Below are 144,179 nucleotides of genomic sequence, written 5' to 3'. Positions count from 1 at the left end.
CAGGCAGGGTCCAGTCACGCTTTCAGGAACGGTGTGGACCCTCAGTACCAGAAAAGGTCAGAGCCACTGGGAGAAAGAATAACAGAGGGTTAGACAGGTAGGACAGCCTCCCCGAACCCCCGGGACTGTGCGTCAGAGGCAGAAACCGTCCTGTGCCCCAACAGGAGCATGGTGCTGGGGCCCTGTGCAGGAACTATCTTCCATACCAGGCTCAACCTCATAAGCCAGGAAGTACAGCAACAGCAGATAGAGTTCTCTCAGGTGATGCGTCTTCCTCTGTCCCAGATGGAGCTGAGCCTCCAGAGGACAGATCTGCTCACTTCTGGTTAATCATGGTCCTTTGAACCCTAGGGTGGTAATTACTATGTCCATGTGGCTGGGTCATGGAGTATAGCTGTTGGGCCAAACACCGTGGAGATGTTGCTGTGAGGTGGTTGTTGGCTGTTGTCTTAGTTGGGTTTCTATTGCTGTGATGAAACACCATGACCAAGGCAACTTGGGGAGGAAACGGTTTATTTGGCTTATACTCCCATATCACTGTTCATCATTGAAGGGCGTCAGGACAGGACAGGAACCTGGAGGCAAGAGCCGATGCAGAGGCCATGGTGGTGGTGGGGGGGGGGTGCTTACTGGCTTGCTCAGCCTGCTTCCTTTTAGAACCCAGGACCACCTGCCCAGAGATGACCCCACCCACAATGGGCTGTGCCCTCCCCCATCGATCACTAGTAAAGAAAATGCCCCACAGGCCTGCCTACAGCCCAATCTTAGGAGGCGTTTTCTCCACGGCGGCTCTCTCCTCTCCAATGACTCAACCTTGTGTCAAGTTGACATAAACTGGCCAGTGCAGATGAGATTAACATTTAAGTCAGTAGTGCTGAGTACTGAAACTGACCTTCCATAGCGCAACGGCTTCTTCTAATCAGCCAAAGGCTTTAAAAGGTAGACCTCCCCAAGGAAAGAAACCTGCCTCCAGACAGCCTTTGAGCTAAAATATGGACTCCCTCTAGAAGAATTTTCAGTCTGGGCTCTGCCCTATAGATTTTCGACTTGTGCTACTCTCTGGGCCAACTCTTAAAACAAACACAATTGTCTGTCTACACAGACATATGCATCTCCAGAAACAGCATTCACATCCACAGCCTGCTTCTGTGTCCCAGCACCTCCTGTTGGCTAGGCTTCTTTGCAGAACCTGTGACCTCATTTTGGCTGGGAGAGGATCTCAGTATCAGTCCCTGTCAGTCTGTTCTGGATGCTTGACCAGAGAGCTGGAGTTAGGCCTGTAGTGTAAGCTGGGGGACTGCTGGGTACCCCTTACTGATGTCTCCTGCATTCAGACCCAGATATTTCTACTACTATCCGATTCCAGAGAAGAAGGTCCTGGCCAGAGGACCAAGTGGATGTGATGAAGGAAGGGGTAACTGCAGGAACGTAAGCAAAGAACATGCAGGTGTGGAGACCCCAGGAGCCGGCCATGACAGGCCCGGGCAACAGAGAAAGGCAAGAATGAAAGAGGCCAGGGGCAGGCAGCCCACTGATTGTGGCTTCCAGAGCCACAGAGAGGAGAAAATCCTGCCCTTCTCTCTTACCCACCCTCCCATGCAGGGAAACCCAAGGCCTCCCAACCCCACAGGCCTCCCAGCCCACGGTGAAGTGAAACACCACAGAGAGGCAGGGAGAGGGCACACTGCCTGGGGAACTGTGCACATGCTCAGTTATCTACATCATTAGCTGACAGGTCTTTTCAAATGAGTTTTTGTAATGATCACTAGCTGATTCCTGGCATTCTCTTGGAAGGTGCTCAAAAAAAAAAAAAAGAAAAAAAAAGAAAAAGAAAAGGAAAATCGAGTGACATCATTAAAGCAAACCTCTTTCCATCTTTCCATGGCTGTTTATGTGGACATGTTTGCTTCTGTTCATGACATCCAAAAACTACAGGAAATGATGCAGAGCCCTGCTTAGCACAGACAGGGTCCTCCACAGACACACAAGTACACACATCATCATGTATATCCAGTTCCCAGCCATTTTACTTCCTTTATTATCAAAGAGTGTAACTAATCAATTATATACTAACAATGATTGTAATTTTAATTCAAATAATAGAGCTTGTGGTAGCAGAACATTGCATTTAATTAAAAAATTAAAATTTAGATTTTTTTTTCTGTAAGACCATGAAGGAAGGTAATGGATACAATGCATTGGGTGGGTGGGAGGGTTTGTGGGGGAGAGAGACCCTACTGTTTGGCTTAACTTTCCAAGGGGGTGCGTAGAGTGGGAATCCAAGCTAAAGGAAAGACCGACAACAAATTTTTGCATCTCAGAAAAACACATTTTTGTGTATTTTTGAAGAGGCTTGGCAAGCTGTCAGATTACCATGGAAACACTAAGGAGTGCCATGAGTTTTATTGTAAATTACCAGGATGTTTACATGCTGAGAGATGCAGCCAGTTCCCCATGAGACCCTGAGAGGAGCTGGTGAGAGATCAGTTGGGACCCTGTTTCTTTCTGCTGTAAAGGACGCTACAGGTCCAGGGGATCAAGTATCTCAACTCAATCAGACCAGTCTCCTCTATGGTTCTTGAAAAATATTTAGACACAATGACTCATTGTGACAGGGCAATTAGGCAACAGGCAGGAATCCATAAGGCCTGGACAAACTTTGGGCGCATCTGCCCTGTCCAAGAGTCAGGCCTAGGAACTCCATAACAGCTTCTTGGCCTCCACAACCTGCTCTCCAAGACCAGGTGCTGGTAGTGCGACTCAAGAGGAAGATGAGTGGTGTGGCAGTTTAGGTGCAAATGTCTCTCCAGAGTTCACAGTGGTGTGGCAGTTTAGGTGCAAATGTCTCTCCAGAGTTCACAGTGTGATCTGAACCCCAGATACAGTCCTGAGGGTGCTCGAGGAGGTAACATGGGGTTGACGGCCTTGAAAAAGGGCTGCCATGAACAAGCAAGGCCCTTCTGCCCTTCTATCACATGGGCACACAGCATTTGTGCCCTCTGGGGATGGAAGGAGAGAGTTGCCCTCCCTAGAGATGCAACCTACTGGCTCCTTGACCTTGACAGTCAGCATCTGTACTATGAAAACATAAATGCCTGGTTTTGTAAAATACGAAGTCCGAGATATTTTATTATAACAGAAGGAACAAATTCAGCAGCAAGAGTGAGGAATTAGTCAAGTTATACACACAAGCGTCCCAGTGATGGGGACTGTGGTCCATGTGTCTCCTCCAAATGACCACGCTGAAGCCTAGCCCCAGGATGCCATGTCAGGAGGTCAGCCTTGGTGAGGTGACCAGATCCTGAGAATGGAGCTCCACAAGTGGGATTAGAGAGCTGCAGTAAGTAGTTTCCATCTCTGAACTAGGAACGGGGTACACAGGACACCTCAGTGTGGATCTCTAGACTCCAGCACTGAGGGCCAAGTTTCTGGTGTTCGTGGGCCACCAATCCCATTGCAGCGTGTCAGAGTCCAAGTGGGCCAGCCCCCTTGGGCACTTCTTCACCAGAGAAAACTGCAAACTCCCTTGCCCTCAACTCAACTGTTTGCCCAAGTTTGTTTGATTTCGTGAGACACTTGAAACGTGTCTTCAGTTCGTCCTGTAATTGCAAAGAGAATTAATAATGTAAAACATCTGAAGATGGACTCGGCATTTCAGCGTTTTCAGCAGGAAGTTTCCAAAGCAAGGAAGATGCCTGTTCTAGAGCAGCAGTGGGATCAATACCACATGAGTGGTGACAGAGAGAGAGCAAAGCCGAGAAATTCTCTAGATAATCATGAACTCAATGTCTCTGCGGAATTGAGACGATAAAGAAAAACCATTATGACATTAGCACTTCTGTAAATGGTTTTACTGAAAATGTACTGATGTTTTATAGCATTCACTTGATGAAGTCTGCAAGCAAATCATAAACCATGAAGGCAGTTCTCCATGGAGGAAGAAGACACTGCCTGGAAGAGTAGGGGAAGGGAGAAAAGGAAGAGAAATTCCTGTGATTTCTGATAAATCAAATTTTAGTCAAATTTTTTAAAGTTAAACATTTTTTATCTATTTAAAAATCTTCTGTGGAGGCCCCTCCCATACCAAACCCAAGCTCTCCATCCAGAAAGCTCTAGTACACCCTTCTTCAGGGTCTATCCCAGCGAGTCTGTCTGATCCTCCCTCCCTGCACCCGTCCTAACCCCTAGATCTATCCCTAAACTCCAGGCTTGGATCAGAATGCCCATCATGTACACTAGCCCAGTCCTCTTTATCCACCTGACTTCATTACACTGAATTGGTTTTCAATCTCCAGGCCCAACCTGGTCCACACATCCTCTCTTCTGCCCCAACTTGCTCTGTGTATATCAGACACAGAAGTAATAAAAAGAAGTCCACATACCCGAATTTCATTGCAAAAAATACAAATAATACGAAAGATCAAACCAGTGTCTTCTCTCCAAAGCCCACCAGTCCTATAGACATGTTTGCTGATGAGAACGACCTAGATGAATCCCAGTACACAGAACTGAAAAGGTCAATCACAGGCTTCATCAAACCACTCAAGGGTTTTACAGAAGAGACAGCTGAACAAAGTGAAAGAAAAGCATTTAAATAGAACGAACGCCTGGGTGGCGCCCAAGAAACACAAGCAAAATTCCACGTGCTTCCCCATGAAAAACACTCAACAAACTAGGACTAAAAGAAGGTTGTGTCTACATGATTTAAAAAACATGTGAAAAGAGCCATAGCAAAAATCAGACCCAGGGGAAAGGCTGAGCTTTCTCTACTGTCGGGAACAAGCCAAGGATATCCACTCTTTCCACCTCTGTTTAACCCAATTCTAGAAAGTCCCAGCCAGAGCAACTAGGCTCCCCCCTACATACCAAAAAATGAAGTCATTCAAGGTGGAGAGCTAGTAAATTTATTTCTTCCCAGATTATGTAACCTAACAGGTAGAAAATGTGAAGTATTCCACAAAAATATTAGAACCAATAAGCCAATCCAGCAGAGCAGTAGTATGCAAACTCCACAAACAAAAGTCAGTCACATTTCTCCATGGTAACAATAAACAATATGAAGGGGGAATTAAGAAATCAATTCCAATACAAACAGGATTGGAAAAAATAAAAGACTTGGTAAATAACCAAAAATAAAAGTCATGTACTGAGAAAACTCTAAAGCATTCTGAGGGGGCTGAGGGAAACATAAATGAGGAGAAATGTACCATGTAATCAATGAGATGTTAGCAATGCCTGGTACTGTATGAGCTTTAACATAAACGTCTACCAAAACTTCAAGGACTTACTTTGCTGAAATAGAAGTATCTATGCTGAAAGTCATATGTAATCAGTGGGTATCAAATAAACAAGACAACACTAGCCAAGAACAAGGATGAGGGAATCATACATCCTGATACCAAAACTTACTGTGACAAAGCCACAGTATTTAAGACAGCGTGGGTCTGGCATAAAGGCAGACATATAGACCGATTAAATCAAATACAGAAACCAGAAATGAATCCTCCCATACAGGGTCACATACATTTCAACAAGGGTACCAAAGTCATTCCCTGGAAAAAGAGCAGCCTTTTCAACACATAATGCTGGGAAAACCAAATGTCCACAGTCAAAACAATGAGGCTGGATCACTCCTAAAAGCTATAAGACATAACTCAGAACCGAGTTGAGACTGGCCTTGATTATGGTGTCTGTTGTTGTGATAAAACACCATGACTAAGAACAACCTGGGAAGAAAGGGTTTATTTGGCTTACATCTCTCAGGTCATGCTCCATCACGGAGGGAAGTCAGGCCAGAAATGCAAGCAGAAGCTCAGAGGCCACAGAGAAGTACTAATTACCAGCTTGCTTCCGGGCTGCTCAGTCCACTTTCTTATAGCACCCAGGACCACCTGCCCAGGGTATCATTGCCCCCGTGAGTTGGGACCACCCACATCAATAGTTAATCAAGGAAACACACTACAGACTTGCGTGCAGGCAAGTCTTATCGAGGTATTTTCTAACTGAGAATTCTTCTTCTCAAGCTGACATAAAACTGACCAACGTAAGTTCTAAATGTAAAGCCCAAAGCTATAAAATCCCTACAAAACAATGGTGACAGCAAATTTTGCAACAATTTCTTAGATATATCAGCACAAGCATAGACATCAAAAGGAAAACACTGATAAACCTGAATGCCACAGGCACCCAAAAATATCACCACAGAGTAAAAAGTCAACCCACAAAGCAAGCATTTGCCATTCATTTATCTGATGGATTAATAACAAGAATATATAAAGACCCTTAAAACACAGTGATAAAAATAAATTATTCAAAATATGCAAAGGAACTTGCTGGGGGATGGTCTGTATGGCAAATGTGTTGCTCTGATTGGTCAATAAATAAATCACTGATTGGCAGGAAGTATAGGTGGGACAAGGAGGAGAATAAAGCTGGGAAGTGGAAGGCTGAGTCAGAGACACTGCCAGCCGCCACGATGACAAACAGCATGTGAAGATGCCGGTAAGCCACGAGCCATGTGGCAAGGTATAGATTAATGGAAATGGATTAATTTAAGCTGTAAGAACAGTTAGCAAGAAGCCTGCTACGGCCATACAGTTTGTAAGCAATATAAGTCTCTGTGTTTACTTGGTTGGGTCTGAGTGGCTGTGGGACTGGCAGGTGAGAGAGATTTGTCCTAACTGTGGGCCAGGCAGGAAAACTCTAGCTACAAATGGTGCCCAACGTGTTGGCAAGAGTTTCCACCTAAAACCTGAGAAAAGATTCTAAAACGGAGCTAAAAACAGCTTCCTAATTGTCTCTCTCAAATGAGCGGCAGCTGCCGGTTTGAGCTATTTGTGGGTTCCTAGCGTGCGGTGGGGATGAGGCCTCTGCAAGTGGCACATTAAGCTGCATGGTGGATTTAGCCTTTGCTAGTACAAAACAAAAAAAGAGGTTTCTGGGCTACACACTGCTTGGATAAAAGCATAGAGACCCACGACAGCTCCCAGAGCTGGTGGAAAACGTACCAACGCCATGTTGGGAAGCTGAGGTGGGCGGAGCCAGCAGCCACATCTGCTGCAGTTTAAAGCAATAGATTCACAATAAGACAGATTCAGATGTAATAGTTTACAATGTGTGTAAAAGATACGTAGGCTTGAAAGAGACAAAAAAGGTGATATATACAGTTATATAAACAAATACATAGCTTTAAAAAATAAAGTCTTTAAAGAGACAGTAAAATTAATATAAAAAATAAGCCACATGAAGATGAATATTACACAGAGAATCTGGATTGTGTTGTCTTTGGGATTTTTAACTGCAGAAAAACATTTGATCGTAAAAGATGTTAAGTTAAACCAATATGTATATTTTAAAGATACCTTGACTTCAAAATTTGGATGTAATGATGTGTTGCTTTGGAAAGGAGACTTTGCTTTTGTTCCTACAGAAAGCCAAAGGCTATGGATTTGTTCCAGATTAAGACACATCAGGTTTGACAGGCCAAGACTCCCTGAAAGGTCTCCGATGACACCATGGCCCAGATGATCCAACATCCAGAATGGTTTCAAGGCAACTGGCTCAGACGATACACCCTCATGGACTATTCCATAATCCTAAAATTTTCTTTGTGTCCCCATAAGATACAGCGCCCCCCTCCAGCAGGAAGTAGTAAGAGAAGCTACACCCAAATTCCCAAATTATATGTAATTTTACTTTGTTAAGGTTAAAACCTTCCTTTTTGAAAAAAAAAAAAAGGGAGAAGTGCTGTGGGATGTTCTGTATGGCAAATGTGTTGCTCTGATTGGTCAATAAATAAAACACTGATTGGCCAGTGGCCAGGCAGGAAGTATAGGCAGGACAAGGAGGAGAATAAAGCTGGGAAGTGGAAGGCTGAGTCAAAGACACTGCCAGCTGCCACTACAAACAGCATGTGAAGATGCCAGTAAGCCATGAGCCACATGGCAAGGTATAGATTTATAGAAATGGATTAATTTAAGCTGTAAGAACAGTTAGCAAGAAGCCTGCCATGGCCATACAGTTTGTAAGCAATATAAGTCTCTGTGTTTACTTGGTTGGGTCTGAGTGGCTGTGGGACTGGCAGGTGAGAGAGATTTGTCTTAACTGTGGGCCAGGCAGGAAAACTCTAGCTACAGGAACTGAGTTGTCATATCTACAAATGGCCAACAAACATAAAAAAGACACATTGTTAAGGAAATGCAAGTTGGCCCTACAGTGAGCCACCACCTCACATCTATTAAGATAGCCAGTCGACAAAAAAATATCAAATGTTGACAAAATGAAGGAAAAAACACACAGACCCTTGTGAACCACTGTTGAAAGTACAAATGGTACAGTTGTTGTGGGGACAGTATGGTGACTGAAAGATTAAAATAAAGTGGCCAATGCTTGGTCTACACTCAACAGAAAGAGGGACCCAGAGAGATATTTATACGGGAACCGTTACTCACAATAGTTACTTTGTGGAAGTAGGGCTGGCCTACAGCAGGGCTAGAGCGCTTGCCGCCATAGGAGAGGCTTTGGGTTCAAGCCCAAGCACTGGGGGAAAGTGGAAACAACCCAGATGCTATTGACAAACGGATAACCAAAAGGTGTGGTTCAGCCTTTACATTCTGATAGATACTACATGTGTAACCCTTGGAGACAGCATTCTAAATGAAAACCAGTCACAAAAAGGAAAATGGTATGTGACCTCAATTCTACAAGGTGGAGTAATCAAACATAAAGGCAGGAGGCAGAGGTGGTGTGGAGGTGCTGGGTCTGTGGACAGAGAGAGCGGGAATTTAGTGTAGTAGGTCCAGAGTCCCAGTGCTGAAAAGCTCTGTCATAGGTGGTGACAGCCATATGAACTTACTAATGACACCAAACTGCACACTTTAAAATGGTTCACACCAGATATCTGTGTGTATATTACACAATGTTAAAAATGGGGAAAGAGCCAGGCGGTGGTGGCACACATCTTTAATCCCAGCACTTGGGAGGCAGAGGCAGGTGGATCTCTGTGAGTTCCAGGCTGGTCTGGTCTACAGAGTGAGTTCCAGGACAGCCAGAGCTACACAGAGAAACCTTGTTTCAAAAAAAAAAAAAAAAAAGATACAAATTGGGAAATAGAGGCTAGAGAAATAGTTCAGCAGTTAAGAGTGCCATCTGCTCTGTCTAGACGACACAGATTCGATTCCCAGCACCTAAACTGTAGCTCACAATCACTTGTAACTCCAGTTCCAGGGGATCTGGTACCTTCTTCTGGCCTCTTTGGGCTCTGCGTACAACATGCTGCACATACATACACACAAGCAAAACACCCATATACATATTTTTTTATGAGGAAATACACCTTCTCCAGTACCCTTTCTTCAGTATCAAAAGTTAACGAGAAAAGATCCAGGATCAGCAAAATAGAAACTGTGAGGGCTAAGCTACACTACCTTCCCATGACACCTCTTCCCCTCCTTCTTGTTTTAGAGCTCACACATACTGGTTCACCCAAATCCCAGCCTCTCCGCTCAGGACTGTTGGGCCACAGTGTAAGTACAGCTCCCTATACTGGGAGAAAAGTATGAAGACTATTGTTTTCAAGACGCCAGGACCTCAGACTCTTTCAAACGTGGGTCGTCATCCGGCTCACGGTACACGTGAGCACCCCAGCTCTCCCGGGAGGTATTCTCCTAGAACCAATTTATCCACAGTCACGGGTGCTGCAGGTGTTAATCCAATCCCACTGACCTCGCTTTCTCCCGAGGGAACAGCAGCTACCTCACAGCTCAGGGGTGGCAAATCAGGGAAGGCATGTTTGAGGGGTTCCCATAACGCCAAACAGAACCATGACCATGAGATTTCAAGGTCATTCTAGGACATTCACGGATTTGAGTTCCTCAATACCCTCATCCCCTGCTGAGACTGAACATGGGGGGGGGGGTCCTCCTCCTGAATGGTCCAGATCGCACTATAACAAGCATCCTCTTCACCATCTATTTCGAATCGTGCATTTTGAGGGTTTTTTTTTTATGTTTTCTGTTGATTTCCTTCTCAAAGTAGCCCCGATCCAAGTGTCGAGAGTGCTGTTTATGTTCCTAAGTACGGAAGAGGATGCATCCGCACAAGAGAAGCTTCCTTCAGCATGAGAGACAGCTAGTGCATTGACTATGAAGTATAAAATAATAGATATTTATCAAACAGACACACACAATACAAGACTGTGTCGCTGACTGGTTGACAGCACTGATGTGACCAGACACTCCTAAGGTGCAACGGTGTAGTCTTTACTGTTTCGTATTCGTGACAACTGTACAAGAATGTACATAACCACCATGTACAGGGGAATAGGCTGTGCCTGCCCATCTTGGGGCTTCTCATCTGGAAACATCTCTGTGACCCAACCCATAGGACTTACAGAATCCACTCCCTTGGAGCTCTGAATAGATTCCAAATACACTTTAAAGTAGGTATAAAATAAATACTTCTAAACAGCTCCACGTGCATGAGTTCTGGGGAAGGAGGTCGTACTGTGTACCTCACACAGTGACCACAGAGTGGCTTCACTGCTTCCCCTAGTGGGGTCTTGGCTGCCATAGGGCAAGCTGGCCTCTCCCTAATCATCTTACGAGATGGGAAGAACAAACCCTGACCCTGTCCTTGATATGTCGGCCACAGTCACAGATAGTGAGGGTAGGCCCAACCACCCTACCCTGGGCTGGCCAGTTTCCAACTCGTTCCATGCCTGTATCATCCCCGCAGGGCTCTTGGTGGCTGAGGGAGCCACCTGGGTGGCAGCCTCACAGCGACAAAACACTGACTTGTATCTATGAAATAACTGTCCATGCCATAAGTGCAGAGACAATTGTTGGCCAACCTGAAGCTATGCTATGATTGCATTCGGGTACTGATGCATGAGGCTGGGCTGCATAGAAAGCCTGTGCTGAGAAGCAGCCATTTCCCACTGCCCGTGAGTTAAGACCATTGTCCTCAAGACCGGTATTGAGACAGTGTATGTGAATGTTGAGACTTTAAAAGCACAACATTCTCAGTATGCTATCTAGAACCAACATTTCTCATCTTTAAAAGATGCTTTAAACATGCAACAATTCTTTTTAGTCCTTTGACTAAGTAGATATCCCCTGGCTTTTTAGAATAAAGCCCATGTAGATTGTTAAAATCGGAGTGCAGCCTGGATCTTACTGCAGTTCCAAGAGAAGTCTTGCCTAATCAGCTGTTCTTTATAATCCAGTTACCCAGATAGTTCCTGGAATAACAGCTCTCATAAATTAAAATTCACTTTACAAGAAAATTACATCAGGCATAAAGCACTCTTTCTCCAGTGACTCCAGAGTCCTCTAAAAATATTTCAGAACCTCATCAGGATGGTAATTGCACAGCTGAACAATGGGTGCCAGGTACAGGCAGACTCTGGGATTAGTGGGGAGAGCATCTTAGGAGACTCTGGTGGTGGTACCTGTATGTGATCCCAGTATTTGGGAGGTGAAGGAAGGGTTTCAGAAGTTCAAGATCATCCTCAGCTACATAGTGAGTTTTAGGCTAGCCTGGGATACATGAGATCCCTTCTCCTGTTTGAAAGAAACTAAAACTCAAGTCAAAAGGAAACAAAATGAAAAGAAAAAAAAAAACCCTTGCTGTATTCACACAGTCCCGAAAGAAGAAGAAAGTGTGAGAGCATGCTGTGTGCAGTCACCTGCCCTCCACCTGCCCCTGTCTCCTCACTATGTCACCTCTGCAAAGGGGACCTTGCAAGGCACCCAGTGTGAGGGTGAGGTCTGCAGCAGCCCCACCGCACTTCTCTCCACGCCCCTCACAGCAGAAATCCTCCTCTGGGATGTTGGAGTTTAACATCGACTCCCCTCCCTGCACACCAGGCTGTGGATGGGAGAAACCCCTCCTAAAGCTGCTTCCAGATCCTCTTCCCTGCCACTTCAAACCCCCTTCGTGAATAACTGGGGGCTAAATCCTGAGATATTTTAAAAGAAAATAGTTTCCAGTTGCCTCAGGAGCATCTCAACTTAGCAGCTGAGTCCCTGAGAAACAAGCCAAGAACTGCTGGGCAGGTTGTGAACTATGAAAATCTCACTGAAAACTAAACTGTGCCAAGAAAATTCCTACAGACGTCGGGAGCTGTCTATCTCTTCTGGAAAATAATAGACAATTCAGAGCAAAAGAGGCCTCGTGGGTTTTATTTCCAACAAATCAAATAACTCAGACTAAATCTTTAGACCTCCATGAAGTCCTGCTTCTCAGTTTTGTCTGCAGTTGAGGGATGGGAGGTACCCTGCACCCTCCTCTGCCCCTTAGAAATCACTCCAGTTCTCTCCTGTGTAATTCCAAAGTTTGTTACGTCATTGATGGAGGGTGCTGGTGGGTGTGGGCTGCATTTGGAGGTGGGGACCTGCACACGTGGTGGGAAGGCTGGAAGCCCCTCAGCGGGAGTGTGCCTGAGTTCCACTCCTGCCCTGCTCCTTCTTGGCCTTGGAAGGCTGGCTCCACATAGCTTTCCAGGACCAGATAACTGCAAATCTGATTGTGTCCAACTCTAATTACAAGGAATTCACTCTGCATTCTGAATCTTGTTTTCAAAGTTCATCTGTGACATATCTCACTGGCTTCCTAGGCCACCATGGCAAAGAACCACAAACTAAGTAGCGTAGAACAAGAGAAATACCTTCCTAAGTTTCTGGGTGCCACAAGTCTTAAATGAGGGTGTCTGCAGACTGTGCTCCCTCAGAAACCTGGGGGAGGACTCTTCCTTGTTTCTGCCAGTTTCTGGGGTAACGCCCCAAGTGATCCCCACCTGATCGTCCACTGCACATGGTCTGCATCCCACATACCTGTCTGTCTCTTCTAAGGATGCCAGTTGCATGCAGTCAGAACTCGCCCTAAGGAGTTCTTACTTTGAGGAGATCTATAAAGACACCATTTCCAAATAGAGTCACAGTCATAATCATGGATACTGGGGTAGGACCCCCAAGACATGTTTTTTGAGGTACACAAACCAACTACAATGTATAACACAAGAAAATCGGTTTTCACTATAATCAAAGCTCTTCAGACATTTTTTTTTTGAGTGAATGTGTCAAACTTCAGTTGGATACATAATGCTGTGTCAGGACAGCATTGGAAAGAGACGATTTTACTTCATCTTCCCTTGCAGGGATTCTTAAGCTTTTCCCATTCGGAGCCCATTTTTGCTCAAAGTTTTTACAAGACTATAGGTATACATATAAATTAAACATGATATAAACCAAACATTTGTTGATAAATCATAAAGAAATTTAGTTTAAAACGATTCTTTTGATTTTACCATTTACTAAAGGTGAAAGCAAATTTTCATACTAGAATGGGATTGCTCATTTGTTTTATCTAAAGAATGAAATCCAGAGTAACTGACACTGCAGAATGAAAAATCCTCAACATTTTTCAGTTGATCAGTGTTTTGATTTTATTGATGTAACCATCAATGTTCAAGATGCTACTTTGCATAAGCATGTGGTACAACGTGGCAGATGTTTGCTTAGAGCCATTTCAAAAATGGTTGGAAAGTCTATCCTGATCCCAAGCCAGTAATTCATTGGGCCAGAACTCAAGCAGCAACCACCAGGGTTTGTTTTGTCTTTTGTTTTTGAAATAAGGGCTCACATAGCCCAGACTTAGTTTGAAATTCCTAAGTAGCCAAGGGTAACCCTGAACTCCTGATACCCTTGCTTCCACATCCCAAGTAGTTGGATCAATGGCTTGCATCACTACATCCTTCCTGAAACAGCAATTTTTAATTTTAAAAATGGAATTACATTTTATTTAGTGTAGAGATAGCATGCTTATGCCACGCTGTGCACATGGAGGTCAGAAGACAACTTACAAGAGACAGTTCTCCCCATGAACCATGTGAGTCCTAAAAATCAAACTCAGGTCTTCAGACTGTGCAGGAAACCTTTGCTAAGCCATCTTGTATGCCCTCAAGCAACGATTTTAGACAGTCAAGCACTGTAACACAAAACAATCAGAAAGTATATTGGTTTGGTACTCACTCACTGAGGAATGATGGCAGGAAACTATTAAACATCTTGGAAACATTGTTTTCCGTAATTAAACTATTCTGTTTCTACAGGAGTTTGTAAACACAGTACAAATACTACAGCTCACAATAACTAATGCGCTGAGGGGTTTCCGGCAATGCTCATCCGTGCTGCTTGGAGTGCCAGTGCACAGTGCCAAGCACATGTTCTCTGCATGTTCGGAGCCAAGGCTGCAGTGAAGTCACAGGATGCAGCAAGGGTAAGAGCTGCCATTAACACTCGGGGTCACTACACATTTGATTTCAAATTGACTGTTGAGACCTTTACTGTTGCCAAATTTTTCATGTTCTGAGACGCTGTATGGGGCCGTGACCTACAGTTTAAGAAGCTGGGCTCTACATATACATTGGATATTTACTTGGGATAGTCTTGTACCTCAAAGTATAAGGATGGCTGGCACCTGGCATTCTATCTGGCATAGAGCAAATACCAAATAAATATTTATAAATGTATCAATTATTACTGATCAATTCTGTGTTTTCAATGTGCATACTTTTGCCATTATAAACATAGAATTATTTAATATATTTAAATTGTATGTACAGACTTAAGCCAAAAATTTTTGTTGCACCAGGCTTATCTTATTAGGATTCTATGTAGATAACATTGAGCTTTTAAAAAGGACTGTCAGAAACAATTATAACTAAAAGCAACTGTAAATGTTAGCTATATTAATCAGCAGAGGAATAGGTAAGTATCCTAAAAATCTAATAAAAAAAAACCCTACAAATTACAAGCACGCATTGATTTTAAGACACAGTAGAGCAAAGATACACAACTTCATGCTGTTCACTGGCAATAGAGTTTAGTGTTTTAGTTGTGCGTGCAGATGGTTTTTGATGTACTCTTGAAAAGTAGGAACATCTTATCCCAACATTTTAGGTGTGCTATTCTGGGATATGACCGAGGAGAAAGACAAACTCTGAGAAAAGTGCTAGCACTTTCTATATACATGAGAATTATTCTGCAGCCATTATTCTGTGTTATGTAAAATTGTTTCATCTCTTTTATTTTCTCTTTGACTAGTGTGAGGGCCTGTGAGAGCTGAGGAGTTCACTTAGGGCATAGCCACATTACAGACCTCAAACCACTACATGAAGGCTCTTTGCCAAAACCTTAATGGATGTGAGAGGGCAGTGGCAATTGTTGCATCAAACTGCTGAGACAAGAGGGTAGTCTGTTTGCACTTTCTGTCTGCAGTGGCTTAGGATGCTAAATACCTTTACAATCCAAATGCCATGAAAACTAAATCCAAATCTAAATAAGCACAGTTCTATCATTAGCCTTTAACTGAAGACCCACAAACATCCATTGCTTTAAGAAACAGGTCACGGTGCAGAAGGCAGTGTCCCTGGGTGCTAGCAGACACGAGCATGTCAGGAAGGTAATGTGGGATAGCTGAAGGGCAGCTGCGCTGGACAGGAAGGTGCAAACGCAGCAGAAGTTCCAGAAGAATTGCTGGTTGAAAGTGGAGTAGGAGATGAGGGCCGGGGAGTGGGGGAGAGTGAGAGGGAGCCAAGTTTTGTAAGCCTTAATGAGTGTATCAGGACCATGGACAGAGAGGTCGGCATGCTCTCTTCTCCTTGGAATTTCATCTAGACTTCCTGCACAAAGAGAAGGAATTCACTCCACAGTGTAGCTCAAAGGGGGCACAAACAGCCCCATAGGGTCAGGCCCATACATGAGCACTCAGATTTAGGAAATGCCGCTGCTGGCAATGCTGCAGATAAAGGTAAAGAAGTCTAAAGACATCAGTTTTACACTAATGTGGGTGTCAGGTCCTGCCACAGTGTCAGAGATCGCTCCTATGGCCCCCTGTAGCACAGCTATGCCTGGATCCCCACATAGTGTTGTCCTGTCTGTGGACAGCATCACCAGGTCCAGGAAGGACTACATCCTAGCACATCCATAGGGTTAGCCAAAACATTACTGAGCCAAATTAGAACATGGTAAAAGCATCTTGCTCATTACTGGTTCTTTAAGTTTGGGATAAATGGCCATGAAACGGCTGGGTCATCTTTCAAGGGGTTTTAAATGTCCTTCTTGCATGTGTTATTCTGTGGGTTTTCAGAGTTATCATTACACGGCCTGGTGGAGGCAAGAAAACAAGCTCTTAAATTTCTTACAGCACCAACACCCTTCCCAGGGACCACACAGAACAGAATCAGAGCCTCCAGGAGGCCCCATAGAAAGTTTCCAAGATCCCAATAGACACAGATGTACGTCTCACCACGGTTTGTCAATTGCTGAAATCTTTCTTCTATTTCTCCTGTCTTTATTTATTACATTAGTTGTGTTTGTGTATGTGTGTGTACACATGTGTGTGCGTTCCATGGCACTCCTGTGGGGGTCAGAGGACAATTGTGGGAGTTGGTTCTCTCCTTCCACCATGCGGGTCCTGGAGACTGAACAGAGCTGCCAGGCCTGGTAGCTGGATATAATTCCAAACAGCATTTTTTTTGGCTATCTGACAGAAACTTGCAAACCTCTTCCCATGTCACCTCCACTCCTTTCAGCCTGTGTCTTCTCAGAAGAGTCAGAATATTCTCCGTGACCACAGTAAGACTGTACTAACCGAGTAACTGCAATGACTGTAATGGTATGAACTCCCCAATGCCCTCCAATTTCTCCACTTCTCCTCACGTATCTTGAGGACTATTGAAAATCGTCAGAACTCCAGGAAGAAACTCGGGCTCACTGACATCGTACTGGATCTTGGTGCTCATCTCTTCAGCTTCCGGTGCAGAACCCACCCCTGCTTTACCTCTGAGTGGGCTGGGCAGTGACACCCTGAGTTTTCCACAAGCCAGTTTTCCATCATTCCATCATTATAGGATAATCCTTTCTGGCATAAATGCCACACAGGTGACAGCACATGTCTCTTGGCAGTAATGGGGAGAAACCTCACTGCTGATGCCTTTGGTGTGTTGGTGAAGGTGGAGTCTGCCTGGCCATTGCTCGGTGATAAGTCCTTGAGATGTGAGGCTTTTAGACTATACAGCCATCCTATTGCCAATAGGAGCTCTTTGTGTCAGGCTAGTGTCCTCTCTACGTTCCCTCCAGTCGCTGACATGTCCTGTGGGAACAAGCAAAGACTCCACACTCACAGGAACTACTCTTCATGACCCCTGAGAGCCCCACTGTGCCCGTTAATGGTGCACGTAACTTAGTAACCAAGATGCAGAGCAGCTTTCCCATGGCAACTGGGTGTCACCCCAATGGTCCTCAGTGAACAGAGCCAGGTGTCTGTGAGCTTTGTTATATGAATCCATGGTGCAAAACCACAAAACCTAGTTTGAAAGTATTCTGGACGGGGCTGGAAGGATGGCTCCACAGTTAGAGGAGTTTGTGTTCATCAGGCTCCAGAGGGACCAAGCTCTGTTCCAGCAACCATGTTGAGAGACTCACAACGTCCTGTAACTGCAGTTCCGTGGGATCCAACACCCTCTTCTAGCCTGTGTGGGCACCTGCACTCCTATGCACACACAGACACATAAATTAAAATGAAGATTCTTTTAAGTATAGTTGAGGAGTCTAACTCCAGTCCTTATCCATGCCATCGGATTCCTACTCCTCCTCTAGAAAAGACTGTTTATATTCATCTGCAGGGTGCTTTTTATGTAGTTTGGGGTTTGTTTAAAAAAACTACATATAAATATATCTTCACTTCTCAGTTTTTACACAAAGGCTGCACTACAGGTAAATATCTATGAACCATGGCTTGCTGCAGACATTCCACACTGGATGGAGTATACAGCTTTTGGCATATGAACCATGGCTTGCTGCAGACATTCCACACTGGATGGAGTATACAGCTTTTGGCATATGAACCATGGCTTGCTGCAGACATTCCACACTGGATGGATGTAGTATACAGCTTTGGCATATGAACCATGGCTTGCTGCAGACATTCCACACTGGATGTAGTATACAGCTTTTGGTGAAAAGTTTCCAGCAAATCCAGGAATGAGTCAGCGAGCTGCTCTTGTAGGCATCTCCTCACGTCTCAGGGCTTGTGGATCACCTAGTCAGGAACAGCCTAACCAGGGATCAGAGCTTCCTGGGTATCAGTTTCTTTCTAAGAACTGGTTACACCAACAGCATCACAGGAGCCATCCACACACACTGTAGAAGGAAGTCTCTTCCAGTGTTCTTAACGGTGAAGAACAGGATGTGGGGCAGGGCAGATACGGTGTGGTAAACCAACACCAGCTTTCTCCCCGAGCTTGGCATGCTGCTGTCACAATAAGCTAGCATACCTGTTTCACCAGATGTGAAGTTCTGCAAATCTAGAGCGGAGTCTTTCTAAGAAATTTCCCTTCTGTGACCAGGTCTAAGGGTATTCTCTATGATCTTCCTGGACATGCTGTCTTTTCTTCTGCAGGAGTTATTATCATATTATCCTTATAATTGAACAAACCTCTTCTATTTGCCCCTATATTCTGATCCTCCTCCCTAGATCGCTGTTCCTCTTTGTATCAAGGCCACTCCTAACTGTCCTGCAGACCCTCATTTTGATGGTCCTCCCCTGAAACAGGTTCCTCCACCCTGCCCTCCTCAGCCTCAGGTGGTGTTAGTGCTTTGCCTTGGGATGAGAATAGTGGCCAGGTCTGTAGGTGACATCACTGGGACTGATGAGCAGTCTGCTTTGGGGAGTAGGGAGGAAGACAAGGTTAGGAGATGCTCATGTGCCTGCTATACCTAAGCTTTAGTGAGTGCAAGTTAGAGTTATGGTGTGCACCTCTTGACTCCATAGAAGAAAACCCTGCCCTGTGATGAGAAAGGAGTACTTCTGACATCTCAAGAAGCACTGACTTATGTCCTCACATTACACACATACAGCATGGGAAATCACAGTTCTCTGAACATTTGCTGCAGAGAATTGTGCTCATTAAGATTTTAACTACATTTGTCATGCAAGAATGCACCACCTCTTTACCAAAAAAGTAATTAACCCACTTAGGAGCTCAATTATGTGCTTAATTATTATGAACTAATTACTATACTAAGAATGCATGGTTCCTAGTTTGAGAACAAAATCTGCAGTCACTCGTTATCTAAGTTCAACACAAGTAAAAATCACTAAGAATCAGTCACAGAAAAATTAAACATCGTATAAGTCAGCAGTTTATCTCTGGGATGTAAGCAATAGTTACAAGAGCATGGAACCGGGGTATAGGATTTCTTGGCATGAATCCAGAGATGTTGAGCTATGGACATTGATTCAATACCATCTACTCAAAAGGCTTAACAAGAAGATGAAGAGTTTAGGACAGTATGAGCTGCATACCACAATCCTATTTCAAAATACAGGGCTAGGGATACAACTTATGGTAGAGCACTTGCCTAGCATGCATGAGGTCCTGGGTTCAATCACTAATACTATCATAAGCAAAACCAAACAAACAATGAAAACATTTGCTAACCACAACACAAACCACCACACAGAGAGCACACATCTCTTTGCTTCGATAGTTAGTTCTTCAGGGTACAGGGTTTTCTTGCCAATGTCTAAAGACAGTCTTAGCTGTCATAGCTAGGGGGTGCCAGGGGCACTACTAGACTTCTGACAGTAACATCTGATAGTGTACAACACATTCAATGTCTCATTCATCCAGCCCCAAATGTTGGCTGCATGAAGGCTAAGAACCACTGTCCACTCAGTAGTATTTTTAAATTGTCATTTTTGTGAATTGCAACTGTTTCATGAGTTTGTGAATGTGTTTATATATGTGCATTCATGTTCTTGTCCGTGTTTATATAGATTTGTGTACACATACCTCCACATCCAGGAGAGAGTCTTACACACGTACTCCATGGCAGATGAAGGATTAAACACAGTATGTGAGTCTGTGTGTGGACAATGACAACACAGTGGTATGAACCAAAGTTAGCATTTGACCTGCTGCAGTTCTCTACTTGAGTAAGGACCACTGAAGCCTAGAGCAGCCCATTCCATAGGTGGTGACTCTGAAGGCTGTGTGGCTGATCCAGTCTGGGAACCCCAAGTTACATTAGTAGAGACCTTCTCTGTGGCCATTTTCACTTAAAATGAAACTTGAATATTTAACTGTCTCCAGTTCAATCTTTTTGTTTATAAATTCTTGTGTATGTGCATGCATGTGTGTCTGTATGCAATGCATGCATTCACGCCTTTTGAAATATGAAAAAATCATATCAAAACAGATAAAAGCAAAAATACGCTGTGTTCTGGCCTTACCTGCTGCCATGGTAATCCCAGCCCACACACTCCTAAGGGTGCTGACCCAAACAGTGGGGTGCATAGTGTGGTACCCCAGATAGGCATACCTGCTTCCCTAGTCATGAATAGAGCCCACTCCAAGGCACATCCTTCCCTCCTGTATGGCCTGGAATGGGACAGGAATTCCCCTCAGCTTCTACCCCTGAAGCAATATCTCAGCGTGCTTTCTCTCATAGACAAGATGCCAAGAGACTTTAAAAAAAAAAAAGCCAGCTGCTTGAATATCCATTTCAAAGCAGGAGAGGTGAGTTGTCTTTGCATGGATAGAGAAGCCAGGGCTGGAGTCACAGCGGACTGTTGTGGGATAGGGTGAAAGATGAGCCCTGCAAACAAGAGCATGGAATGTACCCATGATCTCTCTGCCTCTGGGAGCTGAAGACTGCTACAGAAATAAAGAAATTTAAGCCCTCAGTTCTAGATAATTGCTGGGAGCCACAGAAATATGAAGTAGGAATTCAGCTAACTATGGCAAAAGCTACACCTGGAAGAAGCCAAGGGTCTTCCAGAGGATAAAGCCAGGGCTCAAGGAGTCTTAGTGACACTGACTCTTGAATATTAAGCTGTTTTCCTGCAGTGAATTTCTTGCATGCTGTTGTAGCTTTTCCATTCAATTCCTATCTTAGGACAGTATGTCTGTTCATTCATTGGGCACAATTTCCCCTATACAATTAAAGTATTTATATAACTTTCCCCAACTGTGCTAACAACAGACACAGTCAAGATCCCTAATTTCAGGCCTTTCTGTAATTATCATCATTAGCCAGGGCCTTCTCCAGACAAAAGTATCTTATCTGAGATACCTCCCAGACTTTCTAAGAACAGACTTAAGCGTCCAGACTATCTGTTTGAGAAGGCTTGGTAGATGTACTAATTAAGCCTAACCTTCCCATTTCCAAAGTCTTATCTCTAGTTTTAGATCTACTTTTGACAATTAACTAAGAACTACAGGGTTTCTACTTACAGGTACATCAAGCTGTGATGCAGGTTACCTAGCTACACTTCCCCTGCCCTGCCAGAAAATGGCAGCAGCCGAGATAGCTTGGACAGATAAGCAATCAAAGGAAAACAAAAGACAGTTTAATTTTCACCCATGACTTAGTGACTTATATATTCTTAACACTTAACTAACCACTTCTAAGAACATAGTTTGAGCACATAAAATCCCTTTGCTTAGACATTAACTGAATTTAGCCCTCAGCTGATTCATTTCCCCATTAGTCACTTCCCTCTTGGGTTGCAGATGATGGCTGGCAATTACTGCTCTTTTGTGTGGATCTTATTGTTGCTCCTTTTGACCCTGAGGGAATTCAAGTCTGATGACCTTGCCTTAGCCAGAGCATTGTTATTACGTAGGTATATAACTGTAAACCTCAGAGACTTGGGAAGAACTAGATTTGAGGACCAGAAGAGAGTACTAGAGGAACGAGGTGGAAGATGAGGAAGAGCCAGGTGGAGAAGAACAAGATGAGGAAGAAGGAGATGGGAGAGGAGCTGAGATGGGAAGGAACTAGATGGATGAGAACCTAGATGGGGCAGAACTAGATGAAGGAGTTAAGATAGCACTTAGAGGGAACAGCAGAAAAATGTAGACAGAAATCAGGCAAGAAAGGAGCTAAATAAGAGAGCAGAATAGAAGCTGTGTAGAGAGAGAACTGACTCAGAAGAATAATGGGAATGGACTGAAGAGTTTTGTGTACATAGGTTTATTAGAGTGTCCCTCAGATTAATCCACTGCTGGTAGTGTCTCTTCTGGAATTCTGGGAGAAAGCTATCGAGGGGCTGGACCCCTACAGTCTTCAATAGATAATGCCATGAATAAAAGCCTCTGGCCAGGCCAGCCTCATCTGATGTGGCTTGTCCTTAAGCCCTGAAGACTTCCGCAGGGTGCTGGGTGTGATCTGGAGTACTGGATAACCCTCTATGAACACACTTGTCTCTCACGGTTTTGGAGGCTGGAGGTCACAAGGTGCTGCCAGGACTGCTGTTGGGGGAAGGTCTCTTTCTAGAACACAGACGGGACACTGAATGTGTTCCCACAGGGTTGAGAAGTGAGGCATCTTTCTGGGTTGCTCCTAGAAGGCTATTAATCCTACCCATGAGTCCCCACCCTTGTACCTTATCATGCCTTAAAGCCTTGCCTCCTAACAGCATCCATTTCCTTGGGAATGAGGATCAAAGCAGTTTTGGGGGGAGGGAGATATCCACATTTAGAGCACAGTACAAATGATGTACCCCAGCAAGAAATAGCAGGTCCCTATGCCAGGCTGTCACCCTATGGTCCTGCCTTTCACACCAACAATCGTGAGAAGTAAAGAAAATTGGAATAAGCCGGTCTGAAAAACTGAATTGAGCCACATGCACCAATTAGTTGTTAAAAACACTGGGCATAAATAGATGTTCTCTTTTGGCAACTTTTCTAGGCCAGTGGGTATTTTAAGCTACTGAGGGAAAAGTGTAAATTTTATTAAGTGGCTGGGATAATAGGAGCATAGATTATAAATTTTCCATATTTTTGTTTTCAGCTTCCAAATAAACTCCAGATCAATAGATCTTTTTTTAAATCTAAAACTTAATATAGCTTTCTCTTTGCTCTGTGGAAACAGGTGTCCAGGTGACTGCACATAATCCTCCAGAAGAGCATTTGTGGCAATCCAACGTCTCGGGCATCGAGCACCATGCCAGCACATGGGCCTGAGGATGTTCTGGCCTTTTCCTCAGCTGACCTGCAGGCAGAGGACTCAAGGATCCATTACCTACCCTCCCATTCACAGGTAAGAGCAATTTGCCTACTGCAAAACTTAAGTGGGCAAATGGCTTTCACTGAGGATTTTTTTAAAAAATCTCCTACTTTTCTGCAATTTATGAAACTGGGCCCTGGTGCCATCTCAGGGCCCCATGTGAGCTATATTCTCCAGACTCTTGCAGAACTCTCCACTGAACCACCCCCTCCTCTCTCTCTGTCTCTGTCTCTCTCATGCTCTCTGTCTCTCTGTGTGTCTGTCTCTGTCTGTGTCTGACTGTGTCTCTCGCTCTCTCTCGTGTGTGTATGTGTGTATGTGTGTGTTTGCCAGCACTAGTGGTGGAAACAGGACCTTTTAAGGCAAGAAGCAGAAACATTATTGATGTTCTGTGTCGGGTCCATGATGTCAAGTGAAACCAAGTTCTCTTTCAGACACAGTTTCCTACATCCGTCTCTTGACAAGAAAGCTGCCGACATGTGAGTGTTCACAATGTAAGGATCAAACACTGTGAGCTCTATAAAGCTGGCAACTTGTTGATAATTGTTAAGTTTTGATGTTCAATGTCATTTACATGAGCTATGAAGGGAAACAGTTCGAATTTATAGAAATTGTGAATCACTGAGATATTTTGTAAATGTGGCTTATGTTTTTTAAGTCCTCACAATGAAACAAACTGAGTGTTCGAGAATTGTTGAGTCAAGACTTTATCCACAATACTTTAAGGACCAAATTTTACCTGCAATTCTCATATTAAAATGTGTTATTACAAATAGATCTTGCCAACGTATTTGAAAACAGCTTACTGTTCTATGTAAGTGTAATTTTATTTATAAAATGTTTAGCAAACATTTTCTCCCACACAAATAAGGGATGGAGAGACCGCTCTGAGGTAAGAGCACTGGCTGCTCTTCCAAAGGTCCTGAGTTCAATTCCCAGCAACCAGGTGTGGCTCACAACCATTTGCAATGAGATATAGTGTCCTCTTCTGGCCTTCAGGCTTACATGCAGGCAGAACACTGTATACATATAAATAAGTGAGTTAAAAAAGAGAACACAAATCATCATAATAGCAAATAGAGTGGGTGCTTACTAGGTGAAGGCATTTAGCCAACCACTGGCATGGTCTCACCTCATTTCATACTCCCAACCATGAGACAGATTGTTTGTGGGGAAGTTAGAGTCTTTGGAACTATAACTTCATAAAGTTTCTATTTTTTGAGGTCTCATTTATCTATACCTACAAGATTCCCATCAATAAGTGTTTTTAAGAGTCCCCCAGGTTACCCTCCAACTTGCTATGTAGCTAAGGATGACTTTCAACTTCTGCTCCTCCTGCCTCTACATCTTGATTGGTAAGATTACAGATGTGGGCCACCACACCCAATTTGTGCAGTGCTGGGGACTAAACCCAGGGCCTTGTGCATTCCAGGCAAGCACTTCAAAAATGAACTGTATTCCTAGCCCCACGTCAATGAACTTTGACAAACTCATGCAGTCATATGACCACGGTGAAATAGCCTTTCTGTGCCTCTACGGCCAACGTGTCCTTCTGCAGCCTGGACCTCACTGATAGACTGCATACTCTGTGTTGATGGGACTGGCTTCTTTCACTTCAGCTGGTACTGTTGAGATGCCCCATGTTGCATGTGTGTTTGCCTTGGTCTTTCATTTGTAGAGGTGGAATACAGTGTTTATCTTTGCATCAGCTGATGGACAATTGACCTGACTCTGGTGTGTGTGTGTGTGTGTGTGTGTGTGTGTGTGTGTGTACCGTGTGTGCTGAGTAAAACTACTATAAATGTCCACATGGAGGTATCTGGTGGACATACATTTTAGGTCAATATTTAAGAGTGGAATCATTAGGTTCAATGTAAGTGGATCTTTATCTTTATAAAATATGTCCCAAAGTAGCTGTGCCATTTTGTATTCTCACCAACCATGAAGGAGGGTCTAGCATACCTTGCCTTTGTCAGCTTTTAATAACAACATTTTAGTCTTAGCCGCTTCAGGAGCCATGCAGTGCAATCTCATTGTTCTTAATTTGCATTTCCTAAATTATTAATGATGTTAAGCATCATCTGTGTTCTCTTACCTTCCTCCCTTAAAATCTTTTTCCCTTCCCAATCAATAGTCCCTTTATAGTCTCCTGGATTCTACCTATACTCAAAGTCAAACATACAAATCTAAAGATTTGATACTAAAGCTCCACATATGAGTGAGAACATGTGACATTTGTCTTTCTAAGTCTGGATTTCATCACTCATTATGTTTTCTGGTTCTATCCATTCACCTACAGATTGCATCTTTCTGGATAGCTGAATAAGAGTCCATTGTGATGGAGGCTGCAGAGCCAACCATGTAGACAAATGAGAAAATATCTTTTGTCTGCAGAGGGCAACAACCCTACATAAACATGAGATCTCTGACTATCCCTTTCCATACAATGTTTTAAACTGCCACTCTAAATATTATTTTCCTATTATTTAGTTAAATACCTTTGCTGATAAAGTGTAATAAGATTATAAAAGCAATCAAAAGGAAAATCAAGTAAAGCTACTTCTCCAACCCCACCCTCCCCCAAATTCCACTGTGTATCGATACCATATTTTCATTATCCATTCGTCGTCAGTGACGGACATCTGCTCTGTTCCCATGTCCTAGCTACTGTGAAGAGAGCATCAGTTAATATAGGTACACAGGTCTCTCTGCAGCAGGAAATAAGAGTCCTTTGAGTATACAGCCAGAAGTGGGTATGGGTGGAACCGACAGTAGCTCTCTTTCTAGTTTTCCGAGGGACTGCCACACTGATATCCATAGCGGCCACAGCAGCAGAGCATGGTGTTCCCCATTCCCCAGGGCCATGTGAGCATTTTTTGTCTTTTTTTCTTAGCCATTCCACCTGGAATGCGTTAAAAAAAATCTCAGAGTAGTTTCAATTTGTGTTTCCTTGATGGATAAAGACGATACTTTAAAAGCACTTAGTCATTTGCATTTCTCCTTCCAAGAATGTTCTGTACAGTTCAATAGCCCAATTTTCAACTGAGTTGTGTGCTTTGCTGGTGTTCCATTTTAAGTTCTTTGTATATTCTAGACATCAGTCCTCTGTCGGATGTGTGTATGGCTGGCAAACTTTCTGTCCAGTACGTAGGCGGCCTCGGCACTTGACGGTCCCTTTGCAGTGCAGAAGCTGATTCATTTCATCAAGTCCCACTTGATGGCTGTTGGTCCCATTTCCTGGGTGATCAGAGTCCTCCTCGGGAGGCCTTTGTATGAGCATCTATCCTTAAGTGTATTCCTTACTCTTTCCTCCAGAAGTGTCAAGGTTTCAGATCTGACATTGAGACTTTTGATCCATTTGGAATTGATTGGGGGTGGAGGGTGAGAGAGAAGAATCAAGTCTCATTTTTCTATATGGAGCTAACCAGTTTTCCCAATACCTTTTATTAAGGCATCTTTTCTCTAATGTATATTGTAGCTAGAGTTTTCCTGCCTTGCCCACAGTCAGGACAAATCTTTGTCACCCGCCAGTCCCACAGTTGCTCAGACCCAACCAAGTAAACACAGAGACTTATATTGGTTACAAACTGTATGGCCGTGGCAGGCTTCTTGTTAACTGTTCTTACAGCTTAAATTAATCCATTTCCATAAATCTATACCTTGCCACATGGCTCGTGGCTTACCGGGATCTTCATATGCAGCTTGTCATGGTGGCGGCTGGCAGTGTCTCCCCCACCCAGCTTCCTGTTCTCTCAATTCTCCTCTCTATTAGTCCCGCCTATACTTCCTGCCTGGCCACTGGCCAATCAGTGATTTATTTATTGACCAATCAGCAACACATTTGACATACAGACCATCCCACAGCAGTATATTTTTGGCATCTTTGTAAAACAAAAACAATAACAAAAAAAAACAAAACAAAAAACCAACTCAGGTGGCTGTGGGTGAGTGTACTTATATCTTGGTCCTTGATTATGCCCCCCAATCAATGTGCCTGGTTATGTACCAGTACCATGTTTTTTACTATGATGACTTTGTGGAAACTTGAAATTAAGAATAGCAATACCTCCAGCACAGTTTTTTTTTTGTTCAGGATTGCTTTGACCACCTACGGTCTTCTGTGCTTCCATATGAATTTTAAGATTTCTTTTCAATTTCTGTGAAGAATTGCATTGGAATTTGTATGAGACTGTATTGAATCTCCAGACTGATTTTGGTAGGTGGCCATTTTCACAATATTAACCCTACCAATCCATGTACATGGGCAGTCTCTCCCTCCTCTAGTGCTTTCTTCAAATTCTTCAGTGTTTTATAGTTCTAACTGTATAGATCTTTCATTTCCTTGGTCAGGCTTGTGTATGTGGTGGGTTTGGGAGATTGTTTGGGTTTTTATTGTTTTTTGTTTTGTTTTCTATTGTGAATAGGATTGTTTCCCTGATTTCTTTCTCAGTCTATTTGTCATTGGTATATAGGGAGGCTACTGAGTATCTTAACTTTGCAACCCACCACTTTGCTGAAAGTGTTTGTTAGCTCTCGGAGTTTCCTGACGGAGCCTTTAGGGTCTCTTGACATCTGCAAATAGGGATACTTTGAATTCTTCCTTTCCTGTTTGTATTATCATTTTAAATACAAGTATCCAGTTGCTCAAACACCATTTGTTGAAAAAAATGATTCTTTTCCCAGTGAAATACCCTGATGTCTATGTAAAAATCAATTGACCACAAAGTCAGGGGTCTCTTCTTGCTCATTCCATTAGCTGATGTGTTTATTTTCATGCCAATAGCAAACTGTCTTAATTACTAAATCTCTATGCATGACCTTAACGTGCTCAGTATGGGTTTGTCCACTATCTTCTTGCTTTACCAAACTGTGGCTCTTCTAAGTCCGTTGCACATCCACATGACTTCAATAGTCATCTTGACACATTCTATGAGAAGAAACCCTACAGTCTTGACTTGTGGTACACTGGGTCCCTTTGAAAGGCAGCGCCCTCACGTGTGAGTTTTCTGAACTCTGACTTGAGAACTTAAAAACAAAGGGTTCCAGGGTGGCTGCACCAGCTGTCAATCCACCAACAGTGACTGAGGGTTCTCCTCCCCTTTCCAACAGCCTCACCAGCATTTCTTGTTGTTTTGTTATCACAGCCCCCATTCTGGCTGGGGTGGGGATGAAGTCCTCCCAAACATCCTCCTGATTGCTGAAGATGTCCAGCACTTCCTGAGACATTTTTTTTTTTTTTTTTGGGTTTTTCAAGACAGGGTTTCTCTGTGTAGCTTTGCGCCTTTCCTGGAACTCGCTTTGGAGACCAGGCAGTGGTGGCGCACGCCTTTAATCCCAGCACTCGGGAGGCAGAGGCAGGCGGATCCCTGAGACATTTCTTAACTACTTTTCTTTCTTTTCTCGGTCCAGCTCCACAGCCCATTCTTTAACTGGGTCATTCATTTTCTTGACTTTGTTTAGTGATTTATATATTCTGAATAGTAATCTTCTGTCAGACAGGTAGCTGGCAAAGATTCTCTTCCACTCTGGAGGCTTCCTTTTCACTCAGTTGACTCGGCTGCACAAAAGCTTTTTAGTTGTTTGAAGTCCCATTTGTCAACTACTGTCCTTAATCCCCGAGTGGAGTCCAATCCAGAAAGTCCTTCCCTACATCTATATCTTGTAGGTAGGGCCTAAGTTTTCTTCTGGCAGTCTCAGTGTTTCAGGTTCCAAGTTTTTATTGCTTTGGTTGTTTTGTTGTTGTTGTTGTGTGTGTATGTGTGTGTGTGTGTGTGTGTGTGTGTGTATGTGTGTGTGTACGTGTGTATACCATGGCACACATGTAGAAATCAGAAGACCACTTATGGGAATGTTTTCCTTCTACCACTGGATTAAGGATCAGACTCAGACAGTCAGGCTTGGCAGTGCCTTTACCCTCTCAGCCTTCGTCAGTCCGTGAGTATTCTTTATGAGGAATTATTTTCTCCCTCAGCAGTGCTTTGTAGCTTTCTGTATGCAAAACTTGCACCTATTTTATAAAACTTATTGTTTAGTGTCATTGGGTGTTATGACATATTAAGTTCAAACTTTTGTTATCAGTATAAATATAACTGGCTTTCCTATATTTATCTTACATCCAGCAACCTTGCTAAACGTCTTAGTCCCACTAAATTGTTCCAGCTGCCTTCCATGGCACAGTATCGGATCCTCCCAGGGGACACCTCAGATCTCCTGTTCTTGCTGTGGAACTATCGGTGTCTTCGCCCCATGTGCAGCTTTTGCACGTTTGCTGCGTGTATGTCACCTGCTAAGGACTACGATGGCGGTGTTTGCTGGAGTTTCCTGGTCCTCTTGTCCATCTTTCATAATGGAGGAGGCCCTGAAGACCTGGGCCACCAGGGAGGCCACAGTCAGCCTTAGTGGAGGAGGCTTGGGAGAGGATGACTCCCAACTTCCCCTAGGAGTAGCTGTCTTCTCTTCTTCAGCTCAGGACATGCATGCCAAGTTTCCTGACTATCTAAGCAGTGGTGGTACTTGGCTTCTACCTTCCTTCAGTCTCTCTGCACCTTGCCCTAATCCAGTAGTTGAGCAATGGCCATTACCTTTTCCTAAATACAGAGTCCATAGCTGCAACAGGGATGTCTCCCTGATCTTATCAGAGTGGCTGTCTTTAATTTCTACAACCTCTAAGTAGGTCCTTCTCCCCCTAACCCAGAAGATTCTGGTTTTGCATCATATGAGAGACCATTTGGGAGCTGGATGGAAGCTCATGCCTCTCTTCCACAGAGGGGCACTCTTTCAGGCCCTGTCTTTCTCCTGCTCCCTTGCCCACAGTCAAGGCCAGTGGAGAAGAGCTACAGACAAGCTCTGGAGACCAATGGGGACTCCCCGTATTAGGAACTCTGGGGCTCTAAGATGGTGCAGAGCCCATACTCAGCTGTGGTCTTTTTTATTCTCCATGATGGTGCTATGTCTGCCACTATCCTGGCCACAGCTGAAGTCACCATGCCATGTGATTCTCACACTAGACAGCATCCTTCAGGATTTTAACAGGTTCAAGAAACACCACCTCCTTTTAGATCACCTGGCTCTTTCTTGTTGTTAGGCATGTTCACGTAGAGCTTTCTACACCCTAAGCTAAATCAGAACACCATTTTCCCTACAAAGTGAAAATAAAGTTCCCAAGGACTAATAAACAGAGGTTCTCCTAACTCATAATTCTGACTTAGTTTTTCACCCTTCACCAATCTCATTTGCAAATTCAGATCCCTCCATGGCAACGCCTGAGTCACAGCTCAGAACCTCAGTCTCTAGAGGTCTTTATGAGGAAGTCAGCAGCTGGTGCTATTTGCTAAAATTACCCGTAGGAGATCAATGCCTGTCCAACAGGGTTAAAATGTATGTATGATTGACTTTCTTAAGGAAGCATAGTGACACACTGAGAAGGACAAATGAATTCTAACTTCTACAGTGATATGCTTTTGACCTTCCTAACAGACACAAGGACCTCAGCTCAGATTTCCAGCACCCATGTAAGCAACTGGATGCAGTGGTGTGTGCCTATAATGCCAGTATGGAGAAGGTGGAGACAGGAAGATCCCCAGAGTTTGCTGGCCAACCAGTCTAGCTGAATCAATGAGCTCTAGGTGCAGTGAGCGACACTGTCTGAAGAAAATAAAGTCAAGGGTAACAAAAGAAGTCCATCGCTGGCCTCTACACGCACATGCACACAAATAAAATACTAATGCATATCACATTTGTATAAAACATGACACCACAATGCTGCCCATCTGGAAAGGGAGACACTTCCTCCTCGGTTCTGGAAGTGTGCCCCTACTGCTCCTCTGCTTCCAGAACAGACTTCTCTAATGGCCCCATGGCTGTGTTCTCAACCTTCCTAATGCTGTGACCCTTTAATACAGTTCCTCATGGTGTGGTGACACCCCCCCAACCATAAAATTGGTTTTGTTGCTACTTCACAACTGCAATTTTGCTGCTGTTATGAATCATAATGCAAATATCTGGTATGCAGGACATCTGATATGGGACCCCTATGAAAGGATCCTTTGACCCCCCAAAGGGGCCGCCACCCACAGGTTGAGAACTGCTCATCTAAACAGAACCGGGGAGGGCTGCTGCTCCAGTAATCACTCTGTAAAGTCCCCAGTGATGGGTCCTTCATTGCTGAGGGAAAGGTGGCCCAGGCTCTGAGAGCACCATGGTACACCATGTTTTACTCTCTCTGTTGACCTGGGACTCTCTGACAGCAGGGACAGAAACTTACTGGGTTGAAGGCTGGTGTCCTGCCAGGTCTAAAGACTGGTTCCTCCTCAGTATTTAAGTCTGGGACAGTATAGTGCACAGGAAGGACCTTTAGACTCACCCTGTGGCCTCACCCTGTCTTACCTTTCTACAGAACTCTGGCACCTAAGGTGATCTTGTTTAGGGGATGTTTTGGGAGAACACTGAAGGACAGACCTGCTGGGAGAATTTTTGTGTAGTGCTTATTAGGAAATCACGGGTGTTGAGTACATGCCAAGTGCACCATAGCTTGGTAGACAGCTGCTGAAAGAATAAAGGGGGGACTTAGAAGATAGGTTGGTCAATATTACACACGTGTGTGTGTGTGTGTGTGTGTATGTGTGTGTGTGTGTGTGCATCTGTGTATGTGTGTGCAAGTACATGTGCAAGCATGCACAAGTGAGTAAAATAGGAAAGCAAGAACAGAAGGAGAAAAGAACAGACTTGTGGCTTGGGAGGTGGGAGACCCCAGGGCATCCAGCGTTGTGCCTGCAGATACAGGAGACTTTTCACTGTTCCAAGATGGTTATAAAACACTTTCTTGTTGTATTTGCCTGTTAGTTTGAACTATATACTTAAGTGTCTGAGTTCTCAAACAGATTGTGACCCTAAAGAACTAGAGAGTGTTTCTCTCCCATGTGCTAATACAGACTCTGTTTCACATAAATGCTCAGGAAATATTGTAGAGTTGCTTGTTGAGTGGCCTGGACCTCATCTGCCATGCTATGGTGGACCAACCATCTATAAAAAGCAGAAGGTAACCAAGGGAGCTGAAGCTCACCCATGGCTCACTCTGAGAGAACACTGGGCCACAAAACCATTTGGCAATGGTTGGCTCTTCTGTGTGTGCTTGGCACTTGGGTGTTTTGAACTCATTCTGGGAAAATATGCTTTGCTGATTCCTTAGAGATTGTTATAATTCACACCATTGCAGAGACTTCATTTCCACACCCAGCTGCAGGTGTGTGAAGTGCTGAGCACGAGTCAAGGGAAAGACTGCATTTTCTAATGGCTTCTTCGCACCTTACCAAAGCTCAGCATTATCAACAGAAGAAAGTCTACTTGATTGAAAATACACACACATGTACACACATACATACACATACACACATACACATACACACACACACACACACACACACACAAACACATGGCTTCCCTGGCCATAATTTTTCAAATTATCCATTTGGGATGAATAAATATTCTTATAATTCAGTATTTCACTTATGACATAGAAAGAGAGATAGTCTAAAAACTGAGGAAGGGGCTAATTTGTGAAAGTATCTCCCAGCTAAGGCTCCTCTGGAGTGTTATGTATACATTGAAAAAGGAACTTAGATCGATTGTTTATTATTATTATTATTATTATTATTATTATTATTATTTGAAGAGAGGAGTTAAAAAGTGAGAGAACTCTGTGTGAGGACTCAGTGTCTGAGTTGTACAAAACCTCAACTGTGAGGTGGGACCTCTCCAAGACCAGCTCTGTGACAGGTATGGCTCACAGGGCACCGAGCTCATGTAGGGCCTCAAAGGAACATGACCCACTCCTGGGAGCCAGCTGTCCTGTGTGTGATGTAAGATATGACAGACCGGGGCACAGGCCATTGGTGCATCACAAGATCTCTGTGTCACCAGCAGCACAGTACTAAGGCCTGAACAGAAGGAAGGTCTAACCCACTGTTACCTGTGTCCTCATTCCATTCACCAATAATCTATTCTCAATATCAGGTGCAAGTGAACCAGAGACAGTCGGCCCCATCGAGGTAGAAAGAGCAATGTAGACATGCCCTCACTAGCTGGGTTGCTACTCTAAGATCTCCCCCATTTCCCAGGGCCCAAGAAGAGGCCAGGCGATGTCACTCAGCAGCACACTGTAAGAGCTCTCGTTCCACTGCTCACACCCCTCTCAGTCAGGATGTCACTATGTTGTTTATCAGGGGCTTCAGTGACCTGGACTGTGTTGTCAAGCTAGTCTACATGCTAAGCCTAGGGACAGCAAAGATCCCACAACTCTTCTTCATGCGGAAACAGTGGTTTTCACATGTGCTTTGACAAGGCCATCACCATGTTCCCTGGAGAATGCATGTTCATGCAATTTCTCCCACAGAGTCACTGCCTGGCACACTAACACTGGGGTTGCAGTGAAACATGCTGGAGCATGTGCTGATGAGTTTCCAGGTTTACCAATTCTTTGTGGTGCCCCCACCTGGGTCTCCCCTGTCACAGAACCCTCCATCTGGATCTCCCATGTCACAGAACCCTCCACCTGGATCTCCCCTGTCACAGAACCCTCCACCTGGATCTCCCCTGTCACAGAACCCTCCATCTGGATCTCCCCTGTCACAGAACCCTCCACCTGGATCTCCCATGTCACAGAACCCTCCATCTGGATCTCCCCTGTCTCAGAACCCTCCATCTGGATCTCCCCTGTCACAGAACCCTCCATCTGGATCTCCCCTGTCACAGAACCCTCCATCTGGATCTCCCCTGTCACAGAACCCTCCATCTGGATCTCCCCTGTCACAGAACCCTCCATCTGGATCTCCCCTGTCACAGAACCCTCCATCTGGATCTCCCCTGTCTCAGAACCCTCCATCTGGATCTCCCCTGTCACAGAACCCTCCATCTGGATCTCCCACGTCACAGAACCCTCCATCTGGATCTCCCACGTCACAGAACCCTCCATCTGGATCTCCCATGTCACAGAACCCTCCAGCTGATGTCCTCATCTGAGAGCCTTTGCTAACTGGCTGAGTGATCCCTCTGGGTCCACTCTGGAGACCATGCAATGTCTAACTTTCTGTGATAAAAGCAGAAGGATGAGGGTGTCGGGCTGAACCACCTCCATTTGCCCATCCTAGATGAGCAACAACATTCACGTAAGAAAGGACAACCCAGGGGACAGATGTCCTGGATGCCAAGAGCTAGATGCTTTGGCAGCTGTGTATTATGGTAAATAACTGTCACGTGCACTGTCATTTTAGGTTACAAATTCATATACAACCCCTCATTTTTGCCTCAATAAGTGTTCATGCTCCAAGAAGCCATTGTCACTTACACATGCCCACAGTGAGCTTGAACGGAGGGAACTCTGTAGCTTGGCCAAATTTATCTTTTCCCAAGAAGCACCATGTGTGCTACCCTTTCCTAGGATCCACGTAAGCATCAACACAATGCTGTTGAACTAAGAGCTGAGACTTGCAAGCCCAGAGAGACTGGAGCAGTCGCTGGAACATGTGTATTGCCCCCCGGAGGAGCTCACGGATGTCTGCACAGATTATGTAACATAACAAGCAGGACTTGGGAGAGTGTCTTATTAATCTTCCAAAGCTATTAACTATCTCTTTAAACTGTAATTGCATCGCTCTTAATTGCTTTATTAGTTCCCCAGCTTCATTATTCTTCTTGTCTCATTTCTATTCAAAGCAGTGCAGTTGCTCTTCCTTTCTCCTTTTTTCTTCAAAGTGAGAGGAGTCTCTCTGTCTCTACATCCCAGAGAAAGGAGAGGTGACGTGCTGGCTCCACACAGACCTGCACAGGGCCGGCCTTATGATGGTAGCCTGTGCTGGCTCCACACAGACCTGCACAGGGCCGGCCTTATGATGGTAGCCTGTGCTGGCTCTCTCCCTCTGGCACCTTGGTGTCCACTGACCTGTCTCCTTCCCATCACCTCCTCACTGAGCTAGTCATGGCATGGTCAGAGGGAGATGTGCTCAGGAGCTCATCAATGATTTGCCCACAAACCTTGTTGACACCTAGAGAGGGGACCATATGTGCAGTTCCAGAATCTTCCCCAGCCTCTGAACTGGTGTTGCCTGCCTCAACTTCCTGGATGGCTCTGGGCATCTGTCAGAGCCCCGCCCCAGCAGTCTCCCTGTGGCTGTCTCCTGCAGACTGAAGCTGGCAGCCTCAGCACCCACTCACTTCACAGACATTTCCTGTGCTGCCATCAAAGCTGGCGGGGGAGGGGAAACACATTTATTTCTTCTATGAAATATAAGCTTACCTAAAAGTCATCTAAACATCTGGCGATTCTTGGTGACTCAAAAGCTGACAAAATGGCACAGGGGCCTGGTGTGGTGCTTGGAAGACGTGTGAGGCAGCTATAGTCAAGCGTCCCACCCCAGAGCCAACAACACTGGCTCCTCTCACTCCACTGTCCCACCTGGCCCTCCTCCCTGTCTGCAGCCCAGGAGGTACCAACTGGTACAGCAGTACTGCTGTCCATAGCCCCATCCCTGGTGCCTCTTCTCCCACATGGATGAACAAGGGCATGGTCTCTGAATGCGGGTCATGTGGTGGGTGAAGTGCACATGAGGACTCTCAAGCCATGTCCGGACGTGTTTCCCAGACAAGGAGGTGACAGTTGCCTCCTGACCACTGATAAATGCGCTCAATTGACCCTGAAAGGCAAAGCACGTGTGGGAGCCCACAGGGGTTTCCCAGTGAGACCTGAGCTTGCTCTACCCAGCAGGGCTGCATAAGGAATGGACTGATCAGGTGCGTGGTTACCAGGTGATTGGAAGGGTCTGCACTTGGCTGTGCTGGGGGAGATCTTTTGCTCCACCCCTTGGCGTTCCTTTAAAACGCCCTTTAGAAGAGACAGAAGGGGCTGGTGGATTCAGATCCAGGCCCTCCCGAGGCTATCCTGTGCTTCTGTCTGTCTCTCTCCCCCCTATACTTCTATCTAAATCTCTTATCCCTCAGTCTTCATGAGTACCCTGGGGGGAAAGGTGGGAGCGGGCCACACACACACGTGCAGTCAATGGGGACCTGTTTAAGCTGTCTGCATCAATGCTCTTGCACACCATGACTTCCCAGCATTCCAGCTTGCTCACTACAAACAACCTTCCAAAGGAAACAGGAGAATCTCCAAGTTACACTTCAGGCACCTTACCACAGCTGTTCCTTCTGCTTCCTTCTGAGCTTCCATTCTGCCCTATGCTGAGACCCTCAAATCCCCCCTAAGGAAGATGATTCACAGAGAACCTGCTGGCCCACTGCTACTGTTTAGAATATAATAGATGCCTGCTTTGTATGTACCAAATGGAATCAGAGTAAGGCTTCCCTCCTAGGAATTTATAACACACTCCCTACATGGAGCCCAATTTCCCTAGAAAGGAAGCCTTGCCCTCAACAACAGTGAAGGGAAAATAAGTTGTGTTAACTCTCAAATTCAGAAGCAGACTTCTTGACCTATTCCCACTCTTTATGTTGGAACTTCCCTGGGGTTCTTTTTTCCAGAAATTGGGCAGAGCCTTGGCACCTGACAGCTAGACGAAGATTACACAGGGAAATGTTTAGACATGAAACATCCAACATGCTCTACACTTTAAAAGGAAAGAAAAGTTCTCCATTTTAAAAAGGCACCTGGGGCTGGAGAGTCGGTCTGGCAGCGCATACCTTAGAGAGAACCAGAGTTGGGTTCCCAGCACTCTGGCTGGCTGGCTCCCAACCACCTGTAACTCCTGCTCCAAAGGATCTGATGCCCTCTTCTGGCATCTGTGGAAACTGCACCCACATGAACAACCCGGCACCCAGACACACAAGCATGCATATTATTAAAAATAAAACTAAGGTCAGGCATGGCAGTGAATGTCTTTCATCCCAGCACTTGGGAGACAGAAGCAGGCAGATCTCTGTAAATCTGAATCCCACCTGGACTACACAGTGAGATCCAAGTCAGCCAAGGCTACACAGTGAGACCCTATCTCAAAAAAAAAATTTAAATATAAGGCAAGCCAGGCAGCAGTGATGCATGCCTTTAATCCCAGCACTCCAGAGGCAGAGCCAGGCAGATCTCTATGAGTTCGAGGCCAGCCTGGTCTACAGGGCAAGATCCAGGACAGGCACCAAAAACTACACAGAGAAACCCTGTCTCGAAAAACCAAAAAAAAAGAATTTAAAGCATACCACTCTTGGGCATATACCCAAGGAACGCTGATTCATACCACAAAGATACATGCTCAACTATGTTCATAGCAGCACTATTTGTAATAGCCAGAACCTGGAAACAACCTAGATGCCCGTCAACTGAAGAATGGATTAAGAAAATGTGATACATATACACAATGGAGTACTACTCAGCAGAGAAAAACAATGAAAGCATGACATTTGCAGGCAAATGGATGGAACTAGAAAAAATCATCCTGAGTGAGGTAACCCAAACCCAGAAGGACAAACTTGGTATGTACTCACTCATAAGTGGATTCTAGATATAAAATAAAGAACAATCAGACTACAACCCACAGAACCATGGAGACTATATATATATATAGCATGGGGGACCCTAGGACGACTTATAATAAGTTTTGGTTTTACTCAATTACTGAGCAAGCCTCAATGAAACATTTCACAATTAAGATGGGAATACATACTGTATCAAGCTGATAATAGAAAGGTGGATAAATTGATTAATTTGAAAAAGTGAAAAATGAAAAAAATAAAAGAAAAATTTGAACTGTTTAAAAAAAAAAAAAAAAAGCAGCCACCACGATTAAGGTCATTCCAAGGTGGAGCAGTCTAATGTCCCTTCAGCACTCTCCTGGGTGAGCATAGTGCTTCAACTGCAGTTATGATTTTTTTATTTTTTCCACAAACAGGTATGTTTTTTATTATCACATGTTCACTAGCAAAGGTGAAACTTTTGGTACTTAGCTTGTAGCCATCAAATTTCCCTACGTTACCTGAACCATAAACCCTTCACTTTAGAAAACCTTGCAGATTGCTCCCTCAAGGCCAAGGAGGATGGGAAAGAATTACATGATTCTAACAAACAGCAGCCAATCTACTGAATGTCAAAACAGCATCAATCTTCAGGGATGATGGAAAACTATATGATGTTTTTCAATATCATCTATCAGAAACATTAAGCAAACAAGTGATTTCTCCAGTAATTATCAGCCCACAAACAATATGGATGCACCTAAGTGTCAGTGTTATAATCCTACAAATGCCCCTGAGTTGTGTATGGAGCTCTCCTTTATTTATTACAGGTTTTTAAATTCTGATTTCCTATCATCCAGTCAAGTTAACCATCAGGAAATAATGTCTACTACCTCATGTTCCATTATCAAAAACAACTTCACAAAAGCTGAATGTTTTAATTGCAGTATGTATAGATCCACGTCTAGACCCCATAAGAAGCATAAGGAATAAGTATGTGGTGGCACGTGGCTATAATCCCCACACTAAAGAAGCTGGGGTGGGAAGATCACGGGCCTCCAGAACTGTGGGACAGGATCCATAATTTAGGAGCCACCAAGCTGCTGCTCTTTGGTTGTAACAGCTCAAATGAACTAACACATCATGAGGCCCAATCTTATTGCTACAAAATGAGCAGACTGCCACACCCACACCGACAGTGCCACAGAGTGTCTCCGGAAGCCAACTCCGTTCCTTTCGCTAATGCATTGTGACATCCCAGAGAGAAAGCTCACACTTGCTTCTGCAAAGAGCAGGCTAAACTGGGTCATCTAAACCACTGACTGTTCTTGTCTCTCCCTACCTTCTGTGCTACAGTGAAGGTTCCCAGGAAGCAGAGCTTTCACCAGAATGTGGCAAGGCAGGGTTAAAGTGACAGCCGGGGTGTGATGGGTCCTGGGCCCTGTTCTTTTGGTGGAGGGTATACCTCCCTTCTTTGCTCCACAACTTGGCAAGGATCCCATCAAATATGCATCTTTTCAGGAAAATCCCTAGTTCATGTTTCTTTAACCTCTGATTCTGCGGCCCTGCCCAGAGCTATGCCTGCTATCCAGGGAAAGCTAAGGCTCACAGCCAAGCTGATATTCTGTCCAAACTCAGTCATAGCCCTTCAAAGCTCTGGAGAGGGCTGAGCTCCAAAACCCTGAGACAGAAGGGCAGGTAGCCAGCCAAAGGTGAGGCAGATTAATGACATTCTCCTAACTGACCAATCGGCTGCTTCCCGCGATCCTGGGACCTGGAGGCACCGGGCAGACATTTGCATTGGCACGCATAGGTTAGGATGCATCAAAGGCAATTCTCAGTCTGTGAGCTGGCCGGCAATGCCCACCATCCAGTTCTCCCACACTATGATCAAGTTGACAGAATTGTGGACGTGACAACGTCCGTGGTTCTCAGTGGCCCCTGGCGGAGGACACTGACAGTGCTCGCTCGCTCAGTCCCACTGGTTTTGTCAACCTTCCACAGCCTGAGACACCTTTGACAGAACTTCCTTCTAGGTGTAGGATATAAAGTTGCTGATCTAGAATCCTTTGGCTTCAGCGTTAACTCAGTTTTGGGATTTAACCCCTACCGTCTAACATCTTCCTGGCCTCTGTCACCAGCTGGAACACTGTCACTGTGCTGAAGTCTAAGCCAGGTCCCAGCTGTCTGGCTGGATAACAGGCTCCTATGAAGCACAGAAACTGAAAGACACCTAGCTATAGCAGCCTGTGATTTTCCTGATTTCGGTGTTGCCTTTCCACCTCTGGGCACCAGCCTCCAGAGATGCCCTGCTCATCTCCTCTGCTTCCAGCCCCATTTTCCTGTCCTGCTCCTCACTGGCCTCGTGGCATTGCCCTCTTAACTCCCCTCATTTGGGCCTCACTTCTTCCATGCCTCCCCACAGACGAATCCACCTGCCAGGAGCCTGTGGCTTGCTTGCACACACACAAAGCCTTTCAAGAGCTGTGTTACATAATTCCCAGCAAGCAGAGTCATTTCCTATACTCCTGTGCCTCTGCCAGTATTTTTCACACCTGCCTTAACTGTCAACAGCAAGCCAGTGCTCTCCAAAGACCAAGACTCCTCTTGGCTTGTGTTTGTCCTCGTTGTGTTAGACTGTTTCTTTTGAGGGACACACTAACACAATACACAATGCATACGTGTGCATATGTAGGTTTGCAGGTAGACACACATCTCACTAAAATGACTTCCAGATCTCTTTCTAGTCTACCTTCCAGATTCAATCTCCCCCCAAACAAACAAATAAAAACAAAATATATAGTTACTTCTTCTGTGGCATCTTCTGGGGTGGGCTCTGTGTCCAGGTTGAGTTCCTCCTCCGTGGTCTGACAACAGAGACATAGGTTAATGTGGTTAGTATCTCAAAATTTCTATCAGTAGCTTCATATGTGTAGTCAGCACAGCTGTAACTAGCTTGGTAGGTGGTGGGGTCTGTAGCGTGGCTCCCTTGCATCTAAACAGTCCCATAACTGTGGAATGCTTGGTACTGGAGACAGGTGTTTTACATCCAGGCATTGAGCGTTCATGTCTAAAGTCACAGGCTGCTGAATCAATGAAGTGTATAACTTCCAGCACAATCCAAAAGAGGAGGCCTTCAACCAGCCAGAGGCAGGAGGCAAGCTCACACGGAGCTCAAACATCGGCATGGTGAGGGTGGACACAGCCAGGCAGCAAATGAGACTGTCATCATTCCTGTTTGAATGGAACAAATCAGGCTCCTGAGTAACTCTGGAAGAAGAATCGGATTTTGTGGTTTTGTTTGTTAGAGAGTGTCTTGTGGAGACTCTAGCAGCCTAAAATTTGCTTTATGGCTGTGGCCACTGAAACCCGTCTAGTCTCACAGCAGTCTTCCCACCTCTGCCTCCTGGGTTTGGGATTACAGGTGTGTGCCACCAAGCCCAGCCTGGAAGGACTAATTAAATCACAGACAGTACGTTCTGGGCTCACAAAGGCCGGAACAACATCTGTGTAGCTCAGGGTTTAAACAAGAGGGCCAGGGCTGCAGCTTTGCTCACCATGCAGTAGCACGGACAACTGCTCAGATGACCTGTTCCCTCACCAGAAAGGTGACAGCCCCTACCGCCTTGAGATGCAGAGAGAACTCAATGAAACATTCCCACCTGTCTCTAGCTCTCGTGTGCTCTGATGCTCTGGGTTAGCTGCTGACATCACTAGGATTGCTAAGCCAGCAGCCATGCTGGGTTAGCCATCACACTAACTTGACTGAGTCACCAGGCGGATGTGCAGTGTTTGAAAACCTAGACTTTGCTTTCTCTGATGCACTGTGACATCCCAGAAAGCTCACACTTGCTCTTGAAAAAAAAAAAAAAAAGCTTAAAATGAGTCAGCTGAACCTCACAGATGGCTTCACACACTGGCTCTCTTGTTGCTGCTCACTGTCTCTCCAGAGCATGGCTGTGGCCACTGAAACCCTGCTGAGAACAGGAACCCTGGAGTCCTGCTTCTGATATATGCCTTTAGCCAGTGAGTACAACTCACAGACCACCACTGCCCCCCCTTCATACTAGAGTGTTCAGGGGTTCTCTAGAACCTCCAATTTTTAATTACCCTGTTTTCTTACCCCATTCATGGGTAAAATATCATCCAAAATATCTAAAACCAATTCATAGTACCACAATTCGCCTCCTTAGATGGGCAATGGGTTTCCTCTAGTCTGTGTGCTGGAGCATTGCTGGTTCTATAAAGACTATACCATGTTCTACTTCAGGGGCCTCAGAGTCCTGGATTTCTTAGGCCTGTGGACACGAAAGCAACTGGGGAGAGGAAAACAAGTGTAGCCGTGTTAGGCTAGAAGAAGAATCCAGGAGCACTGATCTCCAGCCAGTGATGTCAATGTGTTCCACAGACAATCCTATCCATGCAAGGTCAGACTCCAGGTGTGTCCCACCCAGCTCTGCCCACCATCTTGATCTGTGAGTTATTTCCATAGCACAGGACATAAAACACAGGAAAAACAAGACAATAAGGTCAGCTTAGATATACTGTGACCCAGGGAAGTCACACTTGAGGGCATGGAGTGTCCCTCAAGAGCTGGAAACCTCATGCTCTCAGTATTTCAGCTTTGATCCTTCTGTGGAAACAACTCTAGGTTTCCTTAGTTCCAGATTACTAACAACTGAATGCTCCATCCTGACTCTGCATATTCCACAAGTTTCCTGTTGTGAAAAACTCACCAGAAAGCCTGAGGAAACATCTCCTTTCAAGGCTGTTTAGCCCATCTGAATCTCCTCACAGTGTCAGACAGACTGACCACAGAAACTCACAATCCTCTCCCCTGCTGGACAGCAGGGCAGCAGGTGAGATCAACTCTGCTTCAAGGTTTTAGATTTGCAAGTTTTCTTGGGCCATGACATATTTTCCTAACACTATGAGTCTGCCTGTGGCTACTTCAGAAATACTTTCAACACAAGCTGCTCTTATAATCCTGTCCTGGTGGTAGTGCCAGACTCAGAATTCTAGCAGTGCTCAACATTTCCTCCATCCCCGCCTCTCCCCATCAGTCTGGTTCTCCTCCAAAAGAGCTCTATGTTCAAGAAGCCAGGCAGACGGACATCAGACCACAAACGCCAGAGTCAGCTACAGGAAATAAGAGAATGTCTGCTCTCATCTTTTCTTCATTCATTAGTTGAATTTTTAGAAGAACCAAATATCTTTTTAAAAATATAGACTAGAGTTGTCATCTAGGGGATGAGTGGCTTTGTCTTCAACTGCAAGGCAGCATCAAGTACCAGCAGAGTGAACAGCAGCAGCGGCAGAGCTGAGTGTCATCCTCGCTCACCAAGGCAACTCCCTTGCACCAATACTCAGACTGCTCCGGCTGCACGATGCTCCACACAGCATCTGTGAAAGGCTCTACTCCCTGTTAATACCAACACCTACTCCAAGCACTTAAAAAATTTACACTCATTTATTTATTTGGTCTCTGTCTCTCTCTGTCTGCTTCTTTCCCCAGTCCCGTGTGTGTGTGTGTGTGTGTGTGTGTGTGTGTGTGTGTGTGTGTGTGTAAGTCAGAGGGCAACTTTCAGTGGTCAGTTCTTCCCTACTATCACATGAGTTTAGGAATTCAGGTCATCAGGCTTGACAGCAGACACCTTCACCCACTGAGCAACCTCGAAAGCCCTATTCCAAGTATTTTTATGGGAGTCTAGCTGCTTAGAAAGTCTTCAAAGTAAAATACCAAATAAGCTGTCTTCTAAAACAAAATCATTCAGTTTCAAGATGTATTTACGTGACTGTCTCCATGTCACTCTGATGTGAAAGCAGTCAGCATGGAATTTATAACCATAAGGTTAGATGAGGCACAAATTAAGCCTGAGGTTGTGGTATTTAGGAGCTTATAAAAAATTGGCCATTTTGGTTGCTCTTGGCACAATACGTGTCCATCTATAGATGCAGTCAGTCTTAACAAGTTAGGAAAACTTTCAGGAAAATCTCTGATGATCATGGGGAACCCAAATGGAGCAAATGAAATTCCTGGCAACAGAGGCTTCCACATGCCGAGGAGAACGCGTCACCCGCCCAGCGCAGCCCCAGCACATCAGCAGCGTTTCCCAGGCTCTCATTGCTCCCTGAGTCCATGACTGTCAGGACAGCATTGCCTCTGCGCTCTGGTCCTCCTAGCACAGCTGCTTGGTCTCTGCAGCAAATGGAGATCTAGACCATGATCTAGACCACTTGTTGAAGGCAGAGCCAACGGGTGCCGACTAGTTGACAAAAGGAGTACTTCAGAGCACACCACCACGCTGCAAGAAGCGGGCCGAAGGGCGGCTGCCAGCAGCAGTGCTAGCCTTCTGTTTGTTTCATGCCCGCACTAACACCACACTCACACCACACTCACTGCCACAGGCACACAAAGGTGCAGGTCTGTGTGGCCACACAAGTGAAACATGGACCTAGAACGTCCATCTCGGCCATGCTAACAGTCACTTGACAATTGTGGATTTTTCTATTGAGTCAAAGTCCATTTGCTACAGTCCAGCGGGCACTGTGGGAAAGCGCATGCTTCCCTCTCCCCTACTCACCTCGATCTCCATGGGTTCCACCTCGATCTTCTTCCATAGTTCCAGCAACTGTGCAATCGGCATTTTTTTAAACTTTCCTTTCCTTCCAATCAAGTGTGGATAGTAAGAAAGAAAATACACACAGGCACCAAGCGGCTGGCCACCAGGGAGAATCGGCTGACAGGATGTCAGAGGCGGGGGGCCGCAGGCCAGGCTGGAGTGGAGAGTGGGAAAGAGTGCACTGGAGGAGCTCCTGGGCCTCGGAGGGTGCTGAGGTCTGTAGTGTGGCGGCTCAGCCTTGTCAGCAGGCTGCAGCACAGCGAGGCAGGGAGACCGACTGCAGCTGCGTCTGGGTGACTGTGCCTGTGCGTCTGACAGAGTAAAGCTTTGCTTGCAGCCTCCAAGTGCTTCCCTGCCTCCCAGCTACGTTGCCACTCTGCCCCCTCCCCTCACTATTTTACCTTAATTGGCTCTAAATGAGGGTGAAAGTTGAGTCTGAGGATGCTGCTGCCATAGAAACTGCTTAGCAACGGAGGACCAGTGAGGGAGAAGGAGGGACTGAAGCTCAGGCTCTGCCCTTCCCCTCCTCTGCGACACTGCCTGGGACCCACACCACCAACCCTGTCAGGAGTTCTGCTGAGGCTGGAGGCCAGACGCAGCAGAGACACCCCTCCACACCAGGGTTTCAGAAAGCCGCATTGGGGACTGTGCTGATGCCTGCAGTCGTGTGGTGCAGCAATTCCCTGCGTCCCCAGTGAACAGCTCTGTTCAGGCATTGGGCAGGCGACATCCAGGAGGAAGGAGTACCCACAGGCTGAAGGGACTGGGCAGGTTGTGTACCTCAGAATTCCAGTCTTTGACCACACTTCTGCCCTAAGCAGGAAGACAGGACTGGCTGTAGGAACCTTACATGAGGCATCCCTGACCTCTCTGCAGGAGAGGGCAGAGCCTGAACTGTTTGAACTAAGGCAGGACCTGTGGAAAGCAGGAAAAGGATGGGGGCGGGGACAGCTGTTACTCTAAACCTTGTGCATCGGGCACATTTTTGTTTTTTCCACCCAGCATGGGTATTTCAGTCCCATTTTACAGATGAGGAAGTCCCATGGCTCAAAGAGAAGTAAAGTACCCACATACACATGGGTGAGATTAAAGTCAAGAAGCCCGGGCTTGTCTGCCTGAGGCTGAGAAACTCAGCTTCTCTGAGGAGGGAGTGTGTTCTAGGGTTCCTTGAGGGTGGGCCTTTGGTCTGTTCCATTTCTACCTTGGAATAAGAAACACATGCGGGAAATGATGCGTTCATTTCTCCGTGCTGAGCCTGGATTGACTGGGTTCCTCTCTTGGGAAGTAGTGTTCAAGACGAACAAAGTTTCATTTCTGTGTGCCCTTATCTTTGAGAACAGCTAAGGCAATGGCTCCCTGGTACAGAACGTTATCATGTCCTTTTCATCTTTATAAAACCACCAAGAAATGCAACTTATTAAAGGACGGAAAGGGGCCCAAATCTGGCACACTTCACATTTTGCAGCAGAATACTTCATCTGACATTAACAGAGGGGGCTGGGTGACATTGACAATAGGCACTTCATACTCATCTTTTTACAAAATGAGGCCAGCGGGGACCTTGAAAGTTAATTCTACTCAAGATAAGAATAACAGCGATGTTGTTCATTTTACATTGGACACCCACTGACTGGCTGACAGAGCAGAGTGAGGGCATCCTGTATGCTGACTGTAATAATAAAGTCATTTAAGGCACAATGTAAAAGGTCACAAGCTAACAACAGACAAAATGATGTGGTTTTTCTCTGTAATAAAGCCAGGAAAACCACTCACAAAAGACTTCTGAAAAGATGTGAAAAGCATTTCATCTGACCACTTAAGACCTGAAACTCCCACAGGCAATGGAAGGAGACACAATAGTTTTCTTGCTGTGTTTTTACAAAACCTCCCATTTCTAGAACATTCTACAGACACCCCAATACAGAAAGGTGGAAAGGAAATATTGGTCCTTCCCTTTGAGGGGAGAATGAGGATGAAAGAAGTTTAGATCGGCTTTGGGGTGAGCCATGCTTCCTTAGAGACTGGAGTGAACCCAAGTTTCCAGGAGGCCCTGAGTTAAAATTCTTGCCAGAACTTGCTGTCAGCAAACACAAAAGAATGATTACTGTAAGGGTGTTGGGTGTTGCCACAAATATGGCTCATAATTCAGCATTCCATCTCTCTTCAGTCCCTGCTACATGAGCTGAACCCCATCCCACCATCTTCTAGGTGAGACAGAGAAGGCTGAGGAAACAGCATGGAAGAGAGGATGGGATCCGAGGGAGGCATGGGAGCCGGGCTCAGTTCACTGTCCACGGCTGCCTTCGGAACATAGAGCAGGTTACTCGGAGCAATTTGCAGACAGAGGCCGCTGTGCAGGAGCAGGAGAGGACTGGAAAGCAGATCACTTAGGACCTAAGAATGAAAAAGTGGAAAAAGAAAGCTGCAAGAGAAAATTAAGGATCCAAGAAGATGTTAGCCCCATGTATAAAGCTTTCATTACCCAGAAAAGACAAATAAAAGAAGGAGCGGACTTTTTCTGGAGGAAAGAATTACACCTAAAAAACACCAGAGAGGGTCAAGATTGCAATAAAGAACCAAATTATTTTGGATGAGTGTTCAGCTAAATCCCAAGAAAACTCAAATGACTTGTTCAACAGAGTGACACTTTAAAAATCCAGTTTCCAAGAAACTTCCTTGTAGACATGAGTTTGCAAGAAGAGATAGTAACTAGAGTACCCTTGCTGAAAACGGTCTTCAGTGGATCCACCTCTTCAGAGTAAAGGTGATGGGAAGCGCTGCCGGAGCCCCCAGCCACTGGATCACGGGGACCATGAGACAGATAAACAGGCATCAAATGCAGAGAACTCCAGCCCCACAAACTCTCAGCACAAAGAGAAGAAAAGCACCAATGCGCTCGTACCCCTTAAGTCTGAGAACATGTTTATTTGCTCACAGAAAGGAAGGGAATGAAGGGAAGTCTGCCCACCCCCTTGACTTCCAATGACTAAGGAAGTAGGCTCTTCCCTCTTGTGGAGAGGCCTTGGAGCCTGTGTTCGGTCCACTGCTGGCACTTAGAGCTGTCCTATGTAGTTCAGCTTTCATCATGAAGCAACAGCATGCTGCATGAGCCGAGGAAAAAAGCCTCCACTGAATCTAAGCCACCTGGTGTTTGAAATAATGAGACACTCTTGGCCTCCATTTGTCCTTGATAGTCATTCTCAAATGACTCATGTTCTATCCTGTCATATTCCACCTTGTGGTTGAAGATAACAAAGGATTTGGTAAAAATAAGACAAACTGCTCATTTCTAGTGGTGTGGTCTCTTTTGCTAATTCCATATTCTAGTGTCTCACAGAATTCTAAAAAAAATAAAATAAAAATAACGAAACACCTTAGAACCAAATTGATTGTAACAAAAAAGCAAGCTACTTCCTTGTATTAGCCGATTTCTGTGCCCTCAAGTACATATATTAAAGTCTTCAAGTCCTGCCTCCATCCGTTCATAACACAGAGTTAAAGGGCCATGCAGAAGCCACAGTGGAACGGGGTCACTAATCCTAATAACTGGAACCCTTCAAGGAGAATCTTTAAGTAGATGCACACAGCATATGGAGAACACCACATGGAGCTAAAGTCTTCCCACCAAAGGTCAAGGAACTACACATTCTCCAAGAAGCTAATGGAGACCTGGGGACCTCCAAGGAATACCACCATACTGCCACACTTGAATCTTGGACTTCTGACCTCCAGACTGTGAGAGAGTACACTCCTAAGCTGGTGCTTTGGTGTTGTATTACAGGAGCAGAGTGATGCCCCCACTGGGGGACTAGAGAGAACAGAACAATAAACACCATCCCACAGAATTCCATAGAAAGAAACATGAAGATCCTGCACTGCCCTCCCTTGCACAGAAGACATCCTGTCGGCTGGCAGCAGTGAGACCTCAGAGCAGCCTCCAGAGGCTTCGAGACCCACTTCAAGTATTGACACTCTCCAGTGGCTTCAGGAAGGTGCAAAGGCACTGAATCCAGGCAGCCCTTACCGGATGCTGTCGGAGCCTTATCCCCAGCACAGTGGCATCATGACATACTTTACAGAACAGCCACGTTTGTTTCTAAGAAAATTACAAGGAAAAAAATTTTAAAGGCTGAGCAGAGAGTAAACAGCTTCTCTTTATTGTGAAAAGCAAATTATAAGCTCAGGGAAATTTTTAAAGAAGGAACTTGCCAGCTTCCCAACTGATCCTTCCATCTCATCAGTGAGAAGAACCATGGTAACCCAGTTGCCCAAATAGGACCCCTTGGTCTTTCCACCGGCTGCAAGGGCTGCCCTCCTCCAAGCAGCAGCACAGCTCTGGGCCAGTACTTCCAGTGATACCGGCGTGCACACATGGGCGCACAGAAGGACGTGGGAATGATGCCGTGCTACCAAGACACCCATCTTTCCGCCTACACATATTTTCCAGGAATTAGTGCAGGTTCGTGACATACACACCACACCACTGACCAGCCTTCTGTCTGGAGCCCTACCTCACTGGTTCTGGAAAGATCAATATCAAAGCTGTACGCTTCCCTGATGCAGTGCCATTGGCAGTGAATGCCCATTAAGCAACTCCTAGGGCTTACTCAATTATCCTCTAACTAAACATTTATTTCAGCCTTCGGGATTCTGATCATCCAGCAATGCAGCTAGGACATGTGAACAGGCCATCACCAGGAAGACTGGATTTCTGCAGTTCCGAGGCAGTGCTGAGAGATGCTACCCCATTCAGATACACACGGCTGTCGAGTTGCAGGAAAGCATGCATGACTTCCGCAAGAGTTTCAACTCAATGAATAGAGTTGTAGAATTTTAAAATGTGTTCTCTACTGGACCAATTCAAGTTTTCTTTAAAACAAAAATATTTATGCATATATCTACGACTAAATAAGGAAATGCAAAAAAAATTTAAAAAAAAACAGTATGATGCTGATAGAAGCTGTAGAAATAAAGTAGCTGAGAAGTGAAAAGTGTCAAGAGCCAGGTTTGGCCAACAGCATACCATGTTTTATTAATCCTTGCTGCATTTTCATAATGGCTGAGTGTATTTATTACAGAAGAAGTGCTCAGCAGTCATTATGGACAGAACAGAATCTGGGGATACAATTCAGCCATAGAGCACTTAGCTAAAACTCGCAGCCCCCCACAAAAACTGACTGAAGAGGGCAAGAAACAAACACATGGAGTTGACTAAAGAGCATACGGAGTGAATCGGAGACTGCCCTGTACTCACGAGGCTCGGAGTGAATCGGAACAAACCTTCACTGTAGCTGGTATTTACAACAGACAATTAGACACGAGCACCAATGAACCTTGGTAAATTCTCCAAAGCACAGCAGTTACGCTCTCAGAACATGAGTAATCGCTGAAAGCGTGGTATTTATAGGAATCTTCCAAATAATCTGCGGAATAAGTTATCTGCTCCTGGCAACAGCATCCGAGGACCCTATCAGGTTCACAGACTACAGTGTAACACCATCAGTGGCACAGAATCCTCCCTGTGAAAGGAAACAGACGTCTCTAGTGGGGCCTGCTACTTGACTCTACAAGTGAGCAGGCTTGAGAGAAGTCAAGAACAAGAGAGCTTCCAGCAGGAAACGTAAGTTGTGCCTCTGAGCCACACCCAATGCAGGTCCCAGAAGTCCAACCCTGGCCCTTCTCTTAGCCATGTCTGCTTGTTTCTTTTTGATTTTTGACTAGTACATAAAACCATGGAATTTGTACACATTAACGAGAGCCATATTATAGCCTTATGCAGGTTTGCCTTCGGTATTATTTAAACTCATTTAAACGTACTTATCCTGAAATATTTACCATTTTCATGGCTAAAACCCAAAGCCCTTTCCTTTGGCTTTTGTAGTCCTATAGCGCACTATTGTTTGGACTAGGTTTCTCACACTCTTGACTTTCACTTCTGCTGGTTTTAAAAAACAAAAAGCATCAACCGTCATGGTGGTGCTCTAGTCCCAGAACTCAGGAGGCAAAGGCAGAAGGATCAGAAATTTTAGGTCATCTTTGACCACAGAGCAAGTTCAAGGACAGACTAGAATGCATGAGACCAGGCTTCAAAAGAGAGAGAGAAAGAAAGAAAAAAAAAAAAAAGCCTGCTTGTCTTGTCGGAAGACTGGGAACAGGGGCAACCTTGACGCAAGGCCTTGCAGGAAAACAGGTTTCTGTGCTTGTTCTTTCTCCACGAAGCGTTCCGTGTGGGAAATGCTTAGAGCAGAGAGGTGACAGGAACAGCTGCGCATCGGTGAAAAGAGATCACAGAGAGGCGACCACAGAACAATAAATTAGCAAAACCAGAAAACAGCAGCCAGGTAGTGAATGTGCTGTTGCCCAGCAGGACCACTAAGCAGGAATTGTAGTCTTTTTACAGAACAAGCGCACCAGGGTACATGGGGTAGAAGTTAATCACAGAAGCAGTGTGTCCAGGCAATGGAAGGAAGCAGAGAAGGCCCTCCAGACTAGGATGGCAAGATCCTCATAAGAATGTTTGGGAGGAACCATCTGCCCAGCGTTCACACCAGTCGTGAGCCAGACAACTAGTGTGTTTGTGTGCACTGCACTTCAGCTAGAGTGAACTTCATTTCACCTCTGTGAACTGTTTACTTTATTGACACAAGTGTGTTGATAAAGTACTAGAGGACAAGCCGTTCAGAGCTCACTAGAGCACCCAGTGCAGGGCGGAACACTCAGTAAGTACTTAGGAATCAGTGTGTGTGTGTGTGTGTGTGGGTGCTTGTTCACGTGCGGTGTGGGCACGCACACACCAAGGCATGCTGCTGGAAGTCAGACAGCCTGCAGGTGTCAGCCCTTGTCTGTCCCCCTTGTTTGGGATGGGGTTTGCCATCAGCACTAACGCCAGGCTGGCCCGCGAGCTCCTAGCGGCTCTCTTGGCTCTGTCTCCCATTTTGCTGTAGCAGTGCGTTAAGACTACAGACTCTTACATCACTGTGTCTGGTTTTTATGTGGATCCTGGTGACCTGAAATCAAGTTGTTAAACTTAGCCGTCCAACACTTTCACCCACAGAACCGTCTCTCCAGTCCCGTGAGAGAGCTCTTAGGTGTCTGTGTGTTTGCACACATGTGTGAAGGCATTTCCCTAAAGACAATAAAGGTTACAAGAATTTTCCAGAGTAGCGCTCAGTGGGAGAGAGCACCTATCTAGCATGTAAGCGGCCTGAGGCTTCACCCCGAGCACGACAAAGACTACAGTAGTCCACAATTCTCTACCCGCTTTGGATGAGTTTATCAACATCCACACAAAAAAGTAGGTGCTCCAGCTGTGCCTCCCACCCAGTGCCGGGGCAGCTCTGTGAGCTCCTGATGTCTCGCCAGGGTCAAGCAGACACCGGGTTCAGTCTTTGGACACATCTGCTAAACAAGGGGAGGTTTGAAAGGGGGTGCTGGAGAGAAGGCATAGGGACGATGGTTAGGGCCTGGCAGAGACTCTCCCAGTGTGAAGTCATCAATTTTTTATTTTCTCTAAGTGTTATAGGGGGGAAAAGTGGTTTATAAAAAAATGCTAAGGGATTAATATTGAGCATAGTATTGAGAATACTGGAAACAGAATTATTGTAGTAGATTCTTTAATTCCCTGTAATATGATTACATTATTACTTCAGAATAGTTTGATGTAACTTGGAATTTTTAGGATCATTTAGAGACTGAAATTAGATAGATTTAAGAAAAAAGAGCTTTTCCTTTCTTTTAGAGAGTTAACAGGTTGCACTGAGGAAATCTTGGGAAAAACCACTTTTGGTCCCTCCCTAAGGCCCCAAAGGACCCTTCTATACAGCACAGTGGGAAGTCTGTGGCCACACACCCCAGGTAGGGCAGATGGTGCCTCCACGAGTATCTAAGAAGGCAGTTGTGGGCCAGGCAGCTGTGGTGTACACCTTTAAGCACTCGGGAGGCAGAGCCAGGAGGATCTCTGTGAGGTCTGTCTGGCTACAAGGCCAGTCTGGTCTACAGAGCTAGATCCAGGACAGGCACCAAAGCTACACAGAGAAACCCTGTCTCGAAAAACAAAAACAAAAGACAACTGTGGGATCCTGTAAGGAAGAGTCAACGTTGAGGCTGTTCTACATCAGGCATTCACATTTTCTGTCGCCTCTTGTACCAGGTTCCTCGGCCCTGGAGCAGGAGATAGGGTCTGAGAACAACCCGTGTGGGCCCCACTGCTCTACATCACACAGGCAGGACACCGTCTGGGGCTTCTCAGGAGTCTGGGACAAGATGGACCCCTGCCCTCTTCTCAATTAATGTGATTAAAAGAAAATTAAAGGAGGAGGAGGGAAATGGAGAAAGGGAGAAGATGAGAGATGGATGGGGGAGAAGGAGTACAGTGAAGAGAGGGCAGGGGAAGAGGAAGAAGCTGGACCAGGTGTGGAGTCACCACCTGTGACCCCAGAACTTGGGAAGTAGGCAGAGGGAGCATGAGTTCAAGGTCAACCTCAGCCACACAGAAAATTGGAGGACTCCCTAGGCAACATGGAGACCCTAGAAAGATGAGTGGCAGGAGGTATAATGATGGCTTCTTGTCACAGTGATAAAACACCATGACCAAAAGTGACTTATGGAGGAAAGAATTTATAATCCCAAAGGAGGAATCCATTATGGTGGAAGCATGGAAGAAGGTGTAAGAAGCCGAGAGACCACATCTTCAACAACAAGCATGAAGTAGAAGCTCAAACTATAGCAGGGTGAGGCTGTACACTCTCAAGGCCAGCCCCCTGTGATGCACTTCCTCCAGCAAGGCTCGCTAACCTAAACCTCCCCAACAGTGCCATCAACTAGAGACCAGGCATTCAAGCACATGAACCTATGGAGTGGGGCATTTCTCATGCAAACAGCTGTATGAGGTGAGAGGGGGAGGAAAATGGCCTACAGGGGTTGAGTTTCCTACCCAGAAGGCAGCAAAGTGAGGTAGGTGTCCCTCCCTGGAAGAGAGGCCATCCTTGCCCAAAGGAGACTCCATACATAGAACTTCAACCTCATTCCCATGTGAGCAAACCTCAACCAAATTAACATGTTCTTGTGACAAATCAGGAGACTCTGCCAATCATAATGGTGGAACTTCAGTCAACTGCAGGCTGCCAGCTGACCCAGCCTTGCCCAACAAAGACAATGCCCAACTGTAGCCAACCAGACTGCTTCTGTCTGTCACGTCTGGTCCATGAAAAAAAAAATTAAAATAAAAAATACCTGTGCTTCTCTCCATGTAGCCCTCCCAAATCCTAATAACCTTGAGAAATGAGCATGTGTCATTCATTCTTTGTCCAAATAAGCCATGCTAAACTGAATTTGTTTCAAGTTTCCTATTATAGTGAGCATCTTCACTAATAACAAAATCACATGTGAAGTTGAGCAAATCTGACCACCCTTGATAACCATGGAGGAAGTGTTTTTTCCCTTCTAGCCAGTTCTTCCCTAGCATGTAGTATCCAAACTGTACTTTAAATGATGTCTGCTTAAGTGAGCATCTCCCCTCTTCCCGGCTGTACTGGAAAATAGATCCACATGGAACTATGATTGCTAGAGCAAAAGCATTCACACTCTGTCAGTGACGTCACTGTGCGTCCATAGACCTGGACTTCTTTCACATAAAATACTCAAGACTTAGCTATTTAGAACAAGCCAAATAGCCTTCTGATTTGCTCATTTCATCCAGATCTTGATTTCCTTTGAAAACAGCATTTTGTCTCTTGTCAATCTGTTTTCCGACCCACAGCTGGTTACCATCCTTTAGATGCGCTGTGCCAGCTGAGATCACTTCCTCCTCGGTAAAAATAGATGTCTGCTAGCTGGAGCTCGTGGAAGCTCTCTGTGCCGTCACATGCTGAACGCTTGTCAGCACAAATCTTTTCTTTTTTTAAGGGGTGTGTGTGTGTGTGTGTGTGTGTGTGTGTGTGTGTGTGTGTGTGTGGTGTGATGTCAGAAGACTATTTTCAGAAATTGATTCTCCCCTTTCCCCTTGACTTCTGGGAATCTAGTTCAGATCATCAGGCTTGCACAGTAAGTAGTTTTACCCGCTGAACTACCTCACCAGCCCTTAAATGTTTTCTAACTGAACCTGGAAAAGCCAGAGGAAAGGGGAGAAATGGACATACAAGAATGCATTATTTTGACCTAGAGAGTGTGTGTAAACCATGTCTGAAAGAAATGTCTAGCGTGAGGCACTGAGATGATTGGCTTTCATTGGCCTTTGACTGGATTTACAATTCCCTGGGAGACACACCTCTCGGTATGTCTGTGACAGCAAGCTATGGAGGTTTAACTAAGAAGGATTTAACTGAACATAGGTAGCACCATTCCAGAGACTGGGGTTCCAGGCTGAATGAAAAGGTAAAAGGGGAGAAGGAGAAAGACGAAGGACTCCTGCATTCCCCTTTCTTGGCTTCCTGTTCAAATGAGGTGTCAGCCAAAAAGCCTTCCCGCAACAACGAACTTCGTCTCCTCAAACTACGATCCAAAACAAACCTGTTTAGCCCTAAGCTGATTGTCAGTATTTGATCATAATCACGAGAAAAGTACCTGATGGAAGGAGGTGACCAGCATTGTGTCCAGAGGCCACATATGTGAGCAGAGGGACTCAATCTACAGTGACCTTTCCTCTTTGGTATCATCTTTCCCCTCGCCTCAATAATACAAAGTCTACAAGCCTTGGGCACATGACTATGAACTTGAACTATACTAGAGAAGGAAACCTGATTTATTTCCCAAATACACAAAGTTAGTTAGGGATGATTTTAATCATTATCATAAAATGTGAAGAGAGGACCAGAAGACAGCTGAGCAGGTAAAGGTGTTTGCTGCCAAGCCGGATGACCTGAGTTTGATCCCTGGGATCCAGTCCATAGTGAAAGGCAAGAACAAATACCTGCAAACTGTCTTCTGACCTCCATGGACATGCCACAATAGCTTCCTCTGCCCCTCTGTTCATGTACAAGCAGAATAAAAGTTAAATTTTTACAGTGTGAAACGTAGCAACAAAGAAGACAATACAGGTAATTATCTATGTGCCTTAAAGAATAACTTCTTAAGCACGCAGAATTAGAATTTCAAAAGACTAAATTAAAAGGCATATCTACATAAAAAGTATCTTTACTAACAGCAACGGGCAACAGCAGTTCCCTTCTGGTGTCTTCTACTGTGTAAGATTTGACAGGTAGATAGGGCTGGAAAGATGACTTCGCAGTTGAAGTGGGTACTGCTTTTGCAGAGGACCCAAGCTCAGGTCTCAATACCCACGTCAGACAGCTAACAACTGCCTGCGACTCCCGTTCCAGGGGACCTGACACCTCTTCTAGCCTCTGCAGGTATTGCACTCACTTGCACAAATCCACACACGTACACACATAATTAAAAATGGAAAATAAGATAGGCAGACAAATCATTATCATGAACATATGCATGAAATCTTCCTTTAGCAAGCTTAGGATAAATGCTTCTTCTACCTTTCTCCTTATTCAGAGTAAATGACTCTTTTAAAACATGAGTTCTAAGTACTATGCATAGATTTTATTATGTGTCTGTAACACTTTTGATATTTTCCATTATGTTTTAATGAACCATCTGTCTAAAACTTATTTTCAAAAGTTGAACCATTAGTAATTGGGTAAATTATATTCTTGTTAGTGCTTGTATTGTGGATCATGGTTTGGCTGTGGTCATCTAAGCTAACTGCTCTGAGAAACTGGGATGCAATTATGGATTAAGCACAGACACAAGATAAGCAGCTCGAGGACCAGGTTCAGCGCAAGTGTGGACATTCAGCCCACGGCTCCTCTCACAAGACAGAAATGCACATGGCTGTGTAGCCTTAAGGAAAATCTCTGAGGTGATAAGAAAGAAAAATAAGTAAATAAAAGCAGATTCAATTGAGCAAGAGCTTAAGGAAGAGAAAACTCCAAATAAGATCAGGACTCAGGGAGAGGTGGGAGCCATCTCAGCCCATGACACCTCAGGCAGTGTGAGTAAAGCCCAGTTACAGAAGGACCAGGACCCCTGGAGGGAAAGGGACTCCATTATCTTCTGTCATGTGACCAGATGGAGTCTTCTGCTTAGTCCACAGAACCAGGGCGTGTGTCATGTGACCAGATGGAGTCTTCTGCTTAGTCCACAGAACCAGGGTGTGTGTCATGTGACCAGATGGAGTCTTGTGCATAGTCCACAGAACCAGGGCGTTTGTCATGTGACCAGATGGAGTCTTCTGCTTAGTCCACAGAACCAGGGTGTTCTCTTTACCACCAGCAACAGTAAAGCTTGGGAACGTGTGTGTGTGTGTGTGTGTGTGTGTGTGTGTGTGTGTGTGTGTGTATGTGTGTGTAAGTATTCAAGATTCCCAAGCACAGAAGTGGTCAGTGAATTCTCCTAGCTCTGGGGCAGACAGAAAGAACGATCTCCCACTTACGCCACAGCATGGGAGCCAGTAATTCAAAAACCCAGAGCCAGGAAGAGAGTATTTGCCAAGCTACAAGAGACAAAGCCTTCCAGCAGTGGTGTGTGGAGCAGGGTCAGGGAGCAGGGGCCGCAGTGGGGAAGAACGGCCCACCAGGTCAAAGAAGCTGTGTTCTCAGGAGCTCCACACACCAGCTTCCCCCTGCGGGTGGGCATGCCAATGGGGATAGGAATGAGGGAATTGATACCTCTCTCAATCTCATTACATCATTGTGGGCGTTTCATAGGTGCTGCAGCTGGGTAGGACTGCTCAGTTGCTTCCTCCCTTGGCAGCTTATATACTATTTCCTGGAACTGTGGAAGCTAGACTGAAGGAAAGCAAGCTTTCAGATCAGATCCAGCTTGAATCATCCACGTCTCCTGCCCGGAAGAGTTCAGTGATTTAACAACACGGCCCACCCTCAACCCGAGAGAGGCAACTTGGAGCTATGCTCATAACTGATACTGTTTTGGGAGTCATTTGGACTACCCTGACCAACCAGGCAGTTTCTTGTGCCTGGTACTAATGGTTTTTGTTAATCTGTGGTTCTTGTGGGGAGCATTGCTGGCCAAGTAGCTTAACTTCCACATATATATATATATATATATATATATATATATATATATATATATATATAATTTAGAATATATATTTAGGTAAATATACAATATGATTCCTTGAGGCTTTAGCAAACAACCTTGGTGCTGTCTCTCATCACTCCTGTATTGACTTACCTACCTACTCCCTCCCCAGTTGGCCACACCTCCCGGCCTTTCCATTTCACGTGATAAGAAGCAGCAGATATCAACTTGAGGAGGGAGACATGGGAGGGGCTCAAGAGGGGTGGTTGGGAGGGGCTGGGGGAAGAAAAGGAGAGGGAGAAAGTAATATAATTATATTTCAATGTGGGAGTCTGTAGGAGACCAGCTCCAACCTGCTCCCACCGTTCACGGGGTTCTTGGGTGGAGGAGAGAGGAATGAGGAAATATTAGGTAGAAAGAAAGAGATGGTAAGACAGAGACACAGGACAGCTTCAGGAGGGCCTGCGTCAATACCCAGTCACACCAGGCATTTATTCAAAAGAGCTTTTTATACAAATGCCAAGGGGAGAGGAAAAAGACCTGCCCCTTGCTAGATCAAAGCACACCATACAGCCAAATGCAGACCCTTCAAGACACCTGGTAACCACACCTGTGGTCAAATCATCCAATTATGCAGCCTTGCTGGGTAAAGCAAGCTCAGATTCTCTGACCCTGAGTAAGGTCTCACTAGATAGCCTCTGTGGGCCACCACATTTCAATTAAAAACATGTTTTAAAAATTAGAAAAAACGTCTAAGATTTTTGGCCATATTGTTATTGATTCTACAAACACTGATTTTTCTATCCTGTTAGCAAATGACTGGTCATCCTCTCCCCAAAGTCTTTGCTTCTTAAGGCATCCCTGAGTTCTCCCAAGGCCACAGTGGGCTGTTGTCCAGGTACAACACTAGATAGCTCAAGAATCTGCAATGTTAGGAGTCACCAGCACTGCCTTGGGTGCAGCCTGCGTGGTTGTGAACAGCATTCTGCTGACCAGATCTATCCAGGACTCCTAACCCCATGTGCTTTGTTAGGCCTTTATAAGGATGTCCTCCATGTGTCACATGACTTCCCGTTTGTTCCCTGGGGCTTTGCCTCCACTTGTTCTCTTTCCTCATCAAGAATTAATGTGGAGAGATGAGTTCTCAGCATTTTATCCCTAATGTCTACAGAGTGCCTAGAAATTTGCTTATAAGAGTAATAAAAAGGGTTATTACATATTATATCATGAGAGCTACTCTTACTGCAGAATATGAAAATCCCCTTTAGGGTGGGACTAACTGCCAAGTTGTTACAGAACTCCACTGAACAAGCAGCTCAGCAGCTGAACAAGACTGTGGGAAGAAGCCGCAGGCATTACCTAAACCAACAGTTCTCAACCTTCCTAACACTGTGACCCTTGAATACAGTTCATGTCATGACACCCAACCATAAAATCATTTTTGTTGCCACTTCATAACTGTAATTTTGATTATGAATCTTAATATAAACATCTGTATTTTCCAATGGTCTTTGGCAACCCCTGTGAAAGGGTCATTCGACTCCAAAGGGGTCATGACCCACAGGTTGAGAACTGCTGACCTAGATGGAGTTCAACTTTTAAACACCCAGAGTGATCAGGGACATGCTTGAAATCTCAGCACTAGGCAGCCTGAGGCAAGAGGACCAGTCCAGTCTGAGCTGCACTGCAAGATCCTGGAGGCGGGTGTGTGTAGGTAACAGCACAAACCAGAGGGATGAGAAGGTATTTGTACGGATTTGAATGGAAAATATCCCCCATAGGCTCAAGTAGCTGAACACTCGGTCCCCGGGTGGAGGCACTGTTTGGGTAAGTGGTACGGCCTTGCTGGAGGAAGTACACCACTGTTGTCCAGGCCATGATACAAATGAGTATATGAGTCCAAGTGAAGTTGATGCACACTTCTGATGTGCATCTTGCTGAATGTCAATCTTAAATTTTTACTATAGTTTTTACTTATTTGTGTACACGTGTGGATGTTTTGTGTATGTGGGTGTACGTGTGGAGAGTTCAGAGGACAACTTGCAGAAGTCAGCTCTCTCCTTCCACAATAAAGGGCCCAGGGCTTGAACTCAGGTCCTCAGGCTTGTGGACAGACTCCTTTATCCACTAAGCCATCTCACCAGCCTTGTTGGATGTAAATTTGACATTAGGAGTAAAAGGCCAAAGATTGAAATCCAGTCAATGATACAGACGGTATACTTTGTGAATGTGTACAAGGGTAGCTGGATGAATAACGACAGATGTGTAACGAAAACAGGTATGTTTTGTTGGGTAGTTGTTGGCTTTTAATTTTATGGTTAATTTTTTTTTTGTTTCATTTTAGTCTGTTTGAGACAGAGTCTCACTCTGGAGCCAGGTTGGCCTCAAACTCACAGCAATCCTCCTCCTGTGACCTCCTGAAGGCTAGAATTGCAGGTGTGAGCCGCCATTCTGGTTCTGCTATTTGCTGAAGGAAGGAACTTTTAAAGTAACAGACTGGATCTGGATAAAGAATGTCAACAAAACATTCCCAGACCTGTAGCCTTGTTTCATTGACAGTTAGATGCTGTTTCTCTCCTTGTTTTTGGTGACTCTTCTCCCCTGCTCACTTATCTCCATGCAGTCTTTCTGGTGTAAGACCTTTACCTATGAAGTAACATACATACATACATACATACATACATACATACATATATATATATATAAGGCCACTCCACATAGTTAAAAAGGAGGTTTATTTTGTGGGGTAACTTACAAGTGAAGGGATAGGCTACAGGGTCTGGGAAAGGTGTAGCGCAGTCCGGCAGTGTTCTCTGGAGAACTCTGCTCGGTCTATCTCCAGCGTCCAGGGTCCAGGAACCAAGAGAGCCGGCGCATCCGGATCTCAGGTCTTCAGGGTCCTCTCTCAGCCCCGCCTTGTAGGCGTGACAATTACCGAAGCCTCCATGGGGGTTGGAACTTCCAGATCAAAGCTGGAATGGCTACCTACTACCCACTATAAACACACACACACATTACTGTACCCTAGCAGCCATGATAGAGTTAACTCTCTGGCATGGTAAAGCTACAAGCTGGTCATGCGAAGGTGAGAACAAAGAGCGTAGTATAATTCACAGCAAGGTCAGAGGGTAGTAACACTGGCCAAGAGACAGACAGCTAAGACAGTCACGGTCAAAGCCAGAGTCAGACATGGGCAGAGAAAAGTTCCGAACTACACCTGGGTGGCTGGGAAGCACATGAACATCACATCACCATCACCTGGTGGAGCCAGGGGGACATGCACAGAACGTGTGGGCTTCCATCGGCACCTCCGTGATGACTCAGAAAATCTACCAGTCTCAATCGGGATCGCCTCAGCATTTGTCCAGTTTCTACAGCTGCCCTATAAAACTCCTGGACAAAGGAAATTCAAGGGCTTCTTTCCTTCCTCGAAACCCCTCCCACTCTTGGGAGTTGCTCTCACTTTTCCTCAGTTTCCCACTTTTCTGTAATAATCCTTAATAAAGCTTGCTCTCACTTTGCATAACACCACTATCGTCTGAGTCTCTAATCTTTGGTGTGAGACACAAGGAACTTGGACTCACTGCTCACGGTCTATCTTTGATGACTCTGAGTGTCCAGCATTTCAGGTCCTCAGGTGGTGCACTACCGGGCCACAAAAGGGCCTGTCACTCAAAAGCCCTGCATCACACAGATGGAAGCCTTCCTGCTGCTGTGTTCCAGCGTTGTTGAGAGGAAGTACAGCATGATCATTTTATGAGAATGTCTAAATTGATCCTTCTACATCCTCTGGGTGCTTTTCCCTGTTTCTCATGATCACTCTCAGCATCAAACATCCTTCAGGCCAGAATCAAGGACATTTTTCTTAAGCTACAATGTTACTCCTAGGCCAACAGGATGGCACAGGGAGTAAAAGCTCTTGCTAAGCCTGACAACCGAGTTCAATCCCCAGTTATCTACATAGTGAAAAGAGAAGACTCCCAAAATCTGTTCTCTGACTTCCACATGCATGCATGCCATGTGTGTTCACACACATATATACATAAATACCTACACAGCAGATTTTATGAGACTGTGTGTACTCATTTTCTTAATGCCCCTCTCCTATGGCCTTTGTGCTGCCCCCAGCCACATTCTATGCTTTCCACTCACAAATGCTAACTTAGTATTACTAACTTTAAAACAGCCCCACAAACTATTATTGATGGCATTATTAGTTGTCATGGGTTTTCTTGACACGGGAACATCCAGATGCATTTGTTTAGGATTTCCTGAACTTCTGTTTCTGTCCACTGATTAACCATCCCAATAAAAAGCACATGCAACTTTAAAAGGATAAAACCATGTCTCGGAATCAGAGAGAAAATGGGGATATGGACTGTGGCTGGAGACTAGCTTTGGTATCTGACCTTGATCCACCAAACAGCTTACAGAAGACACGGCACAGCTGGTGAGGGGCTGAGGTCAGATTGGTGATGACTTGGTAGCACCTTGGCAAAGTCTTGCCTGGGTCCTGGTACATGACAGTTTCACCAGAGACCTATATAGGAAATCATGTTTCTTTTACTGGCTTCTCATTTGGGGTAAAGCCAGTAAGGCATGGCACACAAGCAACCAAACTGACAGATACTGACCATGCAGTAACTGTCCATCATTCTCAAATTTGTCTTCCTCCATCTGCTCCACAGAAGTCTGTAGCAAGTCAAAGAGGAGGGGGTCTTAGAACATGTGGGAGCCCACAGAGGTTTCGTAGTGAGATCTGAGCTTGCTTTACTAGCAGGATTGCGTAAGAGGATGATTAGACCAAGGGCCTGGGTACTAAGTGTTTGGAAAGGTCTGCACTTGGCTGTATCTAGCAAGGGGGAGGGCTTTTGTCTTGCCTCATGGCATTTTTATAAAAAGCCCTTCTGAATAAAGTTCTGGGCCACTGGGTATTGACCCAGATCCTCCCAAAGCTATCCAGTGTTTCTTTCTTCTCATTGACTAGGCCTATCATTCCAACTAGTATTTCTTAAACCTCTCAAGAGTACCCTGGAAAAAGTGGGGGAAGGTCCCCCACAAAGGCAACCACCACCTACCATAAGGGAGGTCTAAGAGGGAGGGTCACCACAGAGCCATACTGGAGAAGAGTATGCCGAATGGAAGATTCAAACTTCACCCATGTGAGGAGGCCCCAGGGCTTGGACATGAGTAGTGTGGCTGTGCTGTGCTGTGCTAAGAGACTCCGTATAGATGTCATCACAGCAGCAGCGTCTCTCCAGCAGCTCAAGGCCGTTTCTCTCCTGCCAGCTCTTGACAAGGGAACATTGCCTGTTTGCTCAGCCTTCCCTTGAACCCTCCCTGTTCCGCTGACGAGCTCTGTTGTGCTCTGCTGCCGGAGGCTGCCTGGAGAGCGGCTCCCATCTTTCCACGGAGTTAGGGAGGTACAGACAGTCCAAGAGGGTCAGGAAACAGTAAGAACAGCACGCAGAAGGTAGGAACAAGTTATGTAAAAGATGGTACTGAAGCATGGTAAAGAAACAGGTCATGTGCCTTCAGCTCTGCAGAGGAGGCAACAGCCTCAGTCCTCAGCCTCCAGGGCTTCTCGATATGAATTCCACCCTAGAGTCCATCTACGTGGGGGCAAAGAAATGTCCAATGCAATCTTCCTGCACTTAGCCCTCTGCAGAACCTTACAGCAGGGTGTCTGGACAAATGTTCAGCTGAGTGTGAGCTCTTAGAGCTTATCTAGTATTGCTACACATGTACCATGTTCTCTGATACTACTGCTTGCATTTTACATCTGCAAGAATTTTAGTGCGTGGGGATGCACATGATAAACTCAACAGGTTGTGAAAACGAAGCACTGAAAGTTGGTAACATTTTTTTTCCTTCCCTTTCCTCCCTTTTTCTGGGTATCAGAGACTCCTGATGGTGAAGAATGAAAGCAGCTCAGTGTGGAGTCAGAGCATCCTCATCTACATGGAGAGGCAGAGGCGGCAAACAGGAGCTCAGCTCTAGGCAGTGGATCCATCAAAGAAACCGAAGGAACTAAGAGCCAGGTTTACTGATAGAGAAACGAGGGCTGAGATGGAAAGGGAAATGATCATAATAATCCTCTTGCTAATAGATTAGAATTGGAACTGGAATGAACTTGTGGTTTGCTGCATACGCAGGTCAATTCAGACATAAATGTGTGTACAGAACAGTGCTTATCTCCCTGGAAAGGCAGGATCTGGGAACACATGAGAAGCAGACACAGAACCCAGCTGGGGACTCCCACTGGAACCATCATGAAAATAATGGATCTTAACTCATGGAACGAAATAGGACACCCGAGTCCACTGACTTCTTAGGAAATGAATACAGACTATGATGAGGAACGTGATATTTACATAACTTCAGAGCAAATGTAGAGGTTGAAAGAAGTCTTCTAAAATGAATACTCATTCATGTACTCCAAGGGGAAAATTCTTTCCATCTGCTGGACCTCCTCTCACGTCTCAGTCGGTCAGGGTGTTAAAGCCACAGCAAGAATTTTCCCATTTACTGGAGCAAGTGTGTCCCAGGCCATCCATGGCAAGAAGGTGCATTCAGGCATAACCCTTGGTGAGCATCAGTGGGGCCAGTGGAAAGCAGTGAACTGTAGGCTGAAAACCCATCCTCTGGGGGACAGGTGTCCAGAGTGGCATTTGCAGTATGAACACGGTTAAGCTTGTAGAACAGTCCAGGCAAGAAACTGTGAGGCTCTGAACTAAGTTGGTAAATGGGAAGCAAAACGCAATGTGATGCTTTTCATGTTTAAGGTGAAACTGTTCGCTTTGAAGTCCTTTCAAAAAGAGCGAGTGTGATGTCCAACTGACAGGTGGGGAAAGCCATCAAATGCCAGCTCTGAGAAGGATGTAAGGCAAGTGACGATCACTCATCCCACATCATGCAGTTACCTGAATGGAGGCACTGCTCCAGGGCTGGGCAAAGCATCCTGGGTAGGATACACACACACCAAGGCAAGAGGTGACGGCAGCGTAACTGTGGGCAGGAGCTAGTTTGGGGGACAGTCTCCATGTGTCAGTTCCCTTCAGCGTCTACTTTCTTACCTTTAACTCTGGCCATCCTCCAGGTCCAGCTTCAGGGTCTTCCTTTCCCCGATGCTCCAGGCAAAAGGACCGTCCTTCACTAAGCAAACTGCCCCCCCGAATGGCTGCCTTCATTCCACACCCCACAGGATGGACTGGTCCCAGGCTCACAAACACTGTATGTACAATTCACCCCTAATGCAGGTCCCCACCCACCTGCAGGCCTGTCCTAAACATCCCTGTCAAGTTGACAGGGAGAAGGCGGCAGTCAGAGCTGCTTTAGTGAGCTCATGTTTGCGGACTTCGAAAACCAGTATTTGGAGCTGGTCTCTCTCCATGTCTCCCCTGGCTCATCAAACCCTACACACTTACCTGACTTGGCCAAGGCTATTGGAAACTTAGTACCTGCTGCTGTGCAGGAGGCCAGAACACAAACAGGAACAGGAAATCAGAGCACTGGTCTAGGACAGTGCTGGGACCTGCTGTGCTATCAGCAGGATTTCACTGTGCTTAGCCTGCATGAGGACCACAGGACTGCAGCACACGCATTTCACATGACCCACTTCATCTCACAGGCCATGCCCTCCCATCACGCCAGCCTATCTGAATTCAGGCTGCTCTTAGGAAATACGCCGACTACAATTACAAATATGCCCCCTTTTGAAGAAGGATGGCTTGTTTCAAACAGAGGCAGACTAAGGTAGAGTGTGAGGGTTGCCACGAGCCCTGCCTCTCTGGCTCCTCTAAGAACACGAAAACAAACAGCTGTAAAGAGGAGAGACAATACAGCCTTCTGCGGAAACCTTCTTCTAAACAAGCCCAATGCACACAATTCCCTCACAAAAGGACACCAAAGGAGCCAGTCAGTCCAGACAAGAGACGAGCCCCTTACTTACCCATGTTTCCAACTGGGCCCTCCCCACAACTCAACATCAACCACGAGTTCCAGAGAGCAGCACACCCTCTGAACCACAAGTGAGGGGCACTGGAAACAGATATGCAATTGGGAGGGGCAAAGGAACAGGTCAGGAAGAGGGACTGTGGTAATGTGGGGCATAGCCCCCAAGGCCACATCCTTATCCCAGCAAATAAGCAAGGCCAGCCCCTTCCTCTAACACAGAGTAACTGAAGGACTGCTTCTGATCAAATCCTTGCTAACACCTGTGCGGGGAGACTGGGTCCTGCAACCCCACCACAGTGACAGCTGTTTCACCAACCCATGCACCAGGTAAATCCTGTTCAACTCACTGCATTTCAGGTGTGTCTCCTACAGACATCAAGTCAGGTTTTGCTTCTGAGCCAATCTGAAAGCCTTTAATTGGTAGAGACAGTCACGTCAATCAACACAGACGTTTTTAATGATACTGTTTTTGAAAAGAGTTGTTCTGAGGGTAAGCAAATTTAAAATGTTTTAACACTATACCTGCACCTACTGTCTAACTGTTAAATAAGCAGGATGGATGGGGCCAGTGCAACGGCTCCGTGGGAAAAGTGCTTGCTTGTAGCTGGAGAATTTCTCTCCAGCTCCCACCACCAAGTCCCGCCAGTCTCAGAGCCCACTTATAAAATAAACACACAGACTCTTACATTATTTAAACTGCTTGGCCATTAGCTCAGGCCTGTTATTGTCTAGCTCTTACTCTTATATTTAGCCCATTTCTATTAATCTTTACTTTGCCACATGGCTTGTGGCTTACCGGTACTTTACATCTTCCTTCTCCTGATGGCGGCTGGCAGTGTCTCTCTGACTCAGCCTTCCACTTCCCAGAATCCTTTTCCTTGTCCCGCCTATACTTCCTGCCTAGCCAATGGCCAATCAGTGATTTATTTACTGACCAATCAGCAACACACTTGACATACAGACCATCCCACAGCACTTCCCCTTTTCTTTTCTTAAAAGGAAGGTTTTAACTTTAACATAGTAAAATTACATATAACAAAACAATTATCAAGCAAGAATTACAGTTACAATATTAAAGAAGAGATCCTATCTATCTTCTATTTGTAAGTTTAAGGTTTTATATCTAACTTATCTTTTATTATAACTAAGGAAAATTGTAAGTATCTAGTCTTTAACCATATCAAAGACCTCAGAAGGATATACTACTACCTGAGAAATGGAGAAGGATATAAGCAACTTTTAGGAGTCTTGTAGGGTAGACAGAGACAGCTGGCAGCCTGGACAGTCATTCAAAGTTCTCTTGTAAAGTTGGGGCATCTGTCTTCAGCCCACAGGCCTAGAGTCTCTTATTTACTTTTGTCTGTGTCTTGTAGAATGTCTGGCAGTTTTCTCTGCAAAGCAGGAACCTGAAGGACCATTTTGTCACCTTTGTATGGGTCCTGCATGTCCAGTTGATCATGCAGTCCAGGCAAGAACAGTTTCTTGCCCAAATGGCTATTTTTGTCAAGGTGAAGATAAACTCCATATGGAGTGTCTTCGATGCCCATCCTCCTCTCTGAAGTAAATCGGTGCTGTCAGGAGCAGACATGTCTCACTGTCCAAAAAGTCTAAATTTTTAAAACATTTTAAATGCCATATTCTGTAGGTCTTTGAAGTGTTTGAAGACTACCTATCTATCTGAAATATATCTATGTATACCTAGAAGACTTAACTAACATGGCTACAAATATTATCATAGATGACTAACTATTAATCTATTTTTTAATTATCCATTACAATTTTAAATGAGTTACATAAACATAATACCTCAAACAAGAATAGAAATATATATACAGTATAACAAAATTAAGTTTAAATTTGTATCAATAAACTAAAATCTATAGCAATGTAAAACATTTTAAACAAGTTGTTACTCTTTCAAAGTAGGTTCATTAATCTACCCTTTCATCCTATCATATCTAAACTATCCCCCTTTTTGTTTTAGAAAGAGATTGTATTTATAATCAACCTGATTTAAATAAAAATATTGTTTTTTCTCTGTCCCACACCAGAGGGCTCTTCTGATTTGGGACAGAAGAATCTCTTAACCATTTTTTTTTTGAGCAATATGTCTGGGTTTAGAGGGGGAGTGAGCCAATTCCATCTCTAAAGCCAGCTTGGTATATTTGGGAATTTGGGCGTAGCTTCTCTTACTACTTCCTGCTGGAGGGGGGCGCTGTATCTTCTGGAGACAGAAAGAAAATTTTAGGATCATGGAGTAGTCTGTGAGGCTGTATATCTGAGCCAGTTGACTTGAAACCATTCTGGATGTTGAATCATCTGGGCCATGGTGTCATTGGAGACCTTTCAGGGGGTCTTGGCTGGTCAAACCTGATGTATCTTAATCTGGAACAAATCCATAGTCTGTGGCTTTCTGTGGAAACAAGAGCAGAGACTCTTTTCCAAAGCAACATATCTTTATATCCAAATTTTGAAGTCAAGGTACCTTTAAAATATACATTTTGGCATAACTCAACAGCTTTTACAATCAAATGTTTTTCTGCAGTTACGAATATCAAAGAGAACATAATCCAGATTCTCTGTGTGGTAGTCATCTTTACGTGGCTTATTTTTTTATATTAGCTTGAGCCTATTACTTTTAAACTGCAGCCTTCTAAGCCTGAAACGGCGCAGTGGCTGCTGGCTCCGCCCACTTCAGCTTCCCAACATGGCGGCGGTCCGCTTTCCGCCAGCTCTGGGAGCCATAACTCTCAGAAATAGTGGGTCTACACTTTTACCAAAGTAGCGTGTAGCCCAGAAACCTCTTTTTTTGTTTTGTACTAGCAAAGGCTAAATTCACCACACAGTTTAATGTGCTACTTGCAGAGGCCTCATTCCTGCCATACGGCAGCAGGTCGAGCACGCACGCTAGGAACCCGCCAGCAGTAGCTCAAACACGCAGGCTGCCGCTAACTTGATAGAGACAACTAGGAACTGTTTTCAGCTCCGTTTTAGAATCTTTTTACTCAGGTTTTAGGTGGAAACTCTTGCCCCACGTTGGGCGCCATTTGTAGCTGGAGAATTTCTCTCCAGCTCCCACCACCAAGTCCCGCCAGTCTCAGAGCCCACTTATAAAATAAACACACAGACTCTTACATTATTTAAACTGCTTGGCCATTAGCTCAGGCCTGTTATTGTCTAGCTCTTACTCTTATATTTAGCCCATTTCTATTAATCTTTACTTTGCCACATGGCTTGTGGCTTACCGGTACTTTACATCTTCCTTCTCCTGATGGCGGCTGGCAGTGTCTCTCTGACTCAGCCTTCCACTTCCCAGAATCCTTTTCCTTGTCCCGCCTATACTTCCTGCCTAGCCAATGGCCAATCAGTGATTTATTTACTGACCAATCAGCAACACACTTGACATACAGACCATCCCACAGCACTTGCTGCACAAGTCTGACTGATAAAGACTGGAGTAACGGCTGATGTAGAAAGGACTTAGCATTACACTTGCTTAGGAAATATTGTTACAAAAAGTAGAATTGAGCTAAAGGAGTGCTGCCTCCAACATAACTCAAAGACAAGTGGCGTACTCGCCATACTTGTCAGAAACTGTAGGAAAACTGCATCTCTGACACAACTGAAGTTTAGGTTCACGGAGAATGTTTCTGCTAAGATCTGTTCACTTAGACTGCCACCTCCCATTAGTCCCTATTCCCAAAACAAAAAGGACAACCTTGGCACATAGTCGGTCATCAGGCCCTATTTGCTATCAAAAGAACATCTTTACCATTTAGTTCAAAGGGGTGTGGCACTGGAAAACAGCTGCCCATAAAGTCCTGGCCCTCTTACCAAGAACATAATTCTGCCAGACAGGCAGATGACCCTGGGTAGCAATTACTTGAAACGAGCAACATTAATCTATTTCAAAAATAATTGTGACAGTATCCTTGCTCTGTAAATCTACTATCCCACCAAAATGGCAAAGCTTGCAGTGTCTGTCCCTATAAAACATGTTTAATTGCTCAAAGTTAACTCACGCAGGGACTTAAGGGAGATTTACAGATGGCAATGTATGTGTGCCATGTTATAGCCCAACATCTATATAAACTGTCAAGTATTTCTGCCCATGGTCAGTCTCTGGGCACTAGCCAGGCTGCCAGACCAGACACACACTTTTATTAAAGAGTGTCCTTATAAAGAGTGTCCTTTGTCCTCATTCCCTGAGAGTGTAAAGTGGGAAGTGTTATTTCACTGCAACATGATGACCTGGGTTTGATCCCCAAAACCTATGCTGGAGAAAATGATTCCCAAAAATTGTCCTCTTGTAATAGGACAGGCCCATAGGGTCGAGGAAATTGGTTCAGACCAGTAGCCAAGGCATTCACATAATGTACTTCCTTATGAGCAACCTGGAGTCTGCCTGAGGACCTAGCAACAGGTGCTGTCAGAGTTCCAGATCATGCCCAGCCAAGGAGGGATGACCACACAATGCCACCATATTGGGACACAGACTGGGTGCTGGAGGAGGGTATATAAGGCCTTCCCTGTTATTAAATAAACGAGTTTGTTGTCTGCCTTCAACTGACTCCCGGTGTCTGTGCCGTTGACACCATGCTTTCTCACCCCTACCCCTGAGAGAGCCGTTAGGATCAAGCAACAGTCCTCTGACCTCTACATAGGTTCCATGGTATGTGCACGCACCCATACACACGTCATAAATCGTACACACACAATAATAAACTTTAAATTTTAAAAAAAGAAACACAATAATTTAAGCTTGACCAAAATAAAAAATTGCTGTGCCAAGACTTCCAAGTTCTTGTGAATTACCAGTGTGAATCTAGCTACTTAGGGACAGGAAATAAGGCCTGACACCAACTGCTGGCAGCTGACAGGAAGAGCACAGGAGCACCTACTAATTAGACTGCACAAAAATCAACTCATTAACACACAAGAGCCAAACACATTTTAAGAAACTTTTGAGTGGATTTTTAGAAACCAATAATTTGTGACTTGTTCTTACTTTGTGGAACATATAATATTTCCTAAACGTGACCATCAGTGTTGGGTCTTTGCAGGTGGAGGATAGAAGATTGGACCATCTTCACAGACCATCATCCCGTGTGTGGAAGCGCCCACGGCCGGCCAGGCTCCCTGGTTGGAGGACAGCTGCTCACCTGGTTCAGTACAGTTCCGCAAATGGAAATCCTCCTTGGTGAAGCACAACTCTATCTGACCAACGGTTTGCACCTTCTCTCCCTGAAATAGAAAAAGGCAGACACCTCAGAATTCAGAAACCATGAGTTATTACCAATCTGGGGTCACAGCGGCAGACACCTCAGAATTCAGAGAGCATGGTTTATTACCAATCTGGGGTCACAGCAGCAGACACCTCAGAATTCAGAAAGCATGGGTTATTACCAATCTGAGGGTCACAATACTTCAGCACTTGAAAATAACAAAAGCAGCAGTTCCAGATCAGAGACAGAGGAGGCTGGTGCTCAGGGGGGACCCTGGGTGGAGGCCTGTTCCTCACAGTCACCATGGCTCACCTCTGCTAGCCTGTAAGCCTGCCGTGAGGAGGTGTTTTCAGCTTGGAAGACAAAGAACAAAAACCCACCAAGTGACTCTAAAGATGCACACTGACCCAAATGTGCCCAAAGCACACGTGGGTACCCTGGCAAAGTCAATGTCAAAATAGTTCCTAGCAGCCAGAAGAATCTCAATTTTTATTTATTTATTTATTTGTTTGTTTGTTAGTTTAGGTTTTTCGAGACAGGGTTTCTCTGCGTAGTTTTGGTGCCTGTCCTGGATCTCGCTCTGTAGACCAGGCTGGCCTCGAACTCAGAGATCCACCTGCCTCTGCCTCCTGAGTGCTGGGATTAAAGGTGTGTGCCACCACCGCCCAGCTTCAATTTTATTTATAACCTGGAAAAAAACTACAATTTTGTCTAGAAATTAGACAGTATGCTACAATTAAAGTGATTAAGAGTGGCAACATAAAAGCTTAGAAGCTGCCAGGTGTGGTGGCACACAGAGAGGCAGGTGATCTCTGTAAGGTACAGGCCAGCCTGGTCTATACAGCCAGTTCCAGGTCAGCCAGTTATAGAATAGAGAAACCCTGACTCAAAAACAAAACCTAACAAATAAGTGAACAAACAAAGCAAAACAAAAAAATCTTGGAAACTTAGAAACGCTTATGCCTCCTCTCCTCCCTCTCCCTCCCCCTCCCCCCTCTCCCGTCCCTCTCCCTCTCCCCTCCCCCTCCTCCTCCCTCTCCTCTTCCAACAGGACATTCTCATAGAGTGAAATGACATAAAATCGAAGCCTACAGTGCTACACAAAACTAGTCTTTGAGCCAAACATCTGCCATCTTGGTGAGTTCAGCTGTGCCTCTTGCAAAAGATCATCCCATCTGGGCTCAACTGTTTACATGCCTTCACAGCAGAGTGGAGGGTCATGTGACTCTCACCCACATGGATCCAGTTGCTTCTTATCTCCTCCTGTAGCCAACTCTACACTAACAGTACATGGTCTCCGGGAGGGGCCTGAATATATAGCCAGGAGAAGACTAGAGGGGCTCCATCTATGGAGGAGGCTATGGAAAAGCCATCCCTACTGGGTAGACATTCTGGTTGGCCTTCTGGGAGAGTAGCACCCACGCCCCTGTTGGTAACCCCTCACCTGTGTTCTGTAATCAAGTTCAATAACTCATGGGTTTCCCCAAGTGAACCCTGGTGGAATCATGCCCCAGTATGCTGTTAAGACCTTAAGAGGGGAAGCAGATGCTGTTTATGTCTCCCCCAAGGAAGGAATTTTAGAAACACACGAGTTACTTGAAGACATCTATGTGCTTTCCCATACACTTGCCTGTACACATATATACACAGAAATGCCCCAATGTAACTCTGTCCCAGAAACTCCACAGTGGAGACAAAAGTACCCGGAGAGTGAAATCATCTTTTCCAGAGACAGACAGGTGACAAAGCGCAAGTCTGACCTGTTCTGGCAGAAGGCACTGGATTTTAGGCACCACGCCATAGAATCTGGTAAGTGCATCTTTGAAATCTGCAAGCTGATATTAAATAAAAGCATTAGCAAAGAACTTCAACGGGAGAATGCTCACACACTCACTGATTTTTTTATTTCTAAAGAGCACCCACACCCACCCACACACACACACATATAGAGGACCTGGAGTAAAGCTTGAGGATGTCCTGGAACCATCACTGAAGGACAAGTCACTACCAACTTACCAGGCTCTACCAAGGGGGTCCAAACATTCCCAACAGTTTTCTCTCTGCTCCACCTTCCTCTCCACTGGGTAGCTTAATTCTTCCCTGTCTCCAGCAGCCCAGCCCAGCTTCTCTCTTCTACGCTACCTTGCCTGAAGCTACCCTTGCCAACTGACTGTTGGGATTCCCCAAAGCTTTTCCTCAGGCCTACCAACGCCTCAAACCTTCACACAGCAGCCCCCTTCTCTGCAGGGGCACAGCCTCAACCCACCACAGGAAAAAAAAAGTGGCCCTAAGTCTCACAGCATGCCATGACTCTTACCACCCCGGTTCCCATGCCATGCACCCTCTACTCCAGGGTCTCCAGAGACGTGCTCTCACCTTCCAGCTAAACCTGTGCTCCCTACCACCCATGGACCTCAGGGCCCGTGGAAGCTGTGGACTGCACCCCAGCCACCAACTTCTGGAAAATGCCTGGTCACTAGTTCCTCCCAGGGCTCCAGCAGCACCAATGCACCATAGAGCACGTGAGCAGACACAGGCTTGGATGCTTTTGGATCAGGAGTTTTCCAAGTCACTGTCTGGTATTCCTTACCAAGTGTATGAGGCAGCTCGGCAGGCGGCTGTCATTCCCATCACCATGGATACCATCTCTGAACATCAAGCCAGGTGAAACTGTAAAAACCCCACCTTACCCCACCTCCCGCTGCCCATCAGCTTAAGCAGGAGCCAGGTGAGCTTGGGGAAGCCTTACAAACCCTCATGCTGTGGCTGCCCAGGAGGGTCTAACTTAACTGGCAGCCAAAGTTCCTTCCTCAAGGCCAGGGTCCAACTCCCTACTGTCCACAGAGGGAGAGCTACACATCACCCAGGAAAAGGAGCACACAGTCCTACAGACAGTTCACACACTGTCATCAGGCAGAGACTCAGTGTCCATCCTGTCCCAAACGGTCCTCTGGAGCTGTTTTAGAGCCACACCTTACAATAAGCACAAAAACACCTGAGAATCGCCCTAAAGCAACAGTCTTCGAACTCTCCTGTGAGCCTAGGTGTATTTCAAGCTTTTGAGGGACATCTCTCTAAGGCAAACAAAAAACCAGACAATCCAGAATTGAAAGCATCTACATTGCACATGTCCCTCTTAGTCAATAAGATGTGACATTATTTCCTGTGTCATGTAGTTTACTTGAAAAACAAAAAGCCAGTTTGTTTGCCCTCAAACACCATGACATTGAATGTACCCTGTGCTGAGGCCTGGAGGATTTGGCAGAACCATGGATCTGTGCCTCCAAGTCAGTGGCCTAAGCGGCCTTTAGTGTACACTCACGTGCAAACACAAACAATTCAAGGAAAATCCATTCCAAGTAGATTGTGCTGGGTCACTTTAGAACCCAGGTGTGGCTCACAAGATGAACGGATCCTGCCGAATGTCCCCAGGGACGAACACTAGACTCTAGACAGAAGGCTAAAGGTAAGCAAGCCTTACCTGGTAGTAATTGATAGACGGCTTGATCCCAAATTTTAGCAGTATGCTGAAATAAAAAATTAAAATTAGCTGCATTATGACAGTGCATTCACTTTGTTCTTTTCATTGGATTTCACAGTGAAAATTAAGAGGCTTTTAAAGGAGAGTCTTTTCTGACTTCCAGCAATAAATCCACTAACAAGACGAGCCCAGAGGCGGCTCCCAGCCCCTTCTTTTCTGGCCCTGGGCAGGCACCACCGACACAGGCATGGTATACTCCACACCACCCCATCCACAGCAACATACCCTGTGCAAGCAACTGTCCACATGGGCTCTGCACCGTACCTTATCCTGTCTCATGTGACTCCAGACTTATCCTGAAGAACTGTGCAGCCATATCTTCAAAGAATTTAAATGCTTATAGCCTAGAATTCTATCAGAGTTTCTCATCACAAACTTACTTAAATACTGGAGGCACAATGTAAAAGTCCCTAGACCACTCACTGCAAAGGAATTCTCTGTGGTCCCACAATTTCCTGGATGGTTCAGGATTGTGACCCAAGGGGGTAGGTCTGAGGCTGCAACTCTTTCTCTCTACTTGTCATCAGTCTGTGGCAGCAAGGGAAAGCGGGAAAGGTCCCTGAAACCCCAGAAACACCCCCAAATCCATGTAAGTGTGCCACTGCCTGCCCTGGCTGCCAGTATATGATCAACACAGAGCTCCAACAAAGTATAAAATATTCCAACTTCAAAACAGTATTTATTACAAGTTACAATTTTAGTGTTTTGGATAAACTGAGCTGAACGTGTTATTATAATTTTTGACTAGATTTTTTTACTGCTGTTTTTAATGGCATTACTAGAAAATGTTGCTCAGCACCTGTAGTCACATACTGTTCCACCTGATGCAGGTGGCCAGGAAATAAAGCAAAGAGAAAGATGGGCCACGTTGTGTCATGTCCTCTTCTGAGTGAAGACAGCCCGGTGCTAGCCCATGTCTACACTTGCAGATGCTCTGAGAACTGCCCCACGGCTCTGCAGCTTCTCAGACTGGCTGCCTTTACATTATGAAATGCGTAGCCCGATTTACAGTTAGGATACCTCGTTTATGTCTTATGAAACAGACAGGATTCTCCATTTGTCCTGGAGGAACTGGGGAGAGTAATCACTCTTCTACAACTGCTCTTTGACATTTTAAGCAAGCACTACCCACCCGGGAGTGCCTTCCAGTTAGCAGGCCTCTGGGCTCACTTGCTGACAGCCAGTGAGTGGCTGTGTCTAGACAGCAGTGTTCCAAGGGTAAAAGCTCTGTGTGTGTCTCTAAGAAGAAACTACTAGGCTTCAAAGGCTGCAAATAGGAGCTACTTAGTTACTTAGACCATTTCCAGCTCATGACAATCGTTATTCTTCTTTTCCTATTTGGTTAAATGAGTTAGCCTCAACTCATACCACAGCAGAAGCTCTCTGTGGGTCTGTCTGTCCGCCTTTCTGGAAGGGCAGATTCTTTTTAACAGCCTCCTTCCTATGCTCCAGAAGTACATGATGGACCTTCCTGCAGGGATTCCTCACAGTGGCTTCTAAGTGCCCAGTAGGTTTCTGAAAAACCTACACTTTTTGGGTCAGGGTTTCCAAAGGTTTTATCCTTACTGCAAGAGATAGTGTATTCTCAGTGTATTATTTAACCCCACAGGTTAAATAAACTATACACACGACTCACCATGCTGAGGGTCTGTTACCGTCACTGGTATGTAACTCCTAGGATATGTACTTAATAATGCAGACATGCGGATCTTTTGTTTTGAGAAAGGGTCTCACTGTGTAGCCCTGGTTGGCCTGGAACTTGCTATGCAGAGCAAGCTGGCCTCACCCTTACAGAGATCCACCTGCCTCTGCCTCCAAAGTGCTGGGATTAAAGGCATTTGCCACCATACACAGCCTAATAATGCAAAAATAAATAAATAAATAAAAATAATTTTTTTTTTTTTTTTTTTGGAGACAGGGCTTCTCTGTGTAGCCTTGGCTGCCCTGGAACTCACTGTGTAGACCAGGTTCGAACTCAGAGAGATCCGCGTGCCCCTGCCTCTTGAGTGCTGGAATTAAAGGAGCACACCATGTGCCTCTGCCTCTTGAGTGCTGGGGTTAAAGGTGCCCACCACCATCTGGCGTTTTTTTTTTATAACACAAATTTTTACAAGACGAAAGGAACTTCAAAATCTGAGCGCTGACCAATCATGCTTTTCATATCATGGGGATAAGATCTAAAGAGGTCTTATAACCAAATTGTACAACTTATGTCAGAAAGGATCACAAGGCCTCTCAACCCTGTGCTTTGCTGGCTGGTGGCTTCAAGGCCTTCCAGGCATTCTTTGGTTATGTCATCTCTCCGAAGGCACCTGCCCCTCCTCTTCCACTGCCAAATTAATTGATTCAAATCCCAGCTGCTTTTGATCACAATGATACAGAAAACTATCTGTACGAGACGGTGACACACCATCGTGAGTCTTTTTGTTAGAGGCAAAGAATATGTGTAGAGAACCAACAGAGGTTTATTCATCTTGTGAGCAGATTTAATTCATGAACCTTAAATATGATTGATGAGCAAAGGATCTCGGGATTATTCTCATCTGAAGGAGAACTGCTCTGACTAGAACAAGCTGTACAAATGAAAGCAGTGTGTGCAGACACTGTACACTCCTTCCTTTTCGGCAGACGTTTATTCCTCACATGTCTAGGAGCTGGGGAATCTGAAGATCAAAGTCCTGCCGTCTGGTGATCTCTCGTTCCTCACAGCCTGCATTTCTCTGTCCTTACATGGGGGTGCGGGGCTACCAAGTTCTCTAGCACACGCGCACACGCGCGCACGCGTACACACACACACACACACACACACACACACACACACACACACCCCTACCTAATAAATAACAAGTTCAAACAATAAACAAATAAGAAGCACTTAATACACTTGGCACAACAGGAATGTCTAGATGAAAAGGGACAGGCCAGACCACTAGCCTTGCAGACCATGTTGCTCTCACATATTCACTACCTTGGTGTGGTGACAATATATTCCCCAAGTCCAGAACTGAGGTCAGGGCAGGCAGTAAAAATCTACTTGGATTTGGCTCATTCTAGGACTTAATTGACCCTTTCCCTTCACCTCACACTTGTTCAAGGAGCGCTACAACCGATATAAAGATCTATTGATGCTTGGTGTCTCTATGGAAACGATCTTAAGGCAGCAACTTTTTCAGAGGTTACAGCATGCCTGTCAGTCTTCACTTCCTAGGGGCTGACTCATTAATGACAAGTCAGCACCAGGAGGCAGCCTAAGTCTGTGCACTCTATGGCCTTAATCCAGAATGGTCCAACATTTCAGGGGCTCAATTACTGCCCAGGAATGAGCCCACCACACCACTTTCAGGGACCATAACACACAGGTTATTAGCAGGAGTGTTGCACACTCATTCCCAGTGGCCTGGCCTCAGCTCAATGACAGAAAGCCTGCAGTGAGATGTGTACACACCTGTTGAGGTCAAGCTGCTTGTACAGATCCAGGCTCTTCCCAAAGTACTTCTTCTCGGAATTGAGGGCATCCAGCTGTGCAGCACAAGTGCCGTGCTTGTCCCACTCATGTTTCCTGTGAGATTCACCGTAAGCACGCTCAGATGAGTCCTCTAGAACGGAGCTGTCACATGCACTGAGCCTGTCACAGCCTTCACAGAAGACCCAGGCCCCAGCAACATTCAACCCTCTCCAGAGAGCACTGCTCACTCCTGTCATGTTTCCCAACACAAACACTTCCAGGGCATCTCTACTATCACAACATACTCCAGGTGTGGTGGCACACACCTTTAATCCCAGCACTCAGGAGGCAGAGGCAGGAGGATCTCTGTGAGTTCTAGGACAGATAAGATTGTTATACAGAGAAACCCTGCCTCAGAAAAAAACCAAAAACCAAAACCAAACAAACAAACAAACAAAAAACCCCAACATACTCCAGTGATAACCAATTAACTGAGAAAGAGGGAAATGTCATTCTTGTGACATGTGTCACACTGCACAGCAGTGTGTGGTCCTCTGCAGAGCCAATGCATGAGCCAGGGAGTTCCAGAGTGGGGCACAACCCATGCATGACTCTACCTAAGGACCAAAGAGGAGGCAGGGTGGCTTGTCACCACGGCCACCTGAGCCCATTCCCTGTCAGCCTCTAATAAGGGATTCTCCTCAGGTCTGAAGTGAGGACTTTCCACTCAATTCAATTCAAAAACTAAGTTGAAAGTTCAAGGCTTGCCTGGGCTGCAAAGTGAGTTCAAGGCTACCCTGAGCAACTTAGTGAGCAGCTTTCTCAGAATTAACAATACTGGGAGTCCAGCTCAGTGGGAGAGCATCCAGTGTGTGGGACAACCCAGATTCAATCTAGTACGCTATTCATCACCCAAGCTTTCACTGAGTATTCTGTTTACCTACACATTATGGTTCATGAATCCCAAAACAGCACGCACTCAAGAAAAAGCCGTACTCAACACTATGATCCAGGAAGGGGGTATCATTTACATTCTGCTGCTTTAAAGCATTTTACCAAACTTAAGCTTTTAAATTCCCCTAAAAATTCTACACAGAAATATTTCTAGGCTAAATTAGGATATCTGGAAAGATATTATTAGCTGTAATATGAATAATTTTCACATTGGTAGAAGATGTAGAAAAAAATTACCTTCAGTTGAATCGATTTTATCTTCTTTTAAAAAAAACAATGCTTTTCAAACAACTGGGTTAATTCCAGGTTCAGCTCCTGCTGACGTGGAAGAAGACTGTCCCTGTGAGACTCTCACCTTGTCTCCGACCAGGTCACCATGAGATCACTACCTTTAAGGTATATTCTCTCCCTCTCTCTCTCTCTCCCTCCTCTCTCTCTCTCTCTCTCTCTCTCTCTCTCTCTCTCTCTCTCTCTCTGTATCTGATTTAGATTGATTTTTAAATATGCAAGCATTTGATTTGTTAAATTTTGGAAGACTGGACTTTTTAAATGAAGCAATGGATGAAATAACAATACATTAGAAAACAAGCTCATAACATAAATTCCACCTGACCTCATTTTTAACCCACTGGAGAAAGGCATTCAAAGCTACATACCAAAGTCATTTCTTGACAAAAGGCAGTGCTCAGCCTCTAGAGACAGGGTCTCACCTGTTCTCTGTGTCTCCCACAAGCTGCCATCCAGAACACCCTTAGAAATTCTTCACACCTGTGCTAAAAATGCACATGGCCAACAGAAATCAGACTTACCAGAATCGGCTGCGATTAGAAGATGGGTGAATCACATCAGGCCAATAGATCTTCATGTCTAGCAAAAGGTCCTACATGTGATTTAAACAAAAAGTTTACCCAAGACCTAACAAACTCATATACTAAACAAAAGCACTCAAGCCCTGGCCATTTAACCGAGCCAATGATTCTGTGCTTGTTCTGCACGTTAAAGAGCTGCATGTGAGAACACAAGCTCTTAAAGAAAACTGTAAGGCCGGGTAGTGGTGGCGCACGGCTTTGATCCCAGCACTCGGGAGGCAGAGGCAGGCGGATCTCTATGAGTTCAAAGACAGCCAGGGCTTCACAGAGAAACCCTGTCTTGGAAAAAAATAAAATAAAATAAAAAAGTAAGAGAATGATGAAGAAATGGCCTCTGAACCCCAGAAACACGTGAGGAAGTTTAAATGTACTGCCATGCGTGAAAGCAGCAGTCTGAACCGAGCCGTGAACTGCACAACGCCAACCACATGACGTTCTGGAAAAGGGCAGATCTTGAAACACAAGGAGACCCGTGGTCACCTTGGGTATCAGGAATGACAAGAGAAGGTGGGGACAAGTGACCATGGGACTTCAGGCAGTGACACTTCTCCACAGGGTACTTCACTGACTTGTCAAGACCCATAAAACTACAACATAAGACACGCACTCTAATGTAGGCTGTGTGCTTTGGTTAACAATACGGTATCGATACAGGCTCAGCTGTGAAAATCAGAGTGTGGATGGGCAATGAACATGGGGGACACTCAGTGTGAACTTTGCACTCAGTTTTTCTGTAAATATAAAACAGCTCTAAAACAAAGGACTATGAAACAAACAAACAAATGTAAGACCTTGACTTCCAGAGGAGCTTTTGACAAAGGCAGCCTGTACCCTGCTAACCTGGCCGGTAGTAACACCAGGCCCAAAGGGCTCAAGCTCATTTTTTCAGTGTCTACACAACCATCAGACAAAAGAACTTCAGTGTAAAGGAAGCAGACGAAGGAACATGGAAAGGATAACTTGGCTTTCCCCTGCTCCCCACATGTCAAGATCCTGTCGGCCAGCCTCCCTGGCCCATGTAAGCACAGCCCCGCCTCCTGTCTGCTGTCCCTTTCACGTGCCCCCTCACCTGCCACTTCCCTCAGCCTCATTAGCTACTTTCACCTCAACGTGTTTCCTGGGGGACCTGGCCTGACAGACAGACTTGGCATCTGGATTCTTGAGAAAAAGGGAAGCCTGAAGCTGTCTGTGCAGTTCTCCTATGTCCCTGGCGAACCTCCGTCACTCACCCCAAATCGTCAGAAGGACTGACAGCATGGTAAGTGCTCAGTGATGATTCAGATGACAGCTAGAGTGTGTGCGTGTTCAGACGCTCGGTAAAGGACAGCTATTCCTATCCCCCAACAACAAAACCTGCGGCTCTCTGAATTCACCTGTCGGGCCTGCCACTTCCTCAAGGCCACCCCAGGCACCGTGACATGTGACCAAACACAGGAACTGTTGGTGCCCCTTAAGGAAAGTTGAGCATGTAGAGGTAGGTTCAATATGCCACGAGGATCTCAGGGGCACTTCTGTTAAACTCTCATGAGCTCACAACTTAGTCCTGACCTAGAATCCCATTAGCCGCTCTGTAACAGGAACTCTGATACTGAAGAGGCCTACCATTTCCCCTTTGCTCAGAGTTCCTACTCAGAAACTCATACCATCTGTGGCCAGAATGACCAGCCTTGGGTACCACATGCCTACTCTCCAAGTCACAGTTGTCTCTCACCACACGGACCAAGGGCCCACTTTCACTCAGAGGCCCCAGGGCTAAGGACTAGTTAGGGCTGCAGGTAAGCACAGGGTCTCTGTGCAGCCAGGACAGGCCCTGCTGCCACCTGAGCTTGCTTCTAACAGTCACTCAGACCTAGGACGAGGAGGAAAAAGTGTTTGTTTTCCTTTTTGACTTTATGGGGTTGTGGTAGACAGCAGTAATTACTAAACAGACCCAGGGCCTCAGTCCTAGGGATTCCTTCCTGACCCTGTAATTTTAAACATGACTTTGAAGGTACAACACTCTATTTGCAATAGAAGTACAATAAAAAGATCAATACCTGAATCTCATTTAAGTTAAAGTGCCAGGATTGGTTACAATCTTCTGCTTTGTCAGGCCTTGAAATCCAAATTTTAAGAAAAAGAAGAAAGATTAGCCTTGGTTAGGAAGCCTTATACATGACACTGGAAAGTACTTTCCTTAAAATCTGCATATGAAAGAGAAATGCTAGTCAGGAACTCCTCACTCCACACGGACCAGTCAACCAAGAACGGTTCTGAGCAAACGGTCAATTTGACTTTGTTCAGGAAAAAAAGGAGCACACGGACGGAGTCAGACATGCCCAGCTTGAAACAAACAGGCTGGACTGTCAGTAGAGGAAACGTAGGAAACAGCTCTGGACTGAGTCCAGTCTCAGCTCTTTCCTAGCAGAGGATTCTGAGGTGTATGGGCCACATCCACTCTGAAGGTGGAAAACGCACACACTTCAGTACCACAAGTGTATGCACAGATAAAGAACGACTAAAGAGAATGCAGACATGGTGGAGAAGTTGGTGCTTGTAAAGTGTGTAAAACAGATTATCTGTCTATTTACCTACAGATCTAACATTTTAGTTTTAAATATTTATTTGTAATAGGTCCCAAGAACAAAGTAAGAAAGGGCCTAAGATCCTTATTTACCTTTGATAAGTGGGGCTGGAGAGATGCTTAGTACTTAAGAGCACTGGTTACTCTTCCAGCGAACCTGTGTTCAATTCCCAGCACCTGCATGGTGGTGCGCAACTGCCTGTAACTCCAATCCAGGGACAATGCCCACTTCTGGCCTCTGCAAGCACCGGGTCACACATGGTGCATGGATATACATGCAGATAAAACATTCATACACACACAAAAGTATGAAAATATATATATGAATCTGGTCAACTGAATAAACTTCTAACAAGAGTGACATGTCTAATCATGGTGACTGGACTCAAGCTAGCTTTCCCCAACTATTTCTTTAGGTTTTACTGCAGTAGATGCTTGCCATAGTCCGTGTATTGTCCAATAATCCAGAGTGTCGCGGCAGCTGTTAACTTCCTAGAGAAAAAACAGATAAGGAAGGTGATTGGTTGTTTAAATATTTATCAAGTTCATTTTCTTTTAACGTACATCAACCAGACATGGGTACATTACTACTAGAAGGTAAATCCAGTATTAGCATTGTGTAAGTCTATCTATCCTAAGCATCACACTCATGAGGAAATTTCAGGGCTGGGCATGCTAGGTCAGTCCTCAGGCAACTGAGCTGACAGAGAATCAGGCGGCTAGTTTTGCTCTTTTTGTACATTCCCAGATAGGGATATGCACATTTACCTATGAACAACCTACTTACCAGAAGCCAATGTGTAAGACAACCTGGTTCTCTGAGACTCTCAAGCCTGCTCTGGAACCAGACCCAAGCACACCAGGAAAGTAGTAAGTACTAAACACTTGAAGCTTGACTTCAATCATAAAGATAAAATCAGAGGTAAAAATCTCAGTAAGATAAAAACCTTTTTAGGGCCCTCCCAGTGGGCTAAGATGAAATTTTTCCACAATAATTGATAATAGAAATAAATGTACTTGGGCTACCAGATTGGATGAAACAGAACAGAACTTGGGATGGATACACACACACACCAGTGGCCACGGTTTGAAATACACTGCTCAACCATAACAACTTTCTAGTGACTGATTTCCTTTTTTGAACTGAATTCCTAAAGCTAAGGCAGGAAGGCACTTCCACCCACATTCGCAGCCCTGCCGAGGAACAGCACACCCATACGTCCTCAGACAGGCCAGACCAGTCTTGGCCTCCTTGAGGGCACCTCCTCTAGTGCTGGCCTGAAGCAGAGCTTTCTTTTCACACAGGTCCTGCGACAGGAGCCACAGTGTCTAGCCATCCCTGCTCCGAGCAGAGTCAATGAGGTCCTAGCCACCTAAACCCCCAACCTACAGCTCCCTTCCACACTCTCCCACTCCAACCCCACACCAGAGCCAGGGAACCACACTGGTGTGGTGTGGTAAGAGCGCTGCTCAAAGCTTCCAGGTCAAGAGTGTGACTTGGCAACGACAACTGAAATGTCACCTCATTGTCAACAGGAAATTAAGACGGGGAATGAGACGAGAAGCAAGAATGCTCTCAGCCTGGCAAGAGATGATCAAACTACACCAAAGCCACTGGATACGTTGTGTATGCTGAAGAATTAAGAGTCCCCAAATTTTAAACTCAAACAGGCTTTCAGAAAAACTATCAACAAGACTGATGCCCAGTCAGCAATATGACAAAACACTCTAGATTTCACACACAACTCCAGGATCAGCTTTATAAGCCATCCACAAGGATGAGCCAGCCCAAGACCCCCAGCTGGCAAGCATTCCGACAGAAGAGCCTCAGCACTGATAGCCTGAAAAGACACAAGACCTCAGTAGCACATAGGGAAGAAATCAGTGCAGGCCTATTGAAGGCAGAACCATGTCCCCCAAAGATATAGAACTCTGTCCAAAACTGCCTACTTGTGAACATCACCTCATTTGGAAATAGGGTCTTTAAGGATATAATCAAAGTAAGATTGTGGGAGCTCAGGGTCAGAGAATCTGAGCTGGCTTTACCCAGCAGGGCTACATAAAGAGATGACTTTGCCAAGGGCGTGTTTACCAGGTGTGTGGAAGGGGCTACTTGTGGGAGCCCACAGAGGTTTCCTAGTGAGATCTGCGCTTGCTTTACCAGCAGGGCTGCATAAGAGGATGATTGGACCATGGGCCTGGGTACCAGGTGTTTGGAAGGGTCTACACTTGGCTGTATCTAGTAAGGGAGAGGGCTTTTGCCTCACCCCGTGGCACTGTTATAAAAAGCCCTTTTGAATAAAGTTCTGGGCCAATGGATAAGGATCCAGGTCCTCCCGAAGCTATCCTGTGTTTCTATCTGTTTCTCTCCCCTCTGTATTTCTATCTAAATCTCTTATCCCTCAATCCTAGAGAGTACCCTGGGGGTAAAAGGTGGGAGCAGGTCCCCCACAGCTACACTTGGCTGTATGGTGTGCTTTGATCTTGCAAGGGGGAGGTCTTTTGCCTCCCCCCTTGGCATATTATAAAAAGTCCTTCTGAATAAAGCTCTGGGCTATTGGCTATTGGCCCAGGCCCCTGCGAAGCTATCCCGTGTCTCTGTCTTTCTCCTCGTCGTCTAGGTCTATCTTTCTACCTCATGTTTTCTCATTCCTCTCTCCTCCACCCAAGAACCCCTCGAAAGGTGGGAGCAGGTCAGAGCTGGACTCTCACAGACTCCCACATAAGATGAGGCCCTACTAGGTCAGGCTGGCCCTAAATCAAATTACTGTTCTCCTGAGAGATGGGGTGCTGTGTGTGGAGTTTGAATGAGATTGGCTCCCACAGGCTCATAGTCCCATAGTCCCCAACTGGTGGACTCTTTGGGAAGGATCAGGTATGGCTTTACTGAAGGAGGTTTACTGCTGGAGGTGAGCTCTGAAGTTTCAAAAGCCCATGCCATCCCCGGTATCTCTCTCTCTCTCTGCCTCCTGTTTGTATCTCAAGACGTGAGCACTCAGCTACTGCTACCTGCTCCTGCACTGTGCCCGCCGGCCACCTGGCCACCAGGATCCCCTCCATGATGGTCATGGACTCCAACCCTCGGAAACTAAGTTCCAACAAAAAAACCCTCTTGCTTCTACAAGTTCCCTCGGTCATGGTATCTCATCATGGCAACAAAAAAAAAAAAAATAACTTAATACACCACGTGAAGAAGGCAGGCATTGGAGCAGTGCACAGTTAAGTCTAGGACACCAAGGACTGTCATCTCTAGTAGGAGCTGGGCAAGAGGATGGAACAAAGGCTCCCAAGAAGAACTAGTCCTACTGCCTTGTTTCTGGTTTCCAGCTCCAGTACTGAGAGGGAGCGTACTTCCAATGTTCTAAGCCACCACCCCCTCAAATCCAACTCATGCAAGTCACCTGTCAGGAGGTCCAGTCACACTACAGCCACTGCACAGGTTTAATAATACCCCTGACATACAAGGCGGACACTTGTGCATAGAAAGCAACTCATACAGGTTTACTGGATCAAAACAGCGCTCACCTTGCAGACTGTTGGGGGCCAGTGCTGGGTCAGAATTAGTTTTTTCCACTCGTGGCTGCCACTGTTAAAAGACAAACAGGTTTTTCAAGGATGTTTTAAAGTGGCAGAAGCTCACCCATCCCATCAACCACTCCTTCAACACTGAGAGTCTACGGGACTAGACAGACTACCAGGAACACAGTCCCCTACCTCCTGAGGTACACACCACAGAGGAAGGCAGAGAACACTCTAAGAACATGTATACTGTGGCACCTATTTGTGAGTAAGGGAGACTATACACACAATGGAAGAGGACAGGTGGGCCAGGGGTATAGCCAGGAAGGCCTGGGGATGGAAAGTAACTGAGTAATAAGCTGTCCTTTTCAGGCTGCTCAGGTAGTTTATATGAATACAGACTCATAATCCCTTAGCTGTCCTTGTGAACTCCTGAGGCTCTAAAAGTTTACCCCACCTCCGCAATTCATGTGGCAAAACATGACCTGAAATAGCACAAAAGTACTGTCAATATCATATTCCGCACTTAACTTCACTCACCACCCTGCTCATGGGGTGCTACCTCAGAGACCACTATGGATATGTTACCTAGAGCCTGGCCTGTGCATGATCCCCGGTCATGTGTGTTAGCCACAGCCTAACCCGGGGAAGCAGCCTTGTCACATGTTATCTAGGGCATGCTATGTGCTCTATGCCTTGTCACGTTACCTGGACCAAACTGCTTATATCACGAGCCTGTGAATGGAGGCTCTCCCAAGCCAGAGACTTTCCAGGGGGACCGTGGAGCTGTAGCGTGGTTGTCCCCAAGGGTCCACGTGTTGGAGGCAGAGTTTAAGCAACAATGGGGGAGTTTTCAAGATATGGGACCGACTGGGACGCATCAGGTCACTGGTGGTATGCCCTTGGACAGAATTACAGTAGTTCTCCTGGGATCCTGACAACTGCCATAAAAGCCTACACGGATGATGAAAGCGTTCTCCAGAGAGGAGACGGAACACATTGAAAGTTAAAGCTCTGGCCATCATCCCCAGTACAGAAACTTTGTTTGCAAAGAGTCACACTGAGCTGGGGAGGTAAGACAGCAGGCTTAGAATAAAACTCAAACTACCTCTATTTGTAATTCAGACAAGAAGGCACGTCTGTTTAATAAGAGATCGCGGTACTCCAATACTCCAGGAGGAAGTCACTGGGAAGCTAAAGGGAAACTCACCCAATACAAGGGATTCACCTGGCCTTGGGGCTTACCTTAATCCTATGCCTAACCATTCTATCAGCCGCATACATTAGGCTGGTTAAAGGAGAACTGAGCACTACAGCCTAAGATCCTCAGCTAACCCTCATTGCCTCAAGTACTTTTCTATTTTCTATATCTTAGCTGCTCACAGGTATTAACTGTGCTGTGCCGGGGCAGGTTTGTGAGCAGTAGGGCTCCAAGATCACACTTAGATAGGGACTAACTTTTGCTTGCACACACACACACACCATGCACACCACAACCACGCCTCGCCACCGATGAATGGGCCCTACTTTAGATAAATATAAAAGCAAACACATGCAACTGGTTTTCAGTAACTCTCTGGGAACACAGTACTTCGTGCGAGCAACTAAGCCCTCCCTTTTCCGCTCCAGTGGTGTAAACACAAGAAACTTCTACTGATCGACTGTTAACGCAGAAGAGTGGGAAAAAGTCAAAATGTGTTCGGGGATTAACCTGGCAGAACTGAAGCAAGTGGACAGATTACCAAGAGCTCGCCCGTGTGTCCCAGAGAGAACTAAGGGGCGCGTGAGAGCGCGCGGGGGCGGGGGCAGCCCCCAGCTGGAAAACTTCAAAAAGAGGAAGAAGGGTACGGTTCGTTCTGGTCTAGCCACCAGCCTCCAGCCCTGCCGGCCGGCTGGCCCTGCACCGCGCCGGCGCTCACCTCCACAGCGGGCCCGCCCCGCACAGGCACCACAGCGCCAGGCCCCAAGCCAGCACGGAGAGCCGGCCCGGGAGCGCGCCGCGAACCGCCGCCGCCGCCGGTGCCATCGCGCTGCCCAGGGCTCCGCAGCCTCCCAGCAGCCTCCGCGCGCGCCGGCTCGACAGCCCGACTGCCCGTGGCAGCAGCTGCAGCCCGGCTTCCGCCCGCCGGGCGAGCACCGCCCCGTCACCCCCAAAGCCACGCCCCGCAGCCCCAGGCGGACACGCCCCCCAAAGGCCCATCCCGGGAAGTCCCCATGCTGCCTGCAGCTCCCGACGCCTCCGGACTGACTCGACCCCCGTGCCTTGTGCCTCCCCCCAGCCAAAGAGAACAGGTCTCAACCGGTTCGGCCCTGACAGACACGCACCCCACGCTCCTGCTCCGGACGCCCACCTGACCGACTCGCTCCCTAGCTGCAAGCATGACCTCCCCAGCTTTGGAGGGACACGCCCCCCACGCCCCAGCCCCCCTTCCGACCTCACCCCCTTCACGCTGCACCCCACCTGGTGCACCTCGTGCCCTGCGCCCTGTCGCCCGCCCCCCACACAAAGCCACGCCCCCTCCGCTCGCAGCCCACCCCTCCACTCCCCCTCCTCCCACCTCCGCACCCCCATCCTCACCCCCAACTCCCGCACCTGAGGCTCCATTGCTTTAGGCACGTGCGTGCGTGCAAGCCTCCAGCCCCAGGCACACCGGGCCCACGAGGAGGGGAACGCGCGAGGGGCCATGTGTAATGCTCTCCTCCAGGCCTGACCTTGTGGGAATAGCACCACCGTTTAAAGTCAAGATATCTGATGATCCAGGGTACAGTCTGCCATTCCCGCCAGACTGAAGCGAGGCCCGTGCCATTTGCCCCCCTCCACCACCACCATTGCTACTGGGGGCGCGGGAAAGCCCTGCTGCGTCTGGATGGGGAGGGCCAACCAACCATACCCCTTCTGTGCCTTGTTTAATTCTTTGCCAGGAGTGTCCAGTTCCGCACCCGTGGGCAGCACACCGCCAAGGATAGGTACAATGTGGCTCAACACAAAATCAGAAGCTGACTTCAAACATGAGGGTTTTGGGGAGGTTCTTTTTTTTGCAAAGTTTTAAAAACAATTTCATGATTCGCCAGGATAAGCGTTGTGGATAATAAATACATTGTGTCACATTGTCAAAAGGTTGGACACCCAAGTCTAGATAATGCAGGCACACCCACGGTTCTGTTTTCTCTCTCATGGATAAAAATAGCTATTTAAAGAAAAAACAAAACAAAACAAAACCCAATACCCAAAATCCAACTTCAACCTCAGCCCTGTCTGTTTAAACATCTCAGAGAAGCCTGCTTTGGCACTTCCTAAGGCCAGGCGTTATTAGGGAGGGTTGTGGCAGGGGATGGACTCCCCACAATCATGGGAGGGGTGATGTAATCGTTTATGAGAGTCTCCTGGCTCAGCTCCAAGTGTTGGAGTGTGGCTCTAGCACTGTACCAGGGACCAAGCTCTTCTTAGAGAGGGTGAGCCAACCTCCTCTGCCTGGGAGTGGAGAGCTTAGCGATGCTTGGGTAATGGGGGGTTGTTCCATTGGACTTGGTGAGGAGCAGGAATTCACAGGCACAGTATCTGGCCTTGGCCTGCCTTTTGTTTTGTTTTGTTTGTTTGTTTGTTTGTTTGTTTCAAGACAGGGTTTCTCTGTGTAGCTTTTGTGCCTTTCCTGGAACTCACTTGGTAGTCCAGGCTGGCCTTGAACTCACAGAGATCCTCCTGGCTCTTCCTCTGAGTGCTGGGATTAAAGGCGTGCACCACCGGCGGCCTGCCTTTTATTTAGGTCACTGGGGAAGAGACGGTGCCTGCAGTAAACCATTTTTCAGGCCCCAACGAGTGAGGGGTTTGGTTTTGTAACATCGTTTGGAAGGAGCCACCCGGCTACTTCTTCGTTCTCAGCACAGGTCTCTCATCCCGAGAATTACATACCACCTACTATTCTCAGAGCACGGGCCTCCTGCTTCCCCTCCCCTCTCACTCGCATGGAGCCTTCAAGTCCCTGTACTTCATCTTGTGACTATAGTTTTGATTCCCTGAGTGGGCGGCTTGTTTTTGAGACTCAGTATGGAGCTATGGCTGACCTGGAATCTGCTATGCAGACCAGACTGGTCTCGAGCTCACAGAGATCAGCCTGCCTCTGCTGGATCAAATGTAAGGCCAGGAGCCTCCAAGGTGTGTAAGTTCTCAGCCTCCCAAAGGCTGGATGTGAACCTGGAGTAAGTGTCCAGCGGGATCCTAAACAGCCCCATGCAGCGTGATGACCAGAGAAATGTTTGCAATAGGAAAGGGAGAGAGGCTAACTGCCTTACCAGGAAGCCAGGCATCAGGGAGGTGGAGATTCTGGGGGCGATCTTATTGGCTCCCATAACACAGTGTGAGGGGGCAAATGATGAGGTTTAAGGGGTGGAGTTTGCGGGTGTAGCCTCCGGTCCTTGGAGGAAGTGGGTAGCAGGCAGTGATGGTCATGTCCATGAGCAGATGTCCTTCAATCTATTCAGACCCCAGAAACCAGCATGCTTTCATGGCATGACCTTTTAGTGACCTCCCAGTCTTAACACCTAGATTTGGATTCCCATGGCAATTTTTGTTAGATTATATTGTGGTAATGAACTGTTTCCTTTCCAGATGCATCTATAACTCATGGATTTTTATTGTTGTTTTGTTGTTGTTGTTTTGATGTTTTGTTTATTTTGCTCTGGACCTAGGCTGGGGAAAAAATACCAAAAAAAAAAAAAAAAAAAAAAAAAAAAAAAAGCCTCCAAATGGCAGAGTTATGTTTTTGATGCCCAAACACATTGTTCTGATGCTTCATCATCCAGTGGAATTCTTTTGGTCAGAAAGTACAGGACTAGCCTGGACCTGATTTACAAATGGCTAGAGTGAGCAGCGTCTATGAGTACAAATGTGTCAGTTGTCAGCAACTAGCTGAGCACTGTACAGCAATCTAAGATGCCAAGTGTCAGAAAGCAAACCTTTAAAACACCACATACCCTGATACTTGCATGTTCTCAGGAAATTAGACCCTGGGAATGTGGCGGGCGGGGGCAGCCGCCAGCCAGAACAAACAGGAAGCGTGCCGGTTGCATTCAAAGCGGACACTGCTGGATGGTTTCCAATGGCAAGGCTGGGCAAGGGTCAAGGTGTGTAGATTAGGCCCCTTCAAACAAGAAGGGCAAACACCAGAGCTCTTGGTCTGAGGCCCGAGCATCTGGACTGTGTGAGGAGAGACAGGCTTTAGAGCTGAGGGCATGTCCTGGTTAATAGGAAGAACCTGGGCTTCCGTTCAGACGTTCCCAGGGACGAGCACTGTGAACCAGGCAAGCTAACTGGCTTCTTTCCAGCCTCCTTTGCACATTTGAGAACAGAAAAGCCACAGTCTGAGTACCCGCCATGTGGTTTAGACAGAAAGTGTCAGCAATGGTGTCAGGCGTCATTACACCCAATCCTCCGGAAGATTCCATGGTCGTTTTCATTTCCTAGGACAGAGGCTGGGGACCTTGTAGTTGGGACAGGCAAATCAAAGCTTCCTGATGGAAACTGCCTTGGACTTGATTGTAGACTTGTGTAAGTTCCTTCTTATCCCATCAGTTGTGGATTCGGAAGAGCTTTGCCGATCTGTGGGGAATCTTATTTTAAAACTCCTTTGCAGTCTGCGTCTTGAGAAAGGCCAGCTCTGGTTTGTTCTGCCATTTCTCTTCTTGAGGTACCTTGCCGTGTCAGGCTGGCTATTGTTGGACATATTTTATAGAGTTGTTGTGTTCTGAGTTATGAGTGTGACAAAATGGGGACAGGAGAGAATGGAAGAGTCTTCTCAGGTGTTTCTTGAAATGTCGTTTTTTTTCTTGTAGATGTCACAGAGATAACTAGAGCTATGAGAAAGAAGCAAAATAAACCAAACACCCTGATGCTCTGTCATGTGAAGTGTGTTATCTCTGTCCTTTAATATTCCACAGTCAAGTTTTGTACCTCTGACCAAAACATCATCTGCACAATTTTACCCTAAAAACCTATTATCTGTATATTTCTGACTTGTTTTACAAAAGATATTTACTCTGAAAAAAAAAAAAAGAAAGAAAACTGAGCTTACTCACACACAGTCACGTGTATAGACACCCACGTTCACCTATAAACACTCCTACACGGGTATTATGAAAGGCTGTTTACTTGAGCTTTTTAAAGCCTCATCTTGAGGGAAATAAGCCAGCCATAGCAGACTCAACATGAATGTGGGGGGTGGGGTGAGCAACCAAAAGCCATGCCTGCACCTCCAGAGTTACTGCAGCCTCTACTCAGTTTCCTCTGTCTTGGGACCCTTGCTGAAAAATAAAAGCTGAGCATGTACAGATGACCTTTATCAAGATCCCCACTAAAGTCTGACCTACATAAAGGGACCCCCTCTGTTCCAGCACCCAGCCCCTGACAATCCCAGCTGTGAATTTGAATGTTTGCCCCTCAGACACTTGTTGAAATTTGACCTCCACTGTGAGGTATTCACAGGCTAGAGATGGAATCCAACCTTGGATTGCAGGGGTGGGCTTATGGGGTTCAGTTAAGATTGAATAAGGTCACAGGCGGAACCCTCCCAATTGTATCTGTGGCTTTAGAAAGAGAGAGATTAGAGGATACAACACAAGACGTCCCTGTCTCAAAGTTGTTACTGCACCACCTTGGGACGCTATCAACCAGGTAACTGCCAATCACCAGAGCCAGCAACAGTGTGTGGGCTTTTACCTCCAAGTGAGACAAATACACTCCCCTCTTCTTAACTTCCTTAGTCTGTAGTATGGTGTGGTGGTATTGTGTTCCCTGAAATATTGTGCACACTAATAAATTTATCTGGGGTCAGAGAACAGAGCAGCCACAATATTAAACATAGAGGATAGGCAGTGGTAGCACACGCCTTTAATCCTAGCATTCCAGAGGCAGAAATCTACCTGGATCTCTGTGTGTTCAAGGATTCAGCTAAGCATGGTGACTCACGCCTTTAATCCCAGGGAGTGATGGCAGAAAGCAGAAAGGTATATAAGGCATGAAGACCAGAAACTAGAAGCTTTTGGCTGGTTAAGCTTTTAGGCTTTGAGCAGCACAGTTCAGCTGAGATCCATTCTGGATGAGGACTCAGAGGCTTCCAGTCTGAGGAAACAGGATCAGATGAGGAATTGGAGAGGTGAGGATGGCTGTGGCTTGTTCTGCTTCTCTGATCTTCCAGCGTTCACCCCAATAACTGGCTTAGGTTTGATTTAATTAATAAGACCTTTTAAGATTCATGCTACAGTATTGTGTTATTAACAACAAAAAACAGACTAAGACAAGCTGAGACCCAGACATCAGGAAGCAGTTAAGTTTCCCAGATGTTACATTTCTATCACTGTGATAAATTACCTGAACAATTAAAAGGAGGAAATGTTTATTTAGGGTCAAGGTTTAAGATGTATCAGGCCAGGGTCACTTTGTTCTGCTGTTCCATGGTGAGGCAGAACATCATGTTGGAAGGGCATGCTGATAGAAACGGGGGAAAGGGGGTTGGGGGTGGGGTTGTGGGGGGGCTTCAGATCTAGGCCCCAAGAGGACACACCCAGCTGCCTAAAATACAGTTGCCATCACCTTCCAATCAGTTAGAAAGCCCCCAATGAATAAGCCATTGATGAGCTCAGAGCCCTTAGGATCCAATCAGAAATCCCATTGGCTGGCAACCAAGATCTTTTGGGTGCATTTTAGGTACATACTATAACATTCTTGTCATATTGATAGTGGTGGTCAGTGTCTGGACCAGGTGTCTCCCGGCTCTTGGCATCTTATTCAAAGAAACAAAAGCTCACACATTTTGCAAAGTAGAGAGGAAACTTTAGCCTAAGCAAAGCAATGGTACAGGCCGAATAAACACTGTCAAGATTGACAGCAGGTCACATGAGTGAAAGTCCTCAAGGGCCCCAATTGGGGTTCAGAAGAAGAACGGATTTGGCTGCTAAGGGGCATAGTAAGGGTGGTTTTCTGTTTTGATTGACAGGCTTTTAAGTTATACAACCTTTACCACGCATATCCCTTTCTATGATGCGTCTGATTTTAAGTATACATGTATCCAACTATTCACAGGCATAAGGTGGTAATAGGGGATTCTCCCTACAGGTTCACTCCGAAGACAGTTTGTTTTATTGCACATGTTCCCAAAGCTAGAGGTCAGATCAGCCCTCACACCTTCAAACCTGGACATAACTGGAATACGATAGAATAGAGTCTAAGTTTGAGGGTGGTCATGAGAAGAAATCCATTGTTTCTTCTGTCCATTATCTCCACTGTTCAAAGAGGCATGTGCATGCAGCACAATGCAATAGAGGACCTAGGTCACCACAGCTTCTTAGATGCCTTGTTCAGAGAGAGGCTTGTGTGTCTAGAACACGCAGGTCAGGTTCTCAGGCTGCAGAGACAAAGCCAAGTAGAATCCCATGTTGTTGAACTGTCCCATTCTTGCCTGCTGGGAAGCCTTGTCTAACTTTGCACCCCACAGAATGTACGAACATACTCAATGCTTGTGCATGCCACTAAGCTTTGGGGGTAACTTGTTGCATCACCATGGCAACTGGAGGAAAAGATTGTCAATGGAGGAACAGACAAACGGGATAGGATGGAAGACACATTTCTTTGAGTTTGATTGTTTTGTAGAATTGATCTTGGCACAGTGCATACATTCTTTGTAATTATGAAGCCAAATTTGATTCTTAAAATGGCAACCCCTAATAACAAAAAAAAAAAAAGTAGAAGGGCCGAGTGGAATTAAGATGTGGGAGGGTTGCCACATGTCATAGTGGGATATTTCACCAGGGAAACCAAAACTAAAACAACAAAAAATGTAAAAGCAATCAGACTGTTTTCGGTTTCCATTTTGTTAATGATTGCGTAGTATTGTTACTGGGAATCCAAATCCATAGAGCAAATAAGTAATGGCAGTAATGGTGGGGATGTCTGATGCATAAAAGAACAAGAATGAAAATTAGAGATGTGAGATGGCTCAGCTGCCGAGCCCGGCAAACTCGAGTTTGAGAACCGACTCCCTGGAGCTGTCCTCTGAGCCTCACGGGCAGGCTGTGGCGCACGTGCATCCCTACACATACATGCACACACACACACACACACACACACACACACACACACACACACACATAAAAACAAATGAACAAATGTACAAAAAGGGTTTAAAAAATAACGATAAGGTAACCTAATAAAGGAATTTTAAGTTAATTAAAACCCCAGGGATAATGAGCACCTCAGGGCCGTAAACACCCTTAAGACAAGAGCATCTGAGTACACATCTTCACTAAAAGGAGCCGGGACCTCTTAGAGAAGTCTAGTCTTTGGGGGCAGCAGAGGAGACAGCAGAGGAGTGAGAGCTAGGAGACCCAAAGCACCGTGGGCCAAGGCAGAACCTGGGAAGCTAGTTTCAGGTGACGCTCATAGCCAGAATGGACTGTTTTGTTCAGCACAAAAAGAATAGCTGTGTCAGGCTGTGGCGGCGCCTTTAATCCCAGCACCTAGGAGGCAGAGGCAGGGGGATCTCTGTGAGTTCGAGGCCAGCCTGGTCTACAGAGTGAGATCAAGGACAGCCAGGGTTACACAGAGAAACACTGTGCTGTGGAATGTTTTGTATGTTGTGAATATGTGTAGCTCTGATTGGTTGATAAATAAAACGCTGATTGGCCAGTAGTCAGACAGGAAGCATAGGCCGGACAAAGAGACAGGGAGAATTCTGGGAACAGAAAGGCTGAGTCAGTAGATGCCAGCCAGCTGTCCAGGGAGCAGCATGTAATGGCATACCGGTAAAGCCACGGAACACGTGGAGACATGTAGATTAATAGAAATGGGCTGAGTTTAAGAGTAAGAACTAGTCAGTGGTAGGCCTGAGCTAATGGCTGAGCAGTTTTAATTAATATAAGCTTCTGTGTATTTACTTGGGTCTGAGCGGCTGCGGACCAGGCGGGACACAGAAAAGCCTTCAGTTACAGAAACACTGTCTCAATAAAACAAAGCAAAACAACAACAAAAGAATAACTGTGACAGATAAAAAGATCCATATATGTAAAAGTATGTGAACATACAATAGAAAGGAAGGAAGGAAGGAGGGAGGGAGTGGGGGGAAGAAAAGGAAGGAGGAAGCGAGGAAGGGAGGAAGGGAGGGAGGGAGGGAGGAAGGTAGATCCTCATTGATCACCTTGGGGCATGCATAGGAATAGTTCTGAATTCCAAAAATGTGTGAGCGGAGGGTGGTCTTCAGTTCATCTCCTGCTCTGTGTCAGCTGCACCTCAGGTTAGCCAAGTAATCTGAAGTCCCCATCGGCATTACACCAAAAGAAGTAGCCAGGCATGGAGGCGCACACACACACACACACACACACACACCGCCGCCCCATGGGATGCAGCGGACACACAGCACACCTTCATGCAGCTGTGAAGTCCTGGCGCTGCTCTGCTTTTCTGCTGTTGTCTGGGGCTGTAGCTTCAGGTTCCGTGACACTTACTTTGTGGTCATTTGCAGCAGGAACCTTTGAGTCCCCAGTTCCTCGGCCACGGCTACGCGGGTTGGTACTCCAACCAAGCTCCCTCTGTCAAGGGGTGCTGTGCTTTGGAATTCTGTGTGTAGCAACCACAGCCAGCCTCAGGGTGGACTTCTTGGCACTAGGCTCATCCTTTGGAACCCTGCTTGGGAGTCAGGGGTGGGAGACGGCCCTGTTGGTTTCTGTGTTAAAGAAAGCCCACCATGAGTTCACAGTGACGAGATTTGGAGATGACACTTCGGAGGAGAGCCTCTCTCACCTGGGTTCTCGGTTGTTTCGGGCTTTCCCGCTTCCCTTTAATGTCTTACAAGCGTTTGGCCACAGATTAACAAGGGGATTCTGTTTTGTCTAAATGGCACCCTGCTCCATCTTCAAAATATAACTAGTCATTAAAGTAATTTTCCCTGGTCCCTGGGGCAGACTCTGTTTTAGAAAGCCGGTTAAACCACAGAAAAGCCTCCCTGGACCAGATGGAGGTGGCGGCACTCAGCTGGCCTCTGCTAATTTAAAGCCAACATGATCCCATCGTAATTTACTTTCATCGGTGTTTTAGAAGCCTGGCGGAGGCGGGGGCCACTTGGTGCATTGTTAATATTAACCGTCTCATGTGTCTGTCAAGACAGACTTCAGAGAGATGTGTAGGGGGTGGAGAGAGTGTGAAAGTGGGTGCTGGGGGAAGAGACAGAAGGCTACACTACCTCAGCAGCCACAGAACACCGTGTGAAAACACTCCAAGATGCAGCCAGCCATGCGTGTAAGCTGTAACACTGGGAACCTGCTTTCCTGGGGACCGGTGGTTGTCCCTGTTACGACACCAGCCGCGATCAAAGCACCTGCTGGTGACACTGTCGTCCCACCTGCTTCCTCCTGTCTGCTGGCCAGAACACCTTGTGTGGTTCCTGCCCTCCAAACTCGGTCTCTTCAAACCCCTGCAGGGCCTAGCTGACACGGGACAGAGCTGACTCCTGATCTTGCACACTGCCACTGTCCTGTGACTTGGAGAGGCATGTGGTGACATACGTGGGCTTACTCATTTATTGTTTCATTCTTCCTCCAGCCACTCAATCCAAAACACTCTGTCCACAGATGTCCAACCATAATGCTAAGAAAAAGCAGTATAGCAGTTGCTGGATCAGCACATACTTGACTTTCATTATCTTGTCCAGTTTTTCTAAGATACTTGTGTCTAGAAAATCAAGTGTCTGTGCCCCCTCACGGAGGCAGAAAGTGATGATGCTTGGTGTGTGTCAAAGTAGACACATCTAAGAACAGTGTGCTGGCAACAGCCCAGAGCCCCAGGGCATTGGTAGCATTTCTTCATAGTATAGTAGCTCCAGCAAACATTTTTTTAAGCAGTGTTATTGAATACTTAGCAGTAGCCCAGAGGGGCTGTTCATGTCCTCCCACCATCATCCTGGTGTTGTGGAATATTATTTTAAGGTGTGTTACTTTTGTTTATGTTACATTTGTTTAACCCTGTGAAGCTGTGTTACTTTGCCTGTCTAAAACACTTGATGCTCTAATAAAGAACTGAACAGCCAATAGTGAGGCAGGAGAAAGGATAGGCGGGGCTGGCAGGAAGAAAGAATATATAGAGGGAGAAATCTGGGAAGAAAAAAGAAGCCAGAGAAGAAGGAGGACTCAAGGGCCAGCCACCCAGCTACACAGCCAGCCATGGAGTAAGAGTAAGATTTACAGAAGTAAGAGAACAGAGAAAACCCAGAGGCAAAAGGTAGACGGAATAAGCTAAGATAAGGAAAGCTGACTAGAAATAAGCCAAGCTAAGGCCGGACATTTATAAGAAATAATAAGACTCCATGTGATTTATTTGGGAGCTGGGTGGCAGGCCCCCAAAAGAGTGAAAAACAAACACCACTCTCCTGGAACATCACCTGGCAAGAGCTAACATATTCTTCGTGACAGTGATCCTTAAAGCACTTGGTCCCAAGCACCCTTTACACCCCAAAAACCTTATGTTCCCAGCCTTTGTATTTAAGGACGTCTACGGTAATGGTGGTCAGGGATTGGGGCACACGTTTCCAGGTTCTTGATGTCTTGATGTCAAGACTGAAGTAAAGCTTCAAGTAAATTCAAGATTGCAAAGTAGCAAGAACACTTCATTCCAAGCAGAGAGTGCAGATGAGAAAGACATACCCTGTCAAGAGTGACAGCAGGCAGGCTGGCGCAGGGGGCTCAGCAGCTAAGGGCAGAGGATGTTCTTCCAGAGGACCTGGGTTCAATTCCCGGCACCCACATGGCAGCTCACAACTGTCACTCCAGTTCCAGGGGACCTGGCACCCTCACATGGACATACATGCGGGCAAGACACTAATGCATATACAAATAAATAAATCTTTTTTTTTAAGAGTGGCAACAGGCCACATGAGTGAAGGTACTCATGGACTCTAATTATCTTGAGAGTCTTTATAGGGTTCAAGAGAGGGAGTTTTGGTTGCTGAGGAGCGTATCATAGACAGTTCTCTAATTTATTGACAGGCTTGTATCACTTAAGCCTTAGCTTACTGTGCATTCCCATAAAGCATCTGATTTTCATCATATACATGTCGAATTATACATACGTATAAGATGATAAGTAGGGAATTCTCCCCTAGAAACTCACTCAGAGGCCACAGTTTGCTTTGTTGCTCATGCACACAAACCGGTTCAGACTAGATCAGCTCTCCTCCACCCTGCCTACCCTTGTACCCGACATAACTGGAGAATGACTGTATAAAATCGGTGGCCATTAAGAGGAGGAGAAACTAATCCCATTGTTCGGAGCGGGGTTACATGCAGCTTGATGCCGGTGGGGGTCCTGGGTTGCTAATAGGTTGCTAGGTGTGTTATTAGGAAAAGGGCATTGCATTGCCCAGGCCAATGAGTCCCAGTTTGCTAAGCTATTCCATATTTGTCCACATCTACATTATTGCAAATTAAAACTGAGAACATTTTAAAAACACTAATAAAAATAGCTGCAATAAACCATTCAATTACTCCCAAGGAGTCCGTTCACTCTGCCCACCACGCAGGCTCTGCGGGTCAAAGGCAGGTTGTCTGCCTTGGTGGCAAATGCCCCTACCCACTGAACCATCCCACCAGCCCTCTGACTCCTTTTTCAGACACCATGTTAGTTATCTTTCATTGCTGTAGCTCCGAACCTGACAGGATGAAAGAAAGGTATTTATTTGCGCTCACAGTTCTGAAGAGTTCCAAGCCCAGTGTTGTAGGGAAGGCTTGGGGGAGCTGTTTAATTCGTCTGGCAGTGGTACAATATGGAGGCGGCTATCCACACTGTGGCAGACAGGGAAACAGGAAGTAGTAGGAAGTGGCAGCTGATGGTGACCTTCATAGCCCCTGCCTCAGTGGACCTGCTTCAGCCAAGCACGCCTCACTTCATGAAGGTTACTCAGCACCCCTAAGCTGGAAACGAGCCTGTGGGGGGAGCATTTCAGATCTAAACCATAATGGTGTTGATGGGGAAAAAAACATAGAGATTACCTCAAAGGAAATAAGAGACAGTTTATTCTGGAACCAGACATATACAGTCATACCTGGGAACTGGGATTCAAACTACCCCAAATACCATATTCTCATGCAGTAATAGTTTCTTGAAGTTTTCAGTAATACAACAACAACAACAATAAAATCACAAGTCAAAGTACTTTTCAAATCCATTGATATAAACATTAGGCAGGTGGGTCACAGCAAAGCAGGAAATCTCTATTATAGACCTCAAGTTATCTGAGGACATTCTAAACCTTTGGGATTTGCCTGTTTGTCACAAGGATGGAGTGAGGTAAACACAGGGGTGGGCAGTTGACTGCCTATGGGTGGGCTAAAGGTGGCCCAAGATAATTGGGCTTTGGACCAGCATACTCCACAACCACAGAAGTCCCAGCCTGTCAGTCAGTCTTGTCGAATTTCTCCCAAGAAATGCCCCTGCCCCTTCTCACCTCTCCATAGAATCTATAACATATAGGTAACTTCTCTCTCTCTCTCTCTCTCTCTCTCTCTCTCTCTCTCTCTCTCTCTCTCTCTCTCTCTCCCTGGGAACTTCAGTTCATAACACTTAACTTTCTTTATCCACAAATATATGAAGGTTTTGAGTGGTTATATATTTTTTCTAAATGTATTTATTTTATGTACATTAGTGTTTTGCCTGCATGTATGTCTGTATACCATGTGCATGCCTGGAAGACAGCATTAGATATCCTGGGACTAGAGTTATGAATGGTTGTGAGCCACCATGTGGGTGCTGGGAATTGAACTTGGGTCCTCTGCAAGAGCAACAAGTATTCTCAGCTGCTGAGTCAGCACCCCAGCCCAACTTCCTTTATCCACAAATATATGAAAGTTACAGGAGTGGTTATATTTGAAATTCATTGCTGGGGGCTGGAGAGCGCGGCTCGATGGTTAAGAACACTGGCTGCTCTTGCAGAGCGTCCAGGTTTGGTTCCCAGTACCCAGTTCACGACCATCTGTGACACCAGTTCCAAGGATCTGGCGCCCTCTCCTGGCCTCCTCCAGCACTGCACATAGACTGGTAGTTCACATGCCTACCTGAAGGCAAACCCTCACACACGTAAAATAAAAACAAATCTTAAAAGACATAAAATTCATTTAATAAAAAATGACCTTTGAATCCCACAGACACCTTTATTTCCATGCTGGGGAGCCTTCTTAAGTGTTTCATGATAATTTCCTATTCAAGGCCAAGGTTTCTCCTGGTCTCCTTAGAAAATCCTGCTCCTGAGATTTGATTCTTGATTGAATCAGGGGTTCTCAACCTTCCTAACGCTGCGACCCTTTAATACAGTTCCTCATGTTGTGGTAACCCCCCACCATAAAATTATTTTTATAACTGTTATGTATCATAATGTAATGATCTGTGTTTTCCAATGGTCTTAGGTGACCCCTGAGAAAGAGTTGTTCGACCCCCAGGGGTCGAGACCCACTGGTTGAGAACTACTGCCCTAAATTTTAATCATAATTGTATTTGTTATCTCTGCATCTGTTCTTCCTCCAGCTTGTAAATGTATCCACCTTTGCAGTCCATCAGTCTACTGAAACAGTTGCCATCCTACCGCCCATATGTGTGTTTTTACATCTTATTTATTGGTGTGGGGATTGGGGGGGGGGGAATACAAGAGGAGGTCAAAGGTCAACTCTGGGCGACCCGTTCTCTTGTTCCTTTATGTAGTTTCAGGGATTGAATGCAGGTCACTCACTTGCACAGCAAGCCCTGACCAGCCGCCTCACCAGTTCCTACTTTAACATTTCCAGATGTTTACATCCAGGAAAGCCTGCCCCTATCAAGATGCAGAACATTTCCTCTCAGCCCCAAGAGTGCCCCCTGTCCTCAGTTAACTCCTGTCCCATCTCACAGAGCACCAACGCTCTGACTTCCAGCAAATGAGTTTTGCCCATTATTGAAAATTCACAAAAATGAAACCAAAAGTGTGCACATTTTTGTGTGTGGCGTCTCCTGCTCAGCACCGTCTGTGAAATCCACCCATGCCTTACCTGTCTGTTGCTCCTTCCTTTTTATCAATGACTACTATTCCATTGTAAAAATATCACAGTGGTTTATTTCTTCTCTGCATTTGGATAGTTTCCAGGGTTGGCTATAATAAAGTCACTATACACATCCATGTATGACTCTTTTTAAGGCTCTGTTTCTTTCCAGTAAGTATTCAGGAGCATGATAAGGACACAGAAAAAACGTTGCCCAGTGGGATTGTCACAGTATCACAGTGGCTGGACCTACAGTGTCGGATCCAGATGTTCCCCACCTGTGGGGACTGGTTCTATGTGGACTGGTCTGGACTCTGTCACCTCTACGTTCCTACAGGCTGCCTAGAAGGTATTTCCTTAGATGGGCTTATGACACAAACAGGTAGAATTTGAGGTGTTTTAAGCCCCTCATGTATATGGAATTTTGCTGTGGCTGAGGACACCAGGAGACAGGCCTCCCGTGCAGGCACGCTGGCTCTAAGACGCTGTATGCCATCTCTCCAGTCCCCCTTTTCTGATTTTTTGTCAGCCAATGGTGCATTGTCAAGAGAGAGTGGATTTTGCTTTAAGAGTACTGAAGGCCAGTGCCTGCCCGCTTCCCAGAGTTCATCATCTGCAAACTTGACTCCAACCACAGAGCTGTGCCCACAAAGACAAAAGCAGCTGTGGTCTCCTTCCGAGCCCCGTCCTGTGACCCTGGCAGCTCAGGTTTATTTTCTCCACTGTGCAGGTTCACTTCTTGGTTTTTGGTTACACTTCCCTGTAGCTTTGTTTGGAAAGTATGTTGTCATTCTCTCGAGGCCACAGCATGGTGGTGTGTCTAATGTCAAATAGAGTGGCTGTCTATGCTGTGTCCTGTTCTTCTGTGATTCATTTTTTTATTCACCTTCAGTGTGAGGTGCTAGACCCTTGACAGCTCTCTTTAGTAGATCAGTAGATCTTTACAGATACATCACCCGTACAATCCTCCCGTCCCTCTACAGCTAGTACCTGTAGAAACAAAACGAAACAAAACAAAAAACAACAACAACAAAAAACCTGTCCTGACTTGTATGGCAGCCATTTATCTCTTTGTAGTTTTATTATCAAATTGGCATCCTTAAACACTACAATTTCACTGTTTTTTAATGTCTTTTAAGCCTGTTTTAAATTGTAGTTTCCCATACCTCTTCTCCTCACCTTGAGACTTCCTAAAGAGTTCCCTTAGTCAAGGCTTCCTTCCTTGCTTTTCCCCAGTGGAGATTACAATGTGATTTTTCTGCATTTCATATAAATTTTAGCCAGACGAAGACTTAAGGTGCAGGTTTTTGTGATTCAGCTACATCATAGGTGTGAGTCTCTCCATCCTCAAAAGAGCATGTGTCTTGTGTCTCTGTGAACATGTGTATTGTTATGATCTTTGGTGTTTAATGACCACCCCTTGAATGGTTGGGAAATAGTAATAGTTTACTTCTGTGGGTTCCTTTTAAAAAAGACTTTTATTATTGTGTGTGTCTGCACACATGGCTGCAGGTGCCCATGGAGGTTTTATTATTATTGTGTGTGTATGTGTGTCTGCGCACATGGCTGCAGATGCCCATGAAGGTTTTATTATTATTGTGTGTGTACGTGTGTCTGCGCACATGGCTGCAGGTGCCCATGGAGGTTTTATTATTATTGTGTGTGTACGTGTGTCTGCGCACATGGCTGCAGGTGCCCATGGAGGTTTTATTATTATTGTGTGTGTACGTGTGTCTGCGCACATGGCTGCAGATGCCCATGGAGGTTTTATTATTATTGTGTGTGTGTACGTGTGTCTGCGCACATGGCTGCAGGTGCCCATGGAGGTTTTATTATTATTGTGTGTGTACGTGTGTCTGCGCACATGGCTGCAGGTGCCCATGAAGGTTTTATTATTATTGTGTGTGTACGTGTGTCTGCGCACATGGCTGCAGGTGCCCATGGAGGTTTTATTATTATTGTGTGTGTACGTGTGTCTGCGCACATGGCTGCAGGTGCCCATGGAGGTTTTATTATTATTGTGTGTGTACGTGTGTCTGCGCACATGGCTGCAGGTGCCCATGGAGGTTTTATTATTATTGTGTGTGTACGTGTGTCTGCGCACATGGCTGCAGGTGCCCATGGAGGTTTTATTATTATTGTGTGTGTACGTGTGTCTGCGCACATGGCTGCAGGTGCCCATGGAGGTTTTATTATTATTGTGTGTGTACGTGTGTCTGCGCACATGGCTGCAGGTGCCCATGGAGGTTTTATTATTATTGTGTGTGTACGTGTGTCTGCGCACATGGCTGCAGATGCCCATGGAGGTTTTATTATTATTGTGTGTGTGTGTGTCTGCGCACATGGCTGCAGATGCCCATGGAGGTTTTATTATTATTGTGTGTGTGTGTGTGTGTGTGTGTGTGTGTCTGCGCACATGGCTGCAGATGCCCATGGAGGTTTTATTATTATTGTGTGTGTGTGTGTGTGTGTGTGTGTGTGTGTGTGTGTCTGCGCACATGGCTGCAGATGCCCATGGAGGCCAGAGCTATCACAGCCCTCTGGAACTAAGTTACAAGTGGTTGTGTACCACTTAACATGGGTGCTGAAAACCAAACGGGGCTTCTGCAAGAACATGTGCTCTTGACCATAGCTCTTCAGCTCCCTCCGAATACCCCTCCCCTTTCTGAGAATGAGTCCTATTTCATAGCTCAAGATAGCCTAGTCTAGAACTCACCATGTAACCAAGGCTTGCCTCACATTCATAATCCTCCTGCCTCAACCTCATGAGTAACTGAGATTATAGGTATGCATAACCCCCTGGCTTGTCATTATTTGTCCAAAAAATTTCTATGAATTGAAATTTCTCCTGATAATCTATTTGAAGACTCACTAGTATAATTTGAATGAGGAAAGCATAGTAAGTTTCTAAATTCTCTCTCTCTCTCTCCCCCTCTCCCACCCCCCCCACCCCCAACCCCCGTTCAGGGGACTGAACTTAGAATCTGTGCAGTGCTAGGCAGGCACTCTGAGTTACACCCCCAGCTCTCTTTTTACTCTTATTTTGAGGCAGGGCCTTACTAAACTGCCCAGACAGGCCTTGAACCCCTTCTGTCTCCTACACAGGCCTTCATCTTCCAATCCTCCTGCCTCACACTTCTAAGGAACTGGGATCAGACCTGTGACACTGGGTCCAAAATCAATTCTCTTTATTCTCCTTTTTTAAAACAAAGAGTTAATTCATAATATTCTTTTTAAAATTTTGTAACATTTTTGATGGTATGTAGGTGTGTGTGTTTGTGTATAGCATGTACATGTTCATGTTGGGAGGGTGTGGGGTATGGAGGCCAGAGGTCAATGTTGGGTGCTCTTCTCCACCTTATTTTTTTAAGATTGATTTATTTTATTAGTTTATAAGTGTTTTGCCTGTATGTATGTCTGTGTGCCACCTGTATATCCGATGCCTTCAAAGGTCAGAATAGGGTATCACATCACCTGGGACTCAAGTTACAGATGGTTGTGAGCCACCATGTCGCTGTTGGGAATTGAACCTGGGTCCCCTGAAAGAACAGAGTTCTCTTAACACAGATCCAACTCTCCAGCCCCCACTTTTTGAGTCACAGTTTCTTCTTTTTTTTTTTAATTAAGAAAATTTTCCATTCATTTTACACACCAATCAAAGATCCCCTTCTTCCCTCCTCCAGCCCCCCAGCCTTCCCTCCCAATGCATCCCCCACTCTCCCCCACAAGAAGGCAAGGCCTCCCATGGGGAGGCACATCCAGTAGAGGCAAGCAAGTCCAGTGTCTTAGTGCACCTGGAGTTAGCCAGCTGCCTATACTGGCTGACCAAGGAACGTCAAGTGTCTTGTCCCAGACCTCCCTCCATCCCCCCTCCCTCCCTCCCTCCCTCTCTCCCTCCCTCCCCCCTCCCTCCCTCCCTCCCTCCCTCTCTCCCTCCCTCCCTCCCTCCCCCCTCCCTCCCTCCCTCCCTCCCTCTCTCCCCATCAATGCTGGGCACACTGACACCTATGGCTCCTAGCTGTGTGTGGAATCCACATTCAGGTTCTCATGACTGTAAGTGACAGGAGCCATCTCCCCAGCCCCCACCTACAAACACAATTTTTGGGATGAATTTACATAGATTTTTTTTTTATTAAAATGCTACTGGCAGGTGACTGGGGGTCTATGACAGATTTACAGTGTGTGCTTAGCAAAGTCCTCAGTTCTAGCCCCAGAATGAGAACAAAAAAAATCATTAAAAAATTAAAAGTAAATCAAATGATATTAACACCCATTTAATCGGTTTATCTCAGCACTGTGTCTTAGGACCTGGCCAGACTCTGAGCATAAATGTGGAATACACCGAAGTAACGGATTAAAATGGCGGGTAGCGATAATCAGAAGTAGTTTGGAAAACTGTGAGTCTTCAGCCACAGCCATTGCAGCACTGAGAACGTGCCTTCCCAGGCTCGAATGTGCCAGGTATTGCTCCGTTACCATGGTGACAACTTTTGAACCAATCAATTTAGCATAGACATGCACTTAGCAACAAGATAATTAAGTTTATAAAAAGAGCTAGGCAGTGTGAAGTAAAATGCAGAAGTAAATAACAAAACACTCAAAAGCCGTTTCCTGTTGTTCACATTTAAGCACGTCGGGGCTGGAGCTCAGCGATCGAGTGCATATGTGGGAGGCCTTGGGTTCTTCACACAGCACAGAAAAAAAAAATCTAACTTAAGGGCAGGCGTGAACTTCACTGATAACACTGGCTGCACACCTCTGCATTGTAGGAGAGGCGTTTTCCCTCCACCCATGTCAGTGTCTGGCCCAGAGGTTACGGGAAAAGCAGACAAGCACACCCTACGTTCCATGTAGTGCCCAGAGGCACTGTCGGGAGGACATCCTAGGAAAGTGACGGCACTGTTGGACAAAAGCTCCGTCGCAGGGCGGGAAACATGGGCAGCCGCACACAGAGATCTAGTTAGCGGTGGGAGGGGCTGGCGAGTACAGTTTGACCCCTCAGTACCTCCCAGGCTGCATAGTAGGTTACTGGCTTTCCTTCTGCCTGGCAGGGAGAGAAGTGGATCCCTTTGTAAATGCATATCCTGCAGGCAGGCAGGCAGAAGGCAGAGAGCGTTTTAAAAATACATACCTGCTTCTACTAAATTGCCTTCAGCTCAAAATAGTCCTTATGCCAAAGTGGGTCTTGTGGGGGGTGGCATTTGAGGGGATCAGAAGGTGTGGCATACTCCGGTTACCACATCTTTGAACAGGTAGTAAGAACGTAATAAAAAAGCCCTCTTCTTGTTCTGCTGCACACTGCCCCCTGGTGGTGATGGGTATGAACTGGTCTAGGGAAGGCCCACTTGTCTTTCATTCCACATTTCCCTTATTCAGCTTTTATGTGCCCTATTTTATAATAAGTAATAAAATAATGATTTTATTATTATCTAATTTTATCTAATCAAAGTACTGCTGTGGCTGAAAGGTTCTCCACTAAGTTCATGTGTTAAAAGTGAACCCCAAGGTCCTTCAGGAGGAGGCTGGGATGAGAGAGACTCAGGAGGGGCCCCGTGATGGCATTAGTGGCTTTGTGAGAAAAAAGGCCTGGGCTAGCACACTGGCTAGTACACTGCCTGTCAGCGCCTCATGGGAAGCCACACCTTAACAATCTCTTGCCAATCTCCAGAAACCCTGTTCTTTGTAAATTACTCAGTTACAGCCACAGAAGACAAAGTCGGATAACTACATCCCATAATATTGGAAGAGAGAAAGATACCATGGCAAGAGCAGGGGTCCAGATTAGTTCATCTTGGCTGTGTGTGATGGGTAAACCACTTATCTCTCCTAGGTTCCAGATCTTCTCTAGGGCACGAAGCTAGTAAGAAAACAAAAACATGCAATCTGCTCACAGCATCAGAGATTTTCAAATGAAATGCAGCTGTATGCTCAAACAATGAATAATTTTTAATAGTTTATTGTCTCAGTTTCAGACATTGAATGCTATTTACCAATAACAAAACACACATCTCTATGCATACACATATATATGCTGGACTCTGTTCCCAAATGGGAAACAGAGGCACAGAGACTAGGTAACTCGCTGCAGTCAATACAACTCAACAGTATGTTGAAACACATATAACGTGGCCACAAAGCCCACGCTAAACTTTAACCACTATCCACAACCTAGTGGCAAATCTTTGTGCAGATAATGAACTGAGCAATTTCAGTACACTCTGATGAATATTCTAACAGAGGAAGAGTAGAGGCCACCTCTTTCCCCAGCAGGTTGCATCATGCACACAATCTGTAAACATTTATGGAGGCTCACAGGCCACAGAGAACATGGTCCTCCCCAGACCTTTCTACTGAGAAAGTGCTAGTACGCCTGTGTTCAGACTGAAAGACGATCTTGCTTTCAGACACATTCTTGGTAGTAAAGAACAACATATTCTGGTCCGAGAGAATTCAAGTGGGAGCTGAGAAGGCACTTTCCCCTGCTTGATCCTGATTGTTCTTATAGTGACATGAGGCTTTTTCAGTATGTTGAGTTGTTTTAGAGTCAAGTCTTAATGTATTCCAGATTGGTCTCAGATCTGTATGTAACCGAAGATATGATTGATCTCCTATTTCTCCTAATCTCTACCAGATTACAGGAAGGCACCACAAAGCCCAGCCTTACACTGGCTAGTTTTAGTTGTTAACTTGATTGGGCCGTGAGCATCCAGTCTGTGAGGCATTTTAAATTTTGGTAGCCTAAGTAGAGCATAGTGCTTTCTCTAATTGGGTGACGCTTTCTTACCTTAAAATTTGTTTTCTTACATTTGAGGGAAGATTTTATTTTTATTTTTATTTTATGTGTATGGACATTTTGCCTACATGTATGTACATTACATATGTGCAGTACCTGTGGTGGCCAAAAGAGGGCATTGGACCCTCTGGGACTGGTAGTCAGTTGCCATGTGGGTTCTGAAAATAGAACACAGATCCTCTGGGAAAGCAGATAGTACTCTTAACACCAAGCCATCTTTCCAGTGCTTATTTTAATTTTTTGGGGGGGAGCGTTGAGACAGGGTTTCTCTGTGTAGTTTGGGTGCCTGTCCTGGATCTCGCTCTGTAGTCCAGACTGGCCTCGAACTTACAGAGATCCGCCTGGCTCTGCCTCCGGAGTGCTGGGATTAAAGGCGTGTGCCACCACTGCCTGGCTAATTTTAATTTTAATTTTTTTAAAGATTTATTTTTGTCTTTCTGTGTGTGTATCACTCAGTGGGTGTGAGCATACTTTTAGGCACCCAAGTAGGCCAGATCCTTTGAAACTGGAGTTAGAGGCATTTATGAGCTGCCCATTGTGGGTGCTGGGAGCCAAATTTGGGTCCTCTGCAAGAGTAGTACTCACTCTTAATTGCTGAGCCATCTCTCCAACCTCTAAGTTTTTTAAAGGACTTATTCTCGCCCATAAGAGGGTCTTTCCTGCTTCTGGCCTTTACACTGGGGTATGGGGCGGGGGGCCAGGCAGAGGGGTGCTCCAGGCTCAGATTCAAACACCTTCCCAGGGTGTTGAGCCCACTGGCTCAGCGACAGTTTTCCTAGGTCTCCAGCTTCCAACTCACCCTGCAGACCCCAGCACTTGTGCAGGTGTGTGTATGTGTGTGTGTGTGTGTGTGTGTGTGTGTGTGTGTGTGTGTGTACATACACGGGCATCTTGCTACTCCCCTATACAGAGTAGCCTGCCTTTGGGTCCTGACTCTACACTCTGGCTAGTTCCTTCTGTCTGGAGTACCCTTCCTTCCTCACTCACCGGCAAGCCGCCCAGCACAACAGCTGTTCAGCATCACCTCCTTGGGGAAGCCGTCTGGCTTTGGCAGCTCAGCCTGCCAAAACAAAATACCACAGACCTGTGTGTACAACAACAGAAACTGATCTCAGTATTCTGGAGGAAGTTCAAGATGGTCTGTCAGCCTCTTCAGTTCCTACTAAAGCCCTTTTTGTGGATTTCGGTGTTGGGAGAGTTCGGGACATTGGCCCACTGATTATGACTTCACCCAACCTTTACTAGTCTGTGCAGGTCCCATCTTCAAATGTAATCACACTGGATACAGGTTACTTATGGTTTCAGAGTCTTGAGGCCCCCTAGTCTCCTGCCCTCTAGCTGCACTTTCTCCTGTCCTCCCCACAAGGGCTCACTCCAAGGCATCACACTGCTGTAAAGGTTGTTATCCGAGTTCCAGGACTGATGGCTGCCTGGCTGTGGGAAACAGCCACTCCAAGCCACTTAATTTAGAGTGTAGAACTAAGAAGGCACTCGGTTTAAAAGTGCTGATTAAACGCATTTCAACCCTTCCTGCGTATCCAAACCTAGACATCAGCTGATGCCTCAAGTCCTTTGTTCTCCAAACTAGCATGTCATTATCTGCTTCGGACCAGCTCCTCCCTGAGTCCTCCTTCCTTCTGCCAACCACACGGATGTTGCTTTCACTACTCACGGGCCACACAGACAGGGTTCTTCCTTGCCCAGAGCACTCTCCTCTTCATCTTTCCTTAGCTTGAAGTTTGTACACTCCAGGGACACCTCTTAGTTTGTCCAGATCTATTAACCCCATTTTTTTTTTCATGTGCCCAAATTGTAATCAGATGCCAGCATGGAAGTACTCTGTGAAAAGGATCTGTATCAGCTCAGGACCCCAAGAACAAGTCTCAACACAAAGATTTAGTTATCCCAGAGGGACAGAGGACAGAGGTAAGGGGCAAAGACAGGAGATAGATGACAGGGAAGCTGGGAAGGGAAAGAGGGCAGGGTATTTGTCCCAGAGGGACAAAGGAGTGCCTCTGGATAGACAGGCCCATAGGAAGATGGTAGTTTAAAAGGTAAAAGGAAAAAGCCGGTGTTAGGATGAGGTGTTTCATTTTAATTGGGCACGTTAATTAGGTGAGCCAAAGGGGGTTTTGATTTCTGGACTTCAATACTTTGATAGCTGCATGTTAGTAGTCAACCTCAGGAGGAGGAAATGGCCAAGTAAGGGTACAGACCTTGGTGGCTAGCTTTAGGAATGTAATCTAACGGTTTTTAGCAAGGCAGAGGAATTCGAAAGAGCCATGCTCGCCATGCTCAAGCCGGTCAGAGTCCCTTCATTTTGCCCCCTCTTACCCATGTCCTTCTAACCTCTAACTGTTTTCCTTAAGGCCAGTTTTTAAAACTAACCTCTCAATGATTCCTTCCTCGGAAGATGCAGGAAAACAAAACAAAACAACACTCTCCCATAAACTGAAAAGCTACATAGGAGGGGTTTAACTTTATACTTATGTAACTCTGCATTCATAATGCACAGGCCACCTGCATGGTTGGGAATGAATCCAAATTATTACCGACCGGTCCCCGAATCTCTGTGAACTTCCAAGCCAACGCTGTTCAAGCTTCCCATCTACACCGAAGCATGGCCGATTGCTCTTCCAAAAGAACTCACCAGAGCCAAAGGAACCAGAGACAGCACACCCTGCCGCCCGGCAAAACGGACTCATGAGTGTGTGCACGCTCACAGAGACAAAACGCAGAGCACGTACGCGCTGTTCACTCTTAGGTGAAGCGTCCCAGGCAGGCCCCGCCCCGCAGTTTGCCCCGCCCACCAGGAGTCTCCGCCCCGCCCCGAGGCTCGCCTCGGTTCTCCCAACCAGAGCCCTTGCTCCACCACCGCCCTCGAAGTTAGAAGTTTGGGCCAGTAGGGTTAGCCTCAGTGGACTCTTTCCTCTGACCGGAACAGGGAAATTAAGTGCAATTTAATGACGCTTCTAATACAAGTCCGTTACTATGCCGCAGGGGGCGTCGCCAAAATCAGGCTCCGCCCCGCCCCGCCCCCGTGGTGCCGCCCATAGACGGCCCCTGGAGCCGGAGGCCCCGCCTTCAATAGGCCCCGCCCCTGGCGTCATGAAACCCGGAGACCTCGCCCCCTACCTCATGATGCCTGGAGGCTCCACCCCCTAGGTCTTGCCCCCCGCGGCGTGAGGGGCGGGGTTGCGACTGCGCGCGCGCGCGCGCGCCCTGCGGCTTCCGCGCCCGCCGTTGGCCGTTCGCGCGGCTTGGGTGGTTGTCTTGGAGAACCAAGATGGCGGCGGCGGCGACGGCGGCCTCGGCGGCCTCGGCGGTGGTGGCCGAGGAGGACACGGAGCTGCGGGACCTGCTGGTGCAGACGCTGGAGAACAGCGGCGTCCTGAACCGTATCAAGGTGCGGCGGGAGGGCCGGGCTTCGGCCAGGCCGGGGAGGCTTGCCCGGGGCCTCGCGGCTTCCCCGGGCGCGGGGGGCTACCGCGGGGCGGGGCGCCGGGGGCGGCTTGGGCGGGCCGCGCGGCCGTGGGGCCTGGGCCTGGGCCCGGGATCGGGATCGTGGGCCTGGTGTGGGGCCGAGCGCCCGCCGAGCGGCCCGTGACCGCCCCGCGCTGCACCTGCGGGCGGGCGGGCGGCGGGCAGCCTCGTGCCGGCCCCTGTCATTCAGACGGCAGGTCCGTGCGGAACTGACTTGAAGTAATTGTGTGTGTGTGTGTGTGTGTGTGTGTTTCTTTTGCAGGCTGAACTCAGAGCGGCTGTGTTTTTAGCGCTCGAAGAACAGGAAAAGGTAGAGGTAAGAGATCCCCGCCCCCCTCCCCCCCAGACCTTGATAGGACCATCCTTCTTAACGCCTAATTTCTAATAGATTTCAAGCCCTTTCGAAATCGTTGGATGACTAACTGGGATTCTGAACGGTTACGGGTTGTATTTCTGTACCATGGCTCGTTTTCTATCTCATTTTTTGCACGTTGGAGAGCGGCCTTAAAGTACCACCGTAATTCTGACAGGCTACATAGCCAGACCTCAGTCGCAGGGGTTGCCTGAAACCTTTCCAGTGAGTTACCTGCAGGGTTACTCCGAACTTTCCGTAAGCCAGTACGCTCTGAATGTCTTGGTGGTAAGGAATATAGAATACAGCCTTCCCTCCAGATTCTGACTGGTGGGTTAAAAATCTGATCAGTTATTTTAAAAGCATCTCTGAACTTATTCTCAAAAAAAAAAAAAAAAAATTCCAGGAAAACCCGTGTGTTTAAATGGTAACTTGGCTTTTGTGTTTACCCCAAGACCCAGCAACCATCCTGAGTCCCTCCCATCCTTCCACGTTTGTGGACCTGTGAATCTACTCTTTAACTTCCTCAGCCTCCTGCTTCTTTATCTTGGTCTCTGCATCATCTTTTCTGTGTGTCCTCAGCTAGGCTAGATCCCATTGTCCACACCTCAGAAACCCTATTTCTTTGCTCTCCAGTTATACGGCGATGATCATTTGATGCCAACAAACTATCTCCTTCTACTGTTTCTGCCTAAGCATTGCCAAAGAAAAGTCACTTAACCACGTGACCCCCAAAGCCACAGAGTGGTGGCTACTAACTTGAGTGGGGACATAGTGCGCCCATCTGGTCGCCTTCACTTAGCTTTCTTATCTGTCCTTCCCTCTATTGAGATGGCCTGTCCTTCCTCTGGGAAGAATAGAAGTGACTAGGTCCTAACTGTCCTTGGCTGCTGTCAGTTTAGGGAAAGGTGACCCGTGTCTGTACAGGAACCCGTCTGTCCTGCTCTAGGAGAAAAGGCTCTGTCTTGCCAAATATATTGTCTGATTTAGTCCTCCATGTATTCTCATCTCCTTACTTAATCACTGGGTCTTTGACTTCTTTTCTCCTGGCTCTTTTGAGTATAAAAATGTTTAATTGCTCTTAAAATAGTTCTCTTTTACTTGTTTTTTTCCCCTACTTCTTTTAACATATTCTTTGGAAGAATATGTCTCATGTTGTTTTTTATCGCCAGGCATCCCTTACTCCATTAAAAATGTAAGTATACTACTGCTGTACCCAAGGAGTTTCTCTTGCTGTAGTCCAGAAGGCTCCTCCAGTTGGTGTACATTAGTTCTTACCGTTACTTGATTATTGCAGCATCTGACATTGATTGCTCTTTCCTTTTTGGAAATCTTTGGCATTTGGGACCCTTTTCCGAGTCTGTCTTTCTTTTGTCCACTCAGTTTGTTTGGTGAGACCTCATTTCTGCTCATCCCACTTCAGGGTTGGTGCGCTGTCTCTGTACAGTACTTACTCTGCAGCCTCCCCACGGTAGCCCTGACTCCACTGGTAACTTCGTCCTGGTTTCCTTGCACAGCTCCCTTCCCTCCTGAGCGTTAGACAGTGTGCCTAGTGGACTGACATTCCCAGCTCTCCGGACCTGCCCCACCCTCACCCATTGTCGCCTGGCCGTGGGAGGGTCCTCTGCTGCCTGCCTTACTGCCTTACTTGGGCTTGCTTACGGCTTTTCAGGGTGGCACTTACACTCTTCACTCTTCGTTCGTGCCCCTCATCATTTCAAGTCTCTCGTCACTGTTCCTGGGTTGCCCATTGGTAGTACATACCTGATTTTGTTCTTCCATTTCCTTTGACTAGTTCAGTTAATAAGTGTCATAAATTCTCTAGACCATGTACTTCTGTCGTTTTTTCTCCCTCTTTCATTTTAACAGGTATAATTGTTTCTGTAAACTCACACTTTAAGATGTCAGGTTTGATAAACTTAGCATTTACAGGATGTGAACTGCACAGCCAAGAAGAGAATATACCTACAATCCTTCAAATTTTCCTTATTTCTTTGTGAGCTGCCTTCCTCAACATCATAATCACTTTCAAAACCACGTAATGGAAATGTAGAACACACATGGGGTCTGAGAGCTTTTATTCAGCATAATACAGTAGTGTATGTTATACTCCTGTATTTAATCCTGATTTCAGGAATTCTGGGTCATTCCACTAGTCACTGAGTGGATATTCATGATTTGCTTAATCATCTACCCTTTGATGCCATCTTTGGGTTGTTCCTGCTTTTCACTTGTAGATGAGGCTGCTGTGAATGGTCATGTCCAGATCTTCGCTGGGATCTGGGATTTATCTTGAGAAAATACTTGAGAATAGAACGACTAGCTCACATGCTGAGGACAATGTTAACTTTAAAACAAACAGCCTCAAACTATTTTCCCAAGTATTTGTACTGCCATCAGCAAGATGTGAGTCTGCTTAAGGAAGCCCATCATGTGTTACCTGCATTAGCCTCACTCTGAATAGTCACCTCAGGCTCGATTTGTAAGAAGTGTTTTTTTACTACGTTTGTTCAGATCTGTAATCCAAAAAATAAGTTGGCCTATGGCCACACAAAGTCATGTCATATACTACTGATTAATTTGGAGTTACAAATGTATATGTTGCAAATGGTAGATATCTAAGATGATAAATTTCAAATTGCATGTACTTGAAATGTAGAGTTAAAGTAATGCCACACAAATATTTGTAGAAAAACAATTTTAACAGCACTTAAATTATAAAATGTTGAAGGGCTGGTGGTATAGCCAAGTGTAGAGTGCTTGCCTGTCATGTACAAAGTCTTGAGTCCAATCCCCAGCAGTGTAAAAAAATGGTTTAAAAAGTTGAAGATAAATGTCTCCAAGTATAGTTTGGTTTTATTAACTTGAAAAGTTATTAAATAGCACAAAGCAAGTCCTATGCTAAGTAAACAGTTGTGAAGTGGAGTTCATAAAACCATGATTTTTATGAATGGCAATGTATATATTCTTTATAGCTTTGCCAAAATAAATAAAAGTAGCTGTTGCACTCGGCTTGGTCTGTCTACTCTCCACTCTGAACGGTGTACTTTCCACTTTTAATTTGCTCACTTACTAATAACTTTGACTGTGGGAAAAAGAGAACTTTAATGTATGCTTTTTAGTTGTTTTAGGATAAACATATAACACTTAAAATATTTCTTTATTTTTTAACAGAACAAAACTCCTTTGGTCAATGAGAGCTTGAAAAAATTTTTAAATACAAAAGATGGTAAGATGTTACTCTTGTGTTTATCTGCCTCTGAATTTTAAAATCCTGTCAATATTTGGGAGAATAGTCTCCCTCTGTGGCCCATGCTGGCCTCTGACCCTCAGTGATCTTCCTGCCTAAGGCTGACTTTACATAGGAGTATACCACCATGTCTGGCCTAGTCTAGAAAGTGAAACACTGAAATCTGTTTTTGAAATACTATGTTGTCTTACACTTGCAGATTGATGATTCTAAAAGAAAAAAAAAATGGGAAGATTGGGATTTTTGTACTTAAGTGATTTATTCAGAGAAGAAATATGTGATTTTAAAGAACTTAGAAACTTCATTCTTCCCCTAGAATGCTTCAGGTCACTAGGAAAATTGAGGTTCTTCAGGCTTTGCTCACAAGTCTTTTTCTTGGTCTTTACAGGTCGTTTAGTGGCTAGTCTCGTGGCAGAATTTCTTCAGTTTTTTAACCTTGATTTCACCTTGGCTGTTTTCCATCCTGAAACTAGCACAGTAAGAAACATGGTTTTACATCTATCTGTGAAGTCTCTGAAAATTAATGACGTCTCACAGTTCCCGGTTGCTCACACTTAGTTGTTTTGTGTGCGTGTCAGATTGTGTTTCTACAAGCCATCTGAGTTGCTTGTGTACTTTGATCCTGCTAAGGAGTGCTACTGTAGAGTTGATCCTGCGAAGATGCTGCCCTGCAGCTGTCTGTCAGGAGAGGCTGTACACATAGATGTTCTTATAAAACAACCAGAAGTCATTCACTACACAGTTAGCCTCTGAATGCAGAGATGCTTTAAGGTCCTCAAATACTCCCTTTCATGTCTGACTGCTTCTGCTGTATTTTCTGCACCTAAATCTTACTTCTTTTCTAGTTTCAGGGTCTTGAAGGTCGGGAGAACTTAGCCCGAGATTTAGGTATCATTGAAGCAGAAGGTACTGTGGGTGGACCCTTATTATTAGAAGTGATTAGACGCTGTCAACAGAAAGAAAAAGGACCTACCAGTGGGGAGGTGAGTATCCTGTGCTACCCTTCTCTAGCTTGTTTAGTAATTGGCTGCTTAGTTAAGTCGTGGAGATTAGTACATGCGTAATGAATTGAGGTTTGCATAGAAAGAAGCTGCTCCTTAAATGAAATGAACTGAGATGGCATGTCAGTATTTCAGTAAAAGTTACAGTATGCAGGTATACTTGTGTGTACCTGTGTTGCTGTTGGTCCTCAGAATGTTCTGTGCAGGACAGACTGGAACAAATGATCACGCCTTGCTGACCGGCTGTTGATGGTGTTGCTTCACCTCTCCACTGCCTCGTTTATGAAATGAGGCAGTGGGAAGGTAGGAATGGTGCTGAGCGTGGGCAGCGTCGCACGGCTAGTTGTTGTTACTGTGAACTCGGTGTGGAAGGCTGGTCTGCACGTGGGTCAGAAGACTCCTCACTGTCCCGGGGTTGCTTCTCATGAGTAATTGGACTTTTTTGGTTTGACATAAAATGAAACAGGGAAGCAAACCCAAGAAGGGAAGGAGAAATCAACCTTTGAGAATCAGAGTCATGAATGTTCATTGAGAAAGGAGGGGAGATGGGTCTCCAGGAAGTCATGATGGAAAGATGGACTGGGCCTCACAGTGTAGATTGGGTGGCCAGTTCAAGGTGGCTAAGGGAAATAATTTGCAGGTAACTTGAATCTGGGTGGGATATGTGTATTCAAATTAAAGGAAAATCTAGTATAGGTGTTTGTGAAGAAATGTCAACATAGTGTTCTTAAATGCTAAAATAATATTGAAGCATCATTGGCATAATCATGTTTTAGTTTCAGTTTAAACTGTAATTTTTAGGGTGCTTTGGATCTATCAGATGGACATCCTCCGTCAAAGTCCCCTGAAGGAAAAGCAAGTGGGAACTCCACCCCAAGTAAGGTGAGTCTGCGCTGGACAGAGAAGCAGGCACTGTGGCAGACACTTGGGGCCCTGTTCTTTGTTCTTACCTGTTACCTGTGAATGTTCTTTTGTGACAAGTCATTTCAAAGTTTCTTAAAGGTCATTTCCCTCTTGATTAAGTAGGTGATTTTTTTTTTAAGTTGCTTTTTTTGTGTCATTGGTAATGTCTTGAGTTTTGTATCTCAGAGGACATTGATACTTGGAATATTTTTGTGTTGCATTAATAAGAAGGCTTTCCTTCCTTTGCATAAACTCTGAGCTGGAGAGCATGGGCTCTCAGAATATAAAAGGTTGTAGTTGAGTTTTGTAGACTTTTGGATGACCAGATTTGGAATCATGGTGGTTTTTAAATATTAGTAAACTGTTTTGACAAGATTTATAGGAAAGTGTACTGTGTGTGTGTGTGTGTGTGTGTGTGTGTGTGTGTGTGTGTTAAGACCTGATTTCAGGAATACTATATGAAGAAGAAAAATGTGGAGTTGAACACTTGAATATTTTTCATAATAGAAGATTTAATGAAAAAGTGATGGTCTCCGTGGCTGGATAGAGTACATCCTGATTGGTTCTAGTTGGCCTGTGAAATAATGGTTTGGGATCCTATCGTAGTCCACCCGGGTTGCTGTCATAGAGTACCACAGACTGCATGGCTTATGAACAGCAGACATTGATTTCTCACAGATTGAGGCACTGGCAGGCCTGGTGTCTGGTGTGGGCCCAGGTCCTGGTACCTTCTCCATATCCTTATGTAGTGGGATAGGGAAGGGGAGCTCAATAAACTATACACAGGTGCTCCACTCTCTTGATTAATTACTCCCCAAAGACCCCACTTAATACTATCATTACCTTAGGGGTTGGGGTTTAAACATAACCAGTTTTTTTTAAGGAGGGTGGGTAGGCGTAGCTCTGTAGTTCATCAAAGGTCAGCATTGCACTCTGTGACTCTTCCATAGGGACAGAAAAATGGTGTGGAGTCCATCCAAGCACAGGGTTTCATGTGGGTTCAGAGTGGGACATGAATTTTATAGATCAGACTGGTATCTTAGATTAGGTGACCTTTGGAGCATGTGTTTATACTGCCAAGTACTTCATTGCTAAGTGTCTAGGCACAGGGCACTGCTGTTACTTATGGCTTGTTTGATTATTTGTTCATTTGTAAACTTCAAAAGCCGAAGACATTTCATATTTCAAGCCAGCGAGGTTATTCTGCTAATGTGGCTCCCTCTGAGAGGGCCAGACCTTTTCAGATAAGGAGTATTTAAAGAGGTTTGTCTTTTCCTGGTGTTTATGGGAAGCTATAACCCTGATGACGGAGCAAGTCATGAGTAAGTTTTACAAATTCCTTTAAATGATGAAAAAAAGAGCCTGTGGAAGAAACGTATTTTCCACGATAATGTCTGATGTTAGAAAAAGAAACTAATATTCCGAAAATACTTATCAATACTTGAGGCATTGAGCTGCTTGGAAATCCACTTCCTCATAAAGTATTTTTAGAAGTGGTACTGACATTCCATGTAAAGTATATCCTCAAGAAAAACCGTAATAAATCTGTTACTGCATGCTCTGGAGTTGTGATGATCCTCCTGAGTGTTTTAAATCTTAAGGAGTGTTGTGTAAATTCTTGCAGAACAGTCTCATAGGCTAGTGTAGAGAGAGGCTTGTGTCTCTCCTGGACTAGGGACATCACATGTCTGCCACCTTTCATTTCTTTCTCATGTCGTCTTCTGTGTGAGCTGGGGTTGGAGTAGCCCCTTAGGAAATACCTAAGATCCTTGCTAGCTGCCCGGGGCTGGGGTCTGTTTAAAATACACTCTTTCTTTGTCACTTAGAATACAACTCCATTATATACCTAAAGTTCTCCCCCTCTCCTTGCCAGCCCCCATGAACCCTCATCCGCCTGTGAGCCCACAGAGTGAAAGTGCAAGTGTGAGGGACACTGAGAAGTTGTAGCCAAGGGTTAGAGTCAGCATTTAGGAACCAGTGTTGTGTGCTCCTGAGGAAGATCAAATCAAGCTAGACAAGCCCTCAGCAAGCTGCTTAGAATTCACTCCAGGCCAGTGTAGAGCGGAACCCACGTGAGGTGTGAAAGGACCGGACTGCACACACAGTAGGAAGCTGACAGGTGATAGATAGCCAGTGCCTGTAGCTGACCAGGAACCTATTGGAAACTGGTTAAAACTCGGGACATGCCAGGAAGTTATGAAGGCTTTCCAAAGCAGCAGGTGTGGGAGAGGAATATGTTAGATCGTCCATTCACAGATACTGTCTAATAGGAATCTATTAGTTTGGTAATGAGTTAGTTTATTTTTAGAGATTTATATTTTATGGTAAAATGTCATTTTATTCTCATGCTCAGATACCAAGGTATAAAGGACAAGGTAAGAAGAAGACAAGCGGGCGGAAGTCTGGTGACCAGGTAACATGCATGAGAGCAGAAGAGAACAGCCGCCTGTGCTGAGCCAGCCTCAGACTCCTGGGGGCCTCCTGCTGGCCTGGGTTCTAAGCTTTCTTTTTAAGCATTACTGTCATCTGTTAGCCGACCATGAGAGCCAGAGCTAGTGGCACAGGCCTGTCACCTAAGCTACTTGAGAGGGTGAAGGAGGACTGCAGTTCAAGGCAGCCTGGGCAGTTGAGTGCAGTCTTGTCTAAAACTAGTCAGTGACTAGCCTGGGGTACCGGTGAGTGGTCGAGTGCTGGACCAGCACGCACTGAGTTTCATCCTCAGTCACGAGAACAGGAAACAAGGTGCAGGAGTGTGGGAAGCACACTGGCATAAAGTAACGTGCCAGTCTCAGCTAGGTAAGACATGTGCCTTTAGAATACGGCACCGTGAGTCATTGTCAAGTCTCTGAGGGAGTCTGATGCACAGACATTTTCCTAAGTTAAAAACTTCTAAAACAGAGGCTTTAAAACAAAAACAACTTAGATTTCTCTGTAGACTGGCTTTTTAGTTGTGGTGATTTCAGAGGCAGAGCTCTCTTTCTGTTCACTGTCTTCATGCAGCATTCAGTGAAAAGATGTCCCATTGTCCAGTAAGTGCTTGGGAACATTTGCATAGTGAAAGTGACTTTGTTGGAACTCACAGTCTAACTGGAGAGGTGGGACACCTTGAGACTATATAAGTGTGTTAACCTGTGGTTTGTGTTGTTAAGATTCATTGACTTGTTCTTTTGGAATTTTTAAGTTAAATGCATGTTTCATAGTATTGAGTTTCTATAACCTTGCTAGTTCTTAGGTCTCTAACTTAAAGCATTTCGAGTAAATTAGTATATAAAACCAGCGCATACTAAGAGACATGGTTTCACTCTGTGTATGTGTGACATGGCTGTGGTGGGGCCAGACTTCAGCCTTCAAGTGCTCTCTGACTTGAGGGGAATTGAGAATCTGATGGGCCCATGCCTCATAACAGAGACTAGTCTAGTTCCTTCTGTTTCATTATTGTTATATATTCATATCTTGAGTCCAGAATGTCTTCCTCAGTCACTTGGAAATCCTTTTTCCCTTTTCTTCTCTGACCTTATTTCTGAATTGCTTTTGTAGCCAGTGTGGATCTCAGTGTTGCCTCTTTCCAGCCTTAGATAGCTAAGCCCTTCACTCCCCTTCCTCTGCCTCTCTGCTTTGCCCTCTGCATGCACTTAAGTTTTCAATTTCCAGAACATTCTTAACAGCATAATCAAGATACCTAGTTGCATGTAGTGGTTGGGGTTACGCCTACCAGAATGCCAGTGGGAGCCATTGCTGTGGCAGGTGAGTGCCATTTCCCAAGTCGTGTGCAACTGCAGGAGCCTCATCCATGTGATCCACAGACATGAAGTGTGCATGCTATGTGTGTGTTTCAGGGGTCTTGAGCAAAAACAAGGACGTCCACGGTACTTCCCATTTGAGATCTGGAACTCTGAGACAGGCTGTGGGCAACTGTTGATTCAGAGGCCCAAAGCCCTTGTTAATCCTGGGAGTACACTTCTGAATTCTCCATGTATAATCTCAGTGTGGCCATGCACTTCCATAATCTCAGCACTCTGGAGACAGAAGCAGATGATTGCTACAAGTCTGAGGCCAGCCAGGGCTACAGTACTGAAACCTGTCTCAAACCACAAATTGTGTGCTTGTGTGTGTGCATGTGTAACTGATGTGTGTAAGGTTTCCAAGCAATAACTTCAGTAAAAAGGTTTTGGTTTTGTTGTTAAGAAACAATAGAATGCTGGGCGGTGGTGGCGTACATCTTTAATCCCAGCACTCGGGAGGCAGAGGCAGTGGGATCTCTGTGAGTTCGAGGCCAGCCTGGTCTCTAAAGTGAGTTCAGGAAAGGCACAAAGCTACACAGAGAAACCCTGTCTCAAAAAAAAAGAAAAAAAGAAAAAAAGAGAGAAAGAAACAATAGAATGAATAGATTCAGAATACAGAGGATAAAAATTTAATGAGAAGGAGTTCTTTAATGAACTAGTGTAGCTGGAGTTTTCTCCAGTCCCACTCAGACCCGCAGCCACTGAGACCCAAATAAACACACAGGGGCCTTATATTATTTAAACTGTGAGGCCTAATGGCTCAGGCTTCTTGCTATCTAGTTCTTATATCTTAAATTAACCCATTTCTATTAATCTATAAGTTGCCACATGGCTTGTGGCTTACTAGTACCTTACATCTTGCTTCTCATGGCAGCAGCAGCTAGCAGGTCTCCTGACTCAACCTTCCACTTCCTAGAATTCTCCTCTCTCCTTGTCCCACCTCTACTTCCTGCCTGGCTATTGGCCAATCAGCACTTTATCAATCAATCACCCACAGCAAACTAGATTTTTTTTTTTTTTTTTTGCATTTAACTATATGATGTGTGTTTGTGTAGTTGAACGTGTACCGCAGTACACATGAGGTCAGAGAACAGTTTAAGAGTGGGCACTTCCATCACGTGGGTCCTGGGCATAGAGCTCAAGATGCCAGGCTTGGGTCAGGTGCTTGCCTGCTGAGACATCTCACTGGGCATAAAGGGGGAGCCTTTGAGCCCTCTGCTCACATCTTCAAAGTAGCGCCTGTGAGTGTATCTTTGTTGTTTCGCCAAATCATATCTCAGTTGTCTGAGAGATTAAGATGAGGAATCTCTACTCCCAAGACTAGTTGGACAACATAGACTGGACTGGATGCAGGCGGTGGGGGAGAAGGAAACTCATTTGGATGGGAGGAGGGGGTGAATGTGTTCAAAATACATTATATGAAATTCTCAAAAGAATTAACAAAAAAAAAAGTCCCTTAAAAAATAATGTAAAAAACTAGAACAGCTTGGTGTAGTGATGTGTGCCTGTTTCCCAGCACTTGAAAGCAGAGGCAGGAGAATTGATGATCCAAAGCCAGTCTGGGCTTATGTGGTGAGTTCTGTGTCAGTCTGGACTATATAGTGAGACCCTGTCTCAGAAACTCAGCCGATAATTATTAATAACTAATAATTACAGCCGACTTCTGCAGAAGCTTTGCTCCCTGGGTCTTTACCATCTGCTTGTAAATGCAAACCAAGGTCAACGGTTTTGTTTGCTTTCTGGCAGCACTGTGGCGGGGTCGGACTTGAAGGCCTCAGGTTTGCTGAGTAGTCACTTTCCTGCGGAAGCACCTCTAGTTCTAGAATGAAGTACCTTGTATCGTGCCACTAATGTTATATGAGAAGGTATCCTTCATTAGTTTCCAGGCTAATGAGTAGTGACGTACTTGGCTTTCCATCCTTAATAAGTCGTTATTTTCAGAATTCTTGAATATATTCAACTTTATGTTGATTTTGGACATTGGTCACAATCACTGTATGTGTCTTTCAGGCTATGTTTGTTTGAGTCTGTGGCTGTCACCTCAGGATCTTCTATATTGAGTGTTATCTTTCTCCTTATTTATTCCCTAACATGATGTTGGGTGAATGGTAGGTAGGTAGTTGGAAACTGGCACTAACTTACCCAGCTCAGTGATCCCTATCTCTTGAGCTTCTGGGAGTTGCTAGGGACGTGAGGCCTGAGGGAACAAGGTTGACACCCCTGCAGGGCCAGCCAGCCACCTGTCATGTGACAGCTTAGGCCATGGTTCTGCTGGGTGTGTGGAAGACTTAGATGACTGCTGCTGTCGGTGCGGAGAGCGCTTCTCTAGGAATACTAGAGGTTAAAGACTGGTTGTGGTGCTCTAGAGTTCTGCAGTCTTAAGGGGAGCAAATTAAACTTTGTAAGGATAGTGCCCATTTTAGTAGCAAAATTTTTTAATATTTAGGAGTAGTAAATAAAATAAATAAGTGCTAAACGTAAACTTCTTAAGTAAGTCATGAATCAAAAGCTGCCTTTGACAGAGTAGAGGAGGAGGTGGAGAGTGATAGAGGCCTGGGTGGGGCAAAGAAATATTGCAGGCAAATGTTTGAAGATGTTTGTAAAACTGGAATATTTTGTCTTTTTATGAACAGTGCACATTAAGCTTTTATTTTGGAAACACAAATTATATTATCCTTTTTCTCCCTCAGTGCTGAGAATTGAGGCCTTTGTGCTGACAAGTCCTGTTAATTTGAGCCACACCTAAGCCCCTTTTCAGTTCCTAAAGACATTGTAGCAATAATTCAATTTTTGGCTACTAGACAAATAGTATTTTTCATTATGAAACCTTTCTCTGATGCTCATTTTCTATTAATTTTTTTAAATGATTGAAGTTTTGATTATGTGTTTTATTGGAAAAATTAATCCATACTAAAATTTTGAAAAATTTTCTGTCATAATTTACCATACAGTTTGTTAATCCTGAGCTCCATCGCAGGGAATGGCTGATGCAGTGCTGTTCAGTAAGTCCCTTCATTTTTATAAAATGACAAAGGCTAAGTGTTATAAACAGCTGTGGTTGTCTCAGCTTCTATACCATGGTATGTACTGGGAGCTTGAGACATGGCCTGTCCCTAGTCTGAAGGCAGAGCGGAAGGAAAGGTGTCTTCTTGGCCTCCTTACTCACACAGGCTCTGGCATTATTTGTTTGTCTCTGTTGATGCACTTCTGTGTGGTTTAGAAATTGATTTTGAGCACAGTTGCAGAGCTATTTTGAAAGTTTGTTTTCACTTCGTAGATAGAACTGATATTTAAAATAAAACAAATATTGTTATTTTAAAAATGTGCTTATGTCATACCATGTCCTTCTCCATGAAACTCATCTTCCTAAAACTGTGCCTTGCATCACTAGTAAGAATGTCAGTAAAACAGTAATCATAGACAAGCATTAATCACCAAGCTCTTCAGTGTCCTGTCATCTGTGTGTGGACTGGAGCCGGTGATTTGAACTCCAGGAGGAGAGCATGTCCTGCAGTCGCTGACCTGTGATGTTACTTTGTGTTTGACTTACTCTGCCTCGTCCCTGTTTACCTTTCTAAGGCGAGAGTGAATGTGTCTAAATATCATAAGACTCGGGAATTTATTTGCAGGGCCTTTGAAAAACTCAGTTATTAATACATTTTCAAATCAGAAATTGAAACTGATGTGACTCTAATTTAGGTGTATTTAAATATATCATACTTCTGTATTTCACAGTACCAGGAAAACTTGAAGAAAGTTATAAGGGAATTTTTTATGTACTTCCTTGAGAGTTTTCTATATTGTTCAAAAGGATAGCTTAGATAATTTATTTTCTAGATATCTCTTCATGATCATTAGTTTATCACTATTGATAGCCCATAGACTGTGTAGCCCCATCTAAGTTCCTAAAACTTACATAATATATGCCTTGCCTCTGGCAACTAACCAAGGCCTCAAGTCTAAAAACGTAAGTGTGCATCCTAAGACATGCTATGCTCTCTGCGTGTGGGAAAATAGAACAGCCCCTGCTCAGTGCCTTGTGTGTTAGTCTGCTCCACTTCTGTGTGGCCCAGCTCCTTGCCTTGCTGCTAATGAGCTCTGTCCCAGCCTGTTTGTAACTGACCTCATTTAATTCTTGACAAAATTCATGTCTAAAAACATTCCCTAAGATCACACAGTTAATGACCCAGGACAGGCACTTTCCAGATTTCTTATTTCAGATGAGTGCTTTTTCTGGAGCATCACAGGGGTCTATTGCGATATTACACAATAGCATATAAGGCCAGCCCTTTGGAAATTGTCCTTTTAGCCTTTGGAAATTGTCCTTTCAGCCCACATTAAATACAATTTCATGTGACTCAACCTAATGGTATAACCTGAGTAGTAAGAGCTAACCTCAGCTGGATGTGGTTCTAATCCCAGCCATTGGGAAGCAAGAGGCAAGAAGATCGGGTTCAAGGTCATCCTCAGCTATACAGCGACTTCAGGGCCACTTGTGCTACATGAGACCTTGTCTCAAAAAGGGAGAAAAAGGGGGAGCTAATCTGATGTTCATTTTATTATTTAACTACCCCAGGGTCTTAACAAGTTACATAAATTGCCTTTGTGTTCTTCTTTAGAATCCATACAGGTAACACATCCTACATGCATGGCCTAAAGATTGAGGCATAACACTTGAAGCATTTGAGTATTCTCCATAATTGTTAGCCACTGCTGTTGCTACTAGCATTATATTTGCTATTAAAATAGATAAAGCCAGGCGGTGGTGACACACATCTTTAACCCCAGCACTTGGGAGGCAGAGGCAGGTGGATCTCTGAGTTTGAGAACAGCCTGGTATGCAGAGTGAGTTCTAGGACAGCTTACACAGAGAAAAAAAAAGGGGGCAGGGGGACCAGGTATAGACTAGAATTATGCTGTGGTGTCAGAGTAACCCAAACACTGTGATAGTTCACGCTAACCTTACTATGTGCCAGTGGAGTGGGAATAGAAGTTCCTCCTCAGGAGGAGTTTTCAGCCTTGGTTTAAGATACATAAAGGATTTATGTGCCTCCTCGTGAACATGAGATGCAGGTTAGTAAATAGCCCAGCAAGCCTGAATTCAGGTAATTGTTTGGTCCAGCATCTGCTTGTTGGAAATGTGAGCATTCGAAGGCCATATCTTTCACCCTTCATTGGTGCTGGGTAGAAAGCTGCTCTCTCTTCTGATGAATAGTGTAATTTAGTTTATTTTAGTGACACAGTCTAATTAACTTAATGCTCTCTCCTGGTTTCCGATTGAAAATGTATAAAGATATTTTATGCAACAGTGACATACACATAGGATGACAAGGGAAAGCTGTTTATAAATGAGAAACTTGCTAAGTGGGATAGGCATGGTAAAGACATTTTCATTTAGAAAAGAAGGAAAGAAATGGTGTAATGATCTTCTTTAACATTTTGCCATTTGAAAGTTGCCCATGTCAGGAAGCCTGGGGATAAAGTGGGAAAGCATAGGATTACACTGCAGTTCCTGCTGTTGAAAGGCCTGACACAGGCATGTGCACACACACACACACACACACACACACACACGACACACCCCTATGTTGACTGTTGTTTAAAATATCTTAGAAGTTTTATCACCACGGAGACTTCTTCCTCCCTCTTTCTTAGAAGACCAGCAGTGAGACCAGTCAGAGCGAGCCCAGTATCTCCTTGTCAGAGCCAAAGAGCAAGAGCAGCCTGCACTCCCTGGCCCATGAGACAAGAATTGCATCCTTCTTGAACAGCAGCACTTTAGATGCCAAAGACAAAAGTGCTCTCTGTCCAGACGAAGATGATGCAGAAGGAGATTCTTTCTTTGATGATCCCATTCCTAAGCCAGAAAAAACTTACGGTTGGTAAGTAGACTTCTTTGGATCATCTGACTTATGATTTAAAAACAAAATTCCTAAATGCTTTCATTTTATATTTTAAACCTAATTGTGGTTGATATATTGTGCAGCCCAATAAACTTATCTGGGGGTCAGAGAACAGAACAGCCATAATATTAAACGTAGAGGTTAGGCAGTGGTAGCACACGCCTTTAATCCTAGCATTCCGGAGGCAGAGATCCATCCGGATCTCTGTGAGTTTAAAGCCACACTGGAGGGCCTGGAGAGATGGCTCAGTGGTTAAGAATACTGTCTGTTCTTCCAGAGGTCCTGAGTTCAACTCCCAGCAACCACATGGTGGCTCACAACCATTTCTAGTGGGATCTAATGCCCTCTTCTGGCATAAAGTTGTACATGCAGATAAAGCACTCATACATAAATAAATAATAAAAATCTTTAAAAAAAAAAAAAAAAAAGCCACACTGGAAACAGCCAGGCATGGTGACTCACGCCTTTAATCCCAGGAAGTGAGCCTTTAATCCCAGGAAGTGATGGCAGAAAGCAGAAAAGTATATAAGGCGTGAAAACCAGGAACTAGGTCTGGTTAAGCTTTCAGGCTTTCGAGAAGCAGTTCAGCTGAGATCCGTTTGGATGAGGACTCAGAAGCTTCTAGTCTGAGGAAACAGGATCAGCTGAGGAATTGGTGATGTGAGGTGGCTGTGGCTTGTTCTGCTTCTCTGATCTTCCAGTGTTCACCCCAATACCTGGCCCTGGGTTTGTTTTTATTAATACGACCTGTTAAGATTTGTGTTACACCTAATGATCTGCTAACAACTATATAATTATTGAATCCATAAATCTGATTTTGTACCAGTAAAACCTAGTATGTTTTAAAATAATGCCAGGATTATTGAAGGTACTGGGTATAAGCCATTTTTACCAGATAAGCCTATATCAAGTACTCACCATGTGACAGGAGCTGCATGTTAGCATCAGGGCACACCTGGGTTAGAATGAGGTAACAGCATTCCTGAAGTGCTGCCCTGTGGTGGACTCCAGGGAGGCGTTGTCAGCAGAATGGAGAGGATGGCCAGTGTAGGCCCTGATGGCAGTGTCTGGGAAGTTAGGAGCCAGCTGACTGGAGTGGGTGAAGCTGTGACTAAACAGTCCTCAAGGTCAGAGGGGGGGGCTCTGCACCTCCGGAACAGTGTGTGCATTCGAGAGGTGATGTTCATTTGTTGATTCTTGTACTGTCTTTTGTGTTTGGGGAGATGGAGGAGGCTTCTGAAGAAGTCCTCGGTAGTACAGGTGTTGAAAGTCAACTTGGCTTGAGAGATAGCAAACGGCTGTAAATTTAGGGAGCTGGTGCTTCGCTGACAAACTCACTCGTGCATTTGTAACCAGATAGATCTGCAGTCTGCACTGCCCTGTAGGTATGCTTTGTGATTTTCAATCTGTAAAATCTTGTTCATTCCCAACCATTAGATGCACATAAAACTTCTCTAAATTGCTTTTTTATGTTTACAGAATAAAAGACTATAGTGACAAGGTCTGAAATTAACATTTCATTGTCATTTGCTTCCTGTTAGGAGAAGTGAGCCTAGGAAGCAAGTGGGAAGTCTGGCCTCAGTCTCTGACAGACCCCCCTTAAGGAGTGGCCTCAGCTCCCTGGCAGGAGCCCCTTCCTTAACAGATACTGAGAGTAAGTACTTGAATACTCCAGGGTTTTATTGTGTTTTGTTTCTAAGTAAGCGTGTCTATTGCTGTGATAAAATACCATCACCCAAAGTAAGTGAAGGAAGAAAGGATTATTTCAGCTGACAATTGCAGTTCTTCTTGAAGGGGAATCAGGGCAGGAACTGAAACAGAGGCCATGGTGGAACATTGCTTACTGGTTTACTCCCCAAGTTACAGCTTGCTCTTTGATATGACCTCGGCCCACCTGCCCAGCCAGGTGTGGCACCGCTCACAGTGACCTGGGCCCTGCTACATCAATCATTAATAATGAAGAAAATGCCCCACAGGCTACGCTACAGGCCCATCTGATGAGGCAGCTCCTCAGTTGATTGTTTAGTCTTCCTAGATGACTAGTTTGTGTTAGGTTGACAAAAAACAAAAACAAAAACCCGAAAATATGTGATATGATTACTATGGGTTTTTTTGTTTTTTTTTGTTTTTTTTTTTTTTTAGAAAATCCTAATTTTAATAAGGTAGACAATATTTTGCTATTCTTTTCATTTCTTAATGTCACTATTCTCCACCATTTTGTGATCCTTTGCTAGGCTATCAAAGTATTTTTAGGAAGCTGACTTTTTAGCTGGTTTAGACTATTGATAGGTATACATACACATTTTTTAAATTTTATACAGAAGTGATACACAATACTTCAAATTTTAGATTTGATTTTTCTTTGGCTGCGCTGTGCATGTCCCTCTGTGTTTTATCAACATGCTGGGCAGCCACCTGATCACTAAGGAAGGTAACTAATGCTCTGCAGCGTACTGCTGGTCTGGAATGGCTAGTAGGTTAGGCAGCCCCAGTGGAGTTTTGATTGTAGTATTGTCAACCTAGGATGAGTGTTAGGTGCTGTCCCATTCCAAGAAGAGAACGTTGTTAACTTGTAAGTCATGTCTCGTGGTTTCTTGGCATAACTTGATTTTTTAAAGAAGTTCTGTGATAGAGTGATCATCATAGTCACTCTGCCATCCGAGGCTTTCGTCTGATGTGGCAGAGGAGAGGTTGCTAGCAAGCCAGGTGATAGCCAGCTTCCTGCATTATGCCATCCCACCCCATCTCGTCCTACCCCACCCCGGGACAACATTGCCAAGGCTTTCAAGAGTGTGTTTGGACATCACCCTCTCACAGTCAGCCAGTATTTAACCAGCAGGTCTCAGAAGTAGATCCACTTGGAGTTCACAGTACTGGGTTTTGTATACGTTTTATTTTGGTGATTATGTTCTAATAAAGAATAGTATAATTGGTTTCTCTCTGTAACATGTGAATCCTTTGCTTTTTGCCAATAAAAAAAATACCCAGAGAATGGTAGTACATGATTCTAGCCTCTATTGATTACAATTTATAATTTTACTCTAGGGTTTTTATTCTCCTAGGGCTATAGATACCCCACCTGAGAGAAAGCTTGACGTGGCTTAGAGAATAGTGCTATGGATTCCTTTCATGCAAGTACTTTTTCCTGTCTACAGGTAAAAGAGGAAGCACAGTCCTGAAGGATCTGAAATTGGTCGGTGAAAAAATTGGATCACTTGGACTAGGTAACTAGATTTCAGTTCTAGTGTGATTGTTGAAATCATTTTCCAGATTAAAGTCTACATGGAGAGCCTTCCTGCTGTCATTCAGCAGGTGTTGGGGAGTTGACATGCGTCCAGAGTTCACCCCTGTGCCGGGGGATGGCTGTAGCAACAAGCCGGACCATCCTTATGTCTTTTGTGTTCAGACTGTAGTAAGGGAATGCTCTGGCCTGGGCTTTTGTGGAAGACCTCCGGAGGAGGCTATGGCAAGACCTGGTGATCAAGTCAGAGCTGTATAACAAAGAGGGTTTCAGTGAGAGTGGGTGAAGTTGGCGCAGCGACAGACCTCAGGGAGTCAGTCTGGTGCAAGCCTTAGACCTGTGAGAGGACAGCCGCGAGCTGTTGTGGTATTTGGAGCAGATGCAGTTCAGCAGGTTCCTATGGGGTAAGAGAGTCGGTGTGAACACAACTGAGTTCTGGGCACACTGCAGACAGGTGCCACAGGAGGACCTGGAGACCCTTCCTCTCACTGACACCAAGGAAGTGGTGCGGCTGGGGCTCTCGGCCATCTCCTGCCCTCTTTATGGATGCGATGTGATGCTAATTGATCTGTTCTGAGAGCGCTGCTTCTCAGGCAGGCTGGGGAGGAAGTACCATATTCCCTGTGCACTTTGTGAACTTGGGCATGTCCTGGGACAGTGCAGACTATCCTCTCGTTTCTAACCAGACACCCTAGATATAGTGCACAGGACCCAGGTGAAAAATGGATAGGTTTACATGAAGAGCCCAGCTGTGGCCTTGACCTGGCATAACCTGTGCTTTTCTTCTCTGTTATGGGGTCCAGTAACATGCACCTCACTTGGAAGACTAACTAGGATTTAAACATGTCGACATACTGTAAGGGGTGTCTCAAATGCTAGATTCCTTTTTGTGTCACTTTCTTCCCCATTAGCAGAAGAGATGTTCCCTGAGCTGCCTGGATTCTTGTTCCATGTATTGCGTGCCCTGGAATCCTGGTGACTGCTGAGTTGCCAGTAGTCCGGCCCTTTGTGCCTCCTGGTTGCTGGCTGGCTGGCTAGGTGGTCCTACTCTTCTTCCTTCCCTGCTTCTTCCCCATTAGGTGTGGTCACACCTGCAGGGGGTGCTCTTTATCCTTGCACCTCGGGATTTTTGCCCCCTTCTTGACCATGACACCTCAGGTTCTGCTCTGCCCCCTTCATTCTGACATTGTTTCACTTTGTGGTGGTTCACCTGGTGCCAACCCTTTGGGCTTCCCCTTTTCATTGCTCTTGTTCTCTGATCAAAGTGTGGGTTCCCTGCTCTGCTGATAAGGTGAAACTGCAGAGAATTCCCCTTTGGGGAAGACAGTTCTGACTGCAAGCTGTTGGAGAGAACAAAGGGCAGGTCACTGCTTCATTTCACCCTCCGCTGGCATGTGGGCACACCATAAGTTGAAATTTGGATAGTTGTACAGGGTGGGTATTGGACTTCACCAGATTCAATAGAAATGAGTAGTCTTGTTCAGTGGCACAGCATAGTCATTTGAGCTTTGTTTTTACTGTAATGTGCATGGCAAGAGTGTCAGTATTCTGAGGAATACACATGTTGATGGTACTTGGACATGCCCATGGAAGGGCACCAAGGGCCCCTTCGGGGTGATGGGCCCACAATCTCTGTCGCCTCTTCACACCTTCTGATTGTTTTTGAATTTTTGAACAAGCTGTTGAGTTGAAAGTCATGGAAGTTGATGGTGCCTTGCTGTTGTGTGTCACTTTTTCTATTTTTGTGTTGAGGATAGAGCCTAGGTCCATGAATATGCTAAGCAAATACTCTGCCATTTCGCTGCATCCCCAGCTGTGCGTCATTAGGTCACAGGGCACATCATGGTGAGTTGCCCTGATTAAGCCACCTTCCTGAACCTAGAGCACACACAAGGTATTCACTTTTTAGCATGTCACTTGAATAGTTTTTATTCTTTGCCTTCATTTTATGTGGTAAAACTACTCCAGAGGTGGCTCTGTGGTTAAGAGTATGTGTTGCTCTTGCAGACGAACCAGGTTCATTTTACAGTGCCTACATGGTAGCTCACCACCATCTGTGACGCTTCTCCCTGGGTACCAGGCACACGTGGTACACATACATACTATACATGCAGGTCAAATATTTGTGCATATAAAAATAAGTAAGTCTAAAAGAATTTTAAATACTGTTTTGGTACTTATGTTTTTATGAAATAATATCATTCAATAATGTTTTGTTTTGGCAGGAGACACACTTATTTAAAACAAGTATTTTTCTGTAAGTGTGTAACATATTTCTTTTCTTAAACTGATTACCAGGAACTGGAGAAGATGAAGACTATGTTGATGATTTTAATAGGTAAGAAAAACCTTGAGGTGAATATGTAAATCTTTTAAATACTTTCTGAATACAGGTATGGCAAAATTACATTAGAGTTTACTTTGTACTTGAGTCTCCTTTTCATGTTCACCCAAAATTATGTTTTGGAGTGACGACTTCTTACATTAGAATATAGATGAATATGTATGTCGTATTGGGAGAGTTGGAAAGAATAAGATAAAGAAATGATAATCGGGGGTTGACCTGTCATGAAACCAAGTCAGTAGTTTATCCTGATTTTCCTCATGTCCTTTGTCTTTGTGGTTTTGACCTTTCAAAAACTGCCTTCTTTGATGTGGTATTACTTAACATTTTGTTGGAGGTAACTTGTATGAATTGCCTACTGATGAAAATAATATTTGTTATAGATATGATTAGAAAATTTAATTTTAAATGCCTGAGAATTTTGACAGTTTCCTTCTGATTAGAATTTCTGTTTATTACAATAATTTATTGTACTGTGTTTTGGAGTTAAGAATAGCATGTGGCGAGTGACATTTGAGAAATGCAGGTTTTCTGTGTGATTGCCACTATTGCCTTATAAGTTTTCTTAGATGATATATATGAAATTATGGTTAATGTTATATGTTACTTGTGGGATTAAAATCTCTGAAAATTTGAGCAGTGGTAGTTATTCTTCAGACTTCTTTTTTGTTTTTCCCCTCTCATAATTAGTGCTAGCCATCGCTCAGAAAAAAGTGAGTTAAGTATCGGTGAAGAAATCGAAGAAGACCTTTCCGTGGGAGTAGATGATGTCAACACCAGTGATAAAGTAAGGTGCTAGCACGTTCTGTGGGTGCATCTGTCCATTTGTTGATTTGCTTGCTATGAGGCTTAGTAAATTTATGACTAGTTAAAAAAAAAAAAAATGATTGAAAATTGCAAAAAGTTCATGCCAGTTACCTATTCTAAGTCTGGAGAAAACTAAGGATATGTGAGACTCACAGCTGTCATTTATTTGGTATTTGCACTCTTGACAGGCCTGGGTTAAGGGTGGCCATGGGGATCAGGACTAGAGTCAAAATTGTCTTTCTTAGGGTTAAAAGTGAAGTGGTATCTATGGGGCATTGGTCATCTCAGGCTAGCCAAGCAAGGCTGAGACAGAATTGTGGGAGGCAGCACAGCAGAAAGCTTTGGTTTGAGGTTCAAAGCCAGAAATCCATCAAAGTCCACCTTGCAGCTGTTCACGCAGTAGAGGAGAGATGAGCTGTGGCATCTCTCTTGTTCACAGCCAGGGTGGGTCTGCCTTTCATTCTGTGAGCATAGCTAGAAGATGGCTGCTGCCTTCCAAGTGAGGTGGATGTAGGCTGGCTTCATGAGGAAGCAGCTCTCAAGAGAGGTTGTATTTTAAAGTGTGGAAGCAAAATTTGGGTTGTGTCATTTTTAATGTGTTAGGTTTCTTTGTTTTCTGGCTTTGATTTTTTTGAGATAGGGTCCTGGTTTAAGTCCCGGGCTGGTCTTGAACTTAGTATGTAGCCCTCCGCTTTTCAGATGCTAGTTGTCTTAGGTAAACATGAGTCTGTCATCCCAATTTCTTTTTGTGGGTGTTTTTGTTGGTGTGTGTTTGTTTTTTGAGAGAGGGTCTCTGGCTGTCCTGGAACTCACTCTGGAGACCAGGCTGGCTTCAAACTCAGAGATTGCCTGCCTCTGCCTCCCGAGTGCTGGGACTAAAGATGTGTGCCACTATGCCCAGCTTCATCTCAGTTTCTTTTAAGGTGAAAGTACTATTACTTAAGTGACAATACTCTCTGATTACTGCCCCAGTGTATAAGCACATATTTGTTCTTTCTCCCACCTTTTCACTGTTTGTCATCCATAAGAGGCAGACAATGTGAGCTCTTATTAAAAACTACTGAGGATTGTTCGTTTAGCATTTGTGATGGAATTCATGTTGGAGGTCAGCTGCTAACTCAACTTCTTGGTAATCACAGATTTCAAAACAGATAAGGGGTTGCTCATCAGTGAGCACTTGTAGTACTTGTAAGTAGCACTAGCCGAGAAGGGGGAAGGGAGAGTGAGAATTCTGAAGAGCATCTACCACTTTTCAACTTCTCACAATCTTCAACACTTTCAGTGCTTTGATTTAACACAGTGCAGGAGATCCTAGCCAAAACAATCAGGCAAGAGAAAGAGGAAGCATCCAAATGAGAAGGGAGAAATCAAATTGATATTGTTTGCAGCCAGCATGATCAAAATACATATGAAATACAAATGAATCGATTAACTGATCATAGGTACAAACCATACAAAACCCAGCAGCATTGCTATACACCAGTAGCACAGTGTAAAATAGAAACAACAACACAACCCCATTTGCTGTGGTCTTTTTAAATCAAAACTGAAAACCCCTCAGCTAACTGCTCTCTACTGTAGATTCTGAAAGATCACTTTTTTTTTTTTTTTTTTGAAACAGGGTTTCTCTGTGTAGCTTTGCGCCTTTCCTGGATCTCGCTTTGGAGACCAGGCTGGCCTCGAACTCACAGAAATCCGCCTGCCTCTGCCTCCCGAGTGCTGGGATTAAAGGCGTGCGCCACCATGCCCGGTGGAAAGATCACTTTTTATCCATAGTTTTTCCTCACTCTTTTCTCTAGTCTAAAATCAGCATTAATACAGCATTCAGTTGTTTTGCAAATAAAATGCATACCTTAATGAGTTCATTATTTAATAATGATGAGAGTAAAAAATACAGATCCAAGCCGGGCGGTGGTGGCGCACGCCTTTAATCCCAGCACTCGGGAGGCAGAGCCAGGTGGATCTCTGTGAGTTCGAGGCCAGCCTGGGCTACCAAGTGAGTTCCAGGAGAGGAGCAAAGCTACACAGAGAAACCCTGTCTCGAAAAACCAAAAAAAAAAAAAAAATACAGATCCAAAGTATCAGTCTTACCTATTGTCTCAGTGTTTGGGCTTTTCTGAGTTTCTTCTTTTAAAATGTAATGACTTGGGCAGGGCGATGGTGATGCACACCTTTAATCCCAGCACTCAGGAAGCAGAGACAGTTGGATCTCTAAGGGTTAGAGGCCAGCCTGGTCTACAGAGTGACTTAGTGACTTCCAGAACAGCCAGGGCTACACAGAGAAACCCTGTCTCAAAAAACCAAACCAAAAAAAAAACCCAAAAAAAAAAAAAAACAAAAAAAACAAAAAAACACAGCTTACCCCTGGCAAAAAAAGAAATGTAATGACTTTAATTAAGGTTCCCAGTAATTGTCTTAGTACAGATAGTTGTATACCAAGACTACTGTTTGACCAAGAGGGAGGGAATGAGGGTATCTATTTAAAATGATTTTATCTCTAATATTTCCTTGTATCCAAAGAATGGCAAAATGAGACGATGTAAAGGGCCAACTGAACAGATCTAAGAGAGTGAGGGCCACAAAGTCTGGAGAGGAACCTTGTTCTCACTCAGTGTCCCCGTTCTCCTGTTAGCCAGCTCTAGTCCAGGGTTGGCCCTCGAAACAGGTTACAGAAGATAAATGAATTATAACAATATACTTTTACAGATGGATTCAGACTTTGTTTATACTGATTCTTTTCTTTCTTTTGGACAACAAAGCTCGATGACCTCACACAAGACCTGACTGTTTCCCAGCTCAGCGATGTTGCCGATTATCTGGAAGACGTTGCCTAGACAGGAAAAGGAAGTATTCTGATCAACAGAAGAGAAAGGACTTGTCGGCTCCATGGTCCCATTCAGTCACTCTTGCTGGAATGTATGCTCCTGCTGGTGCCTTGCATTTCAAAAAGACTGCAGATATTTTTTAAAGTTAACTTTTCAGTTTAGTAAACAAAATACTTCCTATATGAGCCCATGTCTAGGAGGTTAATATTCTTAAGTTGGTTTGCTGTGTATCGCCAAGGAAATTGTCTGAATTCCAGCTCATTATAGCAAGGGAACTCCTGAAATGTCAGTGTTACAGAGCATGACGAGGGATCAGTACAGTCGTAGTGTGTGTCACTGTATGTCTCTGGTTGCTGCAGAGATCTGTGAAACCTTAGCGTTAGCCACCGAAAGCTTACTCACTTGGTGTCTATTAGGTGGGTTAGCCCAGAGTTGGTGAGCTGACCTGATATATCTGTGATGCTAAAGTGTATCAGTACAAGTTAAATTGGATGTCTGAACTTTATTTTGTATTTCCTTCCATTTGGAAGGTTTGTTAGACCATTAAGGTTATATTAAAGTATTCTGTGCTATTAGTTTTGCTTGTTTTAAACTAGAAGTGGTCAGGACTCTTCATTCATAGACTTGTCGATAACAGTTAACGTTTAAGTCACATTTATCCTGCTGTCTGTCAGCAGCTGTAGACACAGATTACTTCATTACAGTCTTAATTTATTATTTCTAGAGATGCCTTGAAACATTCAATACCAAAATGCATCTGAAACCATTAAGCAGTGCTTTTATTTCAGATCTGTAAGTTGATTATATTTAAATCCAAATTGGAATGAAATAGTAGTAATGGCCTAAGACCATGTATATTCAGTTTGACAAACTTTGTATACTGTACATAATTGCATTGTAGTCCTTTAAAATAGAGCCAATAATAGAATTTCTGGCAGATTTAATTTATGCTGTTGTATGTAGTACTGCAGGGATATAGGCCACTGGCATTTGTAATGCTAAAATAGTTTAAATGTGCAAGTAGGAAACTCAGCCCTATGCATGCACAGTCATACCACTAAGTCAAATTTAGGAGTTGTGAAACTTTGGTACATTTTATTTCCATTATGACTGTTAAAAGTTACCTTTATTAATAAAAAGAGAAATTAGAAATCATCCATCCATGTTGAGTGAGTGAGCAGAAGCTGTGGTTTGTATCAGTGCCACTTTCCATTCCATAATTGCTAATAGAACAATGACATCAGGCAGTGAGTGCAGAGGAAATGAAATGTAGAGAAGATTCAGGCTCTGACAGCAGAGCCTGGCTTTTGAAAACTTAAGTGAAACTGAACTGCAGACATGAAGAGGAAGTAGGACAGAAGGGCCGGGTGGCCTGGAAGCCCCTGTGTATTTCTGTCCTCAGTCTGCCCTGACATGGCTCGGTCTGTTTTCCCCGCTTTCCTCTTAGAAGACACTGTCTGCCAGTTAGAAACTCCATTACCCTGTGCCCTCTCTTCAGTCCTGGAAAGCGCTGGAGCTGGTGGGCCTCTGGAGTCTGGATCACAAGTGTGCTTTTAACATTGGGTGGGCGACTCCAAGAGAGTGACCTGACCTGAGCGTGGCAGGATGTGGCTTTTTGTATTTGAGGAAGACTTTCCAACAGTCAAGTGTGAAATCTGTCACTTTCTATCACCCAGTGACTGGCCTTTTGGTAATTCTTGAGAGGGTGGAGAGAAAAAGCCGAAGTGCAGCTTTGTGGCCAGCACTACATAAAGGTATTGAATGATTCTGACTAATGTGAAGTTTAACAAGGAGGAAGTTGTTTCCAAGTGTTCCTTGTTTAGGTATTGTTAACCTGTTAAACGTGTGAAATGACAGGTTCTGCGTATAGTAAGGTTTCTTTTGTTTAGAATGAATTAAAATGCTGGCCAGTGGTAACCCGTATTTACAGTGGACTTTGTGCTTTGATGCTGATAGGACTTTGGTTTGTAAAAGTGCTGGGCCTGTGTTTTGATGAGCGACTCTCTCGCCCTCATGTCGCAGCAGCGGTGGCTCACGGAGCAGATGTTCTCCTGGCTCCTGCCTCCCTCTCCTCTGCCCACCTCAGCACTGCAGGCTGTGCAGCCAGTCACCCCACCCCTGCTCAGGCTGCTTGTAGTCACCTCCTGTCTGAAATGGCTTCTGCAGAGCCACACAAGGCTGATTTTAGAGGACACTAGACTAAGGGGCCCTCTCTGTGTTGATTTTGATCCTTGTGTTTTATTTCTCTCTCATTGTTATGGGAGATGTGAACAATGTCATTTACCCTAGCTGGGATACCAACAACAGACCAAAGAAGCTATCCAGTCTACTCCGGTGAACTAAGGAGTTTATTGGGGCTATTGGCAGGGGCTCACACCAGCACTCGTGACTGCTTTTTCCAGCATCCTTGGAGCTTCCTAATCAACTTGGAGCAGCTCTGCCGCAGAGTCTCCCTGGCAACGGTGTCCGCGTGTCTAACCTTGGGGAGGGGAGTTGCACCAGCCTTGTAGCTTTCTAAACTTCCTGAGTCTACAAGTCTCCTGGTCCTCCTTAGCCTTCTCCCTATAGAAGGGAGTGTTTGGATTAGGAGGGAGCTGCCTAGCACTCACACTCTGGAGTGGTCCTTGTGTGTCTGAAAGCTCCAGAAGAGCAAGAACTTCTCTAAAAACTAGTTTACCTAAAACAGCATTTGGACCCTAATATATACTTCATAAACAGATTTTTAAAAAAGGATTTATCTAGGTACTGCAGAAGGCAGGGGACTGTTTAGTGGCCAGGCAGCTCCTCCTAAGTTCCATGCTACAGTTTGGGATACTGTCCCTGCCAGCTTAGAGTCTGCAGGTGGGGTTGTTAGGTGCAGGTCTGACTCTAAAAGCCCAGGTGGGTCATTGCCCTTACATTGAGATGCCCTCTCTCGTAGCCCTGGTCCCCTGCTGGCACAAGGGAGAAGCAGAGGATCTCCAGGGCTCTCCTGGAGGGAGGAGTCCAGCCCCAGCTTTGGGCACTGGACTAGGAGGTGGTCCCCATGGTTCTCTACCTGTGCACATTAATAGGCCATGCTGCTAGGCCCCTGTTCTAGGAGGTAGAAGTGGAGAGATGAAGTACAGAGCAGATGAAGTCAAATCTATCAAGCTAGTTAGATTTGAGATGACTTTTTTTTCTACCTAAAACACGTTGTTAAAGATGATGAATTAAAAAATTTTTTATTTTTATTTTATGCATATGAGTATTTTGCCTGCATATATGTCTGTGTACCAGATGTATATAGTGCCCACAGAAGCCAGAAGATGGCATTGGATCCCCTGGGTCAGAGTTAAAGATGGTTATGAGCCACCATGTAGATACTGGGATTTGAACCCAGGTCCTCAGGAAGAGCTCTTAACTGCTGAGCCATCTTGCCATAGCTGTGGGGGTTTTGTTTTTGTTTGTTTCTTTTCTTTTACATGGGCTCAAACCATCCTCCCATTCATTCTCTTAAGTGTTTGGGGCTGCAGATGTCTACCATTGGGGCTGACTCTCAAGTGAATTTGGATTTTAAATCATTGGGCTAGGATTGAGAGCTGGAAGGTGGATTGACAAGACATCACGACCTTACTTGTGAACTTACAGATGAATTCAAACAGTTCTATTTACGAAAAGGCCACGATGACAAGAATAGTTGAGAAACTTGGCCAGAGAACTACCTGTAACTGGTCAACACTGAGACAGTGACGTGGAAAACTGTTGCTAGGTGGAGAACAGAATGTCCCTGGGTAGGATCCCGCAGAGGAGGCAATGGTTCCCAGGAAGATGGCTTGTGGGTATAGCTTAGAGCTTAGAAATTTTTTCTACCAGAACTACATGAATCTGGGCCCGTGAGGTTGAGCAGCGTCAAATCAACACATCAACAGAAGTTAGACTGTAGTCCTGCAGGGCAGATGTACTTCCAAAGACGACAGCTTCTAGAAGGTTGTGCTGTCTGTGTCTGCCTGCTTTCATGGCGGCTGTGTGGACTGAGGTTTATTCCTGTAGACCTGCCCTGCTTCCTAAGAAACAGGAACCAGGAAGGGGAAGGTCCTTGTAGCTGACTGAGTCCATGCTGGTACGAATGTAAGTGGACAGGATACCCAAGATCATCTTATTTTCTGGCATCTCAGTTGGGAGCTTGGTTTGGCCTCTTACACACTCAACGAGTTTCCTGTTTAATTAAACATCTGTGTTGTGTTGCCGGGTCCTATGGTTCCCTCAGAGGAGGGGGTGAGAAGGCACTGCGTCAGAGTAAGAGAAACTCTCCCGAGTGGGAGGGCTTTCCAGGAGGAAAAAGCCATTAACGTCCTTGTCCAGGGGCTTTTATAGGACCATGGCAGAAACTGGACAAAAGCTGAGGTAATAACTGTGAGACTGGTTACTCTGGGTCATTTTGGACCAAACTAGTGGAGGTCCAGCATGCTCTGTGTATGTCCCTCTGGCCCAGCAGAGCCATGATCATGTCCTGTTTGTGCACTGCCCACCCAGCTGGGGTGGCTGAAGCCCCTTTCTCCATCTTCGCTTTGTGCCTTGTTAACTGCGGACCTCAGCCGGCGGCTGCTGTCAGCCCTTGCCAGGTTTGCCATCATCCACCTTGCAGGCATTAGTTAAGACTGGTCTCCTTGTTCGCACGTTCGTGGGACCTGCCTGTAGCTGGATGCACAGCTCCAGGCTGTAGCTGCAGCCTTCCTGGATTACCCCGCGTTTAGCTCCTCGTCTATGGGGTATTCTCCTAGGCGACAGTCTCGCTGTTCGTTCATTACTTGGTTGCTTTAGAAATAAGGACTTACGGTTAGCTCAACCTCACCGGCCCAGAAATACGGTTATCTCATACCTGGCTACAGGCAACCCTGTCCATCTTCCTTAGCGCCCTAGACTTTGCCATCTTAACCCTTACTTTCCCTCTGCCCCCAGCCTGTTCTCACTGCAGCATATGTAAGCAACTTGCAGTTTCTTTTACCACGTACAGCTCCTGCTCACCGTGCCATTGGAGATGAAGATCGCTGGCAAGCATTTCCCCTCTTCCCCTTTCCCTTCTTCCCTCTCCTGTGGTCTGAGGCTTTGGTCTTTCTGACAGGTTCTGAGCTTTGGTAGGACAGCTCCTGCCTCCCCATCCAGCTGCACTGGTTCCTGGACCTTGCGTGCCATTGAGGTGCTGTGGCATTGCCTGGGCTGGCTACACTGCTGTATTCTGTCTGCAGGACCCTACCCATCTCATGTGCACCTTGGCACTGCCAGCCTTCCCCCACTTCAAGGCTCAGGTTGGAGCCAGTTTTCTGCCATGAGCTTGCCAAATTCTAATGGCCGTGTCACCTAAGAGTGGGCTGGCCCTGGATGGTACCCATCCAGCCACTTGTATGTTCAGGTGTGAAGGCAGTCACCAGCCTCCATCGGACGCTCTCTGTGAGCCCTGAAGACCTAGCACCCCTGCCCACCCCAGTTCCCTTCGGGCCTTCATCCTACACCCTGTGCCTGAAACTCAGCTTCCCAGTTAACTCCGTCTGCAGCGGAGTGATGGTGACTGAGAAACTGGTGTAGACCAGTGCTACCTGCTACACCCTGTGAAGAAGCTTGGCTGAGAAGATGGTGGGAGGCTGTGTGTGGAGACAGGCCAGAAAGAAGCCACTAGAAAGCTGCTCTTGGATTATGTGATCTATGATTGACATGCAGAGGGCCACTACAGGGAAAATGTCCCTCGTGAGGAGTATGGGGGTCAGCGGAGACACAAGAAGTGGGGCAACAAAGACAAAGCATGACACTAAGTACTGCAGAGCGTCCTTGTGCATGACCCACTGACAATGTTATTGGGCAAGTCATTCAGTCCAGCGTACCCAGTGTCCCGTCTGTTAGAAGCAGTTTTTAAAACCTAGGATTCACAGTGTAGACCAGGCTGGCCTCATAGTTATGGTCCACAAGTCAATGCCACCCTGCCTGACTAGTTACTTTGTTTAAAGTCCATCTTGTCTGGTGACAGTGCAGCCATTCTTGTCCTGTGCCTTCTGGCATGGGGTATCATTTCCTTTCAACCTCGATATGTCTTTGAATTTTAGACCATCTCCTGTAGATGCCGTGGATTGGTTCATTTGGTGTGGTTATTCTTAGTGTTTTGGATGGAATGGTTATAGTTGAATTTATGTGTGCAACTTGAATGTCTTTTTTTATAAGGCTCAGATCTGTTTCTTTGTTTTTATTTGTACTTGGCGAATATTTTCTTACTTTCCAATGTAATTCCCCAAATCATTAATTTTCTTTATCTTTGAAAGTTACCTCCTCAGTGGCTGCTCCAGGGCCTACAGCCCACGTCTCGGTTTTCCAGGCCTCTTAGTCTGACCTCTAACAGATGTCTCTGCCCCTGCCTTTGTGCTGCCCGCCCTGTAACTAGGCCAGCATCTGCTGGACTGCTGCTTTCTTTAACGGTTTAAAGTGCCTGAGACTAAGAAGTGAGCCAGGGCAGCTCAGAGGGAGGGAGAGATGGGAAGGTAGGAAGATCAAATGGAGTGAAGAGGACTCCTTGGCTAGCCTCAGTGAGATCTGAGCTCCCACAGTGCACCTCTGTGGAGAAGGAGACCCCCCTCCTGATTTTGCTAGCCAACCCTGTTTCTAGGAGGACATCCCTCCCTTACTCAGTGCCAGGCTCCCCTCTCTCCAGAGCATGTGTCCCATGTCATGCCACTTAGTGTGGTTTCTCACAAATGGCCTGAGTTTGTTCAGTTAGATTTAAACGATTTCGGGAAGAAAACTTTGATAGCTGTCTGTGAGCATTTAAGGAACCATGCGCCCTTCACCATGACAGTATACAGGAAGCAGATTCTGAGGATGGCTGGCATGTTCTGCACAGCACAGCAGCGGCAGGAGAGAGGCGGCAACCAGAGGTGGTCCCTAGCCTCCACCTCCAGTGCATCCATTAGCCCACTGATGGCTAGTGACTTTCGGGATGGAATTCTTTCAAAGCTTGAGGAACATTGTTTCCTTCTGTTATCTATGGAGGAGAGTCTGTTAGTTAATAAAGATGAGTAACAGCAAAAGAATGTTCAAATGATTTCACTGACTCTCCCATTACCTCAAAACCACTGCTTTTGTGATTGTCTTTGTATGCACATGCATGTTCATGTGTGAGTGCTGGTGTAGCGTGCCAGGGCATAAGTGTAGAGGTCAGAGGTCATCCTCAGATACCGATCTTCACCTTCCACCTTGCTTGAGACAGTCTCTTGTTCACTGTCGTTTGTACTGGGGTGGGTGACTGATCCTCACGTCCCTGTGTATGCTGTCTCCACTTCAGACCTCACTCTAGGAACACTGGGATGACAGACCCTCACGTCCCTGTGTATCCTGTCTCCACTTCAGACCTCACTCTAGGAACACTGGGATGACAGACCCTCACGTCCCTGTGTAACCTGTCTCCACTTCAGACCTCACTCTAGGAACACGGATGACAGATGGGCACTGGGGATCTGAACTCAGGTCCTCACACTTGCTTGACAAGCACTTTCTCCACTGTCTCTGCAGCCATTCTTTAGAAAGTCAGTAATGCGGATATGCTAAGCTGTGGTGGAATGTTTGTTTAACTAGGCAAAGATTGTTTATCCTGCATTTGTTTAACTATGTAAAGATGTGTTGCATTTGCATTAACTGAATAAAATTAGCCTGGGCTCAGAGAGGCAGGGTTAGCAACTAGTTGGCAGGAAGTAGGGGGCAGGAGCATAGCATGGGTTTTTTTTTTTACTTGAGGCAGCATGGAAGGAGAGGAACTTCAGGATGCCAGCAGAGAGAGAAAGTTAGCCAGTTGCTACTCTAACTTGCTAAGCTCACAGATTTTCACCCTAGCCTTTGAATCTCAAGTTTTATTAGAATGTTAGAGATTTAGTTAAAGCTGCCTGTAGCAACAGCAACAGAGCCATTGTGTGTGTGTGTGGGGGGGGGGGACAGAATTCCCCCAGGCGCTAGGCTGCTAAGTGCACCACGCTTTACTTTTTTATTTACTGGGGTGCATTGCTGTGGTGAACATGCGGAAGTCAGTCCTCTCCTTCCACCACAGGTCCTGGGAATCAAAATCAGGTTGTCAGGTTTATAGAGCAAGCACTTTACCTCGTGAGCCATCTCTCCAGCCCAATTTGTTTTTAATAAATGTTTTTCATACGGTATATTCTGATCACTGTTCCCCACCCTCATCTCCACCCATA

General features: G+C 45.4%; 2 protein-coding genes and 1 non-coding gene across 19 annotated transcripts; 2 read left to right on the top strand and 1 right to left on the bottom strand.

Moving 5' to 3' along the window:
• The first annotated feature begins 25,415 nt into the window (after window positions 1-25,415).
• On the top strand, window positions 25,416-25,526 carry LOC131918938 (small Cajal body-specific RNA 3). The gene has a single exon (XR_009381155.1). It is a non-coding gene; the product is annotated as a small Cajal body-specific RNA 3 (non-coding RNA).
• A 44,585-nt stretch (window positions 25,527-70,111) lies between these two features.
• On the bottom strand, window positions 70,112-112,230 carry Rnaset2 (ribonuclease T2). Of its 13 annotated transcripts, none has more exons than XM_059272871.1 (12): window positions 110,659-110,839; window positions 109,775-109,941; window positions 109,090-109,186; window positions 107,068-107,166; window positions 85,275-85,335; window positions 82,189-82,241; window positions 81,223-81,280; window positions 79,127-79,197; window positions 77,364-77,477; window positions 73,859-73,904; window positions 72,138-72,212; window positions 70,112-70,396 (listed from the first exon to the last, which is right to left on the bottom strand). In XM_059272871.1, exons 8-12 carry the CDS (start codon window positions 79,180-79,182, stop codon window positions 70,196-70,198), a joined length of 492 nt encoding a protein of 163 aa, XP_059128854.1. In that variant the 5' UTR covers window positions 79,183-79,197; window positions 81,223-81,280; window positions 82,189-82,241; window positions 85,275-85,335; window positions 107,068-107,166; window positions 109,090-109,186; window positions 109,775-109,941; window positions 110,659-110,839; the 3' UTR covers window positions 70,112-70,195. The 13 variants fall into 13 exon arrangements, with proteins under 13 accessions (XP_059128854.1, XP_059128858.1, XP_059128860.1 ...); XM_059272875.1 differs by having other exon boundaries at window positions 109,090-109,162; XM_059272877.1 differs by lacking the exons at window positions 109,775-109,941; window positions 110,659-110,839 and adding an exon at window positions 112,172-112,187 and having other exon boundaries at window positions 109,090-109,162.
• Window positions 111,267-137,148, top strand: Cep43 (centrosomal protein 43). 5 transcript variants are annotated; one of them, XM_059272862.1, is made up of 14 exons: window positions 111,268-111,508; window positions 111,848-111,901; window positions 115,112-115,166; window positions 115,576-115,664; window positions 116,033-116,170; window positions 116,990-117,070; window positions 119,445-119,504; window positions 123,825-123,875; window positions 126,529-126,755; window positions 128,318-128,430; window positions 129,932-130,000; window positions 132,316-132,355; window positions 133,052-133,148; window positions 135,928-137,148. In XM_059272862.1, exons 1-14 carry the CDS (start codon window positions 111,389-111,391, stop codon window positions 136,000-136,002), a joined length of 1,269 nt encoding a protein of 422 aa, XP_059128845.1. In that variant the 5' UTR covers window positions 111,268-111,388; the 3' UTR covers window positions 136,003-137,148. The 5 variants fall into 5 exon arrangements, with proteins under 5 accessions (XP_059128847.1, XP_059128846.1, XP_059128849.1 ...); XM_059272864.1 differs by lacking the exon at window positions 119,445-119,504 and having other exon boundaries at window positions 111,267-111,508; XM_059272863.1 differs by lacking the exon at window positions 123,825-123,875 and having other exon boundaries at window positions 111,267-111,508.
• The last annotated feature ends 7,031 nt before the right edge of the window (window positions 137,149-144,179 follow it).

Source organism: Peromyscus eremicus, chromosome 8b, assembly GCF_949786415.1.
Source record: "Peromyscus eremicus chromosome 8b, PerEre_H2_v1, whole genome shotgun sequence".
Classification (NCBI taxonomy): Eukaryota; Metazoa; Chordata; class Mammalia; order Rodentia; family Cricetidae; genus Peromyscus; species Peromyscus eremicus.
The sequence above is the reverse complement of the archived record's forward strand: the minus strand, read 5'-3'. Positions and strand labels throughout refer to the sequence as shown.

What these genes read in the sequence shown, in the direction of transcription:
- Rnaset2 (XM_059272868.1), bottom strand. Translation starts at nt 87,294, where the DNA reads ATGGCACCGGCGGCGGCGGCGGTTCGCGGCGCGCTCCCGGGCCGGCTC. An exon ending in TGGACAATACACGGACTATG is followed by an intron (nt 81,281 to 82,188) that starts GCAAGCATCTAC and finishes TTGGATTTCAAG; the next exon opens with GCCTGACAAAGCAGAAGATT. An exon ending in AAGCAGCTTGACCTCAACAG is followed by an intron (nt 73,905 to 77,363) that starts GTGTGTACACAT and finishes TTTTTATTTCAG; the next exon opens with CATACTGCTAAAATTTGGGA.
- Cep43 (XM_059272862.1), top strand. Translation starts at nt 111,389, where the DNA reads ATGGCGGCGGCGGCGACGGCGGCCTCGGCGGCCTCGGCGGTGGTGGCC. An exon ending in TCCATCCTGAAACTAGCACA is followed by an intron (nt 115,665 to 116,032) that starts GTAAGAAACATG and finishes CTTCTTTTCTAG; the next exon opens with TTTCAGGGTCTTGAAGGTCG. An exon ending in TTCCTTAACAGATACTGAGA is followed by an intron (nt 128,431 to 129,931) that starts GTAAGTACTTGA and finishes TCCTGTCTACAG; the next exon opens with GTAAAAGAGGAAGCACAGTC.